Genomic DNA, 143,382 nt, shown 5'->3' with positions numbered 1-143,382 from the left:
TCAACCTCCGCAAGAGGGCCCTCACACTCATAGGGACCAACATGTGTCCTGGCATGATTCTTGCGGTCATCCTCGATGAGCATGTTGTGCATGATCACACAAGCCTGCATTACCTCCCACATTTAGTCGTGAGACCAACTTAGAGCAGGGTACCGGACAATGGCAAATTGTGCTTGAAGCACACCAAATGCCCGCTCCACATCCTTCCTGCAAGTCTCCTGTCGCGTAGCAAAGTGGGAATTCTTCAGACCTGATAGATTCGAGATTGTTTTGACAAAAGTGGCCCATTTTGGATATATACCATCGGCTAGATAATAGCCTTTGGTATATTCGTGGCCATTGATCTCGTAGTTGCAATGTGGAGCATGCCCTTCCACTAGCCTGTTGAACATCGGAGACTGCTGCAACACGTTGATGTCATTGTGTGATCCCGTCACGCCAAAGAAAGAATGTCAAATCCACAGGTCATAATCTGCCACAGCTTCAAGCACCACACTGCAATATCCATGACGCCCTTTGTATATACGTTGCCAAGCAAACGGGCAGTTCTTCCATGCCCAGTGCATGCAATCGATGCTTCCAAGCATTCCAGGAAATCCTCTGGCAGCATTTTGTGCCATGATCCTTGCAGTCTCTTCCCCAGTTGGCCCTCTCAAGTAGTATTTGCCAAACTTTCCTACCACAGCTCGGCAAAACTTGTACATGCACTCAATGGCAGTAGACTCACTCATGCGAAGGTAGTCGTCATGTGTATCGGCAGGTGCTCCGTATGCAAGCATCCTCATGGCGGCGGTGCACTTCTGAATCGACGAGAACCCGACAACGCCTACAGCGTCGAGCTTGAGCTTGAAGTAGGGGTCGAACTCTCGAACACCGTGGAGGATATTCATGAACAACCCCTTGCTCATCTTGTACCGGCGCCGAAAATTGTCAGCATGTGTTGCATCATCGGCGAAGTAGTCGTTGTGCAGCATGGCATGCCCCTCCATCCTCTGCCGGGGCTTGGACTTCCTTCTCCCCGGCATTGATCCTCCCCGGCGCGGCCTCTTCCTCGTCTCCGCCTCGGCGTCAAGCATGTCCTGGAGGGACGCGATGATCAGCAAATACTCCCGGAGGTCGTCGTCGAAGGCTTGCTCATCCTCCAGCAGCAGGGCAACCATCTCATCGTCGTTATCCATGTCTACAAGCAAAATCAATGGTTAAAATTGCGCTGAGGCGAACGACGCAACGAACAGCGGCCAATCGCGCATATCAGGCAAGTCGTCGAGCACCTTGTGTGCGTGGAGGTGGGGCAGATTTGACGCCGCGTTCTGGGACGCGATGGCCAAGCGGCGGCGGAACGACCGGCGGGAGCGCCAGCCGCGGCGACGGCGCCGACTCTCAGAAGAGATGAGACGCTCAAACGGCCGGCAAATCCAGCGGCGGTGGAGGGGTGGGAGGCGCGGGAAGGAAGGAGGGACGAGAAAAAAAAAGCGCGAATCAACGGTTTATGCAACATGTCGCCGACATGTGGGAGCCCGCGTCGCTTTTCGTTGTGTCGGTGTGCCCGGAACGTCCCCTGTGGGACGGAGACGGGCTCGGGGCGCCGGACACCGTATCGGGACGCGCCGGACAAAAATGGGCTTTAGCGGACGCGGCTAAAACCGTTTTTTGGTCGGACGCGCTCCAAATTGCTTTGGGAGACGCTTTGGGGGACGCGACTGGAGATGCTCTTAAACTTTAGAATGAAGGTGGTAGTATTTTACAGTAGAAAGGAGGGCGCTCGTACGGCCAGTTCAACAAAACTTTCCCAGCCGGACTCGGCTGAGATAACTGCCATGGCCCCCGGCCGCCCCAGCACGAGTAACGAGCCAACGGTCACCTCCGGCTTTCACCACTTGTCTCGCCCTGCTCTCATCTGGATGGACACAACCGTGGAAAGAAAGAAGACCTCGTCGCCAAAAGTCTGCCCGCTCGCCGTGCCTGCTCTGCTCGGGCTCCACCATTAATTAATAGCCCCGGGGAGCTTCCCCACGCTCCTCATCCAGCTAACTAGCCACCCCCAGTCCGGCCGGCCGAACCGAGCACGGGCGCACGGCCAGCCATGGGCTTCTGGCAGCGCGACTGCTGCAACTGCGACTCCTGCAGCTGGACTACCGTCGCCATCTGGGCCGCCGTCGCCGCCGTCATCGCGGCCGTCCTCACCGTCCTCATCATCGCCTTCGCCGTCTTCAAGCCGCCCACCGCCACCGCGGACGACGCCCTGCTCACGCGCTTCTCCCTCTCCGCCGCCGCCAACTCCACGCAGCTTCTCTCCTACAACGTCACGGTCACCATGTCCCTGCGCAACCCCAACATGTACCGCAGCATCTCCTACGGCGCCATGGCCGCCGCCTTCTCCTTCAACGGCACCCGCTTCGAGGACGACGCCACCGTGCAGCCGTTCGACCAGGGCGCCAAGAAGACGACCACGGTGCGGGTCACCGTCGGCGGCGTGGCCAAGGCCCTGCCCATGCTGTCGGCGGCGGGACCGGCGGAGTTCGCCAGAGAGAAGGAGGCCGGGCAGTTCCAGGTGGAGGCGCGGCTGGACGGCGTGATGCAGTACAAGGGCCGCGGCAAGAAGTGCCCCGTCGCCGTCATCTGCCCGCTCCTGCTGCAGCTCGTCGACCCGGACGTCGCCGCCACCGCCTTCGAGCGGACCAAGTGCACCATCCTCAGGGCCAAGACCTCCGGATGCTAGCCTAGCTGGTCCTAGTCGTCGCCATTGATTGCTTTGATTGATTTGATCTCCTACTGTAAATATTAACAGAATTTTTTAATTATTAGCGCAGTATTTATTCTAGTTTCAGATCCGATTTAGCTGTTGATGGAACAGGGGTTGCTGTTGTATATGCTTGGGAGATTGGTGTCTATGATTAAGAAAATTTCGGTTGGTTCATCTGTATTCAGTTGGGGTTCGGATAGTTTGCAAGTTGCAACCACTGTCTGGATAGAAAATGCACATCAATTTCCTTGCTCTTGCCTGTTGAGACGAGTTGCTGAGGGAGACTTTGGGAGGAGCTGACTACTGGGTCCTTCCTATTTGTGTTGTCGGATTTCTCTGTGCTACTATTGGATTTGGCGTTTTGGGTGGTTCGTTACTGATTGGATAGAAAATGCTATGCAATTTCCTTGCTGTTGCGATGAGCTGCTGAGGGAGACGTTGGCATGATCGGACTAGTGGGTCGTCCGAATCTGTTCGAGGTTGGCTGCGTCTGTGAGACACGGTGGAGACAGCTAAAACTAAACACACTTGATATATACATGTCTATCTTCATATATGCAATCAGGTTAGGGTTTACAAAAGTTCTACAACTAACGTATTGGAGTTATCTTTCTTGGACCTTCTTCATAGTGGGTCAAGTCAAGTTGGTAATAATTGGTATCAGAAAGGGTATGCCCATGACAGTGGTACATCAATAAGGTGGTTCGCGAAGGTGGCGTTAAGAGTCTATTGGGCGTAGAAAAGAAGCTACTACCTTCGATCCATATTATTTGTCACTAAAATGAATGTATCTACAATTAAAATATATCTAGATATATCTATATTAGTGTCAAGTAATATGAATCGGAGTCGGGGGAGCAGTCCTGTAACTTTATTAGTGTTGAGTTCATGATTTGGCCAAAAAAGATGCAAGATTATGGATACCATGACCGATCACCATCAAGAATGATTTATTTTTATAAATCACTTCAGGTGAGCGGGGCCTTCAAGGGTCTTCCTCCTGAAGTATTACATAACTAGGATGAGGGTTCAGTTTTTAAATAGTATTGCATCCTTTAGAAGAGTATCTGGATGATAAAAGGGTGGACACCCAATCGTTCCACTAAAATGGTCCAAGGAAACCGGTGGTTCGCAAAGCATCTGTCATCTCCCATTCCCGTCGTCGAGAGAATAAAAGAACTATAGCATGCCACAAACCGGGGAGTTCAGGTGGTTAGGCCTATGCCCCTAAATGCTCACATCCAAGGCATACTCTACTGGCTTTCCTTTTCTAAACTCTTCTTTATTCGATATATGTGTTATCCCAAGCATTTTTTAGCTACAACCTTTTGAAACCGAAAATCTTTTTCACTTGTTCTTTCAATTCTCCTGTAAAATAAATGAAGCGAGAAAGAAGATCTCTCAAGGACTAGTGTTTGAGTTGTCCTTCTGGTCCTCTGTTTTGGAAATGGCATATTTAACTAGTATCTTTAGCAAAGCCTAAGTCCAACATGCCCCTTTGACGGCATCCCTCCTCTAAGGCGAACTCGTTTCACTTGATTCGCTCCGTTGCACCCGCACTATTCCTTAATAGGTTTTCCGTTTCTATTAAAAAAAAGGTAGATAGTGTCGTGTGGACGATGAGGTTACTCTTGATACTGGTCATTGGTGTCGTGTTGTCGCACCTCTCCTAGAAGGTAAACTACTTCATCTACATTGGAGCATCATGTGTCTGCTCCTGCCATAGAAATCACGGCATCTTCTTTCTAGCATTCGTGGGAGGTTGTCTTATCGGTGGAGTAGTATATATGGGCTTGGTCCTGGTTGTGCGTTTTCGCGCGGTTCTCCGTTATTAACCGGAAACATATTTTTCTTAATTAGTTAAAAGTCAAATCTTTTGCCTCGGTTTAAAACAAAAACCTCTAAGGAAAATATTCCAAGAGCTGAATCCCTTCAAATTATGAAATTCCTTTGAACCAAGTTTAACCCCCTTGTAATCTCTGACACCAAGGACATGTATGCAAATACTGAAACGAGGTGTGATGACATGGAAAAAACATTTACAAACAGAGGCAGCGACCGAGCGCATGAGATGTCTGGCCCTGGTTGGAACACACTGTCACCCAATCGCTCCTCCCGCTATCCCCCTCATCTGCCTGTGCACCACACAAAACAACATCTCCATCTTCCTTCCCGGACCCGGCAGGCATCCAACTGCTGAACTGCAGGGCAGCTATGAGAGCTCTGGCCGTCGCCTCGCCCGTCGTGGCGTCGGCGCAGCCCCGTCGTCGGTGCCTCATCGCAGGTTCATCTTGTTATCACTCTACGTGCCTAGCTGCATTTCAATTTCCTCTGCAGTCTGCTTCGTTTTGCCTCGACAACCTGATAACATATAGCCATGGTGCAATCTGGTTTATATAGCTAATCGAAAACCATGAAGAAGTAGGGCTACACATGTACAGACATGAAGCGATCTGTATCGCGATATGCTACACCGTTATGCTCTGGCTCTTAGCTAGGTGGTCTTCCTCTGTTTCATGTCCCCGGAAAGTTTGTATGCTTTTCATACCGCCCAATTCATGCGTTCCAAACGCCACTGAAGTGCAGTGTTTCTGTTCCATGATCCCATTCATCAGAAGTGAAATCTTCGAGTACTTTCTTTTCACTTGTGAAAATTTAATTATCCAGAACAAATGGAGGCAGCCGTATTAAAAGTCAAGGTTTCTCTTCTAGAAATTTACGGAGTTCTTCCTATTGCACGCAAAGGGAAGAACACTGAAACAAAAGCCATTAATCAATTGTATATGCCATTTCAGCAATTGACGCCTTCAATTAATTTTCAGGTCCATCTTGCCAGACGAGGAACCAGCTGCACACCTCCTTCACCGGCATCACCGTGCAATGCCGGGCCCGGAAACCTGTGCCTTCGGTCCGGTCGTCATCATCAGTTGTAGTGGCGATGACGTCGAAGCCGTCGATCCAGTTCATCCAGGGCACTGACGAGCAAACAATCCCAGACGTGCGGCTGACCAAGTCCCGGGACGGCACTAACGGGGTGGCCATCTTCACCTTCGACCAGCCGTCAGTGTTCGACTCCTCTGCGGAGCTCGGCGACATCACGGGGTTCTACATGATCGACGAGGAGGGAACGCTGAATACCGTGGACGTCAGCGCCAAGTTCGTCAATGGGAAGCCGGCATTGGTGGAGGCCAAGTACATCATGCGCACCCCCAAGGACTGGGACAGGTTCATGCGCTTCATGGAGCGGTACTCCGAGGCCAATGGCCTCCAGTTCCTCAAGAAGTGATCATCCCTCCATCATGCAGTCCTTGATTCTTCCTCTTTTGTTTGCTGCTCCGACCTGATTTGCTGGCAGAAAAACACTAGCAGCATTAAGTTCAGTCATCACAGTGACTGTTTATTTGAGTGTGGGTGTGTTCTGGAGCTATGCACCTTGTTGAGATGAGATGCTTGCTTCATACTGCGTGTCTCCACCTTTGATCTGAAAGTTGCTAAGCCAGACAACACCAACACATTGCTTGCAAAAGCTGATGTAATCCTATGCTTTATCCCTTTCTTATAGAGCATGCCATTGTCATTGCAAAGAAATGATTCACATATGTTTTTGCTGATAAAGCGAGTCAAGAATCACAACAGGTATCGGTAAACGTATATCTCAAATATAAACCAGGATGGTGGACTAGATTTACATGATACAATATATCAGTTTGTACAAGTTGTGGGTAAAACGAAACTAAAAGGCAATGCTCGTAGTGTCAATAGCACATCATATTAGTACATCAAGGTAACTCTCTAGGGTCCTACTGGTCATGACGATGACAATGAAACTTCTACTATGTTCCCTGGGAGACAACTTTGATTTTGGTGCATGTTCTTGAGCTGGATGTACTCTGAGACAGACTACATGTGTGTGCTGACGGGTGATCAATCATCGATTAGTTCATGTCCCTCCGCTTCGGTGTCGTTGGTCGACGACTGATTTGAAGAGGCGCTATGAGCAGTAGTACTGTTGCTGCCACGACAGTGCAGGAGCTGCACCTGGAGGCTCTGGATAAGCTCGGTGAGCTGCTGGATGTTCTTCTCTTGCGCCAATATTATCTATGGAAAATACATAATCATCAGAGTGGATAATGCTTGAATCAAGGCAAGAGAGATGACCACAACAAAACATAAGAAACGGCTACTGATACTGAAACTACTTGCATGTCACAGGTACTAATTCTGAACAATTGCAGACATTATAGTGACAAAAACAGGAATAAATCATTATACTCCAAATATATCAAATGGGTCCCTCAAAAAAAAAATATATATATATCAAATGGGAAAAAATGAGCATGAAACCTCCACATACCACTCGACTTCTTGAGCATGAAATATTTCCACATATTGTCCAAGTTCAGGCAAGGGATAAACCAAATCTAAAAACTGAATTTCACAGAATTGGCTGGTGTAGTAAGATGAAACTAAATGAGCAATTATAGTCCATATAGTGATATAAAGCAGAAAGACTATTTTGCAGACACCTTATGTATCATGCCAAACATTTCTTCCTAAGTTCTAAATAAAGGCTTCACTCAGTACCAACTACAATACTAGAATTTGCATAGAAAGCAGCCAAGGAGCATATAAAGGACCAACGCTATGGCTGTTTGAGTCTTTGAGAGTCAGATTGAGTTGTCTGGCAGATGAATTTATATACAGGCGAAAGAACCAAGTTGTTCACTCTTCGCATATTTCTGCCTTTTTTCACACAATAAACTGTCGGTTGAGCATTCAAACTCTTAATCTCTATGCTAAAAGTTAAGTGCAATACTACCTTAATATATGTCGAGATCAATTCTTTTAGAACATAATACAGAAAACATGGTAGGCACAACCAATAAAAGAGGGATTGTACTTTCAAAAGAACATTAGGAGCTCACTTTCTCTTTTACAGCATCTTCCCTTACGACCAGCGCTTGTTGCCTCCGTCGTGTAGCTTCGGGGCTCGCCTCGGCCTCACCAATCTGCTGTTTCCACTCAAACTGCGACGTTATGATGAGCACGAGCAGGAGGAAGACGAGGACTATTGGTCTCGAATTCATCACTCCAGTCAGCAATCAGAGAGCTGAAAAAAGACGCACCACCGTCAGCTCATTAGAATCTCGCCATGAAGTCTAAGAGGAGATAAAATACATATCATATGATTAGACGATCTTTACAACACTTAGAAACCGAATTTATTTTAATTTACACCAAAATACCCTCACAAAAAATGGGCAGAATCAATAGGGAAATGTAGAAATCAAAGAGGCCGCCGGCAACAACAGTACTTGCCCTAATTCAGGTTCGAGGACTCGCAGTGGCAATAACCAATAAGCCAGAAAAAATCCACAGTAACGTGACGAACTTGCCCACAGGGAATTTAGGAATTCCCCCCACAGCACGAGAAACCGACAGCGCAACAGCTAAAGCGCGGATCTGGAACGGGCCTGGCCGTTTGCGCCGGAGAACTACGCAGGAATCCGGCGCCTCGCTTGAGAGACGATCCCGTCGAAATTTAAAGAAGAGGAGGAGACGTAAGCAAGAACAGGAGCAGCTCGCAGGAGCGGAGATCGTACCATCGCCGGCGCCAGGCGGGCCGTGAAGAAGCCGATTGGGGAATCGACGTGGGAGGGGAGCCTCGAGGGGGGCTCGGAGCCGCCGCGGATTGGCTTCGATTCGCTGGCCGCCGGCTGCCGCTGCTAGCCCGAGCCGCCACCAACCTTCGATGAGGGTTTCAGCCTTTGACTTCCTTTTTTCCCTCTTCCCTTCCCCCTCTGTGCAGGGAAAGACGTCGAAATGTTGGCTTCAGTTTTTCTTCCCATTTTATTATTGACCTTTTCCACAGTGAAGAATTGTTATACCAAACACCGACTTTATTATTAATTTACATTGCAGTACGCCAAATCGGATAAACAAGACAAACGACCAAAGAAGTGGTAAAACTAAACGGCACATGGAGCCTCAGGGCATCTCCAACGCTATGACCCAAACGGACGGTATATTTTATCCGTTTGGGTCGTCCCACGGATACACGGATGTCGCGCGGACGCGCACACACGTCCGTCCTCGTTTTTATTCTCCAACCCCACACACGACCCAAACCGGACCACTCCAACGAACCAAAGCTGACAAGCTTCTCGCTGAGATCCTCGCGGCCGCACAAAGAGAGCTCGCAGGCGACCAAGCGGCGGCGCCACTCCGCCTGCGCCCGCCGCACCCATGGATTCCTCGTCGCCGCCGCTTGGAGCCGTGCACCGCCCTCCTCCGCCGGTCGGAGCAGAAGAAGGTCTGGGAGAGCACGACGAGCATGGCCACAGAGGCGTGCTCGCGGCCAACACGCTCGCTCGCGCCCATCCCCGTTCGCCCGGCCCCGTTCACGCCGCCGCGGGCGCTGTCGCGTTCGCCGCCGCGCGGCGCGGCCCGTTCGCCGTCGTCTTGCGCCGCCCGTTCGTCGCCGCCGCGGGCGCTGTCCTCGTGCGCCGCCGCGGGTGCGGCCACGTTCGCCGCCAGTGGCGCCGCCCCGTTCGCCGCCGCGCGCGGCACGGCCCGTCGCCGCGGGCGCCGCGCGGGTGCGGCCCCGTTCGCCGCGGGTGCGGCCCGGTTCCGCGCGAGCGCCGCCGTTCGGCGCCGCGGGCTGAGAAGAGGGCGAGGGCGTGAGCGGCGGGCCCTCCGCCGCCGGCCGGCGACCCCGACGCGCGCGTCCCTACTTCTTTGACCTGGCCGGCGCTCCGGCACCGCCGGCGTGCTCGCGACCATGTTGTGCCGACGGCGCCCAAGGTACACGGCCGAGGAGGCGCTCACCTTCGTGGTCGGGCGCGTCGGGAAGGATTGGGGCGGCCGGCGCCGCGGCTGTCGCTCGGCAGGTCGTCGCTTGGCGAGGGCACCGTGGCCCCCGTGCTCGTGCCCTGCTACGACCTCGCCACGGGCGTGCCGTTCGTGTTACGCGCGCCGACGCCGTCGGCCGACAAGTTCAGCTTCCGGCTCGGCGACGTCTGCGGGGCTGAGCTCCTAGAACTTGAGTGCGCGCGGCGCGGCTGTGGAACTTGAGTGGCGCGGCCTGTTCCGGCCAGCGTGGCCCGTGCTTGTGGCGCGGCCTGGCTCAGCGCGGGCGGCGGAGCTTCCTGGCGGCCTGGCTCAGCGCGGGCGGCGGCACGGCCAGGCTCAGTGTGCTCCGTTTTGGTCGCGGCGACCTCCGGCATGAACGAAAAAAAAGGGATCGTGTTTAGCAGAGAACCTCCACGCGAGCTCGACGGCGGCGGTTGGCCGGCGAGCCCTATTCCGGTGGGGAGCGAAGCCAACATCCATGGGAAAAAAAGAAAGAGAAGGACAGAGGAGAGAGAAGGCTGTGGGAGTCTGCGTGGATTAACTAGTGTGGCTGCCATGTGGGGTTTGGGAGGACACGCGCGGATGACCAGAGATGCCCGCACGCGTCCGGCTCGCCCCAAATTGCTCCCAAATTTGGTCCGGCTTTGGGTCGTGCCGGACAGCACAGCAGTCCATTTTTAATATGGGTATGCGCGTTGGGACGCGTTTTTACCCAAACGGACGAAAGTGGTGTCCGTTTTTCGGTTTGGGTCTCCGCGTTGGAGATGCCCTCAAACCCCCACCCCAACCTCCCCCTCCCCCACCCACCCCCCCCCCCCCCACACACCACCACCACCACACGCACACACACGGATAACTTCTTGAGCGTCACACGCGAACCCTAAAACCAAACCCTAAAACCGCCCCTTCCCTACCGTCTCCTCCTTGTCGGTGATAGGAGGCTTCGACGGGCAAAGCCCGGGTGGCGATGGTGATGGCAGGTTCTCTCTTCTCGGGTGTCGGTGTGTGGCCTCCTTTGGAACCAGCGGCAGAGCTGCGGGATCCCAACAATAAGCGAGATGATAGTGAATGAAGGTGTAGGTAGATCCGAGCTCATTTGTGCCCTCCGGGCTTGGGCAAGGATGTATGTCAAGGTCCTTGGCGGAAGGGGTGTGCCAGCGCCGGCCTCCTAGCACTATGGTGGTGCATGTGACTAGCCAGGTGGCGGCAGGCTAGATCTGCACCTCCTAGTTCGTCTATTGGTGGAGGTGGAAAGACGCCTAGCCCCTTCCCTCGCATCAAGATATGGCTCTCATCTTGCCAACGGTGCGGCCAAGGCTGGCTCAAAATTGCTCTTTTCCAGTGGATTTCGGGGCTAAGGGATGTGTCGAGATGAACGACATGCTTGAGGCTCACGACGACTAGTGCAGGTGCGGTCCTCCTTGGAGGCATCATCATGGCATTGCACGTGTTGTCGCACCTCGTGTGATGGGGGAAACCCTAGTTTTGGCTTGCTGATGAGGTGTCTCCTCGGCAATGCCCACGATGAGGGGGCTTAGGGTTAGTGGAAGCCTGCATGTTAGCACTAGACATCGGATACCAGACAAGCGGGAGGCGAGATTTAGCCAGGTTCAGGGCCCTTGACCCCTTGTAGATGTAATACCCTTACGTTTTGCATGTATAATCTTGATTACGAGTGAAATTGATTACAATGGGGCAGCCGAAGGACTACGTGGTGGTGTTCTCGCTGAGATGCAAGGTGGCTAGGGTTTTGGTGTATGCGTGAGAGCTTGAGAGAGAGATCCGGCAGCCCTCTCCTGGCCTTTATATAGGAGGCCAGGTCCCGAAAGTCCTGTCCGGATTCGGTTACACTACAAATATAATCTATCTAATATTTCCATACTTAAATCTTTCCTTGCCCTACACTCCAAGAAATCATCACCTTCCATCTTTCCTCCGCGCAACCGACATCTTGGCCCTCTTGAGCTGCGGCGCTCCAGATGGGCCCATGTTGGGCCAGACGAGGTAGGGCAATGTTAAGTACCCGAAAGGTAATGCCCACATCACTCGTCGAATCAGAAAGTAGTGGCACCAACGTGTAGTCCCCTCCTTGGAGGTTCTCTATGTTGCTCATAGAGTCCCCGCAGTGGCAAGATGGAGACCATGTTGGTCGCCGCCCTAAACATGGGATTTTGGGGCGCAATATACGTCATTGGTAATGCTTCGCAGCCGATGTCTCCTCATGGCTGGTCCGGTCCGATCACTCACTCGTCGACCTTAGGCTCTTAAAGACAGATAGTGTTGTGCCATCCTAGAAGCACGGACGGTCTTTCGAATACTCCTCTAGTCATGATGCGGTTCGGGTTTTTGGTGTATGGCCCCCACCAATCCTTGTGGGAGACAGTGCAAGGAGTGTCCTCGTTGTTTGGATTGTAGTGGGTTATATTGTAAGCTATGTGGCATTGTGTTTGTGTCATGTTATCCTACTTGGCGTTGAACCGGTTGTCTTGGCCTTTCTTCTATGAAATATGACAACCTCAAAGGGCATATTCTCGGAAAAAGAATCTTGGGGTACACATTCTGCATCTCGTCACTACACCATGACTCCGGAAAATAAACTACGTACAGAAAAGCAAACCAACAACAACTAGAGTAACCTCAAAAGTTTTAGAGAATCATCTACGTCTTACGATCCGAGGTGGAAACTTAATGTTGTTGAATGTTTGTCCTATATTGCAATACAAGTTTTCAGACAACAGTTGTGGTTCGGCTGTATGTGAAGAAGATCGGGGCTAACCAATGGCGACAATAACTCGCTAGTAAGGATCACAGAAGGAGATGGAGGCTTGTGGTAATGGGGGGTGGAAATTGTTGCATTGCATCTCATGCTCACTGTCACCTCTCATTTTGTCGTAGTTTGTTGCGGTGACCCATGATACGTCTCAAACGTATCTATAATTTCTTATGTTCCATGCTAGTTTTATGACAATACTCACATGTTTTATATACACTTTATATCATTTTTATGCATTTTCCGGCACTAACCTATTAACAAGATGCCGAAGCGCCAGTTCCTGTTTTCTGCTGTTTTTGGTTTCAGAAATCCTACACAGGAAATATTCTCGGAGTTGGACGAAACAAAAGCCCATGGTCTTATTTTCCACGGAGCCTTCCAGAACACCGAAGAGGAGACGAAGAGGGGCCACGAGGCGGCCACACCATAGGGGGGGCGCGGCCCCACCCCTGGCCGCGCCGCCATATGGGGTGGGCCCCTCGGGCGTCCCCCGACTCTGTCCCTTCGCCTATATAATCCTTCCGTCGCGAAAACCCTAGTACCGAGAGCCACAATACGAGAAAAGTTACTGAGACGCCGTCGCCGCCAATCCCATCTCGGGGGATTCTGAAGATCGCCTCCGGCACCCTGCCGGAGAGGGAAATCATCACCGGAGGGCTCTACATCACCATGCCCGCCTCCGGACTGATGTGTGAGTAGTTCATCCTTGGACTATGGGTCCATAGCAGTAGCTAGATGGTTGTCTTCTCCTATTGTGCTATCATGTTTAGATCTTGTGAGCTGCCTATCATGATCAAGATCATCTATTTGTAATGCTACATGTTGTGTTTGTTGGAATCCGATGAATATGGAATACTACGTCAAGTTGATTATCGATCTATCATATATGTGTTGTTTATGATCTTGCATGCTCTCCGTTGCTAGTAGAGGCTCTGGCCAAGTTGATACTTGTAACTCCAAGAGGGAGTATTTATGCTCGATAGTGGGTTCATGCCTCCATTGAATCTGGGACAGTGACAGAAAGTTCTAAGGTTGTGGATGTGTTGTTGCCACTAGGGATAAAACATCAATGCTTTGTCTAAGGATATTTGTATTGTTTACATTACGCACAATACTTAATGCAATTGTCTGTTGTTTGCCTGTTCCTCTTCTTCTTCTTCCTCTGGTGCTTCTTTTGTAGCCCCCGAGGGTTTCTTGTCCTTGTCCTTCTTTTTTGATTTTGTCGACTTCGTAGATCTCTCTGCTATCTCTTCCCAGAATACGCCTGGTGGAATCGCGAGACACTGCGACCCGATGTTTGCGAGAACATCGGCTTCATCGTTGCTTAGCCTGCTGATGTGATTTACTTCGCATCCATCAAACAACTTCTCGAGCTCATTGTACACTTCTTTGTATGCTACCATACTATCATTGACTGCGTCACATTGGTTCATGACTTGCTGAGCTACCAATTGAGAGTCACTATATATTTTTAGTCGAGTTGCTCCACAAGCCTTCGCCATCTTCATCCCGTGTATGAGAGCTTCGTATTCTGCCTCATTGTTAGACGCGTTTGGAAACGTCATCCGTAAGACATACTTTAATTTGTCGCCTTCGGGTGATATCAGTATCACGCCTGCTCCAGCTCCTTCTAATCTCTTGGACCCGTCGAAGTTCATAGTCCAGGTTCTCGATAAATCCGGGGGTCCTGTATTTTGTAGCTCCATCCATTCTGCAATGAAATCTGGTAGAATTTGCGACTTTATTGCCTTTCTTTTTTCATACGTGATGTCCCGAGGGGAAAGCTCTATTCCCCAAAGGGAGACACGACCTGTAGCTTCCGGATTGTTTAATATATTGGATAAAGGCGCCTCATTGACCACTATTATCGGGTGTGCCGAAAAATAGTGCCTCAATTTTCTTGCGGTTGTAAACACTCCATAGGCTAGCTTCTGGTACTGCGGGTACCGCTGTTTTGGAGGCGATAAAACTTCACTTATAAAGTATACCGGTCTTTGTACTCCATGCAGTTTTCCTTCCTCTTCTCTTTCGACGACAAGTGCTGTGCTGACCACCTGTGGTGTGGCCGCGATGTATAACAGCAGGGGTTCCTTCTCCTTAGGCGCCACCAAGATTGGTGGTGTCGAAATTGTGCGCTTGAGATCCTCGAAAGTTTTATCTGCTGCTTCATTTCATTGGAACTTCTCTCCTTGTTTGATCAAAGCGTAGAATGGTAACGCCTTTTCACCTAGCCTGGCGACGAATCTGCTTAAAGCTGCGACTCGCCCAGTTAACTGCTGAATTTCTTTCAACTTTGTTGGCTTCCTCATTGTTACGATAGTTTGAATTTTTTCGGGATTAGCTTCAATCCCTCTTGCTGAGACTAGGAACCCGAGGAGTTCTCCTGCAGGGACGCCGAAAGAACACTTCGTCGGGTTCAACTTAAGGCAGAACTTGTCTAGGTTGTCGAAGGTTTCCCTTAGGTCCTCGATCAACGTTCATCCTTTCTTTGTTGTTATGACGATATCATCGATGTATACTTGTACGTTTTTTCCAATCTGTGTTGCAAGGCACTTCTGCATCATCCGCTGATATGTTGCTCCCGCGTTTTTCAAACCAAAAGGCATTGTTCTGTAGCAAAACACACTGTAAGGTGTTATGAATGCTGTCTTTACTTCATCTTCTTCTTTTAATCTGATCTGGTTATAACCAGAGTACGCATCCAGGAAGAAAAGACGTTCACATCATGCCGTGGAGTCGATAATTTGATCGATCCTCGGGAGGGGAAAGTGATCCTTTGGACAATGTTTATTGAGACACGTGAAGTCGACGCACATGCGAAGGACTTTCATGTTTTTCTTCGGTACCAACACTGGGTTAGCTACCCACGTGGCCTCTGTATGTAGCTCTTTGATAAAACCAGCTTCTCTTAGTCGATCAATCTCTGATAGCATGGCTTTGCTGTTTGGTTCCGAAAAACGCCGCAAAGGTTGTTTAATTGGTTTCGCAATTGGATCCAAGTTTAGGTGGTGCTCGGCAAGTTCCCTGGGTACTCCTGGCATGTCAGCTGGACACCATGCAAAGATTTTCCAGTGCTCACGGAGAAACTCGACGAGCGCGCTTTCCTATGCGAGGTCCATATCTGTCGCGATGGACGTCGTTTTCTTCGGATCTGTCGGGTGAATCTGCACCTCCTTGGAATCTTTCGCAGTGTTAAAGGTTGGTTCTTTGTTAGGCCTCCCTACATCTGGCAGCACATCATAATCAGTCATGAGCCTTGACGCCATATATTCTGCTTGCATCCTGAAAGTTTCTGACAGTCGATGAAAATCCTTGTCGCATTTATCGGCTAGCGTGAAGCTTCCTTTGACTGTGATTGGTCCCTTAGGTCCAGGTAACCTCCATAACAAGTATGTGTAATGTGGTACCGCCATAAACCTGGCATATGCTGGTCGTCCCAACAAGGCGTGATACTGCGACGGGAAATCCAGGACTTCAAACTCCAGTCTTTCTATTCTGTAATTTTCTCGGGTCCCAAACTGAACGTCGAGATTGATCTTCCCCAACGGATAACTCGGCTTCTCTGGCGTGATGCCGTGGAAACGCGTGTCAGTTGGTTTTAGATTTGCTAGAGATATGTTCATCTTCCTTAATGTATCTGCGTACATAAGGTTTAGACTGCTGCCTCCATCTATGAATACTCGAGATACATCGAATCCTGCGATTACTGCTGGTAAAATCAGTGTTGCTTGCCCTGGTCGAGGGACTTGCTGCGGGTGATCCGCTATTGTGAAGCCAATGTCTTGCCCTGACCAATTTAGGTACTCAATGGTGGAGGCATCTTCTCTGCCATGAACACTTGTCGCGAAATTACTTTCTGAGCTCTATTGGACGGCCTACCCTTCTGAATCATCGAGACCGCTCCGTTGGAGTTGGGATCAACGTATGGTGGTGGTTGTGGTGCCGCCGCTATTCTGAGCTGGTGTCGATTGTTGTCCGTAATTGCGGGAGGGGGTGGCAAGTGGATCTCACTCCTAGGTCCCAGAGGATTTCGACTTGCTACATGAGCGTTGGCTTGCCCTGCGAACCTCAACATTGCCTGAAAGTTTCAACAATCCTTCTTCAAATGTCCTGAATTCCTCTTCCCGTTACTATCGACAAAGAAATGCATCTGACATGGGCCGTTCATCATATCCTCGGGAGATACATATGGTTTCTGGAACCTTGGTGCACTATTTTGTCTGTTGTTTCGAGAATCATCTCTATTATCGCTTGCTGCTCGTTGCTTCTTTGGTAATCCTCTCTATTGTTTCCTCCAGCGCTTCCATGAAAACCAGCCGATATTTGTCCAGGAGCGTCGTAACTCGAGAATTGTCGAGAAAATCATCGTCTATTTTGAAAATTTCGATTGCGGTCTTCCTCTGGTGACCTATGACGTTTATTGTGAACAACATCTTCTCCATCTGCCCATCTGTTTGCTATCTCCATCAATGCTGAAACTGTCTTTGGGTTAGTTCTTCCCAAATCTTCGACGAAATCTCCTCGTCGAATTCCTGCTACGAACGCATCTATTGCTCTCTCATCAGTGTTGACGTCCGAAACCCACCGGCGGGCAGCGGCCTGTCAACACCGTAGAGCCGGGAAGAGCCTAGAGCTGCGGCTGGCTGAGACCCCTCCGAGCGACGGCCCGCAATGCTCTTCTGGTCACACGCGGCGATGCGAAGTGCAAGGGCGTGCCACCTGACCTATACCTGGTCAGGAAGGTGATGGGGATGCCTCGCTTAGTTCCTGCAGGGCATACATGTAAACATTAAATACGAGCCTCGATCGGCTCTCAGGTTATCCTGTGAATCGGCTCAAAGAGCCGATCCACCCATGATCCGTGCGGGGTGCACGAATACCTGGTGATCCTGCTTGATCAAGATAAAGCTAATGAGATCTACGGCGATTTAGGGTTTTCACCGCATAATCGGATCATCCTACTCCAGGTTGGGCCTCGCGGCCACGCACGGTGCTCATAAGCCGATCCTAAACAAGGCCTAAAAACCAACATGAAGTTGATCCTCGGAACATCCTGTTTAGGACTTGCGAACGCCACCCTACGTGCCGCTGGATCCTCCACCCCTTTGTAAGGCCTAACTATTGCGGATATTAAACTAATCCTTGCAGAGCAAGGAGCAATCGCAACGGATCAGATCTACTAAACGATGAACAAGCAGGTGCCGCCCACGCCCGAGATAGGCGTGAGGACGGCTAGATATGCAAGGGTTGCACTACGTAAGCATGTTTATACGAAGAGCCATGCTAACCCTAACACATCTATGATAACTACGTTGCCCGCCATCAAAGACGCTTCGATGCAGACGCGCATGAACAACGTGGGGCTTGTGCTGCCTAGATCGCAAGATGCGATCTAGGCAGCATGTCGCTTATCTGATTGAAACCCTCGAGACGAAGGAGTTGGCGATGCGCCGAGATTGGTTTGTTTTGGGGGTGAACGTTGTGTTGTTGTTTATTCCATAAACCCTAGATACATATTTATAGTCCAGCGGACTTTCTAACGTGGGAATATCCCATCGTGCACGATACAAACTCTAACTTTTAATCTAAGACATAATCTACTATAATTAAAGATACACGGGCAATCTAGCCCAAATTCTCCGCGCAAGGCCGTTTCAGAGATCTTCCACGTGTAGTCTTCCAAGCCCATCTCCCTTACGGCCCACCTCTGGATTTGTCCAAAATCTGGTGATAACACATGCCCCCCTGGTTTTGGAAATAATTTTTCCAAAATCATTATGCTTTCCTTCGTCGGGTCATGTCATGGCAGAGCAGAGCTGTTGCAGTATCCGTTATCATTATGCCCCGTCTTCTCAGCTTCTCTGCAAAATTCGATAGCCCTGGCGTCATCCCCTTGGACACTGTAATGACAATAAATTTCCACCAGGTTCCCCATTATTTAAGCTGTGCCGATCGATTAGCTTTCTTCATACCCTTCCTCTGTTCCAGCCATCGGCACCAAAAAACCCTCTTCTCCCTCAGCCATGTCTTCCTCTTCCTCCTCTTTCTCAAACCTCTTCCCCCCATTCTCACCAAAGAAAAACGAGGACAAGCCTCATTCCGAGGTGAACCCCCTCTCCTCCGATAATGAGAAGAAAGCAGGAGAAGTAGCAAAGGCCAAGACCCTCCCCTCCGCCAAGCTCCCGCCGAAGAAGCGCTCCCGCATGTGGGCGGACAGCGAGGATGAAGATGACGACGAAGAAGAAGAAGAGGAGGAAGAAGATGAATCTTCCTCTTCCGCCGGGTACCCGCCAACCAAGCGCTTCCGCTCCTGGGCGGACAGCGAGGACGATGATGATGACGAGGAGGCAGAGGCTCCGGCCACGGGCTGGGGTAGCAGCGACGAGGAGCTCCCCGGGAGCAGCGCCGACGACATCGATGGCGGTGACGACGAGGACAGCGACGACTAGTATAATAGGACTAGTAGTAGCAGTGCGCTAGGCACTAGATCCCTCTTTTGAGAGCCATCGGCTCTTTCTTGTAAAGCCGCTCCTCTGAACGAATGAAATTACTCTTTTGATTCATCCTTCGATTGCCCCAATTTCATTCCTTCCGCCTATCATATCCAGACCGATAGCAATGTATCGATTTCCTTCTTCTAAACGCCCATGAAGCTGGATTCTCATGTCGCTTAGCTCGCAGGCCAAGAACTTCTCAATTTCAGGCTGCGATCTGGCATCTGACCATAATTTTCCGCAATCCCTTAGCCAATGACTATTCATCGGCTATTTTGAGAATCCAATCCCTCTGCGGCGGCAGGACAGTCCAAAATCTGTAAAAGCCGACGGCCTCTTTTCCTGTTTCCTCTCCATAGCTTCAGCAACCTTCTATCGCGACCAAAATTGCTTCTAGAGAGGATCACGACGCAGGATCGACCGATGCAACTCCAATTGGTTTCTAAAGAACCAAATCTTCATGTAGTCCGTTGCCCCCCGAGTCTTCATCAAGGCGAGGACAATCGTGAGCCAACCACATGTGTCACCATCAGCCTCCGAACCGTAACGCAGAATCAGCCGATTCCATCAAAATCGGCTCTCTGAAGAACTTCCAGGGCGAGCTGCCCCCCGAGCTTTCATCAAGGCAAGAATACCGGCGAGGATGCATAAGTCGTTGATCAGCTTTCTACCTACTGAACAATCGACGTTGATGTAAACCCTTGAGCACATAGCCAGTAGGTCTTGGTCCTGTGCAACTGTACTAAAGTCGATGGCTGCGCATCGGCTTTGCTTCTGAAAATTTTTTTTTTTTATTTGGCCGATTTTTCCTTAACCGGCCCCCCAATGTTCCACTGCACGCATGTCTGCACATGTTTAGCTGCATATGTTCATCTGACTATATGCCCCCCGAGCCGAATCTGCTGAATGACTGCAGATATCGGCTTTCTTGGTTAGTCAGGGCACTGTACTTGCACGTCGGCTTCGCAAAGACTTATGCTGACTTTCATCTGCCGACGTGGCCACTGCCCAGTAGATCGTTGCTGACCACCAACAGAATATGTGCCGAAGATAATTTTGGCCGATTGCTGGAATCGGCCTCCACCTTGCTCGTTCGATGAAGGTTTTGTAATGTCCCTCCATAAACTTTTGGGGCCGATCACAAGGATCAGCCTCGCACGGTTTGCTCATTGGTTTAATCTTACTACTCGGTTAGGCTGGATAAAACCAACCCAACCTCTGACTTGACGCGCCTGCTGTCGTCCACCTTAAGTGCATCGTATAATCGTGGAACACTAAGCTCCGTCGGCAAGACAAACACCATGTTTGTGCCAGCCGATGTTTCACCATCGGCTTTCTTTTGCTTGGGACGCCAATCCATTCTCCGTGAACGACCCTCTTCATCCAGGGTTCGCTGAACTTTCGCAGCCAGATCAGGCCGTGCCTTCCTCAGCGTATGCAGGTATAACCTTTCGGCTTCCTCCAGGCCGCGCAACCGCTGAACCCTGCGTTTCTGTGAACGGCTGAGTCCGTCAGGGCACCACCTTGGACGGTGGTACCTGTCTTCTTCTTCTTCTAGTCCCCCGTCTTCTGAATCCTCAAGATCTGCCCAACGAGGTGACTCAGCGCGTTTGCTTGGTGGTGGGAGAGGCCCTAAGCGCTCAAACACAGACACGTTGGCTGCCTCCTTCTTCTTCTTATTGCATTCTGGGCAATTGCCGATTGTGGGTAATCGGCTCATTCCTGAATCCCAACAGTGTCTGAAGAAAGGGCAATCCCAGTGTCTGGCGTTGTCTTCTTGCTCCCTTGGCCTGTCCGTGGCACGGCGCTCGTGCTCCTCCTCATCGCGATCCTGCCGACGATGTCTTCTGGCTTCTCTAGCCAGACGATCTCCTTCATCATCATAGTTGGACCGTCGGCGTTGGTCATACTGACTCACATATTTGTTGAGGAGGTGATCAGAGAGAGGTCGCTGATATCTTATGTTCTTCACTTCTCCCTCTGTGACGTAGCACTTGCCATCATGATGGAGCCGATCGCGTGGAGCGGCCTCCCCTGTGTCCTTGCTATGAGAGCAGCTGCCCTCATCTCCATCTTCGCCAGAGTGGTTCCCAAGTCCTACCATGTTGATGTTGAACGTGGGACCTTGCTGGCAGCCCTCGGGGTAGATGACTTCTACCATGTTAACGGCGGGGAAGGGCTGGGTGTCTACCTTCATGGCATACTGGTTGAAAATTAAGCGCCCCTTCTCTATCGCCGCTTGGATGTGCTGACGCCACACCCTGCAGTCGTTGGTGGCATGGGAAAGCGAGTTGTGGAATTTGCAGTACGGCTTTCCGTTCAGCTCTTGCGCCGTAGGGAACTTGAGACCTTCAGGAATCGTCAACTGTTTCTCCTTAAGCAGGAGGTCAAAGATTTGTTCAGTCTTGGTCACGTCAAAATCAAATCCCCTGGGCGGCCCTGGTGGCTTGACCCATTTGCAGGACACGGGGGTTCCTCCCCGAGTCCACTCAGCCACTGCTACTTCTTGGTCTCCCGCAGGCACTTCACCTTCCTCCGTATCGACCATGACTACTGCACGCTTGAACTTGTCTTGGTACAGGTCTGGGTGGCGCTGTTCATATGCTGATAGTTTCTGAACCATGTGCGCCAGCGAGGGATAATCTGCTTGGGAGGCCATGTCCTTGACCTGTGAAGCCAGGCCCGCTGCTGCCAACTCGACTGCTTCCTTTTCGGTTATACGAACCGAATAACATCGGTTCCTCAGATTTCTGAAGCGCTGGATGTATTCCGCTACGGTTTCTCCGCGCTTCTGACGTACTTGTGCTAGATCGGCAAGGCCAGACTCGGCAGCGTACGAGTGATGCTGCGCGCGTGGAGCTTGTTCTTCCAAGCGCTTCCAAGTCTGGATCGAGTTTGGTGGCAACGAGGTGTACCACCCGAAAGCCGATCCTGTGAGGGACTGTGAGAAGTACCTCACGCGTAGTGGATCCGACACTGACGCCGTTCCAAGTTGTGCCAAGTATCGGCTCACGTGCTCGATGGAGCTAGAACCATCCGTTCCGCTGAATTTGGAGAAGTCAGGGAGCCGATACTTAGGTGGTAGTGGGACCAATTCGTAGTTGTCGGGATACGGCTTGGAATAGCCGATCGTCCTTCTTTTTGGCACCATGCCGAACTGGTCTCTCAGGATCGTGCTGATTTGATCCACGGTGCTGGCTGTAGGAGTGGAACTACGAAGATTCGCCGGAGTGGCGTACGAGCCAGCCACACTTGCTTTTCTGATTCTGAGCCAAGCTGCAGGAGCTGCGCTCTGGAGGTTCGTCGAGTGGCGTATTTTGTTAGCCACGTACGCTTCTCAAGCTCTGTTGCTGACGTTCCTCCTGTCTTCGCCGGAGTCCCTGACGTCGTGGCCTGGTTTGAGAGAGCCCAGTTGCCACAGTCTGGCACATACGTGCACGCGTATCCTTGAGGGATCTCCTTGGGCGCCTCAGCCAAGAACTGGTAGTCGCTAGGATCACCACCAATCTTGTAGACGACGAATGCCGGTGCAGTCGGCACTTCAGCTGGCGCTGCCCACGCATATGGCAGCGGTGGATGGGACTGGAGTGTCAACTCTCCTTGATGCGTCCCGAGGGCTGGTCTGACGGCGAGTATTGGCGGCTCATGATTTCCTGGATCACGCGCGAGAGCGACACGCTCCAACGTGTTGACCAAGTTTTCGAGTGGCGGAATAGCGAGTGAGCCACCAAATAGTTGATCTCTGCCGCAGGCCCTGGTGCGTTCCTCCGACGGGGCAGAGAGGTCGATCCCATCGAGTGCACCTTGTGGTGAGAAACCCTTCCATCTGATGCCATGGGAACGGGTCCTCTGAAAAGAGCCGATGAGGTCGGCTTCGAGGGTGACCTTGATCTCGTCATATCTCTTTTTGAGCTCGTCGGGCAACTCCTCGTAGGTGGCGGCGTGCCGTCCGCCGCCATCTCAGATGTAGATGGCGATGTGGTTGATGTAGATGATGGTCCCACCGGGCGTGCCAGAATGTGTTGACGTCCGAAACCCACCGGCGGGCAGCGGCCTGTCAACACCGTAGAGCCGGGAAGAGCCTAGAGCTGCGGCTGGCTGAGACCCTCCGAGCGACGGCCCGCAATGCTCTTACGGTCACACGCGGCGATGCGAAGTGCAGGGCGTGCCACCTGACCTATACCTGGTCGAGAAGGTGATGGGGATGCCTCGCTTAGTTCTGCAGGGCATACATGTAAACATTAAATACGAGCCTCGATCGGCTCTCGGGTTATCTGTGAATCGGCTCAAAGAGCCGATCCACCCATGATCCGTGCGGGGTGCACGAATACACAGTGATCCTGCTTGATCAAGATAAAGCTAATGAGATCTACGGCGATTTAGGGTTTTCACCGCATAATCGGATCATCCTACTCCAGGTTGGGCCTCGCGGCCACGCACGGTGCTCATAAGCCGATCCTAAACAAGGCCTAAAAACCAACATGAAGTTGATCCTCGGAACATCCTGTTTAGGACTTGCGAACGCCACCCTACGTGCCGCTGGATCCTCCACCCCTTTGTAAGGCCTAACTATTGCGGATATTAAACTAATCCTTGCAGAGCAAGGAGCAATCGCAACGGATCAGATCTACTAAACGATGAACAAGCAGGGTGCCGCCCCCACGCCTGAGATAGGCGTGAGGACGGCTAGATATGCAAGGGTTGCACTACGTAAGCATGTTTATACGAAGAGCCATGCTAACCCTAACACATCTATGATAACTACGTTGCCCGCCATCAAAGACGCTTCAGTACGGGCAACGCATGAACAACGTGGGGCTTGTGCTGCCTAGATCGCAAGATGCGATCTAGGCAGCATGTCGCTTATCTGATTGAAACCCTCGAGACGAAGGAGTTGGCGATGCGCCGAGATTGGTTTGTTTTGGGGGTGAACGTTGTGTTGTTGTTTATTCCATAAACCCTAGATACATATTTATAGTCCAGCGGACTTTCTAACGTGGGAATATCCCATCGTGCACGATACAAACTCTAACTTTTAATCTAAGACATAATCTACTATAATTAAAGATACACGGGCAATCTAGCCCAAATTCTCCGCGCAAGGCCGTTTCAGAGATCTTCCACGTGTAGTCTTCCAAGCCCATCTCCCTTACGGCCCACCTCTGGATTTGTCCAAAATCTGGTGATAACAATCAGATATGTTTTCTGCCGAATTTTTGATGATGTTCCACCTCTGGATGTACTTTCTCATAGATTCTTCATGCTTTTGTTGACACGACCTCAGTTCCTCTAGCGATGCAGCCTTTTTGCAGGTGGACCGGAAGTTCTTGACGAATATATCCTCAAAGTCATCCCAGCTGTCGATGGAACCCGGAGGAAGCTTCTTTATCCAAGATCGTGCGGCACCGCTCAAGTGTACTTGGATGCTCTGCATGGCTATTGCTCTGGTTCCACCTATCAATTTCACCGTCTTGAGATAATCGACTAGCCAATCCTCGGGATCTTGTAGGCCATCGAATTTTTTAAAGTTATCGGGTAACTTAAACCCCGAGGGCACTCGGGTTTTTCGTACCCACCTCGTAAAACACGGTAAACCACACATATCTTCTTCCGCTATGTCTGGAGACTGCCGATGCTCCCTTCTATTTTGTCGTGCTCTGTCTACCCTCGCTTGGATTTCTGTGTCTCTTGCTCCGCTTGTTCTTTCGGGACCTTGTGCTGCTGCAGTGGGTCGTGGACTATTTTGTCTCGCTGATCCTTCGGGAGGCGAATTTATGAACGCCGCTCCCATGGCTCCAACTCCCGCCATAGCCATATTGTACAATGCCTCTTTTGGATCTCCGGCAGGTGGTTTGGATGCAAGGATAAAGGCTTGCGTTGCCATGTACCCAGCTTCTGGTGTCTTAGGGATAATGCTCCCCCTTGTGTCTATCGACATAAAGGACATGTCGAGGTTTTGAACTAGATTCTCCCTCTCAGCCTCAGGTATGTTGTTTAGTCGGGATCGTGCCCTGTTACGAGCTTCTCTGTGACTGCTTCCCGAAGTACCTGATTGGCGACTCAGCCCCACCCTTCGCCTGCTTGACGCGGAAGCTGCCTCCTTTCTTCTGTTTAGAGCGGCTGTCTGTTTTTCCAATTCTCGCCCAGCTCGGGCGAGTCTGTATTGATATGCTTGCAATTCTTCTGTCGTAGCGGTTGTGGCCATTGGTTCTGTGCCATTCATAGCTCTTGCGGCTCTATCCCACGCTTCTTGTGGAAGTTGAACCCTTAGACGCGGTGTAGATCCGACATATTTGGTGCCTAGACCTCGCCTAAGGTCAGAGGGATCGACGTATGGATTTCCCAAATCATCGAAAGCCTCTGACGTCTCCTCCTGATCGCGACTCGATTCTCCGATGGCATAAATCTGATGATATTTTTGATCCTGAGCTTCGCTGGGTTTAGTGACACCATCGTAGAGATTGGTGAAGACCTTGCCAACGGTAATGGATCTGTCGATGAAGTTGAAGCTGTCGATGCTATTCGAGTCATCGCTTATATCAGAGTCCGCAGATGACTCGAAGGACATGTCGCTGAAGATCTTGGCAAGCTTTTCGCTTGCCCTGGTGCTGATGAAGCGTGGCGATGAAGTCTCCTCGTCGCCTGACTCGGCTGACGATGTCGAGCTCGAAAAGTCAGGGTCGACCGCTGATAATCCCGACGAGATCGGAATTTCGAGACGATAGGCTCCTTCCTTCTCGACGCGAAAGTAGAACCTTCCGAACGTCATCTCCATAGGCTCCTCCAGATATGCATATGCATCCAAACGGGAGGGCGGGTGAGGAAGAAAATCGACTAAACCAGTTTCGATCTATTTACCTTTGTCCATCGCGTTGCTTGAAGTTGATGAAGTTGACGATTTTGAACGTGCCATCGAGATCAGCTCCTTGACACCTCTAATTCCCACAGACGGCGCCAATTGACAAGGGATTAACTTATCAATGCCTACGTATAGCAGACTAGGGTTTAGTTGGAAGTAGAGGGCAAGTAGATCTCGAAGGTTTCAGCCGAAAAGTACTCGAGATTATGAAAACTAGGGTTGCGTAAAACAATGAATCGATCCTTTCTTTGTCCCTCGACTCCCCCTTATATAGGAGGCGGAGCTGAGGGATTCGTGATACACAAGTTTACAGAGTCCGGGAGGGTTTCTGACCCGTCCCGTAAGATTACAAATCTATGTTTCCTAATACAACTCTAACTTTCCTTAATTCTATCTTGGGCTTCCGAACTTCATATTCTTCGAGTCATGGGCCTTCAGTAAACCCCGGGTACCACCTTAGGTAGGCTCATTGGGGATGCCTATGTCAGTCATAGAGCCATGGCCAACCCAATAGTAGGTGACACACCGTCATAGGAACCACATCAAAATCAATGGAATCCTTATACGGTCCAATCTCAAACTCAACACGCACCACGTGGTTTACCTTCATCTCACCATTGTCGCTTAACCACTGAATATAGTATGGATGCGGGTGCGGTAGATACTTCAACTTCATCTTGGTACACAACTCCTTGCTTGCTAAATTACGGCAACTCCCACCATCAATAAGTACCTTGCAAGCCTTGTCAGGACCAACTAAAGCCTTTGTTTGGAACAAATTACAGCGCTGAGTAGATGCACTTGGCAACACATTAAGAGCACGCTGAGACACAACAATAGTGCGAGCTTCAGACGGATAAGCATCTACACCATCACTGTCATAGTCATCATCTTCTGGAGCATATGGATCAACATCATCTCCTGTCTCATATTCATTGTCCTCATTGATAATCATGACATTGCGGTTAGGACAATCTCTCTTGAAGTGACCCTTGCCACCACATGTATGACAATTCATATCATGGTTGCACGCAGTAGACATGCTAGAACCACTCGTACTTGCAGCAGGTTCGGGCTTCTTTGTGTTGGACACATTGGAGACCGGCTTACTAGACGGAGTACAATAAGGTGCGGAGCGCGAAGATGGCACCGGCGCCGTAGATGGAGGCGTCCTAGGCGTGTAGCGCCCAGCTCCCGTAGTACGACCTTTAACTTGTGCTTCTTCAGCCAAATGTGATTCGGCTTCTCTTGCATGATGTAGCAACTCATTCATAGTGGTGTAACTGTGATGACGAACAATGCCTTTGATATCAAACTTCAAACCATTTAGAAAACGATTCATTGTCATCTCAAGGGACTCACGGACACGGCCACACTGCATAAGCATCTCCATCTCCATGAAGTAAGTATCAACAGTCTTCACACCTTGTCTCAACAGGGTCAACTTATCATATATAGATCGCAAATAATTAGTGGGCACGAAACGAGCTTGCATAAGTTCCTTCATCTCTCGCCATGTACGAACTAGCAGCTCGCGATCTTCTTGACGAGTGTGTGTCACTCCATCCCACCAACGCAATGCATAACCATCAAACTCCGAGGAAGCAAGCTTTACCTTCTTATCTTCAGTATACGTATGTAAGCGCCATAACTTCTCAATCTTCAGCTCCCAAGTGAGGTATTATTCAACATCAGCACCTCCTTCAAATTTGTGTATCGAGAACTTTGGCTTACCCAATCCGTCTTCTTCCTCAAACCCACGATCTTGGCGTCCGAGTTCAACGAAACCACGACCGCGGTTACCATGCCCAGCACCACGACCAACACCAGGTGCTTCATCTTGAAGCTCAGCATCTTCATCTTCATGCTTTTGTTGTTGTTGGGTCAAATTATCAACAGCTAGTGTCAAAGCTTGAATATTGCGCTGAATATCCGTCATTTGAACTTACATAGCATTGACGGTCGCATTAGTAGTATCCAGCTTTTTGGAAACCCCGTCAATGGTCTCCTTTAGTTCTTCGTCCTGAACGCGGAATTCACGTCGCATCTCATTACGAAGAGCCTCATACTTCCTCCATGTCATCACATCAGCAGCATCCTTGTTTTTCTGGTTAACAATTTTCTCATCACTAGAAGACATGGTTAGTAGATTAGTGCACTAAAACAAAAATATATATGGTGGTAGTCTCACAACTCACTCAAAACTGATAAGAAAAGGAAATCTTACCGCTCCAAAGTGAATTAGTATTGCTTACCACTTGTAGTGATGACTAGTGCACGGATGTAGCGAACCGAATATCAAGGTGCTGCCCAGGACTGGCGCGTGGTTGACGAGGGAGGAAATGGTGTAGCTTTCCTTCGTTCCCCGGCAACGGCGCCAGAAAAGTGCTTGATGTCTACGCGCGCTTCTATTCCTGTAGACAGTGTTGGGCCTCCAAGAGCAGAGGTTTGTAGAACAGCAGCAAGTTTCCCTTAAGTGGATCACCCAAGGTTTATCGAACTCAGGGAGGAAGAGGTCAAAGATATCCCTCTCAAGCAACCCTGCGATCACAATGCAAGAAGTCTCTTGTGTCCCCAGCACACCTAATACACTTGTCAGATGTATAGGTGCACTAGTTCGGCGAAGAGATAGTGAAATACAAGTGGTATGAATGAATATGAGTAGTAGCAACGGCGCCAGAAAAGTGCTTGCTGGCGTGTAGTAAGTAAAGATGTAGTAGAACAGTAAATAAGCGATGATTGCGGTGTTTGGAAACAAGGCCTAGGGATCATACTTTCACTAGTGGACACTCTCAACATTGATCACTGTTATCACCAGATTTTGACCACATTGGGAGTCGGGCCGTGATGGAGATGGGCTGGGGGGATATACACCTAAAGAGTTTCTGAATCGGCCTTGGGCGAGAGTTTAGGCTAGATTGCCTGTGTATCTGTAAATTATGGTAGATTATGTGTCGGTTAGAATTAAGAGATAGAGTTTAGCTCGTACGCAGTTGGGTTTATTCCCAAGTTAGAAAGTCTACGGACTATAAATATGTATCTAGGGTTATTGATAAAGGAGGACGATCACGTTCACAAAAAACACAATCTAGGCGCATCGCCACCCCTTGTTTCGAGGGTTTCTTCCGGGTAAGCGCCATGCTACCTAGATCGCATCTTGCGATCTAGGTAGTATCAGTTTATTCGTTGTTTTGTGTTGCTCGTACTGAAGCTTTGTTGATGGCGAGTAACACCATTATCATGGATGTGTTGCGGCTAGCATCAATACTTTTACATGTTTGCTTAGCTAGGCTACCTCTACATATCTAGCTGCCTTTGCACCTATCCTAGGTGTAAAGGCAGCAACTTGCTTGGTCTTTATTTAGTAGATCTGATCTGTTATGGTTGTTCCTTGATCTCCAAGGATTAGTTTGATATCCGCATGGTTAGGCCCTGCAAACGGGTTGAATGATCCAGTAGTGCGTAAGGTATGGTTTGCCGATCCTAGAGGAGTTGTTCCGGAAATTGACTCTGTGTTGGTTTTTAGGCCTTTTCTAAGACTAGCTTTCCGTTATCTTCTGTGTTTGCCAGGCTCAACTACGTGTAGGACGTTCCAATTGTGTGGTGAAAACCCTAGACTGTTGTAGGTCGATTTAACTTAATTTTGATAAAGCAGGACCCCCATGTTATTGTAGATCCAATATGAACCATGGGTCGATCGGCTCCTTGAGCCGATTCACAGGGCAACCTGAGAGCCGATCGAGTCTCGGATTTAATGTTTACGTGTCTACCATGCAGGAAACTAATTAAAGCAATCCATCACCTTCCTGACCAGGTATAGGTCAGGTGGCACGCCCTCGCAACAGCCAGGACGTGTGCCGGAGTTTTGCGGGCCGTTGCCCGAGGGACCAGGGCCCACCAGCAGTTCTGGGAGCCTCCCGGCTCTTCGTGTTGCTCGTCGCTGCTCGCCGGTGGGTTTTGGCTGGCAACACATTCTGGCACGCCCGGTGGGACACTCTGCAGCAACTGCGTCAACATCTGCAGCTGAGATGGCAGAAACACCAGTCACGTACGAAGAACTGCCTGAGGAGCACAAGAAGAAATATGATGAGATAAAAGCTGTCTTCGAAGCCGATCTCATCGGCTCTTTCGAGAAGACCCGTAGACATGGCATTAGGTGGAAAGGGTTCTCACCCGAAGGCGTTCTCGACGAGGTGGACCTGTCTACCCCTTCAGAAGAACGCACCAGAGCTCTGCGCCAGGAAGTTAATTACATGGTGGCTCATTCTCTGCACCGTCATTCTGAGAGCCTGGCGAACGCTTTCGAGCGCATTGCAGTTCGCGTGGTTCAGGAAATCATGAAGCATCAGTACTCTCCGTCGGGGCCTGCCCTAGGAACTCACGAGGGAGAGATACCATTCCAAACCAGACCACAGCTGCCATTCGCGCTTGCAGCTCCAGAGCCGCCGGGTTCACCGGCATACGTCGTCTACAAGATTGGAGGAGATCCTGGCGATTACCAGTTCCTGCAAGAGCCGCCTAAAGAGATCCCACATGGATACGTGTGCACATACGTACCAGACTGCAATAACTTGGCACGCGCGAACCAGATTACAACAGGAGGGATTTCTGGAGCGGACGCCGATAAACAGGCGTGGCTAGCTAAATATGCCACCGGAACGAGTCATGAAAGCTCAGCCCCTGCAGCTAATACCGTGGAACAAATCAGTACAATCTTGAGAGACCAGTTCGGCATCCTGCCAAAGAAGAGAACAATCGGCTATTCCAAGCCGTACCCCAACGAATACGATTTGATTCCACTGCCACCCAAGTATCGGCTCCCTGAGTTCTCAAAGTTCAATGGATCAGAAGGGTCTAGCTCAATTGAGCATGTGAGCCGATATTTGGCACAATTGGGCATGATTTTAGCATCAGATCCGTTACGTGTGAGGTTTTTTGCGCAATCTCTCACAGGACCAGCTTTTGGGTGGTACACCTCGTTGCCACCAGATTCAGTCCGGACGTGGAAGCAACTGGAAGAGCAGTTTCATGTTCAGTATCACTCAGAAGCTACCGAGGCTGGCATTGTCGATCTGGCGCAGGTGCGGCAGAAGCGTGGAGAAACGGTGTCAGAATACATCCAGCGTTTCAGGACTGTCAAAAACCGATGTTATTCGGCTCGTTTGAATGAGAAAGAAGCAGTCGATCTGGCAGTGTTGGGCCTCGCAGCGCCGATCAAGGATCTGGCCTTCCAAGTGGAATACAATTCACTGGCGCACATGGCTCAGAAATTGACATTGTATGAACAGCGCCACCCAGAATTGTACCAGGAGAATTTTAAACGCCCGATAGGCCTGGTCGAGACCGAAGGAGATGAGGACTCTGCAGAAGACCAAGAAGTAGTCGTGGCTGAATGGGCTGGGGGGGGGGGGCAGATCCCGTGTCCTGCAAATGGGTGAAACAACAAGGCCCTGCAAAAGGGTTTGACTTCGATATAAGCAGAGCTGAGCAAATATTTGACTTATTGCTTAAGGAAAAATAGCTGAAGTTACCCGAAGACCATAAAATCCCTACAGCGCAAGAGATGAACGGGAGACCGTACTGCAAGTGGCACCACTCGTTCACCCATATCACCAATGACTGCAAAGAGTTGCGTCGGCAGATCCAGACAGCGATAGAACAAGGCCGTTTGATCTTTGGTCAGTTTGCCATGAAGGTGGACACGCAACCGTTTCCTGGCGTCAACATGGTGGAGCTCAATCATTCCACGAGGCATCAACCAGATTTCTCATTCGATGTCAACATGGCAGGGCCTGTATACCACCATAGCAGGGACAAAGAAGAAGCCGGTCACGCGCGTGGCAAGAAACAGGAGGAGGCCGGTCCACGCGACCGTCCTCGATATGATGACAGACGATACGTCACCGAGGAACAAGTGAGAAGCGTGCGGTATCAACGACCACTCTCCGCGCACCTCCTTAACAAATATGAGCGTCAGTATGACCGACGCCGGCGGTACGACACAGATGATGAAAGGCATCATCGGTCTGATGTAGGTGACAGAAAGTATCGTCGGTGTAATAGAGACGATGAGGGATATGAACACTGCGCTAAAAGGGAGTCAAGAGAGCAAGAAGACAAGGATAGACACTGGGATTGTCCTTTCTTTAAGCACTGCTGGGATTCAGGAATGAGCAGATTACCCACAATCGACAACTGCCCAGAATGTAGGCAGCGGAAGAAGGACACAGGTGAGGTTTCAGTGTTCAAACATCTAGGGCCTCTCCCAGCTCAGAACAGACGAGCTGAGCCATCTCGAGTGGAAGATTTTGAGGAGTCAGAAGATGAAGAAGAAGATGGAGAAGAAGATCGATACCACCGACCAAGGTGGTGCCCTGATGGACTCAGTCACTCCCAAAAGCGTAGGGTTCAGCGGCTACGTAGTTTGGAGGAAGCCAAGGCGCAGTACTTGCACACGCTGAGGAAGGCGCTGCCCGATCTGGCCGTGAAAATTCAGCAAACCTTGCACGCTGAGACTCGTCCACAGAAGAAGGAATGGCGCTCCAAACAAGTGAAAGCCGATGCGAAGTCATCGGCTGGCACAAAATATGGTGTTCATACTCCCTTCAGAGTTTTGTGCTCCAAGAACCGAAGAAGTGCCGGTAGCACAGTTTGACTGCGGTCCACAGCCAGTTATCTTTGAAAAGCCACGAGAGAAGAGCTACAAGCATCTGAAGGCCCTGTACCTAAGAGATTATATCAACGGGCAGCCCGTCGGCAAGATGTTGGTTGACACGGGAGCGGCCGTCAACATAATGCCATACTCCATGCTACGCCGTTTGGGACGTTCTAACGCAGATCTGATCAAGACCAACGTCACATTAAGCGACTTCAACGGCCAAGCCTCAGAAACGCAAGGCGTTCTGAACGTGGATCTAACCGTAGGCCGAAAAACCATCCCTACATCGTTCTTCATCGTTGACAGCAAAAGCACCTACGCTGTCCTGCTAGGGAGGGATTGGATTCATGCCAACTGCTGCATTCCATCTACAATGCACCAGTGCCTGATACAGTGGGATGGAGATGAAGTGGAGGTCATGCATGCAGATGACTCGATCGAGATCTCATTAGCTTGCATGAACATTTGGGACGCAGACGACCAAGAGCCGATCTCTGGAGTCAGTTTGGACGGCTGCGAGCGCATCGAAGCTACAAAAAAACGGGGTGAGGCTGGTCTTATCCACCAGCCTGACAGAGTAGCAAGAGCAAAGTCAATGGACGCACGTGGCAAGGCCGATCCCGGCGATCGGCCCCAAAAAATAGAAAGCAATGATCTCACCTCAAGTATGTCACGTAGTCGTAGTAGGGAGACTCCTTCCCGTAGTAGAGCACGAATAAGTTGTAAAACTTCATTGAGCAATGCAATCAAAAAGGGGGCCGATTCCAGCAATCGGCCCAAATTATCCTTAACATACGTTTTGCCTGTGTTCAGCATCGATCTAGCAGGCGACGGAAAACTAGGATATGGGTTTACATCGGCTGATGAGCTAGAAGAGATTGACATTGGTCCTGGGGATAAGCCACGACCAACATTTATCAGCAAAAAGTTGGATCCGCATCTGAGGGGTCTGATGATAGCTTTGTTGAAAGAATACCCAGATTGTTTTGCCTGGGATTACACAGAGATGCCCGGTTTAGACAAGAGCATCATTGAAGATCGGCTCCCTCTTAAGAAAGGATTTCGGCCGTTCTAGCAGCGAGCACGACAGATGAAAGCCGAAAATCTAGAAGAAGTCAAGAAAGAGATCGAGAAAATGTTGAACGCCGGTTTCATCGGGCCATGCAGGTACGCTGAGTGGATTTCTAGTATCGTACCTGTAGAGAAAAAGGACGGCCGATGGCGCGTCGCCATAGATTTTTGGGATCTCAATAGAGCCACTCCAAAGGATGAGTATCCAATGCCGGTAGCAGAGACATTATTCAATGCAGCTGCTGGTCATAAGGTTTTAAGTTTCATGGATGGCAATGCCGGTTATAACCAAATTTTTATGGCTCCAGAAGATATACACAAGACTGATTCAGAGTACCAGGTTCGGTCGGCTTGTTTGAGTATGTAGTCATGACATTTGGACTAAAAAATGCCGGCCCATGACATTCAGAGCAAGCATTTGATGAGATTAAAGAGTATCTAATGAAGCCACCTGTGTTGGTTCCGCCCCAGCAAGACAGACCATTCTATATTTATTTGTCAGTAGCGAGCACTTCCATCGCTTCAGTGGTGGTGCAAGTTTATGATGGTCTGGAGAGAGTCGCTTTCTACCTCAGCAGACGGATGTTGGATGCAGAGACTAGGTACCCTGAGATCGAGAAATTGTGCCTCTGCCTATTTTTTTACCTGCACCAAGCTTCGTCACATCCTGCTGACAGCGGAGATTATCATCATATGCAAATCAGATGTCATCAAACATATGCTGTCGGCTCCTGTGTTGAAAGGCCGACTCGGTAAGTGGATGTGTGCACTATTGGAATTTGATCTCCGGTATCAGCCTACGAAAGCAGTCAAGGGACAGGCGTTGGCCGATCTTATTGCTGAACGAATCAACACTGATATAGCAGCATTGTCTGTACGTGCATGGGCCATGTTTTTCGATGGATCGGCTTGCGACGATGGTTGTGGCATCGGCATTCTACTCATGTCGCCCCGGGGGGCAACATTTTCCTTCTCCATCAGGCTACTTACCCCTTGCACCAACAATGTCGCTGAGTATGAAGCCATACGCAAGGGAATGGAGTTGCTTATAGAAGCCGGGGCAGAAGCAGTGGAACTTTTTGGAGACTCAAAATTAGTGATTTCTCAACTCACGGAGGAATACAAATGTGAGAGCGAGTCGCTCTTCCCATTATGGATGCAATGCCGTGAACTGATGACACAATTCAGGTACATAAACTTCAATTGGATCCCGAGGTCGCAAAATACCGAGGCCAACGATCTCGCCCAGATGGTGCTTGCGCACAGTTGACGTGGGCGTAGTAGCTTCCTTGTGACGGTAAAGCACTCGTCCGTTGGGAACCCCAAGAGGAAGGTATGATGTGTACAGCAGCAAGTTTTCCCTCAGTAAGAAATCAAGGTTTATCGAACCAGTAGGAGCCAAGAAGCACGTTGAAGGTTGTTGGTGACGGAGTGTAGTGCGGCGCAACACCAGTGATTCCGGCGCCAACGTGGAACCTGCACAACACAACCAAAGTACTTTGTCCCAACGAAACAGTGAGGTTGTCAATCTCACCGGCTTGCTGTAACAAAGGATTAGATGTATAGTGTGGATGATGATTGTTTGCAGAGAACAGTAGAACAAGTATTGCAGTAGATTGTATTCGATTAAAAGAATGGACCGGGGTCCACAGTTCACTAGAGGTGTCTCTCCCATAAGATAAATAGCATGTTGGGTGAACAAATTACAGTTGGGCAATTGACAAATAGAGAGGGCATGACAATGCACATACATGACATGATGAGTATTGTGAGATTCAATTGGGCATTACGACAAAGTACATAGACCGCTATCCAGCATGCATCTATGCCTAAAAAGTCCACTTTCAGGTTATCATCCGAACCCCTTCCAGTATTAAGTTGCAAACAACAGACAATTGCATTAAGTATGGTGCGTAATGTAATCAATAACTACATCCTCGGACATAGCATCAATGTTTTATCCCTAGTGGCAACAGCACATCCACAACCTTAGAACTTTCTGTCACTGTCCCAGATTTAATGGAGGCATGAACCCACTATCGAGCATAAATACTCCCTCTTGGAGTTAAGAGCAAAAACTTGGCCAGAGCCTCTACTAACAACGGAGAGCATGCAAGATCATAAACAACACATAGGTAATAGATTGATAATCAACATAACATAGTATTCTCTATCCATCGGATCCCAACAAACACAACATATAGCATTACAGATAGATGATCTTGATCATGTTAGGCAGCTCACAAGATCCGACAATGAAGCACATGAGGAGAAGACAACCATCTAGCTACTGCTATGGACCCATAGTCCAGGGGTGAACTACTCACTCATCAATCCGGAGGCGACCATGGCGGTGTAGAGTCCTCCGGGAGATGATTCCCCTCTCCGGCAGGGTGCCGGAGGCGATCTCCTGAATCCCCCGAGATGGGATTGGCGGCGGCGGCGTCTCTGGAAGGTTTTCCGTATCGTGGCTCTCGGTACTGGGGGTTTCGCGACGGAGGCTTTAAGTAGGCGGAAGGGCAGGTCAAAGGGCGTCACGGGGGCCCCACACGCCAGGGCCGCGCGGGCCCTATGCTGGCCGCGCCGCCCTAGTGTGGCGGCGCCCCGTGGCCCCACTTCGTCTTCTCTTCGGTCTTCTGGAAGCTTCGTGGCAAAATAGGCCCCTGGGCGTTGATTTCGTCCAATTCCGAGAATATTTCCTTACTAGGATTTCTGAAACCAAAAACAGCAGAAACAAAGAATCGGCTCTTCGGCATCTCGTTAATAGGTTAGTGCCGGAAAATGCATAAATATGACATATAATGTGTATAAAACATGTGAGTATCATCATAAAAGTAGCATGGAACATAAGAAATTATAGATACGTTTGAGACGTATCAAGCATCCCCAAGCTTAGTTCCTACTCGTCCCGAGTAGGTAAACGATAACAAAGATAATTTCTTACTGACAATGCTACCAACATAATCTTGATCAATACTATTGTAAGCACATGTAATGAATGCAGCGATTTGAAAAAATGGTAAATGACATGAGTAAACAATTGAATCATAAAGCAAAGACTTTTCATGAATAGTACTTCAAGACAAGCATCAATAAGTCTTGCATAAGAGTTAACTCATAAAGCAATAATTCAAAGTAAGGGTGTTGAAGCAACACAAAGGAAGATGAAGTTTCAGCGGTTGCTTTCAACTTGTAACATGTGTATCTCATGGATATTGTCAATGTAAAGTAATATAACAAGTGCAATATGCAAGTATGTAGGAATCAATGCACAGTTCACACAAGTGTTTGCTTCTTGAGGTGGAGAGAGATAGGTGAACTGACTCAACATAAAAGTAAAAGAATGGCCCTTCACAGAGGGAAGCATTGATTGCTATATTTGTGCTAGAGCTTTGGTTTTGAAAACAAGAAACAATTTTGTCAACGGTAGTAATAAAGCATATGAGTTATGTAAATTATATCCTACAAGTTGCAAGCCTCATGCATAGTATACTAATAGTGCCCGCACCTTGTCCTAATTAGCTTGGATTACCGGGATTATCATCGCAATACACATGTTTTAACCAAGTGTCACAAAGGGGTACCTCTATGCCGCCTGTACATAGGTCTAAGGAGAAAGTTCGCATTGGATTTCTCGCTTTTGATTATTCTCAACTTAGACATCCATACCGGGACAACATAGACAACAGATAATGGACTCCTCTTTAATGCATAAGCATGTAGCAACAATTAATGTTCTCATATGAGATTGAGGATATATGTCCAAAACTGAAACTTCCACCATGATTCATGGCTTTAGTTAGCGGCCCAATGTTCTTCTCTAACATTATGCATGCTCTAACCATTAAATGAGTGGTAAATCTCCCTTACTTCAGACAAGACGAACATGCATAGCAACTCACATGATATTCAACAAAGAGTAGTTGATGGCGTCCCCAGGAACATGGTTATCGCACAACAAGCAACTTAATAAGAGATAAAGTGCATAAGTACATATTCAATACCACAATAGTTTTTAAGCTATTTGTCCCATGAGCTATATATTGCAAAGATAAAGAATGGAAATTTTAAAGGTAGCACTCAAGCAATTTACTTTGGAATGGCGGAGAAATACCATGTGGTAGGTAGGTATGGTGGACACAAATGGCATAGTGGTTGGCTCAAGGATTTTGGATGCATGAGAAGTATTCCCTCTCGATACAAGGTTTAGGCTAGCAAGGTTATTTGAAACAAACACAAGGATGAAGCGGTGCAGCAAAACTCGCATAAAAGACATATTGTAAACATTATAAGACTCTATACCGTCTTCCTTGTTGTTCAAACTCAATACTAGAAATTATCTAGACCTTAGAGAAACCAAACATGCAAATCAGATTTTAGCATGCTCTATGTATTTCTTCATTAATAGGTGCAAAGTATATGATGCAAGAGCTTAAATATGAGCACAACAATTGCCAAGTATCACATTATTCAAGATATTATACCAATTACCACATATATCATTCTCCAATTCCAACCATATAACAATTTAACGAAGAAGAAACTTTCGCCATGAATACTATGAGTAAAGCCTAAGGACATATTTGTCCATATGCAACAACGGAGCGTGTCTCTCTCCCACACAATGAATGCTAGGATCCATTTTATTCAAACAAAACAAAAACAAAAACAAACCGACGCTCCAAGCAAAGTACATAAGATGTGACGGAATAAAAATATAGTTTCAGGGGAGGAACCTGATAATGTTGTCGATGAAGAAGGGGATGCCTTGGGCATCCCCAAGCTTAGACGCTTGAGTCTTCTTGATATATGCAGGGGTGAACCACCGGGACATCCCCAAGCTTAGAGCTTTCACTCTCCTTGATCATATTGTATCATCCTCCTCTCTTGATCCTTGAAAACTTCCTCCACACCAAACTCAAAACAAACTCATTAGAGGGTTAGTGCATAATCAAAATTCACATATTCATAGGTAACACAATCATTCTTTATACTTCTGGACATTGCACAAAGCTACTGAAATTCAACGGAATCGAAAAAATCCATCAAGCATGGCAAAACAGGCAATGCGAAATAAAAGGCAGAATCTGTCAAAACAGAACAGTTCGTAAAGACGTATTTTTAACAGGCACCATACTTGCTCAGATGAGAAAACTTAAAACTAATGAAAGTTGCGTACATATCTGAGGATCACTCAAGTAAATTGGCATAATTTTCTGAGTTACCTACAGAGAATTAGACCCAGATTCGTGACAGCAAAGAAAACTGTTTCTGCGCAGTAATCCAAATCTAGTATCATACTTCTATTAGAGACTTTACTTGGCACAACAATGCAATAAAACTAAGATAAGGAGAGGTTGCTACAGTAGTAAAAAACTTCCAAGACTCAAATATAAAACAAAAGTACTGTAGTAAAAATATGGGTTGTCTCCCATAAGCGCTTTTCTTTAACGCCTTTCAGCTAGGCGCAGAAAGTGTGTATCAAGTGTTATCAAGAGATGGTGTATCAACCTTACCTTGGGCTTTGCCCTTACCTTTCTTGTTCTTTTTCTTACCCTTTGATTTAGGGAATATATGTCTTCCCCCTGGTGTAGAGGTGAATTTCATGGTGCCTTCTCCCATATCTATGACTGCTCCCAATAGTTTCAGCAGGGATCTTCCAAGTGTGATTTGTCCTGTTCCTACACATTCAATAACAAGATAATCAATGGATATTGTTCTTCCAAGAATGGTTGTATGCACACCTGCAGCTATTCCCTTAGGGTTTATAACAGAGTTATCAATAAGAGTTATTCCTTCTCCCCCTTCGACGAAATCCCAAAGTTTCAAAGATTCATGAATACTCTTAGGCATTAGGCAAAATTCAGACATAATATCACAATTGGCATGAAGAGTTTGGTCACCGATAACAATTTTAATAGTAGGACCCCATAATGAAGGTTCAGAGTTCACTAAAACTTGATCAAGACGGTTACGAACATATCTATAATTTTCATTCAAGCGAGATGAACTTGTCTCAAGAGTGTTTAATCTATTATAAATGTTAATAAGGGCTGAATCAAAGTTATTAGCTGAATCATGTGATGCAACCAATTTTTTTATGGCATTAAAAGCTTGATCCCCATTGCAATGAAGGAAATCTCCTCCCACTAAAGCATCCAAAGCATATCTATAGCGAATCATAAGCCCAAAATAAAAGTTACTAAGGAGTAAACTTAGAGTCATTTGTGGTTCAGTTTTGCGATAAGAAGTAAAAATTCTGGACCAAGCATCTTTAAAACTCTCCTCATCCCCTTGTTTAAAAGTGAAGACTAATTCTTCAGGTGAAGAAGTAACAAGTGCAGAACTAGACATGGTAAAAAAAATAAAATGCAAGTAACTAATTTTTTTTTTGTGTTTTTGATATAGCAAACAAGATAGTAAATAAAGTAAAACTAGCAACTAATTTTTTTGTGTTTTGATTTAGTGCAGCAAACAAAGTAGTAAATAAAGTAAAGCAAGACAAAAACAAAGTAAAGAGATTGGATTGTGAAGACTCCCCTTGCAGCGTGTCTTGATCTCCCCGGGAACGGCGCCAGAAAAAGAGCTGCTTGCGCACAGTTGACGTGGGCGTAGTAGCTTCCTTGTGACGGTAAAGCACTCGTCCGTTGGGAACCCCAAGAGGAAGGTATGATGTGTACAGCAGCAAGTTTTCCCTCAGTAAGAAACCAAGGTTTATCGAACCAGTAGGAGCCAAGAAGCACGTTGAAGGTTGTTGGTGACGGAGTGTAGTGCGGCGCAACACCAGGGATTCCGGCGCCAACGTGGAACCTGCACAACACAACCAAAGTACTTTGTCCCAACGAAACAGTGAGGTTGTCAATCTCACCGGCTTGCTGTAACAAAGGATTAGATGTATAGTGTGGATGATGATTGTTTGCGGAGAACAGTAGAACAAGTATTGCAGTAGATTGTATTCGATTAAAAGAATGGACCGGGGTCCACAGTTCACTAGAGGTGTCTCTCCCATAAGATAAATAGCATGTTGGGTGAACAAATTACAGTTGGGCAATTGACAAATAGAGAGGGCATGACAATGCACATACATGACATGATGAGTATTGTGAGATTCAATTGGGCATTACGACAAAGTACATAGACCGCTATCCAGCATGCATCTATGCCTAAAAAGTCCACTTTCAGGTTATCATCCGAACCCCTTCCAGTATTAAGTTGCAAACAACAGACAATTGCATTAAGTATGGTGCGTAATGTAATCAATAACTACATCCTCGGACATAGCATCAATATTTTATCCCTAGTGGCAACAGCACATCCACAACCTTAGAACTTTCTGTCACTGTCCCAGATTTAATGGAGGCATGAACCCACTATCGAGCATAAATACTCCCTCTTGGAGTTAAGAGCAAAAACTTGGCCAGAGCCTCTACTAACAACAGAGAGCATGCAAGATCATAAACAACACATAGGTAATAGATTGATAATCAACATAACATAGTATTCTCTATCCATCGGATCCCAACAAACACAACATATAGCATTACAGATAGATGATCTTGATCATGTTAGGCAGCTCACAAGATCCGACAATGAAGCACATGAGGAGAAGACAACCATCTAGCTACTGCTATGGACCCATAGTCCAGGGATGAACTACTCACTCATCAATCCGGAGGCGACCATGGCGGTGTAGAGTCCCCCGGGAGATGATTCCCCTCTCCAGCAGGGTGCCGGAGGCGATCTCCTGAATCCCTCGAGATGGGATTGGCGGCGGCGGCGTCTCTGGAAGGTTTTCCGTATCGTGGCTCTCGGTACTGGGGGTTTCGCGACGGAGGCTTTAAGTAGGCGGAAGGGCAGGTCAAAGGGCGTCACGGGGGCCCCACACGCCAGGGCCGCGCGGGCCCTATGCTGGCCGCGCCGCCCTAGTGTGGCGGCGCCCCGTGGCCCCACTTCGTCTTCTCTTCGGTCTTCTGGAAGCTTCGTGGCAAAATAGGCCCCTGGGCGTTGATTTCGTCCAATTCCGAGAATATTTCCTTACTAGGATTTCTGAAACCAAAAACAGCAGAAAACAACAACTGGCTCTTCGGCATCTCGTTAATAGGTTAGTGCCGGAAAATGCATAAATATGACATATAATGTGTATAAAACATGTGAGTATCATCATAAAAGTAGCATGGAACATAAGAAATTATAGATACGTTTGAGACGTATCAGATGGCATCAGGCTACAAGGACGTCGCAGAAGGAGCCGATGTTCAGGTGCAGTTCCTGGAACCGGATGACTGGAGAGCCGATATCTTCCACTACTTGAAAGATCCGGCTCGGGGGGCACCTAAACGGATAAGGTACAAGGCCATGAAGTATGTCCTTATAGGAGATGACATGTTCTACAGGACTTTGGAGAGGTTACTTCTCAAATGTCTGGGACCAGCCGAGTCAAATCGGCTCTTACACGAGGTACAGGAAGGCGCCTGTGGAACCCACCAATCGGCTCATAAAATGAAATGGTTGATTAGGCGATCGGGGTTTTACTGGCCCACCATGCTTGAGGATTGCTTTAGGTACTATAAAGGGTGTCAAGCGTGTCAGATGTTTGGGAAAATTCAGACGGTTCCCGCATCAACAATGAACCCTATCATCAAGCCTTGGCCGTTTAGAGGTTGGGGCATGGATATGATCGGCAAAATCAATCCTCCATCGAGCAAAGGCCACGTGTGGATTTTGGCCATTACAGATTACTTCACTAAATGGGTGGAGGCCGTCCCTATGAAGTCAGTAAAATCGGAAGATGTTATCAATTTTGTGAAAGAACATGTCATTCATAGGTTCGGGATTCCCCAGACTATCACGACCGATGGAGGTTCGGTCTTCATTTCTAAAGAGTTTAGAAAGTTCCACGAGGACATAGGAATCAAACTGATCTGATCGTCTCCATACTATGCTTAAGCAAATGGGCAAGCTGAAGCGTCCAACCAGAGCCTTATCAAGCTGATTAAGAGGAAAGTCGACGAGCACCCTAGACATTGGCATGAGGTACTGTTAGAGGCTTTGTGGGCTTATCGCATGTCATGTCATGGAGCAATAAAAACCTCGCCATACCATCTGGTCTATGGACAAGAAGCCGTATTGCCCTGGGAAATTACGGCTGGATCGAGACGTGTTACGTTTCAGAATGATTTGACAACTGAAGAATATGCAACCCTGATGAGTGATAGCATTGATGATCTGACAGAACTCAGACTTTGGTCGCTTGAGAAAATTAAAGAGAACAAAGCCAAGGTAGGTCGCGCATACAATAAGAAGGTGAGACCAAAGGAGTTCCATGTAGGTGATCTGGTATGGGAAGCTGTATTGCCATTGGGGACTAAGGATCCAGTGTATGGTAAATGGTCTCCAAATTGGCACGGGCCGTACAGAGTCGACCAAGTTTTGAAGGGTAACGCATACATGCTCGAGGAGCTGAACGGTGTTAAATTTCCAGTGGCCGTCAATGGTCAGCATCTCAAGAAATATTTCCCAAGCATGTGGGATGACGGACAGTGAAATATGGGGGCCGATGCATGAAATCGGCCAGTAAAAAAATATATACAAAGCAACAGGACACAAAGTACAGCCGATGCACAGACATCGACTTTAGACTAAAAAGCCGATGCACAGCCATCGACTCTAGAGGTACAAGCTGCCACATGGACATGCCCTACTGAAGGAATGCCTCGAAGGCATGAAGGGCGTTAGCACGGACACGATCCACCTCGGCGATCTCGGCCTCATCATCCTCGTCCTTGCCTGTCACTAACTGTTTGTTCAGGGCACGTATCTCTGCCAGATCAGTCTTCAGTTCAGCTTTGAGGCCTTCTGCTTCCTTTTGGGAGTGGGCAATAAGAGCTTCCTTGTCATGGATAAGTTGTTTGGTTGCCCGGACCCTCTCTTCAAGGTCCTCCAACTCCTTTCGCAAGGTCTCAAGTTCGGCGGTGCTGACAGAGGTGTCAGTTTTGGCGTCCAAAGCTGCCTTTTTCTCATTAAGCCGCTGACATTTGTCTGCAATATCGGCTTTCAGAGGAAGTTGGGCGTGGCGTAGGTCGATTCTCTGACGAGCCAACTTCACCCTTGACCTGTAGGCAGACAGAGTCACAACTGGCCAGAGTTTCACCTGCAGCGTTACCGGGAGGTGGGGCTGGATTTCTTCAAGGATGTTCTTCACTTCCTCGGGGTCTTCGACCAACGTCTCGATCAAGGAGGAAAGCAGGGCTTTGAGACGCTGGAATTGAACAAGGATAGCGCTGGGTCCTGGTTCATCGCAGGCCGTAGAAGGAGCTGGTTCGATGGACTCAGGATCGAACGATAGCAAGCCCGAGAGGTCACAACCCTGACAAATGACAAGAGCAGCGTCAGTATGAAGACCAAGGGAAGGGCAAGCCAAACAAAGGGAGTTTACCTCTCCTAAGATCAGAGGGACAGCCGATGATGAAGCAATCGGTTCTTGTGTTTTTTGCTTGGGGCTTGGCCAAGTTGGCAACCTGGTCAGCGTCACCTTTAGAGGTTGCTACATCCAGGTCTACGGAGGGCATCAGTACTTCCTCGACTTCCCCACTAGAAGTGTCATCAGTCTGCAAAGGAGGTGGTGAGCCGATGTGAGCAGCAATGAATTAGCAGGAGAGATGAGCCAGGGAGAGTTGGAGGGCAATTACATTTGAAGCCTCTTGGTTTGATGAAGGGGCTTGCGGTTCCTTTCGAGCTCTCTTGATGCATCGGCTCTTTGTGCGTAGACCTCCCTGCCCTGCTTTGATTGGAACTTGGGGGGCAGCAGGTTCAGGGGTTGACCTTTTCTTGGAAACCGATGGTAGCAAATCTGGCTGGCTCTGCATGGTCGTTTTCCTAGAGTTGCCCGAGCTCGAATCCCTTCGGCTGGACTACGTTTCCTCGCTGGAGTTGTCTTCGGTGGAGGCCTATGAAGGTAGAGTTAGTAAGCACAAGCATGCTGCAGAAGCCTAGAAGGATAAATGAAATCAGTCAGGGCATGGACCAGCTTACGTGCAAGTTTTCTTGATCTGGAGAAGGGTTCCGGCGCTTCAATGTTTTCCTGGCGGCTACTTTTCTCACTGCCGATCTCGCCTTAATTGGGGCTCGAGGGGCAGCTGGCCCGGAAGAGACTCTGCTCTTGGAAGCCGATTTTGGTGAAATCGGCTGGCTCTGCATCACGACCTTTTTTAAGGGTGGCGAGCTTTTGTAGAAGAGGACCACCGGAGCCGGTGGAAGGAATTCAAAGGGGGAGCCGTCATCACGAACAGGTTAGGGACCATCCTGTTGCTGCAAAGAGTCAGAGCAATCAGAGCAAGGTTATAAAAAATCATTGTAAGCCATTGCAAGAAAATTTGTGAGTGGTGGTACCTGTTCTGCAGGGATATCATATTCAGTATCAAGTTGTTTCAGCAATGGTCCCAGAGCTCTCCTGAAGGTATGGGTCTTCCACATTGACCACTAGGTCTCAAAACCATCAGTTGATGAGGTGAAAGAGAGGTTGTGAGGGATTGGGATGGTTAGAGCATCAAAGAAAGAGTAACACCTCTGACCTGTGAGGACATCAGGCAACTCAGCTCTGCTCTCTGTTAGGTGGTGGAGGAAGAAATGAGGAGACACCTGCCCAAGACCAAACTGCCGGGCTGCTACGACCGGCTGGTAAGACTCATAACCAGGTTTGATGATCCTGTTTGAGGTGCTCATGCCAACTGGAAGGAAGCAGGGACGGATCATGATGGAATACAACTGCCGGGTGCTGGCGTCATTGGCAAAGCTGTCTAGCCTAAAGGAGACTGGATTTTCAAAATTTTCAGACTCCTTGTAAGGAAAGAAGAGAGGGTTGTCCAGGCCTTGGTAGAAAGTTCTGAACCATTCTGATGCTTCCTTGGGGATCAGTTTACTACCTGGAAGGCTATACAGAGCTTGGCCGTAGCTAGTGCATCGGATTGGCTTCCCATTAGCATTTGGAAAGGTGCAGGTGGCCAAAGATGGGAAGTTTGGGATGTGGTTCTGGAAATACAGCTGAGCCCATAGCTGAATAAACCACCAGGGGCCTCCTGTTTTGACTGTCTTTTGGGAGAACAGGTTGACAGACATCAGTTGGAGATATCGATAGACTTCTCCAAGGAACAGCTTGCCGATGCCAAGCTGAGTGCCTCTAGCAGGTTCGTAGGCTAAAGGAAGGTAATTCTTGGTTGGGGCAAGTGAAGGGCCACAAAATATGAAGTGTTCCAGCCAGAAGTTTAGGAAGGCCGTGTGTTCTTTCTCTGTTACGGGGCCTTTGGTTTTCATGTGGCGTCTAAGGTAGGCACCCCAGTTAGTACACTCTGTTTTGGAAGAGAGTTTGAAAGGAACCTTTGGCAGCATAAAAGCAGAGGGGCTGGGGGATGAAATGTCTAGACCAGTGATCATGGCCACATCCAGCAGAGTTGGTGTCATGGGGCCTTGGCCAAACATGAAATAGTTCAGAGCATCAGACCAAAAGTAGCCGATGGTTTTCAGAAGATTTTCATGTTTCTCAAGGGGAGATAATGACAAAGATAAAGCATCGGCTATTCCTGTGGTTTCCCATTTGGCTTGGTGAGTTTTGGATACTCTACTGTACCAAGAAACCCAATCTTCAGGAGGATTAGGCCAGGCTCATAAACAGTCGGCCCAAGAGGTTAGGTCTAAGTGCTGGTTCACGAAGGCAATCCTATTGGCCTCGCAAGAAATCAAATGGGTAGGACTCTCGGTAGAACGGGGGCCAAGGCAAAGAGAATTCGGAAGAGAAGGATGCGGCAACAGAATGTCTGATACCTAAAATTAATGGTGAAATAAGGCATTAATTCAGGAGTTTGCCGTTAATTCTAACACTATGCTCGGATGGTGAGGAGCAGTTAAGGATTACCTTCAGGCCAGAGACCGTAGCGTTGGCGCTGGATGATTCCGCCATCAGATTCACTGTAGAGTTGAATCTGCACGATTGGGATCTGGGATTCGCGTGGCTGTGAGTTGAACCTGTTCGATGGGCGATTTGGGGATCTGAGTTTGCTCCCTCAGACAAGGGTCGCAGGTTACCGTTTGAATAGGCAACTGAGTTGGCCTTACTCACGTTCTATGGTAAAGGACCGATGCGTTGCCATCGGCTCTTTGAGCGTTGACCTAGTTTGACAATCGGCAAAATCAATACGAAAATATTCTTCATTGATAGAGAGGGTTTTTTACAAAGAAGAGCCGATTGCTCACAAAAGGAAGAACAAAAGAAGGATCTACTGCCTAATCTACTACTACTAATCCTATGCTAGTAGATTCTAATCTAAGGGCCGTCGCTGCCCTCGTCGTCGCCGTCGTAGCTGCCGTCAGCGCTGCTGCCGGCGGAGTCCTCGTCGCTGCTGCCGAAGCCCTCGGCAGGAGCTTCGTCTTCCTCCTCCTCCTCGTCGTCGTCGTCGTCCTCCGACCCGGCGCGGAAGCGCTTCGCCGGCGGGTACTCGTCGGAGGAGGCGTCATCCTCTTCTTCCTCCTCCTCGTCGGAGCAGGTGAAGTCGTCCCAGGAGAAGAGGTCGTTCTCGCTCTCCGCCTCCAGCTCCCCGTCGACGAGGAACTGGAAGTCGTCTTCTCCGTATGTCAAGGACTTGTCATCCTCAGACCAGACGGAGGAATCATGATCCTCCTGGTCCCACTTCGTTGGGGCGAGGACCTCGTGCGCCGCCATCGAGTCCCACTCCGGCGTCGGCTCACGGGAGGAAGAGGATAGGGAGGAAAGACCCGAGGAGGCAGAGGAGGAGGAGGAGTCCATGGTGCAGAGGAGGGCTTTTCGATTGCTAATGAGCAAGGGGATGAAGAAGCGAAGTGCTCGATGCGGTTAAATAAAGGGGATATAGTGGAGATAATTCAATGCTGCGGCGGTTTCCGAGGATGTGGTGCCAAAACTGTCAAATCGTGCAGAGAAGTTGAGAAGGCAAGGCATCATGATGAAAGGATACTGTAGCGGTTCTGCTCTGCCATGTTTGACCCGATGAAGAGAAACATAGTGGTTTTGGAATTATTATTGCCAAAACCACGGGGGCATGTGTTATCGCCAAATTTTGACCACATTGGGAGTCGGGCCGTGATGGAGATGGGCTGGGGGGATATACACCTAAAGAGTTTCTGAATCGGCCTTGGGCGAGAGTTTGGGCTAGATTGCCCGTGTATCTGTAAATTATGGTAGATTATGTGTCGGTTAGAATTAAGAGATAGAGTTTAGCTCGTACGCAGTTGGGTTTATTCCCAAGTTAGAAAGTCTACGGACTATAAATATGTATCTAGGGTTATTGAGAAAGGAGGACGATCACGTTCACAAAAAACACAATCTAGGCGCATCGCCACCCCTTGTTTCAAGGGTTTCTTCCGGGTAAGCGCCATGCTACCTAGATCGCATCTTGCGATCTAGGTAGTATCAGTTTATTCGTTGTTTTGTGTTGCTTGTACTGAAGCTTTGTTGATGGCGAGTAACACCGTTATCATGGATGTGTTGCGGCTAGCATCAATACTTTTACATGTTTGCTTAGCTAGGCTACCTCTACATATCTAGCTGCCTTTGCACCTATCCTAGGTGTAAAGGCAGCAACTTGCTTGGTCTTTATTTAGTAGATCTGATCTGTTATGGTTGTTCCTTGATCTCCAAGGATTAGTTTGATATCCGCATGGTTAGGCCCTGCAAACGGGTTGAATGATCCAGTAGTGCGTAAGGTATGGTTTGCCGATCCTAGAGGAGTTGTTCCGGAAATTGACTCTGTGTTGGTTTTTAGGCCTTTTCTAAGACTAGCTTTCCGTTATCTTCTGTGTCTGCCAGGCTCAACTACGTGTAGGACGTTCCAATTGTGTGGTGAAAACCCTAGACTGTTGTAGGTCGATTTAACTTAATTTTGATAAAGCAGGACCCCCATGTTATTGTAGATCCAATATGAACCATGGGTCGATCGGCTCCTTGAGCCGATTCACAGGGCAACCTGAGAGCCGATCGAGGCTCGGATTTAATGTTTACGTGTCTACCATGCAGGAACCTAATTAAAGCAATCCATCACCTTTCTGACCAGGTATAGGTCAGGTGGCACGCCCTCGCAACAGCCAGGACGTGTGCCGGAGTTTTGCGGGCCGTTGCCCGAGGGACCAGGGCCCACCAGCAGTTCTGGGAGCCTCCCGGCTCTTCGTGTTGCTCGTCGCTGCTCGCCGGTGGGTTTTGGCAGGCAACAATCACTTAATAAAACCACTCTACACTCTCTTGTTGGATGATGAACACCACTATTTGTGTAGGGCTACAAGAGCACCTCAATGCCGGAGTTAACAAGCTCCACAACATTCGATATTCATATTTAAATAACCTTAGAGTGCATGATAGATCAACACAATTATACCAAGTACTAACATAGCATGCACACTGTCACCTTCATACTATGAAAGGAGGAATAGATCACATCAATACCATCATAGTAATAGTTAACTTCATAATCTACAAGAGATCACAATCATAAACTACGCCAAGTACTACATGATGCACACACTGTCACCATTACATCATGGAGGAGGAATAGAGTACTTTAATAACATCACTAGAGTAGCACATAGATGAATAGTGATACAAAACTCATATGAATCTCAATCATGTAAGGCAGCTCATGAGATCATTGTATTGAAGTACATAGGAGAGAGATTAACCACATAGCTACCGGTACAGCCCTTAGCCTCGATGGAGAACTACTCCCTCCTCATGGGAGACAGCAACGTTGATGAAGATGGCGGTGGTGTCGATGGAGATGCCTTCCGGGGGCACTTCCCCGTCCCTGCGGCGTGCCGGAACAGAGACTCCTGTCCCCCAGATCTTGGCTTCGCGATGGCGGCAGCTCTGGAAGGTTTCTCGTACCGTGGCTTCTTCGTATAGGGTTTTCGCGACGGAGGCTTTAAGTAGGCAGAAGGGCGGCGTCAGAAGAGACCTGGGGCCACCAGACACTAGGGCGGCGCCCCCCCTGGGCCGCGCCGCCACCATGTGTGGGCCCCCTGTGGCCCTCCTCTGGTGACTCTCGGGTGTTCTGGAAGCTTCGTGGAATTATAAGATGCTGGGCGTTGATTTCGTCCAATTCCGAGAATATTTCCTTACTAGGATTTCTGAAACCAAAAACAGCAGAAAACAGGAACTGGCACTTCGGCATCTCGTCAATAGGTTAGTTCCGTAAAATGCATCAAAACGATATAAAGTGTGAACAAAACATGTAGGTATTGTCATAAAACAAGCATGGAACATAAGAAATTATCGATACGTCGGAGACGTATCACAAGGGTATAAGAACAATCACACGACAAAGCAGGGTATATGTGGGGCTGTAGGTGGGCTACCTATTTGCACCAATAACAAGCTCTAGCGCTGACCGTAGACAACCAATGAGACTCACACAAGGCGATAAATGTGGCAATGCAACTATATGGATGAAAAGGTTGCAATGCACTCGAGAGACGCTAGTAAAGCTCAACTGGACAGGCAAAAGATTGCTCAACTACATGTGCAATAAAGAAAACTTAGGCCTTCACTTGATTCTACTAGCAGTTCACTTTTTTATTTTTGGAATTTTCTTTTTTATCACACGCAGCGATGTAGCTCTTTTTGCTTCTTTTCAATTTTGTCTTTTTTACTCAACTTCTTGATAACACGGCCAACAGATAATGCAAAACCCTAATGAGCAGCCTGTCGAGCGGTAAAACTAGTCTCTTCAGGGGAAGTTCCTAGTCACTTATATCGAAAGGTTGTGGCTATGGTTTGGACAAACACACTGTATGCTATGTGGACTCAGAGCAACAAAAACTGACGCTAGATGAAAGCGGAAACACAAACCCTAACAATACTATATGGAAGAAAAAGATACACAAAAACAACTACGAAAAGCAACTAAAACTCGAAATTAGTGCAATCTAAGGCTATGGCAAACCCTAACCCTAATATTTTTGGCCTTTTCTGGATAGGAAAACACTCACAACTCAACTATGGGGTGGATTGTGGATGGCTTACCGAGGAAACACTGAGCTCTGATACCAAGATGATAAGGGGTGGCCCGATCTTCTCAGCAAGCAACAGTGGTGATGATGATCACGGGATGAACACAGCGGACATAACTTGATGCTGAAGTGGATAATAACTTGTACGACGCAATGAGATCTCTCGATTGGTCCCTGTCGCCAATGCAGCAGCTCTCAACCATGCAAGATATTCGCAACTCCACACACTTGCGCATGTAGCCGCCGACCACGAAGCGGTAAGTTGCAACCTTCTAATTCCCAATGGAACAATAGATCACACAAGACTTTCAGAATTACACCAAATCAAGGCAATATGGTGTAGGGATTCAATAGAGTTGCAAAGCAATCAACTATGAACTAGGGTTTATCTTAAACGTGGTCTAAACCTAATTTGGGGGCGTCCTGGGCACTTATATAGGGGTTCAGGACGGCCTCAGGTCGAAAAGATACATAGAAAACTGACCCAGATCGGATCTGGTCGAGACAGACTCGGAGTCGGCCGGTCATACGGCCGGTCGACCGGGCATGGGACCGAGCCATCCGGTTGAAACCGGGTCTGGCGCCGGGTGGGAACCGGGCCAGGTGTGTCCTGGCTTACTGGATAGTGCCCGGCTGGCACAAGTGTGGCGTCCGGTCGGCGCCGGGCTGAGCTGGTCTGGCGCCCGGTTGGACCGGGCCTGGGACCGGGCGCGCCGGCGTGGTGGCCGGTCTGACCAGGCCTGGCGCCGGCCTGGACTTCTTCTTCTCCCCTCGCGCATGCCTCCCTCTCCTCCCTCGTGCTTCCATGGGATGTCTTCTTGTCCAGCTTCATGGCCAGCTCCATGTCCAGTTTCACGTCCAGCTTCTTGTCTAGCTGCTCCTCTCCTCCTTGTGCGATGCTTGTTCCTTCTTCATACCTGATCATACATAAGTAATAGGACTTAGGCGGTATAAAGTTCTCATCGATCAAAGTATCACTTAGGAACAAGTTCACCTGTTGTTTAAGTAGTTTCGCACGAGCTCTTGTCATTGGTCCAATCCTGACTTCATTGGACTTGAGCTTCACAGCAGGAACGTCTTCATCTTGCAATGACGGAGGTAGTAGTGTAGTAGGGATATCCTCATCACATGGTGTTTTACCCCTCTTCCATATGAATTCAATGACCCTAATAACACTTAAATTAAAGTTTATATGAAAAAATGACACTCAAATTACTGCATAGTCTTGAGTACTTAAGGTGTTCTTCATACACTCCAATTGAGGTGTTCTTTAGCTCGTTGGATTCTTATGGAAGAGGTCTACAACACCATGGTATTGTGTATTTATTATCTTGTGGCGGAAAATACCACTTTTCCACTCTTCAAATGGCTAAGTCCTGGTGCGTGTAACTCATCCATAATGTTTTCCCTTGGCTTATTTCTGCGTGATTATTCATAAATGTTCAGAACACCTATACACACCAAAGACAAGGAAAGGGATAAAAATCCTAATAAGCTACTCATTGTGCAAAGCTCACATGAAAATGAATGGAAACAAAAAATCATGCATAAATGACATAATAATTTCTAGAATGAGCATGTAATGAGGGATATATAATGAAAAAGCAGGCTTAAAACACTATATAAAATTCTCTCATCAGTCATTTATGCAAGCCGAGTGCAACAATTTTTGTTGTGCATGCGAGCATGTGCTAGCGCGATCATGAGCGGCATCGGTGTTCTAGACATGGTAAAACTTCAGCCATTTTAAGTATTTCAATATACATTACATATGTGTGTATATCTAATGGAACCTCATCCATATGTGCAGGTGCCCCAAGCTTTGGACTAATTCAAGGATCTTGAAGATCCATTCACGTTTTGCCAATGTTAGATGAAGATCAAGAAGTGTCCCAAGTGGGAACTAGGCTATGCTTCATACAAAAAGGGTCTTGAAGTAGAAGAAGTGTGCCAATGAATCATTGGTCATCGATGTTGATTAAGAAGATGTCCCAAACACGGGTGACCCAATTAATGGTGCGGTTCACCAAGGGCCCACAAGGCCACCAAGAAGGATCTCAAGTGTGACCTTTCTTCACTTGCATTGCGCATGAGACGTTGAAGTGGTTGATGGGCGAGAAGGAGGAGGCACATGGAGAAAAAGGTCACTTGTGCTAGCTACATTGACCTGCAAAAGAGGGCTAATTGGAAATTGAATGGAGCGATGCCCAGTCAAGAGCCAGTAAGGTAGAGGCCAAATTGCTCACCGAGGATAACCAGATCATGTTGGCCGACTTGAGCATCATCGACCCGGGAAACCGGGCTTGGTTTGAGAAGAAGATCATACGAGAACATGATGCATGATCTCACATATATATCTCATTTTATTTATTTCATAGAAAACCTGTGTCATTTTGCACTCTGATTCGGTACGCGTAAACTAAGTGATTCCCTCATTAGTGGTGATTTATTTGCTATTTTGTGAGAGTTGCAGGCTTGTGGCACCTACATGGGTACATACCGACCTTCGACGCCTAGCTTGCGTAGTCTCCTCAATTATTTTCTCTCTTGCTGCCTGGTGCGTTCACGGCTTCACGCGCATCAACTTTCTTCTGAACTAGGCCGGCACATCACATGTTCACGGTTGCAAAACCTACCACTCTCGGCACGCAGCGGTTACAGCCGTCCCTCTTTCGGAACCTGACCGTGCCCACGCTACAGCGACGTGTTCAGTAGAGATGCAGGCTACAACCTCACCAGTTTTGGTCTTTTGGAAGAAAAAAATTGTGCTCCAGCATCGTTGCCGCAGCTTATAACCAAGACCGGGCGTGGTCGAGCTCGATCGAAACATCTTGCCTCGCCTAGCTGCCTCCCCTCACTCCAAGTGCCAAAGGACAAGAATCAAGAATGGCAGCGATCACAAGCCTCCTCCTCCTCTCCCTCCTCGTCGCGGCGACGCCGCTCCCAGGCTCCTGCGACGACACTGCAGGCAGCTTCCTGATCCAGTGCTACGAGCCGACGCTCACCACCAACGGCACTGCACTCCGCACGGACCTGCTCCGACTCCTCCGCGCCCTCCCCTCGGCCGCCGCGTCGACGGGCTTCGCGTCCCTGCGCTCCCCCACCGGCGTGGCGTTCGCACGCGGCCTCTGCTTCGGCGAGTCCACGGCGCCGTCCGAGTGCCGACGTTGCCTGTCCGTCGCGGCCAGGAGCCTCGCCTCCGGCTGCGGCGCTACCACCCGCCGCGCCGGCGTCTGGAGCGACCGCTGCTTCGTCGCCTACGCCGACACCGACGCATCCACGCCACGCGAGGACGCCTTCCGGTCGCGCCTCCTCCTCCGGGGCGACGACGCCGTCCCTGTCCCCGGCGCCGACGCGGTGGCGGCATACAAGGACGAGTACTACTTCCATGCTCAGCTGGTCTACATGGCGCAAGTCGCGGCTCAGGGCGCGGCCGACAACATCTCGAGCGCGCGGATGCTGGGCACGGGGGGCGCGACCATGTACGGCGTAGCGCCCGCGATGAGCACGGCGCACGTGCTGGGGCAGTGCGCGAGGGACCGCACGGAGGCGGAGTGCGTCCGGTGCCTGCAGCACTCGGCGCGGGCGGTGGACTGGGACCGCCACGCCGACCGCCACGGCGGCGTCGCGGCAGCGGTGCTGGGCTTCAACTGCTACCTAGCCTTCAACGTCTCCACTGTGCTGCCTCCTCGAGAAACGGGGGACTCCTCGGGCTTCGGTGACCTCTCTCTCTCTCTCACACACACACATCTCAACTGCAATCTTAGAATGGCGCGCCAAAGGATCACAATGAGCTAGCTAATACAGTCTACCTTCTCTTTTCAGTATTGCTTGGTGCCATCCTTGGAGGCATTGCTGGAGCATCAATTCTTATTGTTCTGGTCTATGCCCTCTGCGCTGCCCTTTCTGCTAAACAAGAGAAGACAGATAATGAAGAGAAGAAGAAGGACGACGCTGAAGCAGCAGCAGCGGCAGGAGCTGTTTTCAAATGATATCTGGTGCGAATACTACTACTTTTCTGTTGCTATTTGCATTCTGATTTAAATGCCTTTTTAGTTTGCTAGTATTTAAGCTTTTCTGAAATTAAATTTTAGAACCTGCATGATCATGTGAAAGTGAAAATGCTGTCAAGCAATTTCAGGTTTTTTTTTGTAACTTCTTTTGTTGTTGGGGTATCTTGTGTAGGTTGCATGCAAGGAGAAAGCACCGGATATCTCCTTGCAGCCGCCAGGTACACTAGTACTGACTACTGTCTAGTTGGTTGAACTAAGTTCCATTTGGCATTTTGCAAACTAAAAATGTTTTCTTTTTGTTCTCCTAGATACCTAGATAACATTCAGTATACCTTGACTTCAATTTGATGACATATTTTCATATAAATCTTATGTTTCTTACACATGCCTTAACTACATATTTTCACAGGGGTAACAAGGATGATCAGATCAAGCAACAACAACCCCCAACAACAAGACGCGCTACCGAGCGTGCCTATATATCTGGGGTCGTCGTATATGTGTTTCACGTTTTCCTTCTTAGTGGTTAATGTTTGTGTGGTGTGTATGTGTGTGTGATCGACCAGGAAGTCTATGCGATCTTATGTTTTAGTTTGTTTAGTTATGTGCATATCGGGTACTACTAAGCCAGTAATCCCTTAGTACTTAAGTAAGCAACATTTATGCATGAATGGCACCACACCAGTTGATTCGAACCTCTGAAATGGAGCTGGAAAATGTATTTGATCTGAGCTGCCAAATGGAGATCACTATAAGTAGATAACCTACTACAAAGAGGAGAGGTATCGATCGAAGCGCACGTTCTTGTAATTGTACTCAGGGAGGCGATGGATCGATGAATCACAACGGCCAATATTTATCAGCATCCCCTGCTGGCTGCTGTTGCCGGTGAAGAACTGGATAAATCGATCTGTTCACGCGCATGATGTTCTTGGGCTATGACCAGTGCTACTCGTCGTAGCTTCTCTCTCAGAACTACTTCAACACGGAAGATGCAGAAAGCATTGCGTGCAAATGTGAGCGGATCGCTTCCACGGAAACTAAATCAAGTGTGCAGGCCAAGAGCCATTTTCCTTGCTGCGTTTTTCATGGAGTACTCGTCCATTCCAGTTTCGGCAACACCTTAAAATGAGCTGATCATCAATTTCTTGTCAAATTTCTCTGCCAAGCTCATTATAACAGGACACTTTTATGCTTCTTGCTGGAATGTCACTTTCAGACTCTACAAGGAGCACACTATAGACCTTAGAGCATTTCCAACAGGCGCGCTAAAAGGCTCGCGCGGCAAAAAAACCGCCGATTTGGCGCGCGCGGGCGCTCGCGCGCAGCTCCAGCAGGCGCGGGAAAAAAGCGCGCGCGCTAAAAAGTTTGCCGCGCGTCCGCGTTTGCGCCATCCCGCGCGGGTAATCTGCCGCGTCGGCTGCCGCGCGCGCTATTTAGACGACACGCGCGAAGCGGCGACTGTGACTCCTCCCACGCGTCTTCCTCCCGCGCCTCTCTCTCTCCCGCCGCTCTCCCTCCCGCGCTGCTTCACCTCCGGCCGTTCCCCGACGACGCGAAGATGCCGCCGCGCCGCCGCCCATCCTCCGGCTACCACGGCGTCCGCGCGCGGCCGAGCGGCCGATTTGACGCGGAGATCCGCTCCGGCGAGGAGCGGATTCGTCTCGGCACATTCGACACGGCGCACGAGGCGGCGCGCGCCTACGACGCCGTCGCGTGGCGGCTCGGCCGCTCCCGGCGGTCGTTAAACTTCCACGACATCTACACCCGCGAGCAGGCGGAGATGCTCGCACCGCCGTCGCCCGTCATCACGCAGGAGCAGGCGCGCCGGCGACGCGAGCTGGAGCAGCGTCTCCTCATCGCGGAGCGCGACGAGGCGATGCGCGTCGAGTGGGCGCGGCAGTTCCCCGAAGACCTCGCCGCGATGGAGGCCTTCTACGCGCAGAAGGAGGAGGAGAAGGCGGCGCTCAAGGCGAAGAAGAAGGCGAGCAGCGAGAAGCGCCGCGCCGAGTCCGCCGCGAGGAAGGCGGCGAGGGCCGAGAAGGCGGCGAGGAAGGCGGAGGAGAAGAAGAACGGCGCAGGGCCGTCGACAATCGTTGTGTCCTCCTCCTCCTCCTTCGAGTGGACGTCGATGCCGGTGTCGGAGACGACTCCGAGCACGCACTCGTCGGACTTCGATTGGGACTCCGAGTAGTTAGATTTTCGTTTTCGACTACTATGCCGCGCTGTATCGTTGAACTTTTTAAATATTCGTATTTTCGATCAAATTTTAATCGTTCGGTTGATTAATTTTGAATTTAACGGTCGAAACGCGCTGCAAAATACAGCCTCCGGCGGAGGTGCCTTTTTCCCGCACCAACGCGCGCTGCAAAATGCAGCCTCCAGCGGGGGAAAAATCGCTAGCACGCGCGCCAGCGGTTTGCAGCGCGTCGAAACGGCGGTATAGCGCGCCGCGATATACCGCGCCTGTTGGAGATGCTCTTACATACACACAGCAAGTACCTTGCACAGTCCACGAACAGCTAGCTTCCCTCAAAACATTATAACAAGTGTTAAATTTTTCCAGCCAAGCATGAGATGGAACCATTCCATTCCATGTCATTCTCTCCAACCAAACATAGGGATGGAACCATTTCATTATGGTGGAATGGAACCAGTCCATTACATTGTCATTGCTTCCAAAACCAAACACACCCTTACTACCACTCTATTTGATCTGATGGAATGCAGGGAGCAGGGTCCCGCTGTTGGTACTGCGCACGTCTGAAGCCTCTGAACATTCTGTGAACAGACTGAGCTGACCATCGGCAGTAGCCATTAGCCAGTGATCGACGCTGAGATGTGAAGAAAAAAATGCAGGTTGCTGGGAGGTCTGTGGACTACCATGGTGTGAGCATGCTGACTGTCAGAGTGGCACTAGCAGGTAACCAATGCCATGTGCACCTTCTGTATCTCTCGATCCAAATATGTTCTCTCTGCAAGTCGCCATACGGGTCTCTATCCAAAACCTAAATAACTGATCGGTCTAGAGTGAGGAATTAAGATGAGCTAGCTTGACATCGACATACTCTCGCGTAAAACTCCATACAAATGAAATTGACCGCATTGCATAGGACTCTTTTGCTAGTCTGTCTTAACTCCATAAATTGGTTTCGACATGTTCTCCAAAATCATAATCTAGACTCGCGGAGCAAAATTTGTCCAGTGATTATGGGCGATGCGAATCGCCACACGGCAAGGGAGTATCCCAGGTCGGGATGTGGGCCCTACCTGAATCTTGTGCCGGGATGCTCTTTTCCGACCTTTGTGCCCAGCTTCACTACTTCGTGGTCCCCCATGAAGGGGTCTTGCTTTTTGGTGTGTTGCGCAGATGAGAGGTATGGATCTTGGCCGCAAGGGCGTCCTTTGGTAGGGGCGCGAAACGCCACGACTCCGAGAGGAGGGGTGCGGATCGGTAGTTTGGCACAGCTCCGCGAGTAGGGGCGACAAGACACGAACTGATCAAGACTCATGGGGACGTCAATCGGCGGCGGGGCGGAGCCTTTCCTAGACCTTTTAGGCCTTGTTTTGCACAAGTGGGTTAAATGAGATTTTGGGTATATAAACCCCACAAGGTTGGGTGAAAATACCAGCCACACCGAATCCACTTAATTCCACTCTAATACACTTTCACTTGAATCCCTTACTTCAAGTTTTCTGTTTTGCATAGTATTGTTCCGATTGATCCGACGAGTTTCCATGGGAAACCTTGTTGAGATTATTTCTTCCTATCCCCGACCGCAAAATAGCCTATGGCGTGTTTCCGCGGGTGTCTCGTGGGGCTGGGAATTGACACGCAGAAACCAGTCAACCACTTAACGAGGTGTCGAGGCCTTACCGGTGGAGTGCGGCTCTGCTGGCTTGGGTCACTTGCCTGTTGAGGGGAACAATAGGTTACGACCGGGACCTTCGGCGCTTGGGAGCAAGGTCCAACCAACGTGGGTAGCCAACCTAAGTGGTGTACAGTGCGGCGGGTCTCAGCATAGGAGGTGACACACTATCGCGTTATTCCCGAGAGATAGCCCGGTAGCGCACGAATCGGGAGGCGACATGCCTCGGGGTTCCTCGCGTGGTGAAGCGCGAGAAGGCGGTAAGTCTCAGTAGAGGACATGTGCATGCGGTGACGATGAAATGAGAGAGAGGGGGTAGGAGGAGCTCCTCTCGTCCTCTCCTGGCATACTCTGTCTTGTTGGGCTTGTCTCTTTATACTCCGTCTTGTTGGGCTTGTATCTTCTGATCTGTCCTCCGGATGGGGATTTCCTTGAAAAATTGAATGTGATATTCCAAAGTTCCACACATTTCTATATTTACTAGTAGAATGCCCGTGCTTCGCCACGGCTTCTTGCCTTATGCCTAGTGTTACAATATTATATGACTCCCTACTTTATGCATAGTATCACAAATATTACACGTGTATATAATGCGCGTAAACATTTAGTACATAAAAATAACCATATGATATTTAAAATATCCTAAGATCACATCACATAATTCGGTGTAATGAGTATAAAATGCAACGACCGACACATTATTTCTTATATTATTTATTAAAGCCATGGTCCCTTGACGCGACTAATGTATGCTCGCAACATCAAGAATATTGGCTTCAACTTCATTAGCAAGATACTTGCGTATGTGTATCAAAACTTCCTCCTCAACTCGTAGCCATCCCGCACAAGCAAACTATCGAGTTTGCATGAAACTTCATCCTCAACTCGTAGCCATCCCGCACAAGCAAACTATCGAGTTTGCATGAAGTTTTTTTTTTCATTAAAAATATAAGAATGTGAACATAGGGTACTCACGGTGTAAATTCGATGAACAAATATTTTACCATCCCATGAAAGCATATAAGTAAACATTAAGTAACCAGACAAATTTCTGCAAATAAATGGAAAATATTGTTGCAAATCAAGTTTTTCTTTTGCCGCACATGTAAATATAGAGTACATAACTAATCTAAATTTTAACAACAACTACACCGTCTGACAGAGGAAATAAACATAGAATTTGGATTACTCAAACTTAATCATTGCTTTTTAACATCCTTCTCGTCTTCCACGTACACCAAACATTTTCTCTCTGAATGGCAAGGATGCAATTATCATTGCTTCTCCTTTGTCACTGCCCCTTGGCTTCACCTCTTTCACCGTTATACATATCACCATTTCGCAACATAGTCACATCACTCCAACAAAGCATTCAATATACTTATCGATGTCACCTCACTGACAAAACCGTCATTATACTTTGTATGTGCCAACATTTGCATTCAACTTAAATAGATAAGTCATTAACTTGGCTTGTTAAGCTCAATACGTAATGATAGAACTTGGTTTGGTTCATTAGTTACCGAGTCAGGAGTTACATGCTTCCAACCATAATTTCAACAATCATCATCCCACTTTAGAGAAGAGTAAATCTTGGTGTTTTTCACTCTGACTTGAGTTCTAAAATATCTAACAATTTTCCAAAATATGCAAGGTTCATAAATACATTAGGTTCTATTTTACTCTCCTTCCTTTCTCTTACACATAGCATGAGAGCCAACTTCAACTGATAAGAAACCTCCTAACTCAGGGAGCAATATAGTGAGAGGAGGGCCTGGTACCCCATGCGCTGCTAACCCAATGGTGCCATATCAAATAGTACAGGGACTTTGAGAGATATACATAAATTTATACAAGCACAACCACTGTCCCATTACAATCTATAACTACTGATAATCCGGTAAAGAGGGTGTGACCTAAATGTATGTTCTCAAATCTTAATAAGTGGTCAAACCACGACTAATCATTTAGCCCACAACTTCACTCCTCCGCACTATAAAGTTCCTAGAAGTCTCTTAGGTCACACAGCCCAAACCACAATCAGACCCCCTCATGCGTCCACCTGACAAAATATATCTTACCTATGAGAGAATAAGGAAAACCTGAAGTGAATACATGTCTGATATGGCTACTCAAAATACGCATTGTTCGCGAAAAATATGAAAGGGGAAAAACAAAAGGAAAAAAAAGCTTAGGGGTCAATAACTTCAAAAGCAAACGTAGCACCCTACCATACATATATGTATGTCAAAAGATATATAACGTGACACGGCACGAACTCCAAAATGCTTCAAGCAGTAAAATATTCTTTTATTTTCAATCTTACAATTTTTTACTACTAAACATCTAAGTCTATCAAAAAGTAGCAATTTAGATACATTTTTACAGCAAGAGTAAGCTAACCTTCATTAGCTTGAATAGTTGTTATGAAAGATAAAAAAAAATGAAGGAGGTCATCTCCTCGAAATAGGCTTTCGCCCCGCTATATTAATATAGCAACCGACCGATACAACAAGCACGCTGGGGCCGTAGTACAACCAAAGCCCAAAAGAACACAAGAGAAATAGGAAAAAGAAAATAATGCCAACACCGGCAGCTTGACAAGAACAAAGACGACTCGCAACCGCTGCGCCCTCCGGAGAATTCCACCACACTCCAAGCACACACCGAAACGCCGCATATCAAGCAGCACCTTCAACAAGGAAAACGACGACAACGCCGCTGCTGCCCGGACTAATCCTAGGGTTTCCCCCGATACGCGGAAGGGATTGGGGAAGAGGGACAACCGACACCCTTCAGGAAGGTAGGGCGACACCCACAGGCGTCACCGCGTCGGTGTCGGGCATGCCAACTAGGATTTCTCCCGCCCACCAAACCCACAAACCCGGACGATCCGATGTGCTCCACCTAGCTTGCCACCCACCAGCACACGCCACCACGGTCTTGAAGCCATCCTCGCCATCAAGCTATGGACCTCGGAGCAGGGCCTAGATGCAGAGAAGAGAGGCAGCCGGGTCGGGGGTAGCAGTGCCTCAGCCGCGCGGGAGGGAACTACCTCCACCGCCTTCGCGGTAGCCGACCGGACATGGCATCGAGGTCAAACCAGGCCCGCCTGGCCCGGCCGGGTCCTCACAGACCCGTAAAGTCCCCATGGCCATGCTGCAGTAGGCCGGCCAGAGCACCACCGCCACCCAGCCACCGCTGTCGCGCCTTCTCTGCCTCTAGGGAGCATCACCAGCGCGTCCGGAGCAGACAGCCCGTCCAACCCATATGGGCCCCAATCTAGGCCCAGATCTGGGCTGAACTAGCCCGCCCTAGCACCACCGCCTGTGCTGCTCTGCCGCCAACGACGGCACCGCCGCACCTCCTTCCACCCGTCGTGCGGGAATCACGCCGCCACGCCGAACCGCCGCCGGCCGAGGAGCACCACCAGGCCGCACCTACCCCGCGCAGGCGCCGACCGAGAGGGGAATCGCGAGGGGCCACCGCTGCCGGCGCCATCCGGGCCTTACCCGGCGACGCACGCCGACGACGGCGGGGGAGAAAAGGAGGAGGGAGGCGCGAGACGAGGGGCGGCGGCGGCGCGGCCGCGTCGCCCGCGGGGGACGACTCGGTCGCGAGACGAGGGGTTTTTTTTCGACTTTTTCGTTGCTCCCTTATGCATAGACCTGAAGGAGGTCATCTAACCAAATATTCAGAAGATGCAGCCTTGTACTCTAATACAAGGCATGATCTCTAGAATTTATCAGATCTTAATAAGCCAATTGCAAGGGAGAACTAAGATGTACCGTGTTAAATGATACGTCTCCAACGTATCGATAATTTCTTATGTTCCATGCTTGTTTTATGATGATACTCACATGTTTTATACATACTTTATGTCATATTTATGCATTTTCCGGCACTAACCTATTAACGAGATGCCGAAGAGCCAGTTGCTGTTTTCTGCTGTTTTTGGTTTCAGAAATCCTAGTAAGGAAATATTCTCGGAATTGGACGAAATCAACGCCCAGGGGCCTATTTTTCCACGAAGCTTCCAGAACACCGAAAGAGAACCGAAGTGGGGCGACGAGGCGCCGCCACACTAGGGCGGCGCGGCCCAGGGGGGCCCGCGTGGACCTAGTGTGTGGCCCCCTCGTCAGCCCTCCGACTCCGCCCTTCCGCCTACTTAAAGTCTTCATCGCGAATACCCCAGTACCGAGAGCCACGATACGAAAAACCTTCCAGAGACGCCGCCGCCGCCAATCCCATCTCGGGGGATTCAGGAGATCGCCTCCGGCACCCTGCCGGGGAGGGGAATCATCTCCCGGAGGATTCTTCACCGCCATGGTCACCTCCGGAGTGATGTGTGAGTAGTTCACCCCTGGACTATGGGTCCATAGCAGTAGCTAGATGGTCGTCTTCTCCTAATTGTGCTATCATTGTTGGATCTTGTGAGCTGCCTAACATGATCAAGATCATCTATTTGTAATGCTACATGTTGCGTTTGTTGGGATCCGATGAATAATCAATACTATGCTATGTTGATTATCAATCTATTATCTATGTGTTGTTTATGATCTTGCATGCTCTCTGTTATTAGTAGAGGCTCTGGCCAAGTCGTTACTTGTAACTCCAAGAGGGAGTATTTATGCTCGATAGTGGGTTCATGCCTCCATTAAATCTGGGACAATGACAGAAAGTTCTAAGGTTGTGGATGTGCTGTTGCCACTAGGGATAAAACATCAATGCTATGTCTAAGGATGTATTTGTTGATTACATTACGCACCATACTTAATGCAATTGTCTGTTGTTTGCAACTTAATACTGGAGGGGGTTCGGATGATAACCTGAAGGTGGAATTTTTAGGCATAGATGCATGCTGGATAGCGGTCTATGTACTTTGTCGTAATGCCCAATTAAATCTCACAATACTCATCATAACATGTATGTGCATGGTCATGCCCTCTTTATTTGTCAATTGCCCAACTGTAATTTGTTCACCCAACATGCTATTTATCTTATGGGAGAGACACCACTAGTGAACTGTGGACCCCGGTCCATTCTTTTACATCGAATACAATCTACTGCAATTCTCGTTCTACTGTTTTCTGCAAACATCATCATCCACACTATACATCTAATCCTTTGTTACAGCAAGCCGGTGAGATTGACAACCTCACTGTCACGTTGGGGCAAAGTAATTTGGTTGTGTTGTGCAGGTTCCACGTTGGCGCCGGAATCCCTGGTGTTGCGCCGCACTACACTCCACCGCCATCAACCTTCAACGTGCTTCTTGGCTCCTACTGGTTCGATAAACCTTGGTTTCTTACTGAGGGAAAACTTGCCGATGTACGCATCACACCTTCCTCTTGGGGTTCCCAACGGACGCGTGCTGTACGCGTATCAAGCTCTTTTTCTTGCGCCGTTGCCGGGGAGATCAAGACACGCTGCAAGGGGAGTCTCCACCTCCAATCTCTTTATTTTGTTTTTGTCTTGCTTTATTTTATTTACTTCTTTGTTTGCTGTACTAAAACAAAACACAAAAAATTAGTTGCTAGTTTTACTTTATGTTCTGTCTTGATCTCCATATGAAAAACATAAAAAAATTAGTTAATTGCATTTACTTTATCTAGTTTGCTTTATTTACTATTGCTAAAATGGGTACTCCTGAAAATACTAAGTTGTGTGACTTCACAAACACAAATAATAATGATTTCTTATGCACACCTATTGCTCCACCTGCCACTACAGCAGAATTATTTGAAATTAAACCTGCTTTACTAAATCTTGTTATGAGAGAGCAATTTCCTGGTGTTAGTTCTGATGATGCTGCTGCCCATCTCAATAATTTTGTTGAACTATGTGAAGTGCAAAAGTATAAGGATGTAGATGGTGACATTATAAAATTAAAATTGTTTCCTTTCTCACTAAGAGGAAGAGCTAAAGATTGGTTGCTATCTCTGCCTAAGAATAGTATTGATTCATGGACTAAATGTAAGGATGCTTTCATTGGTAGATATTATCCTCCTGCTAAAATTATATCTTTGAGAAGTAGCATAATGAATTTTAAGAAATTGGATAATGAGCATGTTTCCCAAGCATGGGAAAGAATGAAATCTTTGGTTAAAAATTGCCCAACCCATGGACTGACTACTTGGATGATCATCCAAACCTTTTATGCAGGACTGAATTTTTCTTCACGGAACCTATTGGATTCAGCTGCTGGAGGTACCTTTATGTCCATCACTCTAGGCGCCGCAACAAAGCTTCTTGGTAATATGATGGTTAATTACTCTGAATGGCACACGGAAAGAGCTCCACAAGGTAAGAAGGTAAATTCTGTCGAAGAAACCTCCTCCTTGAGTGATAAGATTGATGCTATTATGTCTATGCTTGTGAATGGTAGGACTAATGTTGATCCTAATAATGTTCCGTTAGCTTCATTGGTTGCTCAAGAAGAACATGTTGATGTGAACTTCATTAAAAATAATAATTTTAACAACAATGCTTATCGGAACAATTCTAGTAACAACTATAGGCCATATCCTTATAATAATGGTAACGGTTATGGTAATTCTTATGGGAATTCTTACAGCAATAATAGTAATACACCCCCTGGACTTGAAGCCATGCTTAAAGAATTTATTAGTACACAAACTGCTTTTAACAAATCTGTTGAAGAAAAGCTTGGGAAAATTGATATACTTGCTTCTAAAGTCGATAGTCTTGCTGCTGATGTTGATCTTTTAAAATTGAAAGTTATGCCTAATGAAGATAAAGATATTAAGTCATTTGCTACAGCAAACGCCATCCAAGTTAGAATTAATGAGAATATAAGATTGATGGCCGAATTGCGTGCTAGGTGGGAAAAAGAAGAAAATGCTAAAGAAGATAATATAGCTAAAGTTTGGACTATTACCACCACTAGTAACGCCAATGCTCCACATGTTGCTACACCTCCTACTATCAATGGTAAAATAATTGGTGTTGGCAATGTTTCTACTTCTAATGCAAAGCCTGCAAAACTGCCGGAACCTGCTAAAACTGCTGAAACTGCTTGTGATAAAACTGTTGAAATTTTTTCCAACATTGGGGACAATGATCCCATTGCTTTAGATTATAATGGTTTAGATTTTGATGATTGTCACATCTCTGAAGTTATAAAGTTCTTACAAAAACTTGCTAAAAGTCCTAATGCTAGTGCTATAAATTTGGCCTTTACAAAACATATTACAAATGCTCTCATAAAAGCTAGAGAAGAGAAATTAGAACGTGAAGCTTCTATTCCTAGGAAGCTAGAGGATGGTTGGGAGCCCATCATTAAGATGAAGGTCAATGACTTTGATTGTAATGCTTTATGTGATCTTGGTGCAAGTATTTCCGTTATGCCTAGAAAAATCTATAACATGCTTGACTTGCCACCATTGAAAAATTGTTACTTGGATGTTAATCTTGCTGATAATTCTACAAAGAAACCTTTGGGGAGAGTTGATAATGTTCGCATTACTGTTAACAATAACCTTGTCCCCGTTGATTTTGTTGTGTTGGATATTGAATGCAATGCATCTTGTCCCATTATATTGGGAAGACCTTTTCTTCGAACTGTTGGTGCTATTATTGATATGAAGGAAGGTAATATTAAATATCAATTTCTTCTCAAGAAAGGTATGGAACACTTCCCTAGAAAGAGAATAAAGTTACCTTTTGATTCTTTCATTAGAACAAATTATGATGTTGATGCTTCATCTCTTGATGTTACTTGATATACACTTTCTGCGCCTAGCTGAAAGGCGTTAAAGAAAAGCGCTTATGGGAGACAACCCATGATTTTACTACAGTATTTTTGTTTTATATTTGAGTCTTGGAAGTTATTACTACTGTAGCAACCTCTCCTTATCTTAATTTTGTTGCATTGTTGTGCCAAGTAAAGTCTTTGATAGTAAGGTTCATACTAGATTTGGATTGCTGCGCAGAAACAGATTTCTTGCTGTCACGAATTTGAGCAGTAGTCTCTATAGGTAACTCAGAAAATTCTACCAATTTACGTGAGTGATCCTCAGATATGTACGCAACTTTCATTCAATTTGAGAATTTTCATTTGTGCAAGTCTGCTGCACCTAAAAAATTCGTCTTTACGGACTGTTCTGTTTTGACAGATTCTGCCTTTTATTTCGCATTGTCTGTTTTGCTATGCTTGATGGATTTCTTTATTCCATTAACTTTCAGTAGCTTTGTGCAATGTCCAGAAGTGTTAAGAATGATTATGTCACCTCTGAACATGTGAATTTTGATTATGCACTAACCCTCTAATGAGTTGTTTTGAGTTTGGTGTGGAGGAAGTTTTCAAGGATCAAGAGAGGAGGATGATACAATATGATCAAGGAGAGTGAAAGCTCTAAGCTTGGGGATGCCCCGGTGGTTCATCGCTGCATATTTCAAGAAGACTCAAGCATCTAAGCTTGGGGATGCCCAAGGCATCCCCTTCTTCATCGACAACATTATCAGGTTCCTCTAGTGAAACTACATTTTTATTCCATCACATCTTATGTGCTTTACTTGGAGCGTCTGTATGTTTTTATTTTTGTTTTTGTTTGAATAAAGTTGGATCCTAGCATTCATTGTGTGGGAGAGAGACACGCTCCGCTGTTGCATATGGACAAATATGTCCTTAGCTTTACTCATAATGTTCATGGTGAAGGTTGAACTGCTTCGTTAAATTGTTATATGGTTGGAAACAGAAAATGCTACATGTGGTAAATGGTATAATATCTTGAATAATGTGATACTTGGCAATTGTTGTGCTCATGTTTATGCTCTTGCATCATATAATTTGCACCTATTAGTGAAGAAATACATAGAGCTTGCTAAAATTTGGTTTGCATGATTGGTCTCTCTAAGGTCTAGATATTTTTCTAGTAAGGGTCGAACAACAAGGAAGACGGTGTAGAGTCTTATAATGCTTGCAATATGTCTTTTATGTGAGTTTTGCTGTACCGGTTCATACTTGTGTTTGTTTCAAATAACCTTGCTAGCCTAAGCCTTGTATTGAGAGGGAATACTTCTCGTGCATCCAAAATCCTTGAGCCTAACACTATGCCACTTGTTTCTACCATACCTACCTACTACATGGTATTTCTCCGCAATTCCAAAGTAAATTGCTTGAGTGCTACCTTTAAAATTCTATTTCTTTGTCTTTGCAATATATAGCTCATGGGACAAATAGCCTAAAAACTATTGTGGTATTGAATATGTACTTATGCATCTTATTTCTTATTAAGTTGCTTGTTGAGCGATAACCATGTTCCTGGGGACGCCATCAACACTTTGTTGAATATCATGTGAGTTGCTATGCATGTTCGTCTTGTCTGAAGTAAGGGCGATTTACCATGAGTTGAATGGTTTGAGTATGCATATTGTTAGAGAAGAACATTGGGCCGCTAACTAAAGCCATGATCCATGGTGGAAGTTTCAGTTTTGGACAACAATCCTCAATCTCTTATGAGAATATTATTTGTTGCTAAATGCTTATGCATTAAATAGGAGTTCATTATCTGTTGTCTATGTTGTCCCAGTATGGATGTCTAAGTTGAGAATAATCAAAAGCGAGAAATCCAATGCGAGATTTCTCCTTAGACCTTTGTACAGGCGGCATAGAGGTACACCTTTGTGATACTTGGTTAAAACATATGTATTGCGATGATAATCCAGGTAATCCGAGCTAATTAGGACAAGGTGCGGGCACTATTGGTATACTATGCATGAGGCTTGCAACTTGTAGGATATAATTTACATAATACATATGCTTTATTACTACCGTTGACAAAATTATTTCTTGTTTTCAAAATAAAAGCTCTAGCACAAACATAGCAATCAATGCTTCCCTCTGCGAAGGGTCATTCTTTTACTTTTATGTTGAGTCAGTTTACCTACTTCCTTCTATCTCAGAAGCAAACACTTGTGTTAACTGTGCATTGATTCCTACATATTTGCATATTGCACTTGTTATATTACTTTATATTGACAATATCCGTGAGATATACATGTTACAAGTTGAAAGAAAACGCTGAAACTTAATCTTCCTTTGTGTTGCTTCAATGTCTTTACTTTGAATTTATTGCTTTATGAGTTAACTCTTATGCAAGACTTATCGATGCTTGTCTTCAAAGTACTATTCATGAAAAGTCTTTGCTATATGATTCAATTGTTTACTCATTGTATTTACCATTGCTTCGAATCGCTGCATTCATTACATGTGCTTACAATAGTATTGATCAAGATTATGATAGCATGTCACTTCAGAAATTATCTTTGTTATCGTTTACCTACTCGGGACGAGTAGGAACTAAGCTTGGGGATGCTGATACGTCTCCAACGTATCGATAATTTCTTATGTTCCATGCTTGTTTTATGATGATACTCACATGTTTTATACATACTTTATGTCATATTTATGCATTTTCCGGCACTAACCTATTAACGAGATGCCGAAGAGCCAGTTGCTGTTTTCTGCTGTTTTTGGTTTCACAAATCCTAGTAAGGAAATATTCTCGGAATTGGACAAAATCAACGCCCAGGGGCCTATTTTTCCACGAAGCTTCCAGAACACCGAAAGGGAACCGAAGTGGGGCGACGAGGCGCCGCCACACTAGGGCGGCGCGGCCCAGGGGGGGCCCGCCCGGCCCTAGTGTGTGGCCCCCTCGTCAGCCCTCCGACTCCACCCTTCCGCCTACTTAAAGTCTTCGTCGCGAATACCCCAGTACCGAGAGCCACGATACGGAAAACCTTCCAGAGACGCCGCCGCCAATCCCATCTCGGGGGATTCAGGAGATCGCCTCCGGCACCCTGCCGGAGAGGGGAATCATCTCCCGGAGAATTCTTCACCGCCACGGTCGCCTCCGGAGTGATGTGTGAGTAGTTCACCCCTGGACTATGGGTCCATAGCAGTAGCTAGATGGTCTTCTTCTCCTAATTGTGCTATCATTGTTGGATCTTGTGAGCTGCCTAACATGATCAAGATCATCTATTTGTAATGCTACATGTTGCGTTTGTTGGGATCCGATGAATAATGAATACTATGCTATGTTGATTATCAATCTATTATCTATGTGTTGTTTATGATCTTGCATGCTCTCTGTTATTAGTAGAGGCTCTGGCCAAGTCGTTACTTGTAACTCCAAGAGGGAGTATTTATGCTCGATAGTGGTTTCATGCCTCCATTAAATCTGGGACAGTGACAGAAAGTTCTAAGGTTGTGGACGTGTTGTTGCCACTAGGGATAAAACATCAATGCTATGTCTAAGGATGTATTTGTTGATTACATTACGCACCATACTTAATGCAATTGTCTGTTGTTTGCAACTTAATACTGGAGGGGGTTCGGATGAACCTTGGTTTCTTACTGAGGGAAAACTTGCCGCTGTACGCATCAAACCTTCCTCTTGGGGTTCCCAACGGACACGCACTGTACGCGTATCAAGCTCTTTTTCTGGCGCCGTTGCCGGGGAGATCAAAACACGCTGCAAGGGGAGTCTCCACCTCCAATCTCTTTATTTTGTTTTTGTCTTGCTTTATTTTATTTACTTCTTTGTTTGCTGCACTAAAACAAAACACAAAAAAATTAGTTGCTAGTTTTTGATGACCCACAAGTATAGGGGTGTATCGTAGTATCTTCGATAAGTAAGAATGTCGATCCCAACGAGGAGCAGAAGGTGTTGACAAGCAGTTTCGATGAAGGATTCACTGTAAATGCTCACAGACAAGTATTCAGGGGGTTTTGATGTAACAGATGAATAAAGTACGAGTAAGTAAAGTGCGAGAGTAACAATTGCAGCGAGTGGCCCAATCCTTTTTAGCACAAAGGACAAGCCGGTTTGTTTACTTATAATGACCAAACGTTCTCGAGGACACACGGGATTTTAGTCTAGTGCTTTCGCTACATACGGCTAATTAATCTTCATTGTTTTGATAAGTGTTGTGTGGGTGAACCTGTGCTAATGTACCGCCCTTCCTAGGACTAATACATACTTGTGATTATACCCCTTGCAAGCATCCGCAACTACAAGAAAGTAATTAAGATAAATCTAACCACAGCCTTAAACTCTGAGATCCTGCGATCCCTCCTGCATCGATATACCAACGGGGGTTTAGGTTTCTGTCACTCCGGCAACCCCGCAATTGGCAAACGAATACAAGATGCATTCCCCTAGGCCCATAAAGGTGAAGTGTCGTGTAGTCGACGTTCACACGACACCACTAGAAGAATAACACCACAACTTAAATATCATAACATTGAATATTACTCAACCATACTTCACTACTAACATTTAGACTTCACCCATGTCCTCAAGAACTAAACGAACTACTCACGAGACATCATATGGAACATGATCAGAGGTGATATGATGATGAATAACAATCTGAACATAAACCTTGGTCCAACGGTTTCACTCAATAGCATCAATAACAAGTAGAAATCAATACCGGGAGAGTTTCCCCTATCAAACAATCAAGATCAAACCCAAATTGCTACAACGGTGACGATGTGCAGCGGTGGAGACGGCGGTGATGATGATGAAGATGATGATGATGGTGATGGAGATGATGTCCAACTTGATGGCGGTGACGATGGCGTCAATTTCCCCCTCCGGGAGGGAATTTCCCCGGCGGATCTCAGCCCACCGGAGAGCTCTTTTCTCTCTGGTGTTCTCCGCCTCGCAGAGGCGGCTGTAACTCTTCGCGAGGTACCCTCTGGAGCTTAGGTTTTCGGGACGAAGGCATTCGCGAAGAAAAGGAGGCGAGAGGGGGCTGTGGGCCCCCTCCTCACAGGGCGGCGTGGCCAGGCCTTGGGCCGCGCCGGCCTATGGGGTGGGCCCACCTCGGGTCCCCTCAGCTCCCCCTTCTGGCTCACTTCGTCATCTGGAAAAATAGGATTTTTGATATAATTTCCATCAACTGTTGATCTTCCGAAATATTGCATTCTGACGGCGCTTTTTCCAGCAGAATCCTGGCTCCGGTGCTCGATCCTCCAATAATCATGAAACATGCAAAATAGATGAAATAACATAAGTATTATGTCCAAATATGAAATATATCAATGAATAACAGCAAATTGGACGTATCAACTCCCCCCAAGCTTAGACTTCGCTTGTCCCCAAGCGAAACTGAACTCAGTAAACATGACCACATGTTTATGGAGCGAAGAGTCGATAAATAAAATACGGCCAAGAAGCATCATATTCATTCACACAAGACATTCCAGTAAACAACTTCCTCATATAACTCAACTTGAAACAAGTATAAGGTAATCACAAATAAAGGTGCATAAGAAATCATAGTTGGTGATGGCAAACTTCATTCTTGGTCAGAGAACAATTAACAGGTTATTCTTATCTATCGAGCAGCGCTCTCATGTTAAAGTTTATATGGCACAACTTGCATACTCAATCATAATAGTCTCCTCATGATCATTGATAACTTTCAAAGCTATATTCATTCAGATAAAACTTGTACTAAACAAGGAAGAGTAAAAGACATGATGAAGCAAATCACAATATAATAGTTTGATCACAACAACTCAAATGCTTGCTTAAGATGGAGGGAAATAGGTTTACTGACTCAACATAAAGTAAAAGATAGGCCCTTCGCAGAGGGAAGCAGGGATTAAATCATGTGCTAGAGCTTTTTCAGTTTTGAAATCATATAAAGAGAATGAAAATAACATTTTGAGAGGTGTTTGTTGTTGTCAACGACTGGTAGCGGGTACTCTAACCCCTTGCCAGACAAACCTTTAAAGAGCGGCTCCCATTTTATTCATTTTTGTGTGGCACTCCTTCCAACCTTTCTTTCACAAACCATGGCTAACCGAATCCTCGGGTGCCTGCCAACAATCTCATACCATGAAGGAGTGCCTTTTTATTTTAGTTTTATTATGATGACACTCCCCCCAACATTTGCTTTCACAAGCCATGGCTAACCGAATCCTTCGGGTGCCGTCCATCAATCACATACCATGGAGGAGTGTCTATTTAGGTTAATTAATTTGGGACTGGGAATCCCATTGCCAGCTCTTTTTGCAAAGTTATTGGATAAGTGGATGAAGCCACTAGTCCATTGGTGAAAGTTGCCCAACAAGATTGAAAGATAAAACACCACATACTTCCTCATGAGCTATAAAACATTGACACAAATAAGAGATAGTAAATTTTGAATTGTTTAAAGGTAGCACATGAAGTATTTACTTGGAATGGCAGGAAATACCATGTAATAGGTAGTTATTGTGGACACAAATGGCATAGGTTTGGGTTTAGGTTTGGATGCACGAGAAGTATTCCCTCTCAGTACAGGTCTTTGGCTAGCAAGGTTAATTAGCAAGCATAAGAGTTGAAGGAAACAAACAAATATACATGTGATAGAAACAATCATGCATCTTCCTTGCAAGCACAAACAGTTTTAACCTCAGAATAATAAGCTATGAGCTAACAAGAAAGGAAGATAATGAAACAACTACATGTATTTCTCTTTTCTACTTAAACCTCAAAGTGTTGTTGCTATTGACCAATGCTAAGTTTGCCAAAACCAAATAGATTTATTCAATGCTCCCAAAGTGATACCAATACTAACACCAAGATAAATCATATAATAGATATTGCAAACTAAAATAAGATGTGCAATATGTAAATGATAAGACTTCTCATTAATATTCCATAACGATAACTCACACCAAGGGATACATAGACAACCAACTAAAGGAGAGATACTTCCACACTGCAACCCATCTTATATGATAACTTCCCTACTCATGATATGAAACTACTTGACAGTAAAAAGTAAAAGATAGTGATGATGTGATACCGCGGCACTCCCCCAAGCTTGGAACAAACCAAGGGGATGCCAATACCGATGATGAATTACTCCTTCGGCGATGGTGGTGATGAATTCCCGTCATCAGACTTCCAAGGAAGAGGCTCTCCATCAACAAACGACATCTTGGTCTCGGGAATCCTGAAACTAGCAGCATGGCTTATGTGTTTAAACCTGTTTTCATACTCACAGTTCTGATTCTGAACGTCATAGAGTTGAGCTTGGAGTTTGTTGGTGGTGTCGTGAAGTGAGAGGATGTCGCCCCATAGCTTTGCAGTTTCCTTCTCGTGTTCAGCAATGAGTTCAGACACAATCTTGTGGAAGATATCCACCTCACGCTCAGCCATCTTCTTGTATTTGAAGACCTCTTGTTCTAGCTTCTCCATCCTGTCTTTCAAGCTTCCTTCTCCTTTAGGACCCTGGATATCCTTGATCTGCAGTTCTCCCTCAACGAGCAGCAACTCCTTGGGGTGCATCCTCAGCTCCTCCATGTACAAGTTGTTAACGTCCTTGCAGGAGCTTTCCTTCGGAGTTTTCGACGAAGACATGATGGCTCTAGATCCGAAGCAAATCCTGGCAGAAACAGCTCGAAACAAAACACGTCGAGAAAACGACATACGGACCTCCAGGGGTCCGGGGGATTATATAGCAGAAATTTGTATGTAATAAGGAAAGTACCAGGTCGAACCAGAGTCGGAAAGAGGCGACGAGGCGGCCAGCTCATAGGGCGGCGCGGGCCAAGGCCAGGCCGCGCCGGCCTATGGGGGCACGCCCTCGTGCGTCTCCTCCACTCCATTTCGATCTCGTAATTTTTCATATTTTCCAAAAATACCAAAAACATTGTTCGGAAAGTAAATTGCGAACTTTTTATTACCAGTACTGTTACCTATTCAAAGTCGAATTCTGGCGGACTGTCAATTTGACCTTTGATGAAGGCCTCCGGTGTTTCCACTCGAATAATATCAACATCTACATTGTAAGAATCACCTCAGATATAATGCTTGAGTCTTTGTCCATTCACCACTTGTGTGGCATTGCCTTGGAGAGAGCTAATTTTAATTGCTCCTGAACGATACACCTCCTGAACAACATATGGTCCTTCCCATTTAGAGAGTAATTTCCTTGCAAAGAATCTGAGACGAGACCGATACAATAGGACTTTATCCCCAATATTAAATTCTCTTTTGATAATCCTTCTATCATGCCATTTTTTAACTTTCTCTTTAAAGAGTTTAGCATTTTCATAAGCCTCACTTCTCCATTCATCTAGAGAACTCAATTGCAGCAACCTCTTATTACCAGCTAGTTTAGGATCTTTATTTAATTCTCTAACAGCCCAATAAACTTTGTGCTCTAGTTCTAAAGGTAAATGACAAGCTTTCCCATAAACCATTTTATAAGGTGACATTCCCATGGGATTTTTATAAGCAGTTCTATAAGCCCATAGTGCATCCTTCAATTTACTAGCCCAATTCTTTCTAGTTTTATTAACAGTCTTTTCCAAGATAGATTTAATCTCTCTATTTGATAATTCTACTTGCCCACTAGTTTGAGGATGATAAGCGGAAGCAATTCTATGATTAATACCATATTTAGCAAGAGTTTTTCTAAAACCACCATGAATAAAATGAGAACCTCCATCAGTCATAATATATCTAAGAACTCCAAATCTAGGAAAAATAATATCTAAAAGCATTCTTAAAGAGGTCTCACCATCAGCACTTTTTGTAGGTATGGCTTCCACCCATTTTGTAACATAATCAACAGCAACAAGTATATGAGTGTTACCTTCTGAAGAGGGAAAAGGTCCCATGAAGTCAAATCCCCAACAATCGAACGGTTCAATAACAAGATTATAATTCATAGGCATTTCATTGCGTCTGGAGATATTACCAACCCTTTGACATTCATCACAAGATAAGATAAACTTCCTTACATCTTTGAAGAGAGTTGGCCAATAAAAACCTGATTGTAGAACCTTTTGCGCGGTTCTATCTCCGGCGTGATGTCCTCCATAAGCACTACCATGACATTTACTCAATATCTCTTGTTGTTCATATTCGGGAACACATCTTCGCAGAATACCATCCACTCCTTCTTTATATAAGTGTGGGTCATCCCAGAAATAATGCCTCAAGTCATAAAAGAATTTCCTCCTTTGCTGAGCTGAAAAGGTTGGAGGCAAGTACTTGGAAACAATAAAGTTAGCATAATCAGCATACCAAGGGCTATCTCGCGAGCTCACCTTTATTACAGCCAATTGTTCATTTGGAAAACTATCATTAACAGGAACAGGATCATAAGCAATATTTTCCAATCAAGACAAATTATCAGCAACAGGATTATCAGCACCTTTCCTATCTACAATATGTAAATCAAATGCTTGCAACAGAAGTACCCATCTAATAAGCCTTGGCTTAGCATCTTTCTTTTGCATAAGGTATCTGATTGCAGCATGATCAGTATGTATAGTAACTTTTGAATCAACAATATAAGATCTAAACTTATCACAAGCAAAGACTACAGCTAACAATTCTTTTTCAGTAGTAGCATAATTTCTTTGAGCAGCATCAAGAGTTTTACTAGCATAATGAATAACATTCAATTTTTTATTTACTCGCTGTCCAAGAACAGCGCCTACAGCAAAATCACTAGCATCACACATAATTTCAAATGGTAAGTTCCAATCAGGAGGTTCAACTATAGGAGCAGTTGTTAAGGCTTTCTTTAGAGTTTCAAAAGCTTCTTTACAATCATCATCAAAAACAAAAGGTACATCTTTTTGAAGAAGATTAGTAAGAGGCTTTGAAATCTTGGAGAAGTCTTTAATAAACCTCCTATAAAACCCAGCATGACCAAGAACACTACGAATACCTTTAACATCCCTAGGATAGGGCATCTTCTCAATTGCTTCAACTTTAGCTCTATCAACTTCAATACCTCTCTCGGAAATTTTATGTCCCAATACAATTCCTTCATTAACCATAAAGTGGCATTTCTCCCAATTGAGAACAAGGTTAGTTTCTTCACATCTCTGCAAAACTTTATCGAGGTTCCGCAAGCAATTATCAAAAGAATTCCCATAGACAGAAAAATCATCCATGAATACCTCTACAATACTCTCGCAAAAGCCATGAAAAATAGCAGACATGCATCTTTGAAAAGTAGCAGGAGCATTACATAAACCAAAAGGCATACGTCTATAAGCATAAGTTCCATAGGGACAAGTGAAAGTGGTTTTCTCTTGATCCTTAGTTTTAACAGCAATTTGTGAAAACCCAGAATAACCATCAAGAAAGCAAAAATGAGTATTTTTAGATAACCTTTCTAACATTTGATCAATAAAAGGCAAAGGGTAATGATCTTTTTTAGTAACCTTATTAACTTTTCGATAATCAATGCACATTCTATACCCTACGACTACTCTTTGAGGTATGAGCTCAACATTATCATTAGGCACAACAGTCATTCCCCCTTTCTTAGGAACACAATGCACAGGACTAACCCATCTACTATCAGCAATAGGATATATAATACCAGCTTCAAGAAATCTTAATACCTCATTTCTTACCACATCCTTCATCTTAGGAATTAGACGACGCTGAGGTTCAACAACAGGCTTCGCATCATCTTCCATATTAATGGCGTGTTGGCAAATAGAGGGAGAAATCCCCTTCAAGTCATAAAGAGTGTAGCCAATAGCACCTCGGTGTTTCTTCAATATTTCCAATAAACTTTCTTCTTCAAACTCTGTAAGCTTAGAACTAATAATAACAGGATATATTTTCTTATCATCAATATGAGCATATTTAAGATTATCAGGCAATGGTTTTAAATCAAAGACAGGATCTTCCTTTGGTGGTGGTGTTGTACCCAGATCTTCCACCGGTAAATCATGCTTAAGAATAGGTTGACGAAGGAAAATTTCATCAAGCTCATCTCTTTCTTCCCTAAAAACTTCACTCTCACTATTCTCCAAACGTTGCTGCAAGGGATTATTAGGAGCAAGAACAATAGATGCACACTGTTCAACTTTAAAATCATTATTAGGCAAATCAGCTTCAAGTTCACAAGAACCAATTTCGTGCATAATCTCCGTGTAAAGCTCATAAGGAATAGCACTAATACTTGCACCAATATCACATAAACCATAATAACAATGATCACCAATTCTAACAGATAGCATAGGAACACTAGCTTGCTTGGACTTATTAGTATGTGAAACAATATTAGAAGCATCTTCACAGAAAATAATATGACCATCCTCCACATTTTCAGTCACAAGATCTTTAACTATTGCAACAGCAGGTTCAACTTTTATTTGTTCTTCAGGTTCTATAGGTTTCTTTTCACTTTTATGAACCGCACTATTTATAACAGAATACTCCTTCATTTTAGCAGGGAAAGGAGTTTTTTCAATATAAGCTTCAGGAATAACATGATCAACAGTTTCAGCTACAACACATTTATTAATAGATGAATCATTTTTATCTTTATACGGTTCATGATACTTATCAAAATTCTTCTTAGGCAATTCATAATGAGAGGCAAAAGCTTTATAAAGATTTGCGGCAACTTGAGAATCAAGACCATAAGTAGCACTTATATTACGAAATTTATCAGTATCCATAAAAGCTTCAATGCATTTATAATCATAATTTATACCTGATTCTCTATCTTTGTCGTTCTCCCATCCTTCAGTATTTTCCTGGATCCGATTGAGAAGGTCCCTTTTAAACTCTTCCTTGTTGCGCGTAAATGATCCAGAACAAGAAGTATCCAGCAAGGTCTTGTCTTCAAAAGAAAGTCTTGCATAGAAATTATCAATAATAACATTACCAGGAAGCTCATGAATGGGGCATTTGAGCATTAAAGACTTCAATCTTCCCCACGCTTGGGCAATACTCTCTCCATCATGAGGCCAAAAATTATATATGCGGTTCCGATCCTTGTGAATTTCATTTGGAGGATAGAACTTAGAATAAAACCGGGGCACAATATCATTCCATTCAAGAGAATCCCCATTATCCAGTAATTTATACCAATGCGCCGCTTTACCAGACAGCGATATAGAGAATAGTTTCTTCCTCACTTCATCCATAGCAATACATGCACACTTGAATAAACCGCATAATTCATGCAAGAACAGTAAATGATCCCCAGGGTGGACAGTTCCATCCCCTGTATAACGGTTATCCACTACACGTTCAATAATTTTCATAGGTATTTTGTATGGTATCTCTTCCTCACCTGGCGCCTCATCCACTACCTTTGCAGTAGTAGTAGATTTTCCAAATAAAAACTCAAGAGAAGATCTCTCCATAATGAATTATGGCAGCAGGCAGAAATAAAATCAGCACAAACGGTAGAAGTTTCCCTTACCAATTCCACTTACCAATAGCGCTTCACTCCCCGGCAACGGCGCCAGAAAATAGTCTTGATGACCCACAAGTATAGGGGGTGTATCGTAGTATCTTCGACAAGTAAGAATGTCGATCCCAACAAGGAGCAGAAGGTGTTGACAAGCAGTTTCGATGAAGGATTCACTGTAAATGCTCACAGACAAGTATTCAGGGGGTTTTGATGTAACAGATGAATAAAGTACGAGTAAGTAAAGTGCGAGAGTAACAATTGCAGCGAGTGGCCTAATCCTTTTTAGCACAAAGGACAAGCCGGTTTGTTTACTTATAATGACCAAACGTTCTCGAGGACACACGGGATTTTAGTCTAGTGCTTTCGCTACATACGGCTAATTAATCTTCATTGTTTTGATAAGTGTTGTGTGGGTGAACCTGTGCTAATGTACCGCCCTTCCTAGGACTAATACATACTTGTGATTATACCCCTTGCAAGCATCCGCAACTACAAGAAAGTAATTAAGATAAATCTAACCACAGCCTTAAACTTTGAGATCCTGCGATCCCTCCTGCATCGATATACCAACGGGGGTTTAGGTTTCTGTCACTCCGGCAACCCCGCAATTGGCAAACGAATACAAGATGCATTCCCCTAGGCCCATAAAGGTGAAGTGTCGTGTAGTCGACGTTCACACGACACCACTAGAAGAATAACACCACAACTTAAATATCATAACATTGAATATTACTCAACCATACTTCACTACTAACATTTAGACTTCACCCATGTCCTCAAGAACTAAACGAACTACTCACGAGACATCATATGGAACATGATCAGAGGTGATATGATGATGAATAACAATCTGAACATAAACCTTGGTCCAACGGTTTCACTCAATAGCATCAATAACAAGTAGAAATCAATACCGGGAGAGTTTCCCCTATCAAACAATCAATATCAAACCCAAATTGCTACAGCGGTGATGATGTGCAGCGGTGGAGACGGCGGTGATGATGATGAAGATGATGATGATGGTGATGGAGATGATGTCCAACTTGATGGCGGTGACGATGGCGTCGATTTCCCCCTCCGGGAGGGAATTTCCCCGGCGGATCTCAGCCCGCCGGAGAGCTCTTTTCTCTCTGGTGTTCTCCGCCTCGCAGAGGCGGCTGTAACTCTTCGCGAGGTACCCTCTGGAGCTTAGGTTTTCGGGACGAAGGCATTCGCGAAGAAAAGGAGGCGAGAGGGGGCTGTGGGCCCCCTCCTCACAGGGCGGCGCGGCCAGGCCTTGGGCCGCGCCGGCCTATGGGGTGGGCCCACCTCGGGTCCCCTCAGCTCCCCCTTCTGGCTCACTTCGTCATCTGGAAAAATAGGATTTTTGATATAATTTCCATCAACTGTTGATCTTCCGAAATATTGCATTCTGACGGCGCTTTTCCAGCAGAATCCTGGCTCCGGTGCTCGATCCTCCAATAATCATGAAACATGCAAAATAGATGAAATAACATAAGTATTATGTCCAAATATGAAATATATCAATGAATAACAGCAAATTATGATATAAAATAGTGATGCAAATTGGACGTATCAGTTTTACTTTATTTACTATCTTGATCTCCATATTAAAAACACAAAAAATTAGTTAATTGCATTTACTTTATCTAGTTTGCTTTATTTACTATTTCTAAAATGAGTTTATTTACTTTATTTACTATTGCTAAAATGTGTTTATTTTCTATTGCTAAAAAAATTAGTTAATTGCATTTACTTTATTTACTGTCTTGATCTCCATATTAAAAACACAAAAAAATTAGTTAATTGCATTTACTTTATCTAGTTTACTTTATCTAGTTTGCTTTATTTACTATTGCTAAAATTAGTTGCTAGTTTGCATTTACTTTATCTAGTTTGCTTTATTTACTATTGCTAAATTGTTTATCGCCTAACCACTGTGGCTAGACGCCAGCGCCTCCCACTGTTTCACCCTCCGTTTCACCGCATGTTGTCGGCATGGGAAGGATGGCAGGATCGCCATCGATGTGCCAGCCCCCACCCCTCCTTCATCCTCCATCCGCCGCCATGGGGCGTGGCCGGGCTCTGCCTGGTCGTTGCTGAAGGTGGGGCCTGCTCGTCCCCTGGTGTGGTGGATCGGCGCGGAAGAATCCTCCCCGATAAGGTGTGGTGCGCTTGCCGGGCACCACGGTATGCTAGTTGCTCGATGCACAACGGCGTGAGCAGCGCACGGCATCGTGAGCGGCAGCACGCCTAGGGCATCAGCGGCGCGGCGGACGGTGACCAGGGCGCCGGTCTGGGCGGCGTCCTGGTGATGGTTGTGGTGGCCACCGCCAGCAGGCCAAGTCGGTGGTGGAGGTGCGAGGTGGGATGGACTAGATGGGTGATATGTCTCCGACGTATCGATAATTTCTTATGTTCCATGCCACATTATTGATGATATCTACATGTTTCATGCATACTTTATGTCATATTTATGCATTTTCCGGCACTAACCTATTAACGAGATGCCGAAGAGCCAATTGCTGTTTTCTGCTGTTTTTGGTTTCAGAAATCCTAGTAAGGAAATATTCTCGGAATTGGACGAAATCAACGCCCAGGGGCCTATTTTCACACGAAGCTTCCAGAAGACCGAAGAGAAGACGAAGTGGGGCCACGAGGCGGCGCCACAGTAGGGCGGCGCGGCCCAGGAGCTGGCCGCGCGGCCCTAGCGTGTGGGCCCTTTCGTGACTCTCCCGACTCTGCCCTTCCGCCTACAAATAGCCTTCGTCGCGAAACCCCCAGTACCGAGAGCCACGATACGAAAAACCTTCCAGAGACGCCGCCGCCGCCAATCCCATCTCGGGGGATTCAGGAGATCGCCTCTGGCACCCTGCCGGAGAGGGGATTCATCTCCCGGAGGACTCTACACCGCCATGGTCGCCTCCGGAGTGATGAGTGAGTAGTTCACCCCTGGACTATGGGTCCATAGCAGTAGCTAGATGGTTGTCTTCTCCTTATGTGCTTCATTGTCGGATCTTGTGAGCTGCCTAACATGATCAAGATCATCTATCTGTAATGCTATATGTTGTGTTTGTTGGGATCCGATGAATAGTGAATACAATGTTATGTTGATTATCAATCTATGTGTTGTTTATGATCTTGCATGCTCTCCGTTACTAGTAGATGCTTTGGCCAAGTTGATGCTTGTAACTCCAAGAGGGAGTATTTATGCTCGATAGTGGGTTCATGTCTCCGTGAATCTGGGGGAGTGACAGAAGCCCCTAAGGTTATGGATGTGCTGTTGCCATTAGGGATTAAACATTGATGCTATGTCCGAGGATGTAGTTATTGATTACATTACGCACCATACTTAATGCAATTGTCTGTTGTTTGCAACTTAATACTGGAAGGGGTTCGGATGATAACCTGAAGGTGGACTTTTTAGGCATAGATGCATGCTGGATAGCGGTCTATGTACTTTGTCGTAATGCCCAATTAAATCTCACAATACTCATCATATCATGTATGTGCATGGTCATGCCCTCTCTATTTGTCAATTGCCCAACTGTAATTTGTTCACCCAACATGCTATTTATCTTATGGGAGAGACACCACTAGTGAACTGTGGACCCCGGTCCATTCCTTTACATCGAATACAATCTATTGCAATACTTGTTCTACTGTTCTCTGCAAACAATCATCATCCACACTATACATCTAATCCTTTGTTACAGCAAGCCGGTGAGATTGACAACCTCACTGTTTCGTTGGGGCAAAGTACTTTGGTTGTGTTGTGCAGGTTCCACGTTGGCGCCGGAATCCCTGGTGTTGCGCCGCACTACATCTCGCCGCCATCAACCTTTAACGTGCTTCTTGGCTCCTACTGGTTCGATAAACCTTGGTTTCTTACTGAGGGAAAACTTGCCGCTGTACGCATCACACCTTCCTCTTGGGGTTCCCAACGGACGCGTGCTGTACGCGTATCAAGCTCTTTTTCTGGCGCCGTTGCCGGGGAGATCAAGACACGCTGCAAGGGGAGTCTCCACACCCCAATCTCTTTACTTTGTTTTTGTCTTGCATTATTTTATTTACTACTTTGTTTGCTGCATTATATCAAAACACAAAAAAATTAGTTGCTAGTTTTACTTTATTTGCTATCTTGTTTGCTATATCAAAAACACAAAAAAATTAGTTACTTGCATTTACTTTATCTAGTTTGCTTTATTTACTACTGCTAAAATGGGTACTCCTGAAAATACTAAGTTGTGTGACTTCACAACCACAAATAATAATGATTTCTTATGCACACCTATTGCTCCACCTGCTACTACAGCAGAATTCTTTGAAATTAAACACCTTTCTTGAATCTTGTTATGCGAGAGCAATTTTCTGGTGTTAGTTCTGATGATGCTGCTGCCCATCTCAATAATTTTGTTGAATTGTGTGAAATGTAAAAGTATAAAGATGTAGATGGTGATATTATAAAATTAAAATTGTTTCCTTTCTCATTAAGAGGAAGAGCTAAAGATTGGTTGCTATCCCTGCCTAAGAATAGTATTGATTCATGGACTAAATGCAAGGATGCTTTTATTGGTAGATATTATCCCCCTGCTAAAATTATATCTTTGAGGAGTAGCATAATGAATTTTAAACAATTGGATAATGAGCATGTTGCACAAGCATGGGAAAGAATGAAATCTTTGGTTAAAAATTTCCCAACCCATGGACTGACTACTTGGATGATCATCCAAACCTTTTATGCAGGACTGAATTTTTCTTCGCGGAACCTATTGGATTCAGCTGCTGGAGGTACCTTTATGTCCATCACTCTTGGTGAAGCAACGAAGCTTCTTGATAATATGATGATTAATTACTCTGAATGGCACACGGAAAGAGCTCCACAAGGTAAGAAGGTAAATTCTGTCGAAGAAACCTCTTCCTTGAGTGATAAGATTGATGCTATTATGTCTATGCTTGTGAATGGTAGGACAAATGTTGATCCTAATAATGTTCCGTTAGCTTCATTGATTGCTCAAGAAGAACATGTTGATGTAAACTTCATTAAAAATAATAATTTCAACAACAATGCTTATCGGAACAATTCTAGTAACAACTATAGGCCATATCCTTATAATAATGGCAACGGCTATGGTAATTATTATGGGAATTCTTACAGCAATAATAGGAACACACCCCCTGGACTTGAAGCCATGCTTAAGGAATTTATTAGTACACAAACTGCCTTTAACAAATCTGTTGAAGAAAAGCTTGGGAAAATTGATATACTTGCTTCTAAAGTCGATAGTCTTGCTGCTGATGTTGATCTTTTGAAATCGAAAGTTATGCCTAATGAAAATCATAATAATAAAATTGTTACTACAGCAAATGCCATCAAAGTTAGAATTAATGAGAATATAAGATTGATGGCTGAATTGCGTGCTAGTTGGGAAAGAGAAGAAAATGAAAAAGAAGATAATATAGCTAAAGTTTGGACTATTACCGCCACTAGTAATGCTAATGCTACACATGTTGCTGCACCTCCTACTAATAATGGTAAAAGAATTGGTGTTGGCAATGTTTCCACTTCTAATGCAAAGCGCGAAAAACTGCCTGAAACTGCTAAAATTGCTGAAACTGCTTGTGATAAAACTGCTGAAATTTTTTCCAACATTGGGGATGATGATCCCATTGCTTTAGATTATAATGGTTTAGATTTTGATGATTGTCACATCTCTGAAGTTATAAAGTTCTTACAAAAACTTGCTAAGAGTCCTAATGCTAGTGCTATAAACTTGGCTTTCACGAAACATATTACAAATGCTCTCATAAAAGCTAGAGAAGAGAAACTAGAACGCGAAGCTTCTATTCCTAGGAAGCTCGAGGATGGTTGGGAGCCCATCATTATGATGAAGGTCAATAAATTTGATTGTAATGCTTTATGTGATCTTGGTGCAAGTATTTCTGTTATGCCTAAGAAAATCTATAATATGCTTGACTTGCCACCATTGAAAAATTGTTATTTGGATGTTAATCTTGCTGATCATTCTACAAAGAAACCTTTGGGGAGAGTTGATAATGTTCGCATTACCGTTAACAATAACCTGGTCCCCGTTGATTTTGTTGTCTTGGATATTGAATGCAATGCATCTTGTCCCATTATATTGGGAAGACCTTTTCTTCGAACTGTTGGTGCTATCATTGATATGAAGGAAGGTAATATTAAATATCAATTTCCTCTCAAGAAAGGTATGGAACACTTCCCTATAAACAGAATGAAGTTACCTTTTGATTCTATTATTAGAACAAATTACGATGTTGACACTTCGTCTCTTGATAATACTTGATACACACTTTCTGCGCCTAGCTGAAAGGCGTTAAAGAAAAGCGCTTATGGGAGACAACCCATGTTTTTACTACAGTACTTTTATTTTATTATTGAGTCTTGGAAGTTGTTACTACTGTAGCAACCTCTCCTTATCTTAGTTTTGTGCATTGTTGTGCCAAGTAAAGTCGTTGATAGTAAGGTTCATACTAGATTTGGATTATTGCGCAGAAACAGATTTCTCTGCTGTCACGAATCTGGGCCTAATTCTCTGTAGGTAACTCAGAAAATTATGCCAATTTACGTGAGTGATCCTCAGATATGTACGCAACTTTAATTCAATTTGAGCATTTTCATTTGAGCAAGTCTGGTGCCTCAATAAAATTCGTCTTTACCAACTGTTCTGTTTTGACAGATTCTGCCTTTTATTTCGCATTGCCTGTTTTGCTATGCTTGATGGATTTTTCGATTCCATTGACTTTCAGTAGCTTTGTGCAATGTCCAGAAGTGTTAAGAATGATTATGTCACCTCTGAACATGTAAATTTTGATTGTGCACTAACCCTCTAATGAGTTGTTTTGAGTTTGGTGTGGAGGAAGTTTTCAAGGATCAAGAGAGGGAGATGATACAACATGATCAAGGAGAGTGAAAGCTCTAAGCTTGGGGATGCCCCGGTGGTTCACCCCTGCATATATCAAGAAGACTCAAGCATCTAAGCTTGGGGATGCCCAAGGCATCCCCTTCTTCATCGACAACATTATCAGGTTCCTCCCCTGAAACTATATTTTTATTCCATCACATCTTATGTACTTTGCTTGGAGCGTCAGTTTTTTTTTTTTGTTTTGTTTGAATAAAATGGATCCTAGCATTCATTGTGTGGGAGAGAGACACGCTCCGCTGTTGCATATGGATAAATATGTCCTTAGGCTTTACTCATAGTATTCATGGCGAAGGTTGAATCTTCTTCGTTAAATTGTTAAATGGTTGGAATTGGAAAATGATACATGTAGTAATTGCTAAAATGTCTTGGATAATGTGATACTTGGCAATTGTTGTGCTCATGTTTAAGCTCTTGCATCATATACTTTGCACCTATTAATGAAGAAATACATAGAGCTTGCTAAAATTTGGTTTGCATAATTGGTCTCTCTAAGGTCTAGATAATTTCTAGTATTGAGTTTGAACAACAAGGAAGACGGTGTAGAGTCTTATAATGTTTAGAATATGTCTTTTATGTGAGTTTTGCTGCACCGCTTCATCCTTGTGTTTGTTTCAAATAAACCTTGCTAGCCTAAACCTTGTATCGAGAGGGAATACTTCTCATGCATCCAAAATCCTTGAGCCAACCATTATGCCATTTGTGTCCACCATACCTACCTACTACATGGTATTTCTCCGCCATTCCAAAGTTAATTGCTTGAGTGCTACCTTTAAAATTTCCATTCTTTATCTTTACAATATATAGCTCATGGGACAAATAGCCTAAAAACTATTGTGGTATTGAATATGTACTTATGCACTTTATCTCTTATTAAGTTGCTTGTTGTGCGATAACCATGTTCCTGGGGACGCCATCAACTACTCCTTGTTGAATATCATGTGAGTTGCTATGCATGTCCGTCTTGTCTGAAGTAAGGGCGATTTACCACTCATTTAATGGTTAGAGCATGCATAATGTTAGAGAAGAACATTGGGCCGCTAACTAAAGCCATGAATCATGGTCGAAGTTTCAGTTTTGGACATATATCCTCAATCTCATATGAGAACATTAATTGTTGCTACATGCTTACGCATAAAAGAGGAGTCCATTATCTGTTGTCTATGTTGTCCCGGTATGGATGTCTAAGTTGAGAATAATCAAAAGCGAGAAATCCAATGCGAGCTTTCTCCTTAGACCTTTGTACAGGCGGCATAGAGGTACCCCTTTGTGACACTTGGTTAAAACATGTGCATTGCGATGACAATCCCGGTAATCCAAGCTAATTAGGACAAGGTGCGGGCACTATTAGTATACTATGCATGAGGCTTGCAACTTGTAAGATATAATTTACATAACACATATGCTTTATTACTACCATTGACAAAATTGTTTCTTGTTTTCAAAATCAAAGCTCTAGCACAAATATAGCAATCAATGCTTCCCTCTGCGAAGGGCCTTTCTTTTACTTTTATTGTTGAGTCAGTTGACCTATCTCTCTCTACCTCAAGAAGCAAACACTTGTGTGAACTGTGCATTGATTCCTACATACTTGCATATTGCACTTATTATATTACTTTGCATTGACAATATCCATGAGATATACATGTTATAAGTTGAAAGCAACCGCTGAAACTTAATCTTCCTTTGTGTTGCTTCAATACCTTTACTTTGAATTATTGCTTTATGAGTTAACTCTTATGCAAGATTTATTGATGCTTATCTTGAAGTACTATTCATGAAAAGTCTTTGCTATATGATTCATTTGTTTACTCATGTCATTTACATTGTTTGGATCGCTGCATTCATTACATATGCTTACAATAGTATGATCAAGGTTATGATGGCATGTCACTCCAGAAATTATCTTTGTTATCGTTTACCTGCTCGGGACGAGCAGAAACTAAGCTTGGGGACGTTGATACGTCTCCGACATATCGATAATTTCTTATGTTCCATGCCACATTATTGATGATATCTACATGTTTTATGCATACTTTATGTCATATATATGCATTTTCCGGCACTAACCTATTAACGAGATGCCGAAGAGCCAGTTGCTGTTTTCTGCTGTTTTTGGTTTCAGAAATCCTAGTAAGGAAATATTCCCGGAATTGGACGAAATCAACGCCCAGGGGCCTATTTTCACACGAAGCTTCCAGAAGACCGAAGAGAAGACGAAGTGGGGCCACGAGGCGGCGCCACAGTAGGGCGGCGCGGCCCAGGAGCTAGCCGCGCGGCCCTAGCGTGTGGGCCCCTCTTGACTCTCCTGACTCTGCCCTTCCGCCTACAAATAGCCTTCGTCGCGAAACCCCCAGTACCGAGAGCCACGATACGGAAAACCTTCCAGAGACGCCGCCGCCAATCCCATCTCGGGGGATTCAGGAGATCGCCTCCGGCACCCTGCCGGAGAGGGGATTCATCTCCCGGAGGACTCTACACCGCCATGGTCACCTCCGGAGTGATGAGTGAGTAGTTCACCCCTGGACTATGGGTCCATAGCAGTAGCTAGATGGTTGTCTTCTCCTTATGTGCTTCATTGTCGGATCTTGTGAGCTGCCTAACATGATCAAGATCATCTATCTGTAATGCTATATGTTGTGTTTGTTGGGATCCGATGAATAGTGAATACTATGTTATGTTGATTATCAATCTATGTGTTGTTTATGATCTTGCATGCTCTCCGTTACTAGTAGATGCTTTGGCCAAGTTGATGCTTGTAACTCCAAGAGGGAGTATTTATGCTCGATAGTGGGTTCATGTCTCCGTGAATCTGGGGGAGTGACAGAAGCCCCTAAGGTTATGGATGTGCTGTTGCCACTAGGGATAAAACATTGATGCTATGTCCGAGGTTGTAGTTATTGATTACATTACGCACCATACTTAATGCAATTGTCTGTTGTTTGCAACTTAATACTGGAAGGGGTTCGTATGATAACCTGAAGGTGGACTTTTTAGGCATAGATGCATGCTGGATAGCGGTCTATGTACTTTGTCGTAATGCCCAATTAAATCTCACAATACTCATCATATCATGTATGTGCATGGTCATGCCCTCTCTATTTGTCAATTGCCCAACTGTAATTTGTTCACCCAACATGCTATTTATCTTATGGGAGAGACACCACTAGTGAACTGTGGACCCCGGTCCATTCCTTTACATCGAATACAATCTAATGCAATACATGTTCTACTGTTCTCTGCAAACAATCATCATCCACACTATACATCTAATCCTTTGTTACAGCAAGCCAGTGAGATTGACAACCTCACTGTTTCGTTGGGGCAAAGTACTTTGGTTGTGTTGTGCAGGTTCCACGTTGGCGCCGGAATCCCTGGTGTTGCGCCGCACTACATCTCGCCGCCATCAACCTTTAACGTGCTTCTTGGCTCCTACTGGTTCGATAAACCTTGGTTTCTTACTGAGGGAAAACTTGCCGCTGTACGCATCACACCTTCCTCTTTGGGTTCCCAACGGACGCGTGTTGTACGCGTATCAATGGGCGTAATCCCTAGGTCGGTCTTCTCCTTTTCCTCTCCGTCATCTTGGTTGTTGTTGGTAGTGGGTCGGCCGGTTGAAGGGTGTCTCGCCGCATAGCCTCTGCCGGCCTGGGATGGTTGGCGGCGCTGGGCCCGACCTGAATAATGGTGGCGGTCCTAGGGTCTCTCTTGTGCAAAGATGAGGACCTTCCTGAGGCCTGCCCTATTTGATGTGGTCGGAGTGTTGGGTTCTGGAAGGCGCCGCCGGCGAATGTAACAATGCATCTATTACCTGGAGTTTGCTGGATCGGGTGGTATTCGGTCGTGCGCACCCTTGCTTTTATTCCGACCATTTGGTTCTGGAGGGAACGACACGAAACTCTCTTCTGTGTGGACATCAAGTGACATTTTGGTCCATGGTGTGGATCATGTTTTGAATATGACCAACTGGTACAAGTTGCATACTAGATTGGAAACACATCAAACTATTGATAAAACTGCTCAGCGACAACTTGAGAAAGAAAAGGACCACTGGAGACAGGTTTTGTTGTGAAATTTCTACCCAAGCATAATCTAGCCTTTCGTGGTAGTAAAGAAAAATTGTATAAAGATAGCAATGTTAATTTCCTGGGTTTGATAGAGATGTTGGCTTAATTTGACCCTGTTACTCAGGAGCATGTTCGTCGTATTACAAATGAAGAAACTCATGCACATTATCTTGATCATAAGATTCAGAATGAGTTGCTACGCTTGCTTGCTTCTTCTATCGGGTATGAAATCATTAAGAAAATAAAGAGTTCAAAGTATTTCTCTATCATACTTGATTGTACTCTGATGCAAGTCACCAAGAGCAAATGTATATGGATACATCTTCAAAGCATGTTTGCATAGAAGAATCCTTTCTAGGATTTTTAGATGTAAATGATACGACTGGGCAAGGACGATTTGATGTTCTAGAGAATGAACTAAAGCTTCTTGATCTTGATATAAATGATGTGCGAGGGCAAGGTTATGATAATGGGTCAAATATGAAAGGAAAAAATCAAGGGGTACAACGGAAACTTTTGAATATAAATCCTAGAGCTTTCTATTCCCTTAACTTGACACTTTATGATATGGCCAACACACGTGGTAGAGCTAAAGACTTCTTTGGAATCATCCAACACATCTATTAAATTTCAATGTGCAGACATTCGAGAGGCTCTACTTCAGGTACATAATTTTTTATTATTGTTTAACATTGTATTTTATTTTGGCTTTGACTACATCCAACTATAACATTTATTTCCCGAAACTGATAATGATCCTAAGACAAGCAGTGAGGCTTTAGGTTTGGCAAAAAAAATGAACTTGGGGACTATAAATTTATAGTGGCAATAGTCATTTGGTTTGAGGTATTGTCTGCTATTAACTCAGTAAGCAAAAGCTTGCAAACTAAGAATATGCTTATTGATGTTGCTATTGAGAAAGTGCAAGGTCTTGTGTCTTTTTTCGAGGGGTACAGGAAACTGGTTTGTTAGAGGCATTTGAGAAAGCAAAAGGAATTGCCCTTGAGTTGAATATTGATGCAAAATTTTCGTGAAAAGTGGGAAATTAAAAGAAAGAAGCAGTTTGATGAGAACCCAGATGACACAAATATTGCCACACAGTCTGCGGAGAAATCATTTCGAGTCAATTATTTTATACCTCTTGTTGATCAAGCAATTTCCTCGCTCAAAACTAGATTTGAACAATATAAGGGCTACCAGAAAATCTTTGGTTTCTTATTTACCTCTGAAAAGTTACAGTCACTGGATGATGATACCTTGAAATGTTCTTGTGAGAATCTCCAGGTTGCTCTTACAAAAGAAAAAAATTTGATATTGATGCCAATGATCTTTATGTTGAGCTGAAGTTTCTTCGAGAATTCATTAAAGAAAATATGGGGCCAATAGAAGTTCTGAATTTTTTAAAGATGCATGATTGTTTTCCCAACGCAAGTATTGCCTATAGAGTTTTATTGACCAATCATGTGACGGTTGCATCAGCAAAACAAAGTTTTTCTAAGTTAAAGTTATTTAAGTCATATATGCGTACTACGATGACACAACAAAGACTCAATGATTTGGCGACAATATCACTTGAGAGTAAAATGTAAGATTTGTTATGAGGATATCATTGAAGATTTCATTTCAAAGAATCCCAAAAGAATGATGTTATTCAAATAAATATTATGCAACCAGGAGTTGACTAGGCATGATTCTTAATATATCCAATTTTTATGTAAAATATAATTACATACGTAGTATATTTGTTGAATATTTTAAATTTACTAGTACGATAGGGCCCCGATTTAGAATTTCGCACAGGGCCCTGAATTTTGCCGATCTGGTCCTGTGGTGAAGTCCGAAGAAGAGAATATCATGAAGGCTGGATTGGAGTACTAGCTAAGGGAGGTTCAAGTCTCGGCGCTATTGAGGGACTTGCTTGGTGTTCCGGACTTCGCAGTAGTGGTATGAAAGTGGGGGCGGCAGCACATGTGAAGTTCAGAGTCTTATCTTTTACGGTGAAAATCCAAGGCCTGGCCTTAAATGATTGTGCCAGACAATGACCTTGTTGGATGCATTGTTTTGAGAGCAGAGATTGTTCCCTTCTTGGAGGCGTCGCTTTTGGAGAGTCTGAATTTCAGGTGTTGTCTTGATGATGGATGTATTGTTGTTGCTAGGGCTAGGATACTATAGCGGCTTTTTTCGTTTTCTTTTTCTTTTTTGTTTGTTGTGTGCATCTGTACTGTCAGTAGGGTGTTGAGTTGTTGCAGAGGCTGGATGTAATTAATATCTTTTGATATGAATATATTCTCTTTATCGAAAAATGACCGGGCCACAATAATCCTATTGAGGGCCTATTGGGGGCCGCTGATGAGGACATCCCTACCTCACTACCACCTCCGTCATTGCCAACTGAAGATGAACCTGCTGTGAAGCTCAAGTCCAATGAAGTTTGGATTGGACCGATTACAAGAGCTTGTGCGAAGCTACTTAAACAACATGTGAACTTGTTCCTAAACGATACTTTGATTGATCAGAACTTTATACTACCTAAGTCCTATTACTTATGTATCATTAGGTATGAAGAGGAGACAAGCATCGCACGAGGAGGAGAGGAGCAGATGGACGTGAAGATGGACGTGGAGCTGGACATGAAGATATCTCATGGACGCGCAAGGGAGGAGCGGGAGGCATGCGCGAGAGGAGAAGACGAAGTCCAGGACGGCCCAGCACCCGGTCAGACCGGCCGCCACGCCGGCGCGCCCGGTCCCTGGCCCGGTCCAACCGGGCGGCAGGCCGGGTCCACCCCGGCACCGACCGGGCTCCACGCTGATGCCAACCGGGCGCGTTACTACGCGACAAGTCGCCCGCCCGGTTGTAACCCGGTCCCTGGCCCGGTTTGAACCGGCCAGCCCGGTCCCAGGCCCGGTCGACCGGCCCCCAGGCCGGCCGTGTCCGAGTCTGTCTCGACCAGATCTATTCTGGGTCGGTTATTCTTGTATGTTTTCGACCAGAAGTCGTCCCGAACGCCTATATAAGTGCCCAGGACGCCCCCTAGCTGCTTTAGACCATGTTTAAGATAAACCCTAGTTCTTAGTTGTTTGCTTTGCAAAACTATTGAATCCCCTACACTATATTGTTTGATATTGTGTAGATCTGAAAAGTCTTGTGTGATCTGTTGTTCCATTGAGAATTAGACGGTTGCAACTTACCGCTTCGTGGTCGCCGGCTACGTGCGCAAGTGTGTGGAGTTGCGAATATCTTGCAGGGTTGAGAGTTGTTGCATTGGCGACAGAGACCAATCGAGATATCTCGTTGCGTCATACAAGTTATCATCCACCTCATTCAAGTTACCTCTGCTGCAATCATTCCGTGATCATCATCACCACCGTTGCTTACTGGGAAGATCGGGCCATCCCTTATCAGCTGCCGTGGTAGATGCTCTAACTATCCATCGAAAGCTAAATCCTGCTAATTATGGAAAAGTCCTAATCTGAACTCGCACAGTAATTATACATTTGGTTGGAATTAATCCGATCATGTTACGTTATCGCGAGTTCTGTACGTGAGCTCTTTGTTTTATTTTTGTTTGCCGTGTTGGCTTGCATGCCCTAGTGGTAGTACGTGTCCTGATGTAGTTCGGTTTACATGCCGATAGACTAGCATTTGAGATGTAAGCGGTGTAGACTGTAGAGGTCCGAGTAGTACTTGGACTTCAAGTCCGTCTAGGTTTAGGCTGTAGGGGATCGTGGCTTCTTCGTGCATAAATACACGAGGCTGTGCAAAGCGCTAGTCAGTTCACTTATTTAGGTTCAGGCCAAAGTGCTAGTCGGCGATCGAGATCGCGCCTCAACCATGTCGTTCGCCGGCGTATCTGTCATTGCTGACGGCAGGCTGCGGCAGCCGTGGGCCGTCTACCCCGGCACGGCCAGCCGCAGCGGGTACCACCTCCTCGTGGTTGAAGGCTACTCCCGTACCAAGCGCACGCCCAACGGCGTACCAATCGAGTGCCGACCTTTCATGCTCGGAGGCCACCGTTGGGTCCTCGACATCTACCCGAACGGCAAGTACCCGGAGAGCGCCGGTTCTATATCCATTTTTCTCGTCTTGTTGGATGAGCAGCAAATTGCACGGCCCGTGAAGGTCTGTTTCGACTTCAGTTTCATCGACGAGGTTGAGGTGCAAGCGCCGGCGTGTGTTCGTGCCACCGAGGTGTGCGAGTTCTCTACCGACGCCAGTTGTATTGGTCACTCGAGTTTGATCACGAGAGAAGACCTTGAGATGTCGGGGCATCTAAAGGATGATTGTTTCGCCATCCGGTGTGACATCGTCATCGCGGACCCCCTTGCTCCCTTCATCGAGGTTCCGCCGTCCAACATGCGCCGGCACTTCAACAAGCTCCTTGAAACCAAGGTGGGTACCGACGTGACGTTCATGGTTGATGGTGAGACATTCGTTGCACATCGGTGCGTTCTCGCAGCCCGGTCTGCCGTCTTTATGGCTGAGCTCTTTGGCTCCATGGAGGAGGGAATGACGGATAATGTCATACAGATAAAAGACATGGAATCATCAATATTCAAAGCCTTGCTTCGCTTCATTTACACAGACTCGTGGCCTAAGATGGAGGAGGTACCCAGCAGCATGGAGGTGGAAGGAGACGTGCAGGAAATTACGTGGTTGCAACAATTGCTTGTTGCGGCCGATAGATATGATCTTCAGCGGCTCAAGTCAATGTGCGAAGAGCAGTTGGCTGGACACATAGGTTTATGCTCGGTGACGACCATTCTTTCTCTAGCTCAGCAGCAACATTGCTCCGAACTGAAGGAGGCCTGCTTGGAGTTTCTCAATGTCCAATCTGCTACTGCTTTGCAGGGAGTAATGTCGACACGTGACTGGGAGCATATGTCTACAACTTATCCATGTGTTCTCAACAAGCTCATTGCCAAGCTCGCTTCCAGAGTGTAACTTGTTCCTCTTAATTGTGTAGTATTCGAGTTTTGCTAATTCTCTGTCGCTCACGTTAGGCTAGCAACTGAGAATTTTCTAGTTGCACACCAAGATTTTTTTGGTTACACAATTATTCGAACTAAGCTTTTTTCGTGTACCTTATCTTTACTTGTTATTTTTCTTCAATAGCATGCATGCGTGTTGCTTTTTTATGATCGTTATTGTGTGTTGGTTTAAGGAGAGCTACACAAGCAGAAGCCCAAGCCAGTAAAAGCTCTCGCCACAAAAATGTCAGCCAAAGTAAAGAAACAGACAATCACAAGCGCAAAACAACTACCAAAAGGACGATTAAAAAAGATCAACAGGCCCAGAACCACTAGATAGACCTGAAACTAATGGAGCATTATTATTTATCAATCATATGGGGATAGTTTCATTGAGAATTTATAATTCTCGTAGTATCATTTTCAACACTTTTCATTCATGTTTTCATGGACACATAAACTTTTCTTAGAAAAATATTCCTTAATCTTGATAAGATGTTGACGCTTTAAAAAAATCATGTTTGAAATGAATGTTCACAGGTTTCCCAAGAAAAAGCACGTTTGCGAGTTGGTTTAAAAAAAAGAATATTTATGTGATTTAAAAGATGTTCATGAAGCTGAAAATGTAATTTTTTATTGGATTTAAAAAATGTTTAGGGTTTCAAAAAAATCATAGATTCCAACACAAGTACGTTCATGCATTAAAAAAACCATGGGAGTTCGGAAAAATGTTCATGGGCTGAAAAATTGTTGGGTGGTTCAAAAAAGTACTCTCATGGATTGAATAAAGTTTATTGGTTCGGAAAATGGTCACTGGTGTTAGAAAGAATGTTCACTGTTAAAACTGTACATTGACGGGTTCAAAAAAAGTGTTGGCGGTAGTTCGACCAATTTTTTGCGGTACAAAACAATGTTCATGAGAGATTGAAAACATATTCAAGGGTTAAAAACAGTTCGTTTTTTATTGAATTCGCAAAATTTATAGATCTGGATGATTCAATGTCCACATGCATGTTCATGTTCAAGTTTAAAAAATTATCCACGGGGTTAAGAAAATGTTCATGTGTTACACGAAGAAATCATTAGATTTTAAAGAAAAAACCTGAAAGGAAAATGAAAAAAAAAAGACAAAAGGGAAACATATTCCCATGTTATTTCTCTTGATTCCACTTTTGGTACAATGATGTTCTTGTATTGACGGAAAGAGAAGTCCTGAAAAAACATAATTCGCAAAAATGAAAACAGTCAGGTCAGTGGGAAGGTGACGAGACACCGATCCACGGGACTAGGTGGGGTGTGCGTGTGTTGTCGACACTAAAATCGCGACGACTACGAGCACTGACAAAGTAGCGCTAGTCTCCTCTTCTGATTGCATTCGCAAGCGCTGCAACAAAGCTGCGCGCATACGAAGGCGTGCCACAAAGCGCTAGCAACTTGGCTTCTCACATCTCCTCCTGGTGAGCTTCCAGGCGCGATCGATGGCGACGACGGCGGCGGCGCTGCTGCTGGAGGAGGCGCGGGCGCCGGCGTTCGAGGCGTGGCTGCTGGGGCTGCGGCGGCGGATCCACCAGCACCCGGAGCTGGCCTTCCAGGAGCACCGCACCTCCGCGCTCGTGCGCGCCGAGCTCGACGCCCTCGGCGTCCCCTACGTCTGGCCCGTCGCGCGCACCGGCGTCGTCGCCACCATCGCCGGCGGTGGTGGCCCCGGCCCCGTGTTCGCGCTACGTGCTGACATGGACGCGCTACCCATCCAGGTCCGTCCCAATAATGCAGTCAGTAAATTAATCAAATCGTTCATTAGTTGATGATAATGGCACAATCAGTTGTTAATTGCATGCACCATGTCCATGGAATCTTATACTACCAGCCATTTTGTCCATTGTGTATGGACTATGGATCGTACGAAATAGATATTTATGGAGAATTGTTGATAATTTGTGCATGCAAGTTGGCGTAGTACTCATCATATACTTGATTGTCGTGGGATTGCTCCATCGATCGGTATATGCAGGAGATGATGGAATGGGAGTTCAAAAGCAAGGAAGATGGTAAGATGCATGCGTGTGGGCACGATGCTCACGTGGCCATGCTGCTCGGAGCTGCCAAGCTTCTTCAATCACGGAAGGACGATCTCAAGGTTCTAAGTTACCTAAATGGCTAAATGTTCAGTATTGCAAGATGTTCATCTGTTGATCAGAAATCCTGGATGAGATTGAGATTTGAGCTTTCAAAACAAAGATAAATGACTATTGTGTGGTATTTCTTTTTTGCCATGCTTAACCTACCAGGGCAAGGTGAAGCTCGTCTTCCAGCCGGCGGAGGAGGGTCATGCTGGCGGGTAAGGTGTCCTCGACGATGTGGATGCCATCTTCGCAGTGCACATCGACACGCATCTACCGATGGGCACTGTCGGCTCTAGGCCTGGACCCTTCCTCGCCGGATCTGCTCGTTTCAAAGCGACCATCACCGGGAAAGGCGGGCACGCAGCCGTACCACATGCCGCAGTCGACCCGGTGGTAGTTGCATCCTCGACTGTCCTCGGCCTCCAACAACTCGTTTCTCGCGAAATTGATCCCCTTCAAAGCGCAGTACATGTGTTTTTTTTCTATTCATCAACTGGTTGCTTGGTGTTGGGGGGATGACCCCCGGTATGCCAAAGGCATGCCAAACCGGATGGTTTGAGCCATCAAGATACCGGTTTAATATTTATACCGGAGCACGAAGATAAGTGTTTGGCTAAGTAAAGCCAGACCGGTATCCCCAGAGGGGTATACCGGAACCGGATGAAGAAGACACCGGGCTACCGGAAAGAAGAGCATGTCGGCAAGACTGGTCAAAGATTCTCTTCAGAGCTAGAGGACAAGGATGAGCTAAGCAAAGTGGCTTTAATCGAAGCCCTGGCGCAAAAGAGAGGGGTGACGCAGAAAGAAGCCGGAGGACGTCAGCCTCCCTGATTAAAGAAGACTCCGGCGTCATCTATGATTAAAGTTACTTTGTAAAGTAGTTTGTCCAGTCAAAAATGCCACTAGGGTTTCTTGCCCTGTAAGCCACCCTCTCCCCTATATAAGGAGAGGGGGCACCCCAGTATTCGAGAGGTTAAGAGGTTAGACGTTTGGTCCTAAGAGGAACCTTGTAACCGGAATCTTGTACCATGTTGAGATCAATGAAGATAGTGATCTAGAGCAGAGTTCTTCCTTGTGTGTTTCTTCTTGTATCCCTGCCTTTGGCTGTGTTCTTGAGGAAAGCATCCGGAAGTTCATCCCATCTAATCACAAACCCTCCCCCGAATCCTCTAGCGTCCATTCGGCCCCAACTCAAGTCATCCCATGGCATCTGCTCGTTCACCACGATGACAGTTGGCGCCCACCGTGGGGCGAGAAGTGGCGCTTGCTGGAGTTCACATTCGGGCGGGCATCCTCGACGTCGCCGGCCAGCGTACGGTGTCCGCGCTGGTGCAGCGCATCTACGCCATGGATTTCATCAACGACAACGCGGGCTGCTTCGCCAACGGCGGCATCTTCCCCAAGAACGGCCGCATCATCGAGTTCGGCAGCCACCGCATCTACTTCGGCACCGTCCCTGTGCGCCAGTGCCCCTCAACGGTGCTGGTGGCGCCGGATCCGCCAAGATGGCTACATGCTGGACGCGCTCCTGGCAGCGTGGAGGTGATGATGGCAGGTGCGGTCGACGCCGACAAAGAAGCTGTGGAAGAAGGTGCTGGGCGTGCGGCTTCAACCCGCGCGGCCAAGCCACCGCTGGAGCGCAACGCAGGCGCTGCGGGAGCATCATCCGCGCCACCGGAGACACCACTCCAAGCAGCGATGAACGTCCTCGCCACCCCCATCGCGCAGAACATCGACCCGGCAGCGGCTCAGGCGGAGCTGGAGGCTCAGCGCCAGAAGATGCTCGAGAGCAGCAAGGACGTCGTCAGGGCGCAGCGCGAGCTGAACCTAACCATACGTGAGTATAACGCTGCCCATGGCTTTGCTTCTGTTAGCGCTCATGCTGCTAGGATACCGGAGAACCGGCTTAAGGCACGCAATATAGATCAGGATCTGCGTAAGGAAATTCATGCCGGCAAAAGCACCTCTGCGTCTGTGAGCATTGTAGAGAAACCTAAGTACAGTAGCCCGGATAAAACCATAAAAGCAGCAAAGGCTGCTGTAGAGCTGTGTGAATCGCTTTCCGGGGACGCTCTGGCAAAACAACAAGAGCGTGTCCGGGAGCTGCTTGAGACTATCGAGCAGCAAAACGCTGAGCAGCTTGCTAGGCTGAACAAGGCTGTGGCTTCAAAGTCCGCGCGTTCAACAAAGAATGCCGATAGCAAGTCCCATGGGCAGGCTTCGTCCCCCCATCCGGACAGAAGAAGAGAGAAAGAGATGAATGCGCAGCAGATGACTGTGTATGATCCAGTTCTTGCCGGAAAACAACAAGCCGGGCAACACGATGCCGGTAGAAAAAGCCAAGGGGCAGGCAGAGGCTACGCCAAGGGAGGCTATGCCGGTAGACACGAAACCGGGCAAAATTATCGAGCTGCAAGGGCAGCGTACGATGAGGAGGAAATAGATCCTCCAAGGTACCGGCAGGCAAGGGCCGCGGTACCGGAACATGATGACGAGGTCGATTCAGCAAGACCGGCAGCATACCGGAACCCATTGGGAGAGCGCTTGGGAGAAAGATACCTGCCAGAACGGGATGCGAGGCACCGTCTGGATAGAGTATACTTGTCAGAAATGATCGAGGCAGAAGGACCTCCGGGCCCAAAGTGTTTTGATCCAAGGATCATGAAAGAAGGACCACCGGTTCGCAACTTTCAGTTGCCCCGTGACACAAAAACGTATGATGGCACCACTAAGCCGGAAGACTGGCTCGCGGATTATGTGACTGCGGTATACGTCGCTGGTGGCGGAGGAACCGTAGCAGGAGGAGGAAACCGGCGTTGGGCCGTGAGAATCATACCATCATTCTTGGTGGGACCGGCAAGAATCTGGCTAAACAACTTGCCGGCAGGGAGCATAAACGGCTGGTTGGACTTTGAGGAGGCTTTTGTGAGTAACTTCAGCAGCACATACCGGAGGCCAAACAGGCCGCAGCAGCTCACTCTGTGCGTGCAGCGCCCAAATGAAACAGACCGGGATTATCTGGCCCGATGGAACACCACAAGGAACTCCTGTGAAGGGGTGATAGAGGCGCAAGCCATTGCTTGGTTTAGCAGTGGGTGCAGAAGAGGTTCGCCGTTGTGGCAAAAGCTGCAGCGGAACATGCCGACAACGTTGGCTGAAATGATTCGCGTGGCGGATAGCTATGCGTTGGGAGACCCAACGCAGCCGGCGGTACAACCTGAGCCGGAGCAATCAAACCCGCCACAGCAGCGCCAAGAGCAACACCGGGATAACCGGAACAACAAAAGAAGGGAGGATTTCCCGGATCGAAGGTACGATTCGCAGCAAGTTGCTGCTGTACAAGAAAACTCTGAGGCCAGCGACAGTCAGAGGCAAAGAACCGGATCGCAGCCATGGGCGGGTACGAAGAAACAGTGGGTCGAAAAGAAACCCTGGGGCCAGAAAAAGAACTGGCAAGAACCTGCCAAGTATACCATGGAAGCTGCCATGGACCAACCTTGCCGGTGGCACACACCGAATCCGGCTCACCCGTCAAATCATCTGACGAAGGATTGTACCTGGACCAAGTATTTGATGCTAAAAGGAGTAGCGAAAGATGCACAAGCACAAGGGTGCTCCACCATGCAACCACCATCCCAAGATATGCTACGGCAGCAGCAGCTACCACCACCATCACCGCTTACCGGGGCAAACGCTTTACCGGTACAGCCAAACCGGCAGTAGTATCAGCAAGTGAACCAGGTGGAAGAGGGCAATGGCCAACCGCCACCACCGGCACCTTTGGGCCGGAATGTTTACCATGACCCAGATATGTGCTGCGTTGTGTTAGTCACTGAGCCAACCGACAGACAGAGCCTGCATCGCCGTTCTATGGAAGTGAACACGGTGATGCCGGCAGTGCCAAAATACATGCTGTGGTCTGATCAAGAGATCTCGTGGTCGTTCAAAGATCACCCCAAGATAATCCCTAACCCGGGTGGATATGCTCTTGTCCTGGACCCAATCATGCAAGGGCCAAACGCTCGAGTCAAGTTCAGCAAGGTGCTGATAGATAATGGGAGCAGCATAAACATCATGTACCGGCACACCATGAACATGCTGGGCATAACAGAAAACATGCTCCAGCCAACTCGCACGACTTTCCACGGAATAGTTCCGGGCTTGTCTTGTGCACCGGTTGGAAAAGTCCGGGTGGATGTGTCGTTTGGAGGACGTGACAATTGCCGGGTGGAAAACCTTGAGTTCGAGGTGGTGGACTTAGATAGTCCTTACCATGCATTGCTGGGGAGACCGGCGTTGGCTGCTTTCATGGCCTCAACCCACACGACATATCTCAAGATGAAGATGTCGGCACCTCGTGGACCCTTAACTGTGGTGGGAAACTACAAAGTCTCACTGGAAACAGCTTCTGCCGGATCAAACCTAGCAAAATCGCTGGTGATCGCAGAGGAAAAGAGGAGGATGCAAACTGCGGTTGCGCTGGCTCAGTCTTCACAGCTGAGCTTAGCGGCAATGAGTGCAAACCTGGGCACACCGGCGTTCAAGCCGACAAAAGAAACAAAGGACATTGTGCTGGACCCGGCTTACCCTGAGCGCACTGTTCGTATCGGTGCCGGCATGAATGAAGCATAGGAAAGTGCGCTCGTCAGCTTCCTCCGTGAGAATGAATATCTTTGCCTGGTCTACTGATGACTTGGTAGGTGTTCCGAGGGAGCTGGCTGAGCACTCTTTAAACGTCCGGAAAGATGCAAAGCCGGTAAGGCAGCCGATGCGCCGGTTTGCTGAAGACAGGAAAAAGATCATTGGAGAAGAGGTGACAAAGTTACTGGTTGCCGGTTTCATCGTGGAAGTACTGCACACTGAGTGGCTAGCCAATCCGGTGCTGGTCGAGAAGAAGAAAGAAGAGAACCTGGAAGCAAAAGCTCCAAAGGTGTGGCGCATGTGCATCGACTACACCAACCTGAACAAAGCTTGCCCGAAAGACCCTTTCCCGTTACCCCGGATCGATCAGGTGATTGATTCCACTGCTGGTTGTGAACTGTTGTCTTTTCCGGATGCTTATTCCGGTTTCCACCAAATCCCCCTGAAAAAGGAAGATCAAATAAAAACTGCGTTCATTACCCCGCACGGGGCTTATTGCTATGTCACTATGCCTTTTGGTTTGCGCAACGCTGGTGCAACGTACCAGCGCTGTATGCAAAAATGCTTGTTTGATCAAATTGGAAAAAATGTACAAGTCTATGTGGACGATGTCGTGGTAAAAACCAAGGTAAAAGAAACCTTAATCGATGACCTCCGGCAAACATTTGATAACTTGAGAAGGTTCCGAATGAAACTCAATCCGGCAAAATGTATCTTCGGTGTCCCTGCCGGCAAGCTGCTTGGCTTTCTCGTATCAAGCCGGGGCATTGAGGTCAATCCGGTAAAAATCCGGGCCATCGAAAGAATGGCTATACCGCGCGATCTCAAAGACGTGCAAAAGTTTACCGGAAGCTTGGCATCGCTGAGCCGGTTCATAAGCAGGTTGGGAGAAAAAGCTCTGCCACTCTATGCTCTCATGAAAAAATCCGATACGTTCGTCTGGACCCCTCAGGCAGACGCAGCGTTTAAAGAGCTAAAAGCAATGCTGGCCACAACGCCTATACTAGCTTCACCTCTAGAAAGAGAGCCTATGCTATTATACATAGCGGCAACAAACCGGGTTGTGAGTGTGGTAGTTGTCGTTGAAAGAGAAGAGGAAGGAAAAACCGTCCAGAGGCCGGTATACTACCTGAGCGAGGTGCTCTCCCTCTCAAAACAAAACTACCCTCACTTCCAGAAAATGACTTATGGCGTGTACATGGCCGCCACCAAGCTTAAGCATTACTTTGAAGAGCACCCCATGAAAGTGGTGAGCGAGGCACCCATTTCCGATATCATGTGCAACAAAGATGCTAGCGGTAGGATTGCAAAGTGGGCGATCCAGATATCACCGTATGTACCGGTGTATGAAAGAAGAGATGCCATAAAATCACAAGCTTTGGCTGATTTCCTGGTTGATTGGGCAGAAATGCAATACAAGCCGCCGGATCAAAAGATAGAATACTCGAAGATGCACTTTGACGGATCCAAGCTGAAAGAGGGTCTAGGTGCCGGTGTGGTGCTTACCTCACCAAAGGGAGATCATCTTCGGTATGTTCTGCAAGTACATTTCAGGGCATCAAACAATGTCGCTGAGTACGAGGCTTTGATCCATGGACTAAAGGTCGCAAAAGAAATCGGAGCGCAGCGGATCATTTGCTATGGAGATTCAGATCTTGTGGCGCAACAATGTTCCGGAGATTGGGACGCAAAAGATGCCAACATGGCTTCGTACCGGTTTCACGTGCAAAAGATTGCCGGCTTCTTTGAGGGCTGTGAATTTCACCATGTGCCACGAGCGGAAAATGAGGCCGCGGATGCTTTGTCCAAGTTGGGCTCATCTAGGCAGGAAATTCCTCCCGGAATAGCCTTGGCACACTTAAGAGTACCGTCGATCAAACCAAGCCCGGAATCGGAATCAATTTTCGTACCGGAATCACATGTGGTACCCATGGATATCGATGAAGAGAACCCGGGGACTGCTCCGGTAAGCTCGGGGACTGGTCCGGCAAGCTCGGGGACTCTTCCGGTAAGCTCAGGGAGTGTCGCGGCCATACCGGAAGAAACAACGCTGGTGGATAACATGGAGATAGACGTACCGGTGTTTCTGGTTCGAGAGACACCGTCATGGGTTAAACCTATTAAGGAATTCCTGATCAACGGCACCTTGCCGGATGACGAAAATGAATCCAGAAGGATCCAGAGGTGGTCCAAAGCATACACCATCATCAATGGTGAGGTGTACAAGAGAAGTGTTACCGGTGTCCTTCAAAGATGTTTGGAACCGGAAGAAGGAAAAGAAATGCTTGAAGAGATTCACCAGGGAGAATGTGGGCACCATGCTTCATCAAGGGCGCTGGTAGCAAAAGTGTTCCGGCATGGGTTCTACTGGCCTACTGCTTTGGAAAATGCTGAGGATTTGGTAAGAAAATGCAATGGGTGCCAGAGGTACGCCAAGCAAAATCATACCCCAGCGTCCGGTTTAAAAACCATACCGCTAACATGGCCATTTGCTGTTTGGTGCCTTGATATGGTTGGCCCATTCAAAACTGCAAGGAGCAGCATGACTCACATCTTGGTCATGGTAGACAAGTTCACCAAGTGGCTAGAAGTGAAACCTATCGCAAAGTGTGATGGGCGCACATCGGTGAAGTTCCTAAAAGATGTCATCTTGCGGTATGGCTACCCACATAGCATCATCACAGACAATGGAACCAATTTTGCTCAAGGTGAGTTCAAAAGATTTTGTGAGGATAACAACATCCGGTTGGATCTGTGCTCGGTAGCACACCCACAAGGCAATGGCCAGGTGGAAAGAACAAACGCGTTGGTACTTTCTGGTATCAAACCAAGACTCATTGAAGCGGTGGAAAAATCACCGGGGTGTTGGTTCGATGAGCTACCATCAGTGCTGTGGAGTATAAGAACAACTCCAAACCGGTCCACCGGATACACTTCATTCTTCATGGTTTACGGAGCAGAAGCGGTCATACCAACCGACATTCTCCATGACTCACCAAGAGTGCAGCTCTATACCGAGCAAGAGGTCAAAGAGGCCAGAGAAAATGATGTGGACTTGCTAGAAGAAGCAAGAGAATTGGCATTGGCAAGAACAGCCATTTACCAGCAAAACCTCAGACTCTATCATATCCGGAAGGTTAACCCGAGAGTATTCCGGGAAGGAGATCTGGTGCTACGCCTAGTGTAGCGCACTGAAGGCCGGCATAAGCTTTCACCTCCATGGGAAGGTCCCTTCATTGTGAGCAAGGCTCTCCACAATGATGCCTATTACTTCATCGATGCACAGGAGTGGAAAAAAGGAAAGGCGGACAGGTCCGGAGAGGAGAGCAAGCGTCCATGGAACGTAGCTCTGTTCGTCCCTTCTACTCTTGAAGTTGTGGTGTAAGAAGTTCCTTTTTGTACCTTATATGCTATGAATATAAGATGTCGGGACCTCGAATTAATCTCGGGGACTACCTCTACCTAAGTTGCATGCAATATGTTTATTTTTTCAGTTCACCGGTTGCTAAGTGAACATTTTTTCTTTCCGGTTTAGTAGCGTGCTAAAGCTACCGGAGTCTTCGACTCTGCTGCTGTCCGCAACCCGGCTTCATGGCAAGCAAGATAAACCGGTAGCAATTAAGCACGTGAACTGCGAAAAGAAAGAGTGGGAGCGAACAATCCGGAAAAGCTTAACTAACCCCAGTTAAACCGGTTTTTTGTGAAAATTTCGAGTTATTTCTAAGTTCAAGAAAGTGTTTACTTGGTAAAAGAATTTTGTGCTCATACGCCAAAGAACGCCCAGAGAAGGCAGGCAGAGCCAAAGTAAAAGAGCCAAGTATGCATCGAATTGGATGCGGAAACAATTCCGGAATCTTTGCAGTGCAGGATAAAAGCAAAACAATAAGCAAATATGCTAAGGCAAACATGAGTTAATTAACTACCGGTATAGCGTACCGGCATAAAATGTTGTACCACAACCAGAAGAGCGATTAAGTTTATCTTACATCATAGACCCCGGCATACCGGGGTAGAATTTAACCGACAGTGTTTCAAAGTTGAACAGGGCAAACGAGCATATCACAGGCAATCAGATAACAGGCAATATTCAGGCAACAGGGGCTTCAGGAGGAGCGTCGTCGGCGTCGGGACCGTCCAGAGGCGCATCATCAGCTCCGGCCTCCTCATCGCCTTCACCTCCTCCTCGTCGCTCAGATAGTCCTTGACATCTGGAGGAGGGGGGATGAAGGTGCGCATTTCAGCGTACTCCGCGATCCGGTACGCTCGATCCTGCCGCTTCGCGGTGAGGACCGGGTCCAGGTCGGTTTCAGCTTGTTCACGCACGCCGATGAGGGCATCCAGGTCCAGCTCTGGGTACCAGGAGCAGGCAACGCAAAGTGCTGAGTCTGCTCCGGCACGGGCAGCTGAGCACTGCCACTCCCGGATCCTTCGACCGGCACCCTTCAGGCGGTCGCTGATGAGAGAGAAGGTGTCTGGCACTACTTCTCCAGGACAGAGAGTCCGGAAGAGCTGGGTGGCCACATCAGGGATGTCAGAGAGGTTCCGGTCTATGGCACGCATATGGGAGACCCGCGCATTCAGCGTGACCAAGTGGTCATAGGGATCCCAGGGCGCGTCCAGGTTCTGGTATGCCTGCGCAACCCGGCGCTCTCCAACCCTCTTTTGTGCAAACGCCTGGGAGTCCGGGAAGAGCCCTGCAAGGCAAGGAAGAGAAGTTAAGCATATGCTACCGGAAGAGATAAGCTTATAAGCAGAAACCGGGAAGGAAAAAAGAGAAACTTACGGAAGGCAAGCGCGTCAGTTTGCGTGACCGGAAGGTCATACTCCTTCTGCTCTGCTTCCAGCCGCGCGGCCTTGTCCTCGGCTGCTTTCCGCGCCTTGGCGGCCTCCTCCAGCTCAGCCTGCAACACCACGTTGGAGTTGCTGGCATCCTCCAGCGTCTCATTCAGCTTGGTCTCCGCAGCGGCTTGGGCGGTGATGTCTACGTTCCCCCTCCTTTCCTGTAGACAGTGTTGGGCCTCCAAGAGCAGAGGTTTGTAGAACAGCAGCAAGTTTTCCCTTAAGTGGATCACCCAAGGTTTATCGAACTCAGGGAGGAAGAGGTCAAAGATATCCCTCTCATGCAACCCTGCAACCACAAAGCAAGAAGTCTCTTGTGTCCCCAACACACCAAATAGGTGCACTAGTTCGGCGAAGAGATAGTGAAATACAGGTGGTATGAATAAGTATGAGCAGTAGCAACGGTGCCAGAAAATAGCTCGCTGGCGTGTAGTCGATGGTGGTAGAATTGCAGCAGTAGTAACACAGTAAAACAGTAAACAAGCAGCGATAGCAGTATTTAGGAACAAGGCCTAGGGATTACACTTTCACTAGTGGACACTCTCAACATTGATCACATAACAGAATAGATAAATGCATACTCTACACTTTTGTTGGATGATGAACACATTGCGTAGGATTACACGAACCCTCAATGCCGGAGTTAACAAGCTCCACAATAATGCTCATATTTTAGTAACCTTTAGTGTAAGATAGATCAAAAGACTAAACCAAGTACTAGCATAGCATGCACACTGTCACCTTCATGCATATGTAGGAGGAATAGATCACATCAATATTATCATAGCAATAGTTAACTTCGCAATCTACAAGAGATCATGATCATAGCATAAACCAAGTACTAACACGGTGCACACACTGTCACCTTTACACACGTGCAGGAGGAATAGAACTACTTTAATAACTTTGCTAGAGTAGCACATAGATAGTAGTGATACAAAACTCATATGAATCTCAATCGTGTAAAGCAGCTCATGAGATTATTGTATTGAGGTACATGGGAGAGAGATGAACCACATAGCTACAGCGGAGCCCTCAGCCTCGGGGGTGGATTACTCCCTCCTCATCATGGAGGCAGCGATGGCGGTGAAGATGGCGGTGAAGACGGCGGTGGAGATGGCTCCGGGGGCAATTCCCCGTCCGGCAGGGTGCCGGAACAGAGTTCTGTCCCCCGAATTGGAGTTTCGCGATGGCGGCGGTGCCCCTGGAGTCTTTCTGGAGTTTCGTCAATTGGTACTGCGTTTTTAGGTCGAAAGGGCTTTTATAGGCGAAGAGGCGGCGCAGGGGGGCACCTGGGGGCGCCACACCCTAGGCCGGCGCGGCCAAGGCCTGGCCCGCGCCGCCATGTGGTGTGGTGGCCCCCTGGCCCCTCTCCGACTCTTCTTCGGTGTTCTGGAGCCTTCCGTGAAAAATAGGAGGTTTGGCGTTGATTTCGTCCAATTCCGAGAATATTGCCCGAACAGCCTTTCTGGAACCAAAAACAATGAACAGCAAGCGGCCTTTCGGCATCTTGTTAATAGGTTAGTTCCAGAAAATGCACGAATATGACATAAAGTGTGCATAAAACATGTAGATAACATCAATAATGTGGCATGGAACATAAGAAATTATCGATACGTCGGAGACGTATCAGCATCCCCAAGCTTAGTTCTGCTCGTCCCGAGCAGGTAAAACGATAACACAGATAATTTCTGGAGTGACATGCCATCATAAACTTGATCATACTATTTGTAAAGCATATGTAGTGAATGCAGCGATCAAAACAATGTATATGACATGAGTAAACAAGTGAATCATATAGCAAAGACTTTTCATGAATAGCACTTCAAGACAAGCATCAATAAGTCTTGCATAAGAGTTAACTCATAAAGCAATAATTCAAAGTAGAGGCATTGAAGCAACACAAAGAAGATTAAGTTTCAGCGGTTGCTTTCAACTTGTAACATGTATATCTCATGGATAGTTGTCAATGCAAAGCAATATAACAAGTGCAATAAGCAAGTATGTAAGAATCAATGCACAGTTCACACAAATGTTTGCTTCTTGAGATGGAGAAAGATAGGTGAACTGACTCAACAATAAAAGTAAAAGAATGGTCCTTCAAAGAGGAAAGCATCGATTGCTATATTTGTGCTAGAGCTTTTATTTTGAAAACATGAAACAATTTTGTCAACGGTAGTAATAAAGCATATGTATCATGTAAATTATATCTTACAAGTTGCAAGCCTCATGCATAGTATACTAATAGTGCCCGCACCTTGTCCTAATTAGCTTGGACTACCGGATCATCACAATGCACATGTTTTTACCAAGTGTCACAAAGGGGTACCTCTATGCACTTTGTACAAAGGTCTAAGGAGAAAGCTCGCATTGGATTTCTCGCTATTGATTATTCTTCAACTTAGACATCCATACCGGGACAACATAGACAACAGATAATGGACTCCTCTTTTATGCATAAGCATGTAACAACAATTAATAATTTTCTCATTTGAGATTGAGGATATATGTCCAAAACTGAAACTTCCACCATGGATCATGGCTTTAGTTAGCGGCCCAATGTTCTTCTCTAACAATATGCATGCTTAACCATAGGGTGGTAGATCGCTCTTACTTCAGACAAGACGAACATGCATAGCAACTCACATGAAATTCAACAAAGAGTAGTTGATGGCGTCCCCAGTGAACATGGTTATCGCACAACAAGCAACTTAATAAGAGATAAAGTGCATAAGTACATATTCAATACCACAATAGTTTTTAAGCTATTTGTCCCATGAGCTATATATTGCAAAGGTGAATGATGGAATTTTAAAGGTAGCACTCAAGCAATTTACTTTGGAATGGCAGGAAATACCATGTAGTAGGTAGGTATGGTGGACACAAATGGCATAGTGTTGTTTGGCTCAAGGATTTGGATGCATGAGAAGTATTCCCTCTCAATACAAGGTTTAGGCTAGCAAGGTTGTTTGAAGCAAACACAAGCACGAACTAGTATAGCAAGACTCACATAAAAGACATATTACAAGCATTATAAGACTATACATCGTCTTCCTTGTTGTTCAAACACCTCACTAGAAAATATCTAGACTCTAGAGAAACCACTCATGCAAACCAAATTTTAACAAGCTCTATGTATTTCTTCACTAATGGGTGCAAAGCATATGATGCAAGAGCTTAAACATGAGCACAACAATTGCCAAGTATCACATTACCCAAGACATTATAGCAATTACTACATGTATTATTTTCCAATTCCAACCATATAACAATTTAACGAAGAAGAAACTTCCTTCGCCATGAATATTATGAGCTAAGAACACATGTGTTCATACGAACCAGCGGAGCGTGTCTCTCTCCCACACAAGCATGATGTAATCCAATTTATTCAAACACAAACAAAAATAAAAGCATACAGACGCTCCAAGTAAAGCACATAAGATGTGATGGAATAAAAATATAGTTTCAGGGGAGGAACCTGATAATGTTGTCGATGAAGAAGGGGATGCCTTGGGCATCCCCAAGCTTAGACGCTTGAGTCTTCTTAGAATATGCAGGGGTGAACCACCGGGTGCATCCCCAAGCTTAGAGCTTTCACTCTCCTTGATCATGTTGCATCATACTCCTCTCTTGATCCTTGAAAACTTCCTCCACACCAAACTCGAAACAACTCATTAGAGGGTTAGTGCACAATATAAATTGACATATTCAGAGGTGACACAATCATTCTTAACACTTCTGGACATTGCATAATGCTACTGGACATTAATGGATCAAAGAAATTAATCCAATATAGCGAAAGAGGCAATGCGAAATAAAAGGCAGAATCTGTCAAAACAGAACAGTTCGTATTGACGAATTTTAAAATGGCACCAGACTTGCTCAAATGAAAATGCTCAAATTGAATGAAAGTTGCGTACATATCTGAGGATCATGCACGTAAATTGGCTTAATTTTCTGAGCTACCTACAGGGAGGTGGACCCAGATTCGTGACAGCAAAGAAATCTGGAACTGCGCAGTAATCCAAATCTAGTACTTACTTTTCTATCAACGACTTTACTTGGCACAACAAAACACAAAACTAAGATAAGGAGAGGTTGCTACAGTAGTAAACAACTTCCAAGACACAAATATAAAACAAAGTACTGTAGCAAAATAACACATGGGTTATCTCCCAAGAAGTTCTTTCTTTATAGCCATTAAGATGGGCTCAGCAGTTTTAATGATGCACTCGCAAGAAATAGTATTTGAAGCAAAAGAGAGCATCAAGAGGCAAATTCAAAACACATTTAAGTCTAACATGCTTCCTATGCATAGGAATCTTGTAAATAAACAAGTTCATGAAGAGCAAAGTAACAAGCATAGGACGATAAAACAAGCATAGCTTCAAAAATTTCAGCACATAGAGAGGTATTTTAGTAACATGAAAATTTCTACAACCATATTTTCCTCTCTCATAATAACTTTCAGTAGCAACATGAGCAAACTCAACAATATAACTATCAAGTGAAACATTCTTATCATGAGTCTCATGCATAAAATTATTACTCTCCACATAAGCATAATCAATTTTATTAGTAATAGTGGGAGCAAATTCAACAAAGTAGCTATCATTATTATTCTCATCAAGTGTAGGAGGCATAGTATAATCACAAAAAAATTTACTCTCCATAGTAGGTGGCACCAAAAGACCACTATCATTATAATCATCATATATGGGAGGCAAAGTATCATCAAAGAAAATTTTCTCCTCAATGCTTGGGGGACTAAAAATATCATGCTCATCAAAGCCAGCTTCCCCAAGCTTAGAATTTTCCATATCATTAGCAACAATGGTGTTCAAAGCGTTCATACTAATATCATTGCTACTAGCATGCAAATAAGATTCCATGGGTTTTTTAATTTTCGCATTAAACCATTCATGTCTTGACTCAGGAAATAGAATAAAAAGCTCACAGATGTTTTCCATTATGCCTTACTAGTGTAAACAAGAAACAAAAAGATGCAATTGCAGGATCTAAAGGAAATAGCTTTGAGTACTTACAACGACGGAAAATAGCTTGATAGCCGAGGTCCGGAGTGTGAGTACCTTTTACCTTTCCTCCCCGGCAACGGCGCCAGAAAAGTGCTTGATGTCTACGTTCCCCCTCCTTTCCTGTAGACAGTGTTGGGCCTCCAAGAGCAGAGGTTTGTAGAATAGCAGCAAGTTTTCCCTTAAGTGGATCACCCAAGGTTTATCGAACTCAGGGAGGAAGAGGTCAAAGATATCCCTCTCATGCAACCCTGCAACCACAAAGCAAGAAGTCTCTTGTGTCCCCAACACACCAAATAGGTGCACTAGTTCGGCGAAGAGATAGTGAAATACAGGTGGTATGAATAAGTATGAGCAGTAGCAACGGTGCCAGAAAATAGCTCGCTGGCGTGTAGTCGATGGTGGTAGAATTGCAGCAGTAGTAACACAGTAAAACAGTAAACAAGCAGCGATAGCAGTATTTAGGAACAAGGCCTAGGGATTACACTTTCACTAGTGGACACTCTCAACATTGATCACATAACAGAATAGATAAATGCATACTCTACACTTTTGTTGGATGATGAACACATTGCGTAGGATTACACGAACCCTCAATGCCGGAGTTAACAAGCTCCACAATAATGCTCATATTTTAGTAACCTTTAGTGTAAGATAGATCAAAAGACTAAACCAAGTACTAGCATAGCATGCACACTGTCACCTTCATGCATATGTAGGAGGAATAGATCACATCAATATTATCATAGCAATAGTTAACTTCGCAATCTACAAGAGATCATGATCATAGCATAAACCAAGTACTAACACGGTGCACACACTGTCACCTTTACACACGTGCAGGAGGAATAGAACTACTTTAATAACTTTGCTAGAGTAGCACATAGATAGTAGTGATACAAAACTCATATGAATCTCAATCATGTAAAGCAGCTCATGAGATTATTGTATTGAGGTACATGGGAGAGAGATGAACCACATAGCTACAGCGGAGCCCTCAGCCTCGGGGGTGGATTACTCCCTCCTCATCATGGAGGCAGCGATGGCGGTGAAGATGGCGGTGAAGACGGCGGTGGAGATGGCTCCGGGGGCAATTCCCCGTCCGGCAGGGTGCCGGAATAGAGTTCTGTCCCCCGAATTGGAGTTTCGCGATGGCGGCGGCGCCCCTGGAGTCTTTCTGGAGTTTCGTCAATTGGTACTGCGTTTTTAGGTCGAAAGGGCTTTTATAGGCGAAGAGGCGGCGCAGGGGGGCACCTGGGGGCGCCACACCCTAGGCCGGCGCGGCCAAGGCCTGGCCCGCGCCGCCATGTGGTGTGGTGGCCCCCTGGCCCCTCTCCGACTCTTCTTCGGTGTTCTGGAGCCTTCCGGCAAAAATAGGAGGTTTGGCGTTGATTTCGTCCAATTCCGAGAATATTGCCCGAACAGCCTTTCTGGAACCAAAAACAGCAGAAAACAGCAACTGGCCTTTCGGCATCTTGTTAATAGGTTAGTTCCAGAAAATGCACGAATATGACATAAAGTGTGCATAAAACATGTAGATAACATCAATAATGTGGCATGGAACATAAGAAATTATCGATACGTCGGAGACGTATCAGGCGGCCTTCATCTCCTCGTTGTGCTTGAGCCCAAGCTGGATGAGCTGGTCCTTAAGCTCCTTGGAGATGGCCCTCTGGGCGCTCAGGTCCTCCTGGTGCTGCCGGATGAGCTGGTCCTTCTCCTCTGGAGCCCGGAAGGAAAATGTTAGCAAAGTTGTACTGATAGAGTGAAGAGAAAACAAGTTAGCCGAAAAAGAGGAAGTAGTACCTTGGGCGACGGCAAGCTGAGTCCTGAGGGCCTCAATAGAAGCTTCCGGGATAGCTGTTGAAGCAAAGAATCACAAGTGTTAAGAACTAAGAGAAAGAAAGCTTTCCGGTAAGAAGATGCCGGAGGAACAGAAGGTTACCTTGGCACTTGCTGTGTGCCTCAGCGAGATCCCGGTGCTCCCAAAGAAGCTCCTCAAAGAGGATCTTCCGAGCGTCAGCCGTGGTCTGTTCAAGAAAAATATGTTAGTTAAGTTTCGCGCTAAGAGCAAAGTTCTTAACCCGAAACTCGGGGACTGGCTATGCCGGTTTCGCGCGTCTCTAGCTAAGTTTCGCGCTAAGAGCAAAGATCTTAACCCGAAACTCGGGGACTGGCTATGCCGGTTTCGCGCGTTTTTACCTAAGTTTCACGCTAAGAGCTACGCTCTCAACACGAAACTCGGGGACTGGGAAGATAGACAAGATTCAGCAAAAAAGAGAAACCGGCATAAATTTAAAAGTTGAAGAAAAGATAGAAAAGAGCCGGAAGAAGAGAAATCGAGGTATCTGGAGGGGGAAGACGCTTTGGTCTTCTTCTTCTTCTTTTTTGGGACGGGAGGAACCAGAGGTTCCGCCCGCCTGGCAGTTTCTTCCTCGGCGCCGATGTTGCTGGCGCCGGTGTCTTGGTTCTCAGGAGGGGAGATAAGTTCCTCCTCCGCGCGGTGGTCTGGCGGTGTAGGGGCCGCGCGCCCCGCACTTGTAGTGCCTCCCAGAGGGGAGGCAGAGGTGTTGCCGGCACCAGATGGTGCCGGGCTTGTATGAGGAGGAGGGGTTGAGGTCCTTGCGGATCCATCAGAGCCCGCAGGCCTTGGGCCGAGCTTGAGCGCAGGGCTGAACGAGAGAAAAAGAAAGGGTTGGAAAAAAGCAACCGGAAAAGGACTCGGTAAAAACGAAACGAGCAAAGAAACGAGAGGTTACCCAGAAGAGGTTGGCATCTTCTTGCTCTTGTAGCGCCTCACGCCTGCAACCTTCCCCGCAAAGGCTTCCGTCCGGAAGCGTTTGGAGGCAGGGGCCTGGCTCGAGCCGGCGTCAGAGGCCGGAGCCTTGTTCTTCTGGCCCTGAGCCATGAGCTTCTCCACAAACTCGTGGCCGGCCTCGGCCTGCAGGGGGGCGCGTGCTCGTGGATCTGCGGGTTGGAGCTAGCTGAGGGAACATTTACAGAGGAACAATATCAGGAGAGTATGAGAGAACAAAAAGAGGAGCTACCTCAAGCAAGGTCAGGTCGTCGGTGGAACCGGATGCTTCAGGTGGAGATTTACCGAGGCACGAGGCTGGTGTCTGGCCCATCTTCAGATCTTGCCTATGGATGTAGGGGTCCGGGTCGACCTTGTCCTGATGACGCTTCCGGCAAGGGCCTCGCCGATCTGCGTCAATGCGGGGGAAGCGGTCCTTGGCCTGAAAACAAAAGAAAAGAGGGTTAGCCACAGCATAAAAGTTATCGGTACAGCAACCCAGGTTACACAAACTCTTACTTCTTGAGTTGGAGGGTTAGTGGAACTGAGAGGCCGGAAGCCCCATTCCCAATCATCCGGCATGGCAGTCTGGCATATCTGCCTAGCCTTGAGGACAATGTCCTTCTTGCTGAGAGGAAGGCCGGTGATCTTGGTAGGATCACCGGGACCATACATCTCGCTCATCTTGTGAGCGCGGCGCTTAAGAGGAAGCACCCGGCGCGAGATGAAGGCGCGGATAATATCGTCGGAGCAGATGTTAGTCTCCTTCATCAGCTTCTCCATGAAGCGTATCACCCGGTTTGTTTCGATATGATCTGTCTTCGGGTTGAAGCTCCAGTTGATTTTTCTGGGCGGCGCCGGATTAAAAGGTGGCAGATTGATGAGATCTGTGGCGCCATCGTTCTTCACATAAAAGAAGGTCCCTTGCCATAACCGGCAGGACTCGAGACCGGAAAACTTGAAGAAAGGGCTCCCTTGGCGGGAGCCGATGATGCAAGACCCGCACTGCACGGGGGGTTTGGGTTTAGGAATTTCCTTGCCCTGAACGGAATTGATCCGAAGAGCAAAGAAACGGGCAAACGTCACGCGAGTGGGACGAATGCCGATATAAGCCTCCATAAAGGTGGCGTAACAAGAGAGGTAAAAAACGGCGTTGCCGGGAAGATGGTGAGGTTGGAGTTGGTAAAAATCAAGGAAACTCCGGAAGAAATCGGAGGCGGGGAGGCCGAAGCCGCGCTCGAAGTGAGCGAGAAAAACGACATGTTCACCGGGCTGAAGCACCGGTTCGATCTCGTCGCCAGGAAGCCGGCAGGATACTCCCTCCGGAATCCTTCTGGACCGGTAAAGCCAGTCAATCTCGTACTGGCTAACGTTGGAGCCCATCCAGGCTCCGCGTGTGATACCGGCAGGATCTACGCCGGAAGCTTGGCTAGAGCTACCGGCTTCTTGGTCGCTACCGGCATCGACGTCCATCTGGACAAGATCGGCGGTTAAACCGTCGGAAGATTGGCTATGTTGGCTACTGGAAGATGAAGCGGAGGAGGACTCTTCGCTAGACATGAGATCAGACCCAAAAAAACACAAATCCCACGATTTACCCTTGCGCGAAGATCTACGAGTAAGAGAAAAAGAAAAAGAAAAGAGGAAGTAAATACACTACCGGCCCAAGATATAGAAAGCAAGCAAAAGAGGGGCAAATGCGAGTTAAGCCTAACCTGAGGCGGCGGAGTCGCAGAGGAAGAGGTTCGCCGGTGGAGCGGCGAGCTGGCGGTTGCCGACGAGGTCCGGCGACGGTGAGGTGGAGAGAAGCTTGAGGAAGCACTAATGCCGCGGCCGCGAGAGGAACACCGCGAGGATTCTCCGCGCGGTGAAGTTCGGCGATGTCCGGCGGAGCTGCAGCGGAGGTTCGCTGGGCGGCGGAGCTCGAGCGAAGAAAGGAGAGCGACGGAGGCGCAGAGGACGAAGAACACTATGCGCGAGGAAGTGGGGAACGCGAGAAGAGGAAGAAGAAGGGGCAGTTTCGCCTTATAAAGGAAGAAGGATAAGTGGGCCGAAAACCGCCGTGCTGCAACGGTTCGCTCTGCGGGCCGCGACGGTTCGCTCCGTGGGCCGCCACGTGGCGCAACGGTACACGCGTAAAAAACAGAAAGCCACAGGGAGGCACACACGGATCCGGAACGGCGGCCAGGATCCACTGTGCAGCAGTTATTGCGCGCGCGGAAGCCGAAGGGAAGTGACCCCTGACACTGGCGTGTCGATTCTGATACGGTCACGCATGTCACTGACAGGCGCGGGGCCCGAGAAATTCTCGACTTCGCCGAGGAGGTGTTTAATGACTAAGATGCCGGAGGACAAGATACCGGAGAATACTTTGCAGAGAGAGAAAATGCAAGTCCGGGCAAAGATGCCGGATCCAAGCTGAGCGCCGGATAGATTAAACCGGTATCCTAAGACGTGAGAACCTGGCATGGTCTGTTGGATAGAATCCGCCAGACTATACCAGCTTCGGGGACTAATGTTGGGGGGATGACCCCCGGTATGCCAAAGGCATGCCAAACCGGATGGTTTGAGCCATCAAGATACCGGTTTAATATTTATACCGGAGCACGAAGATAAGTGTTTGGCTAAGTAAAGCCAGACCGGTATCCCCAGAGGGGTATACCGGAACCGGATGAAGAAGACACCGGGCTACCGGAAAGAAGAGCATGTCGGCAAGACTGGTCAAAGATTCTCTTCAGAGCTAGAGGACAAGGATGAGCTAAGCAAAGTGGCTTTAATCGAAGCCCTGGCGCAAAAGAGAGGGGTGATGCAGAAAGAAGCCAGAGGACGTCAGCCTCCCTGATTAAAGAAGACCCCGGCATCATCTATGATTAAAGTTACTTTGTAAAGTAGTTTGTCCAGTCAAAGATGCCATTAGGGTTTCTTGCCCTGTAAGCCACCCTCTCCCCTATATAAGGAGAGGGGGCACCCCAGTATTTGAGAGGTTAAGAGGTTAGACGTTTGGTCCTAAGAGGAACCTTGTAACCGGAATCTTGTACCATGTTGAGATCAATGAAGATAGTGATCTAGAGCAGAGTTCTTCCTTGTGTGTTTCTTCTTGTATCCCTACCTTTGGCTGTGTTCTTGAGGAAAGCATCCGGAAGTTCATCCCATCTAATCATAAACTCTCCCCCGAATCCTCTAGCGTCCATTCGGCCCCAACTCAAGCCATCCCATGGCATCTGCTCGTTCACCACGACGACACTTGGATTTTTCTCTCCTCACATTCAATCATCTCACAATACTATTGGTGGATACGGATTCTTAGTCATCATTGACGCACACCGATGGTAGAGCAGAGGATGAGCCATTGACATCGTGGACCGTCAATAGAGAAGGATGAAGTGGTTATCATTAGGCATGCGACAGAAGGGGTATGATGTTTTGGATGGTGAGAACGAGAGGTCAAGCGTTGTCCCATGGAATTTTCTTGAAAGAAATGTGGTAGATAAGCCCCTAGGTCAATTTATTTTGAAATAACAAGAATCTAAATCTGCGTCCGTGAGGACTTGAACCTATTGGGCTGAGTTAGGCTAACTTATTGCCCCTTGGGCTTAGGACAGTGTAGTAAGGTGTTGCGGATAATCCTAGAAGGCGGATCAATAGGGGAATGTGTGAGAGTAGTAGGGGTGCTGGTTGAAAGATTAGAGGTGATAGAAGGAGGACTGAAGAAAAAGAAGAAGTAAATAGGCTCGTTGGATCCAACGGCTCAAATATTTTAACTTGGATCTATAAAAAAAATTTGTCTTCATACAGTAGTACTCCCTCCGTCCCATGAAAGTCGTCTGAGATTTGTCAAAATCTCGGACGACTTTCATGGGACGGAGGGGGTACTATACATTTTGCCCTAGGTTTTAATTTTCAAACATTATGTGTCTACATTTGGTCAACCATGATCAGGTATTGTTTAATCAATTTAGTTGGTTTCAGTGACCTTCATAAAGGGAGGTGAGACTTTCAATGTTATCCCAGAGTCCATGACCTTAGGAGGTACCTTCAGGAGCATGACCACACAAGGATTATCCTATCTCAGGAAGAGGATCCAAGAGGTAATGCACAACATGATCATGAGATCAACCACTCCCATGAAATTTCGACAACGATTAATGCTCTGGTTTTATTTCATGTAACTAACACAATGTGATCAATTAATTAAGGTGATTGAGGGCCAACCGTTGGTGGGACGGTGCACGGCGAAGGTGGACTTTATGGAGGAGGAGCTCCGTCCATATCCGGCGACTGTGAACGACGAGGGTGTGTACATCCATGCCAAGGTAGTGGCGGAGAGCATGCTCGGGGAGACGAACATGAGGCTCTGCCCACAGGTGATGGCGGCGGAGGACTTCGATTTCTATGCACAGAAGATCCCAGCCACCTTCTTCAGTATCGGTGTCTGTGGCGCCGGTAAGGAAATTAGCCCTGTGCACACGCCGCACCTGGTGGTCGACGAGGGTGCTCTTCCTATTGGGGCAGCGCTTCATGCTGCCGTAGCCATCGAGTACTTGAACAAACATTGATGGTATGGCCAGCTCTTCATCACCAAGCTTCTAGCAGCGGCGAAGGAGGGCAAGTCTCAACCATGCTAGCTACCGCCAGCATTCGTTGAGCGGTCTATCACTCTATCCGACAACCAGTCTGCTTCCACCCGGATCCACATGTTTAAACTCTCTTTCCTGTTGAAATTTTCAAACACAATTTGCAAAAAGAACGGATTTGTTTTCCATTTTCAAGTAAGGAAGTGAACCTATAGAGACTCTCGTGGCACTGGAAGTGGGCTGTTTCACCAAAAAAATAAATTCTTGTTAAATGTTGCCTCGGCTATTTCTGGAGGAATCATAGTGCACCCATAGTCACTAAGCAGTCTGGATAAAAGTATGAACAATCATTCAATGGATTTTGCACGCAAGCATAGTCCCTCTTGATCTAGCCGGAGTGGTGTGTTCCGGAAAGCTCCACCGGCGGATGTAACATCGCTTTTTTTGCCTGGAGTTCGCTGGATCGGTGGTATTCGGTCGGATGCATCCATGTTTTTATTCCGGCCGATTGGTTTCTAGAGGAAGCATTGCGAAGCTCTGTTCTTTCTTGCTATATGGAAACATGCTCCATGGTGAAGTTAGAGGCGGAGAATACCATGAGGGCCGGATTGGAGGACTTGCTATGGAGGTTTAAGTTTTTTAGCGTTGTTGAGGGGCTTGCTTGGTATTCTGGGTTTCGCTACAGCGGTATGCAAGAGGAGGCGGCAAATACAGGTGAAATTCAGAGTCTTACATTTCAGGATGAAAATCCAAGGTCTGGCCTTAACTGGTTGTACCTGGCAATGATCTTGTTGGAGGCATTGTTTTGAAAGCGGAGACTATCTTTAGGGTGAAAACCTAAGGTCTTCTGACCGGGCGACGATAGTGTTTGTGCACTGCTACCTTATTGGAAGCGTCGCTTTTCGAGAGTTCAGGTGTTGTCTTGGTGGTGGATGTACTTTTATGTATTTTTTTGTTGTTGTGTGTATCCGTAATGCGATTAGAGTATTACATTGTTGCAGGGTGTAATTGGTACCTTCTTGATATTAATATATACTCTTATCGAAAACAGCTCAACAATGCTGAAAAGTGAGAACCGTCACTCGGACAACCTGCCCATACTCCTCTAAAAAATGGCAATCGGCCCATACAGTAAAAAAATCTTCCCAATAAGAAATTCAGCGTTTTTTTTTGCGATCAAAAGAAAGAAAACCTAGAATATGCCATTCTTTTGTTTCGAACTTCGGATCGCTTTATTCATTAATCAAAATGTTTACAAGAAGATTGATTCTCACAGGCGGCGGTGGGCGGCCACGGTGGACTTCATCACTTCATGGGGAAGGAGTTCCGTCTGTACCTGGCCACGGTGAACGACGAGGGGATGTGCGTGCATGCCAAGGCAGTGGCGGAAGGCATGCTGGGCCTGGTGAACGTGAGGGTGTCGGCGCAGATCATGGCGGCCGAGGACTTCGGGTTCTATGCCGAGAAGATCAACGCGGCCTTCTCCACAGTTCTCCAGTGTTGGCGTCCACAGCGTCCAGGTGGAGGTAATACTTGTTCCTGGTGGGATAAAATTTGTGTCCGGCCTTTTTTTTACGTGATGTGTCCGGCCTTTGAAGGTTTGTTGAACGAAATAATACAGGGAAGGCGTTGTTCATTCCTTAATTAGTAGATGAGCCTCAGTTGATCGGCCGGGGCTTTCATGTATCGTCTCCGATTACAAGTCTACCTGGCTTGCACTACACGCCGATATATACATGTGGTGTTTCCGTTAGTTTCAGCCTGCCCAACGTACGAGCGCAAGATCGATCGATCGATCGAACCAACAACAGAGATCAGGGACGGAAATAACCGATCGATCTTACTGTCAGCCGGCCGCTCTGTGCTCTTTACTCCTCTCCACGGCGGCGCGCGGAGGCAGGAGGAGCTGCTCCCACGCCATGCCGGAAGCCACCGCCGTCTCTTTACCGACCGACATCATCTTCGACATCCTCTCCAGGACGCCAACGAAGACAGTCTGCCGGTTCCGGTGCGTGTCTAAAGGGTGGCATGGTCTTATCTCCGACCAAGCCTTCCTCGCCGCGCACAAGCTCCGCCACATCGACCCGCTCCTCGTCGACACCGGCTTCTTTCGAGGTAACAAGAAGCGTGACTTGCGGCTCATGGACATGGATGGCAACATCGTCAGAGTGTTCGAAGGCATCGGCGGCTCCGGGATGTTTCCCACGACGAGCCTCGATAACCTCATCTCTGTCTGGGACGGTTCCTGCGAAGGTGTCCATCACGGACACGAGTCCTGTGAAAGCATCCGTGTTGTCGATCCTGCCACTGGAGGGGTGCTCTTTACCAGCCCAGGGCATGAGGTGATTGAGGATGATTTCACCGAGTACTACAAAGTCTTCAGCATCGGCCGTGCCACCCCATCCGGCGTATACAAGGTGGTCCGCCTCAACGGAGGCGACACTTGTGATGTCGCCACATTAGGTGACGACACGGGATGGAGGAGGAAGACATGGCCACGGCCGGTCCCAACGTATCGCCTTGATCATGGATGTTGTCCCGTCACCATCAATGGAGTCATGTACTTCTTGATAGAAGGGACATCGGATCTCACCTTACAATGCTTCGACCTCGAGAGTGAGCGGTGGAAGGACGACACCATCAAAGGCCCACAAGCCGTCGGCGGCGCAGAGACATGGAGTAGGAGTAAAATACCAGTCTACATAACAGAGCTCAACGGCTCCCTCTGCTTGGTGCATTTGGTTCACCTTCAACATCCGCAAGCTTCATGCACCAACGTATGGATCTTGGACGATTTTGACAAAAATAATTGGACCAAGTTGTGCACGATCCGAATAGGCCCACTCGGACGTTGTTGTATGCCATTGAGGATGATGCAAGATGGCGAAAAGTTGCTCGTGCAATGTGGTACTACATACAAGCGTTCATCGTTGGCCCTGCAAGTATATGATCTGCGCACGGAGAAATTTTCCAACATTACCGGGGAGCCAGGCTATCTTCCAAGCAACATTGCTCTCTGCAACTTACACTTGGAACAGCTTTTGTTGGCCAGGAATTAATTCAATATTGTCTAGCCTCTCTATGTTTTGAAGTACTTTTGTTTTCGATGGTCTATCAATGAGACATGTTATATACGTTTGTCGGGTTTTAGAAACTAAATCCTCGATAGGACAATTTCTCAAACCCAAATCCAGTTCATTAACCTATTCAACCAATGAAGGTCACACCATCAACCACAGAGGGAGACAATGTGCATGCTTTGCAGTTGTGGATTCTAAGACTAGTCACAGTGGAAGTATCATAAGTTGTATCATGTCATGTTGGCAAAAAACTGATGTGTCTTGCTAATTAATGAGGTGAGAGATGAGAGTGATATCGTAATATAATACCGTATCATAGCACGTAAAACTAGAAAATTTAATGGCAAACACATCATGTACATGATAGTAGTGTATGATACTATGATACTATGCATTGTGGAGGTAGTATTATAAACTAATATCATGTACATGATACTAATGTATAATACTTACCATTGTGACTAGTCTAATCCTAGAAAAGAAAAGACGTAGTATGTCCAATGGGTTCACGAAAGAAAGACAGCATGCAAATAAATTACTCCAAAAGAGGCAAAGAATATCAAGGCGGGGTTCCCATCGTTCGCCGAGGACATGAGGTGGGGAGAAGAGCGGAGGCGAAGGGAGAAGGAAGCGGTGGTGGCGGAGGAGAGGAAACAGGCGCTACTGCGGCGGAAATTGTTGATCCTCCAGATCAGCCTCGCCTCCGAGTGGGCGATCAGGCAGATGGCGAAGGGCTGGCGCCCGTAGATCTCGGGGCAGGGCCTCGAGGAGCAGGTTGCGGCGGCACTAGCAATGATCAAGCTCAAGGAGCCCGACGATCCGATGAGGCTCGTGGCGGAGCAGGGGTTGGAAGACCTGGAAAACTGGACACCATGAGCGGCCTGGATCGTGGGTTGCATCGGAGATCCTCTGTTCGTGGTGGCGATGGTGCTGGTTCTGCTGGTCCTGCTAGGAGATCAGCGGAATTGTGGAGGCGAATGGAGAGGATTCGCCAAGGTAACCCATCTCCGGCTAGGGGAGGCTCGCCGGAGAGATTTGGGGGGCTTCTAGAAGTTTCTAGAAGTTTCCCTCGCCGTTTGGTAATGTTGTGATGTCTTCGTCTGGTACCCGTCGATCTTCGGCAGTTTCAAATCCAACCGTTGAAATGGTGGCGGGTTTCAGAAATATGCCTTCTAAGGTGGATAAGTCTGGGGCGACTACGCTCGTGACAGGCAAACCTCATTTGGGTGGATCTAGGGTTCCGCCTGGGTCTCAGACATTAGTCTGGGTCAGGAAGGAGCTGGTCCGAGCCTGATCTTTCACTCCAGCTGATTGACACCCCGCTGGCGCAGGTTTCTTACCAAAGCCAACGATCGTCAAGTTCTCAGAGCTATGGGGTGCTGAAGCTGGAAGGAGATCCTACAGAGAGATTACCAAGATGGCGGGAGGTGGTCGAGGTGTTGGAAGAGGAGGTGGAGTTGGGGGTGGCCGTGGTCACAATAGTGGGCGTGTGCCGTCAGTTGCTGCGGCGACTAATTCCTCCTCTCTTGGTGGCGCCTCTGATCCGGTCCAGATTAAATCGGAATTCCCCCAGGGTTTGGGACAACAGATGGGTGCTGCTAACCAAGGTATGTTCCCCATGATGAATCCCAACATGTGGAATGTTTCGATGAACCAGTGGCAGCAGTTTTTTGGCAACCAGTAGTTTCCCCCTCCTGGTTTCAACCCTATGATGATGATGCCGCCGGGGATTACCCCTGCTCTTCCTCAAACCAATAGCCAGGGGATCAGTGCCAGTCTGGTTCCTTCTCAACAGCAGCAAGTTTCTAGCAATAAGAACAAGAAGAAGGTTCAGAAAGGGGCTACCACTGATGGTCAGAAAAAACAGTGGGGAAAGGCTGGGAAACTTGATGTAGACTCCATCAACAAGTGGACCTGGGCCTGCTCTTGATCTCAAATTCAAGAATGTTACTTGTTACAACTGTGGAGAGCTGGGTCACTATGTTGGTCTGTGTACTAGGGTTAAGAGATGTTTCATTTGCAGCAAGACATGCCATCACATGGACAACTGTCTGATGTGGTATTCTCTCCTACCCACTGCTCAATATTGGGGTAGTGCAAACCCTGGCCTAGGTTTTTTCCATGTGGAGGTAGAAGGACCTGAGGCTGTCCAATGGTTGAATATGGACAATGTTGGGATAGTGGTGATAAAAGAGGGTGAGATTTCTGCTGAAGAATTGGAAAAAAGCTTCAATGATATGTGGAAGGTCAACTGGTTCTGGCAGATCAGACAAGTTGGCCCTAAAAAGTTCCTGGTGAGGTTTCCCCCAAGCAAGAGGATCAAGGAGCTTGTGGAATACCCATCTATAAATCTCAAAAAAGAGGGGGTAGTGATCTATTTTGAGAACTGGGAGGGGGAAGCAGAGCCTTTTGAAGAATTTCAAGAGATATGTGTCAAGATTTTTGGCATACCAGCTAAGTGGCTGACATGGAAGACTATCTATCAAGTTTCAACTGCTCTTGGTGTGCTAGTCAACATTGATTGGCAAGTCATTTTCAGAAGTTTCTATAAAGAGGTTAGAGTCAAAGTGGCTATGAGGGATAAATCAAAAATCCCATCAAACAAACTTTTTGAGATGGAACCGTGTTTCTTCTTAATTAACTTCCTGGTAGAGAGTGATGGTGAAACTATTGAGGTTGATGGGGATGGTGATGAAGACCCTGGTCAGAGTAATGAAGGGGACAAGGTTGATGATGATGCTGAGCTTGGTGATGACTTCAAGGCCCTTGATAAGAGCAATGCTGGTGGGAATAACAACAAGATGGAAAATGATCCTTCTTACTCTGGGGGAAGAAGTGGTCCTAGATCTGCTACTCAAATGGCTATGGAGTCATCTGTCCAAGCCAAAGTCTTTGGTAAAGAGCCTCTTATCCCTACTGAGAGTGCTCTGGTGATAAGAAGTGCTGAGGAGAATATTGGGAAAAACCTGCTACAACACTTTGAAGAAGAGGAGGATGATGATGGTGAAGGGACCAAAAGTGCCGAGGAGGGTGAGATGCCAAAAACTCGTGGGCCTTCTATGCTGACCAATGTGTGGAAGGAGAAGAAGCAATGGGGCCCTGTGTAAGCAACTAAGATGAGTTCTAGAATATCAAGAGATGGTAAAACTGCTATTGAAAAAGCCCAAGATCACAAGAAGGCAAAGAATTTGGAAATTCCTAAAGATAATATTCATGGCTTTTCTAATTCCTTTGCTGCCCTTGATAATCTTACTCTGGGTAACAATGCTAGACATGCTGGTATTAGCCTGGGCCATAAAACTAAAAACATTGATGATGTCATTGATCAAATTAAAAAGGTTGAATTAAAAAGACTTGATGATTTTCACCAGTCTAATCCTGCTAGCTTTCTTCCTAAAGACATTAGTCTCTCTGTAGAGGAACTGAAAGTGGGTATGGATGATAAAGATGTAGGTCCATCAGATCAGGATGATTACACTAGTGATGTGCCTGATGATGATGAACCCTGGACATTAGTCCATAGTAGGAAGAAAGGTAGAAGAAAATTAATTTTTAAAAATGTAGTAGCTCTAATATGGAACTCTAGAGGCTTGAATAGACCTGACAAGATTACTAGGGTGCATGATCTCACTAGAGAAACATGCCCTGATATTATTTGTTTCTCTGAATCTAAGAAAGAGGATTTCTCTAGCTTGCAGCTGCAACAAATTGATCCAAGGGTAAAATTCTCCTGGAATTGGTTGCCAGCTGTAAAAACTGCTGGAGGTATCCTTGTTGGTATAAACAATGAATTTTTTTATATTGTTAAGTGGGATATCTTATCCTTTTGTGTCTCTGTGCAAATTAAGGGCAAAAGAGATAAGATAGTGTGGAGAGTTATTGCTGTGTATGGTTCTGCTTATGATGAGCATAAGTTAGATTTTATTAATGAGCTACATAATGTAATGGCTTGTTGGAGTGGCCCCACTTTAGTGGGTGGCGACTTTAATCTCATTAGAGAAAAGTGTGAAAAGAATACTGGTAATATTAACCATCATTGGGCAAATTTGTTTAATGATTGGATTAATAAATTCTTTTTTTGCGGCGAGGATTAATAAATTCAATCTCATGGAGCTTAAAAACCCTAGTAGACAATTCTCTTGGGCCAACAACCAAGATAATTTGGTTATGGCCTTGCTTGATAGAGTTTTTGTGTCTACTTGTTGGGATGCCTTATTCCCTGCTAGTAGCTTATCTTCAAAACCCAGAGTAGGTAGTGACCATACTCCTCTGATTGTGGACACTGGTGTTGTGGGTATACTTCATGGGTGTACCATCGACAATGCTTAGATCCGGCAAGCCCGGGTGGCCCACAGATGGTGATGAGGCATGTGGCCCATCGGGCGGCCCAGTTGCTGTTGATCCTGACGGAAGATGTCCGGCCCAGGAGCAGGGAGCCGGATCCAACCGACATTGAGGAGGAACCCGGATCCCCGGAGGCCCATTAAGGGACCCGGATCCGGTACGACGTAGATGGAAGGGCGGATCCTTGGCGTACACAGCAAGACATTGTACCGTAGTTAGGAAACCTGTATCCGGGTAGGACTCTCCGTGTAAACCCTAGATCCGTGCGCCTTTATAAGCCGGATCCTGGGAGCCCTAGAGGCAGAACCTCAACTCATTGTAATATCGCGAAAGCGCCCAGATAATTCTAGACAAGCAGCAGTAGGCCCTGTCATCGTGCAGGTGTTCCGAAGCTGGGTAAATCGCGTACCACCGTCCCGTGAGCACTCCGCCCTATGGCCCCTACTTCTTCTCCCCCTCGTGAGGATCCCTCCTCTGGGGTACCATCGATTAGGCAACGACAGTTGGCGCCCACCGTGGGGCCTACGGCGTCTGGAGGCTGGAACCGGGAGGGTTCCGCCATGGGAAGCTACGACGACACCATCGCTGTGGGGCGCGTCCTCTACGCCGAAAATCTGCCGATCATCCCTCCGGATGAGTGTTGGATTCCGGCTAGGACAAACCCCGTCAAGCTCTCCATCGTCCCAGTTGGCGGCATACACATCTTCATCGGGGAAACCGTCGATTCCGACGGAAACCCGCTGGTAAGTAACACAGATGCGACCGCCGCAGAGCTGGACGTTGTCGCGAAGATCCGATCTGAGATGCAGGAGCTTCCCAAGGAAGATTCCGCCTCGGATCTGAAAATTTCAAAGCCCACCCAATCCGCCCCTGAGCAGGAAATAACGGTGGAAGACCAATGCAGATCCGCCTGGGTCTCACAGGTGTTAGAAAAGCAGAGGTGCCACTTCGTACACTTCTTGGCCCATACCGCCGGAACCGCCCCTCAAGAAGACAGAGCTGGTCCTGAGCAGGTAGAGGCACCGGAAAACGACGCTGTTCCGGATCAGGCTGAGCCTGTCGGAGAAAGCGAAACTCCGGCTGAAGAGTCGATTTTGGGCAATCTGAGCCCAATTTCCGGAGATACCCCCTCCATGGATACTGACGAGTTCAACCGCAAGCTAGGGGAGTACGGTTTCGGTGATCAGCCTGAAGTTGACTCCGCCCAGCCTAAGCAAGTATTTGCAACCGTAGCGGCGCTGGGAGAACCTGGATCAGAAGGGGCAACCACCCAATCCGACCCTCAGCCATCCCGCCAAGGATCTCCAATGTCACGGGAGCGACCCCGCAGGGATTCTTCCTCGGAGGACCTCCTGTCACCTGAAGAGATGGTTGCACAAGCTGGCATGGATGCAGTTTATCGCTCGGATATTCTTAACAAACCCATTACTCCCGAAGACGTAGAAGCGTTAGAAGCTAAGAGACTGGAGATGCTGACCACAGCCAAGAAGTTTAAGGACACCGCAGCCGCCATGCTAGAGGAAAGGAAGCACGCCGCAGTTTTTGTGGAAGACTTCATCCAGCGTGAGCAGGAGGTGGACGAAGGACTGGCAAAGGTCAAGGAACTCCAAAAGCATTGGGAGGACAAGATCGTTGAAGCTCATCATGAGGTCGAAAGGGTCCGGCACGACTTGATAGCTCCCCGCAGGATCACCTTCGCAACTCCAACGGAGCAGCAGCCGTTCGCAACCCCAAAGGACAATATGACGAAGGCTGCAGAGATCTTGAAGAAAAAGAACGAGGAGATCGACATCGACTACGTTCGCACGCTCGTCGCTTCAGCAATGAGGCAGCAGAGCAAGGCAGACACTTCGCGCAGATTGGAATCTAACCCGGAGCACTGCGTCTCCACTGCGCATGCCGGTCGCCATCGAGATGACGAATCGCGAACCGGATCTTCGGAACGCAGAAGGAAAGCCAGAGAGCACCCGAATCCAATCCCCGTCCCATCAAGGACGCCTCCATCAGATCCAAGAAAGGGAAAGGATGCAATGTATTCTGGACGGGACAAGTACCGCAACCCCTCTCCTCCGCCTAATGGTTACCCGCGACCCCCTCGCCGCCGTAGTCCAGCCGGAAACACCAGGCCCCCAGGGCATGGTGGGATTGTAATCCGCGACAACGTGCTGCCAAGAAACAGAACCAGGGAGCGCACGCCGGAACCTCGCCGGAACCAGAACAACGATCGTGAACCCGAGCCCAGGAGGAGTCGGAATGAGGAGCGCGACCCGGAGCCTCGCCGGAGCCGGAACGACCAGGGCAGCCAACGCCATGGCGAAGGCAGCCACAGGAGCCGGAGCCAGCACTGGGAGGGCCGAGGAGAATCTGAAGGCGGAAGCAAGAAGTCGGATCGACCCCCTCGCAGGTCTCCCTCACCACCACCTAGCGGTGGCGGTGGAGGTGGAGACGGAGGCGGCGGCCGGAGATCTCGCTCCCGCTCACAATCTCCTCGCCAAGGCCCGCGCGACGCGCGGGAACGCCTAAACGAATACAGAACCGACTACATCGGTCTGAAGTGCTTTGGCAGGATGATTCGAGAGGAACCAAAGCCAAGGATGAACCTCAAGCTACCCGGAAACCTGAAGCATTATGATGGCACCGAAAGGCCGGATACCTGGATTGAGGATTACTATAATGCAGTAACCTTTGCCGGAGGAACCCCTAATATCGCCTGCCGCATGCTCCAGTTGTACCTTGTAGGTCCAGCCCGGATCTGGCTCAGTGACCTCGAGAAGAATTCCATCTTTTGCTGGTTTGACCTGAAGACCGCTTTCGAGAAACACTTCAGAGGCACCTACAAAAGACCTCCCACGGCAAGCGACTTGCAAGCCTGTATCCAGAAGAAGGGAGAATCCTCAAGACACTTCCTCACACGATGGTTGGCATGCAGGAACGAGTGCGAAAATGTCGACCACACCACTGCCATGTACGCCTTCATTGGTGGACTGCAAAGGGGAGGATTGCTGAGGCATACGCTCACTCGTTTGGCTAACTCAAATAAACTGACTTTGGATGAAATGATCTCCATTGCCAGTGATCATACTGCCGCCGATGATGACGCAGGCGGTGATCTCGCAGCTACAGCAATCCCCCTACATCAACAAAAGAAGAACCGTGATAACGGCAACAGCAGCCATAAACGCAAGAACCCTGATGACCAGAAGAGTGGCGGATCCGAGATGGTCGCCATGGCGTTTCAACGCGGAGGTTCAGGAGGCGGAAGAGGACGCGGCCGTGGAGGCGGAGCCGGCAGGGGTCAGCAGCATGGCACTGAGGTCACAGCTGGCGGATCCCGCGCCCCGCAAACCTATGAGGAGTACAGAGACATGCCCTGCCTGGCCCACTTGGACCCGGTTACAGGGAAGTCCACTCACACCAACCGCAACTGCAAGTGGGTCAATGATCTAAAGAACGACCCGGAGGCAGGATACAAGCGAGCCCGGAAGCACCGCCCACGCGGCAAGGGAGGCAAGGGCAAGAACAAGGACAAAGAGGAAGACAGTTCCGAGGCGATGGATGAGGATGATAACTCGCCGGACCCCAAGGCAGGGTCCGTAGGTAAATCCAACCCATTCGAGAAAAAGAGCGTGGGGGCTTACCACACTTTCCTCGGAACCCCAACAGTCCGCGCTACCAAGTCAGCTACCCGGATCCTGAACGCCACAGTTCCGGCTGTGCCGCAGTATGTCAGGTGGCCGGAAGTCCCGTGCACATTTGATAGGGAGGATCACCCTGCCATTGTGCCAAAAGAATGCTACGCCTTGGTTGTAAGTCCCCGCATAGACGGGTATGACTTCTCCAAGTGCCTCATGGATGGTGGAGCCAGCTTGAACATCATGTACCTGGAGACTCTAGAGCGGATGAACCTCACCAAGGAACAACTCAAACACAGCAACACTGAGTTTCATGGCGTGGTTCCGGGTAAGAAGGCGAATTCCCTCGGCAGCATCACACTTCCCGTGGCTTTTGGCGATGTTCACAATTTCCGCGAGGTGAAGATCACGTTTGAAGTTGTGCCCTTCAAGAGCTCCTACCACGTCATCTTCGGCAGGCCCACCTACCACAAGTTCCACGCAAGAGCGTGCTACATCTACAACAAGCTCAAGATTTCGGGTCCTAAGGGTATGATTACCGTATCCGGAGACTACAAAAAGGCTCATGAGTGCGAGTTAGGCGAAGCCGCCTTCGCAGAGTCTGTGATATCTGGAGAAGAGCTGAAAGGCTACAAAGCCGCGGTGGATCCGACTGAAATGCAGACCACCAAGAAGCAGATCTCCGAGCACAAAAACTCCTTCAAGGCCGCAATAGAGACCAAGAAAGTCAACTTCAAGGAAGACGACGATTCCAAGCAGGTCTCAGTCGGAGCCAACATGGACCCCAAATAGGAAGACGCGCTCGTCGAGTTCCTCCACGCTAACATGGATATCTTCGCATGGCAGCCTTCTGACATGTCCGGAGTACCAAGGGAACTCGCCGAGCATTACCTCAACATAAACCCGGGGGCTAAACCGGTGAAGCAAGCTATGCGATGCTTTGGAGACAAGAAGCGCCGCGCCATAGGAATGGAGTTAGCAAAGTTACTAGAGGCAGGTTTTGTAATAGAAGTTATCCACACTGATTGGATCGCAAATCCCGTCCTTGTACCCAAAAAGAACACTGAAATACTAAGAATGTGCATCGATTACTCTGGCTTGAACAAACATTGCCCGAAAGATCCGTTTCCCCTGCCGCGCATTGACCAAGTCATTGATTTGACGGCAGGGGCGGAACTTCTGTGTTTTCTTGATGCGTATTCCGGGTATCATCAGATCCGGATGAAGGAGTCCGACCAAAAGGCGACCTCATTCATCACCCCGTTCGGCACTTACTGCTATGTTACTATGCCCTTTGGCTTGAAAAACGCAGGTGCCACCTACCAACGTACGATGCAGCGGTGCTTGAAGGACCAAATTGGCCGGAATGTACACGCCTACGTCGACGACATCGCGGTCATGACTCGGAAAGGATCCGACTTGATCAGCGATCTCACAGAAACCTTTGAGAATCTCCGTCGGTACAAGATGATGTTGAATCTGCTAAAGTGCGTCTTTGGCGTACCAGCTGGAAAACTCCTTGGCTTCATTGTCTCTAATAGGGGCATTGAAGTGAACCCGGAAAAAATCAAGGCAATTTTGTGCATAAAAAGGCCAACTTGTCTCAAAGATGTGCAACGGCTTACTGGTTGTGTCGTAGCAATCAGCAGGTTTGTTAGCCGTCTTGGCGAGAAGGCACTACCCTTGTACAAGCTACTGAAGAAAACAGACAAATTTGTCTGGGACGAGGCAGCAGATGCAGCACTCCAAGGGTTGAAGGAAATACTCACCTCCCCACCTATCCTAGCAGCTCCAGGAGAGTCAGAGCCTATGCTCCTTTATCTGGCAGCTACCAACAGGGTCATCAGCCTCGTCATCGTGGTTGAGCGACAGGAAGAAGGTCACGAGTATGGAGTCCAAAGGCCAGTCTACTATATTAGCGAAGTCCTTACGGAGTCCAAACAGCGCTACCCTCACTTTCAGAAGTTAGCCTACGGAGTATTCCTAGGCAGCAGGAAGCTGAGACACTACTTCCAGGAGCATCCAGTAACAGTCGTGAGCAAGGCGCCGCTGTCAACGATTCTCAACAACGCTGACGCAACAGGACGCACAACAAAATGGGGCATTGAGTTATCTGCTTTCGACATCAACTACAAAGCCAGGACCGCGGTCAAATCCCAGGTCTTGGCAGATTTCGTCGCAGATTGGACAGAAGCTCCGGATATGAACCTGGAGCCGGAACCTGAGACATGGGTCATGCACTTCGATGGATCCAAGCAGCATCAAGGCTCGGGAGCCGGAGTCACCCTGAAGTCCCCTACCGGAGAAGAACTGCAGTACGTTCTGCAGATACACTTCGAAGCTATAAACAATATGGCGGAATACGAGGCTCTACTACACGGATTGCGCATCGCCAAGGAGATAGGGATCAAGCACATCATATGTTGCGGAGATTCAGACCTGGTGGCACAGCAAGTAGCCGGAACCTGGAACGCCAGAAACTCCGTCATGGCGGCTTATAGAGATGAAGTTGACGAGATCGCCAAACATTTCCTCGGATACGAAGTCAAGTACGTCAGGCGAGATGACAACACAGCGGCAGATATGCTATCCAAGCTCGGATCCGGCAGGAAGCCAATTCCACCCGGAATTTTCCTGGCGCATCTCCGGATACCCTTGGTGAAGGGCGCTAACCCGGAAAACCCAGAGGTGGCAGTATCTCCGGCTAGGGAAGTGATGGCTATCATTCCGGCTTGGACACAGCCTTTCCTGGACTACCTCATTGATCAGAAGTTGCCAGAGGACGAGGTCCTCGCGCGACAGATCATCAGACGAGCAAGATCCTACACAATTGTTGATGGATAGCTCTACAAACGAAGTGCAACAGGTGTATTTCTCAAATGCGTCTCCAATCAAGATGGCATTGAAATCCTCAGAGAGATCCATGCAGGGGACTGCGGGCATCATGCCGCCCCCAGGTCACTCATTGCAAAAGCTTTTCGGCTATGTTTTTACTGGCTCACAGCTAAAGAAGATGCTGACAAAATAGTCAAGACCTGCCGAGGTTGTCAGTACTACGCTACTCAACCAAACGCTCCAGCCCAAGAGCTGAAGACCATACCTATCACCTGGCCGTTTGCGGTCTGGGGGCTCGATATGGTTGGTAAGTTAAAAAGATCATCTCCTGGCGGTTTTGAATACCTTTTGGTCGCTGTTGACAAGTTCAGCAAGTGGATCGAGGCAAAGCCAGTGAGGAAAGCCGACGGTGCTACGGCACTAAAATTTGTCTGCAGCCTCGTGATGAGATTCGGCATCCCACACAGCATAATCACAGACAATGGCACAAACTTCGCACAGGGAGAATTGAAGGATTACTGTGAGACAGTAGGGATTCGACTGGACCTTGCATCTGTGGCTCATCCACAATCAAATGGTCAGGTTGAAAGGGCTAACGGCCTAATATTATCAGAAATTAAGCCGCGCCTTGAAGAACCGCTGCGACGAGCAGCTGGAGCTTGGGCTGACGAATTGGAAGCTGTTTTGTGGAGTTTACGAACTACCCCTAACAGATCAACAGGGTTTACCCCATTTTTCCTGGTATACGGATCCGAAGCCGTGCTTCCCTCCGACATCATCCACGATTCACCGCGAGTTTCCGCCTACAATGAAGAAACAGCTGACGAGGCCAGACAGCTATCTGTGGACCTGATCGAGGAAGCTCGGAACCTAGCTGACCAGCGCTCCGCCATCTACCAGCAGAAGCTCCGGCGCTATCACAGTCGTCGAGTTCGGAATCGCTCCTTCATGGCAGGAGACCTGGTCCTCCGCCTTCGGCAGGTGAAAGACCATAAGCTGCAGTCTCCATGGGAAGGACCCTTCGCCGTTAGCAAAGTGCTTCATAACGGGTCATACTACCTTGTTGATTTCCGCGAGCTGAAGGATAGACCTGCTAATTGGCACCGGAAACGCAAGCGTGAGGATCCGGATGACATCTACGACGAGACAGATCGCCCTTGGAACATCGCACAGCTACGTCCTTTCTACACTTAGCGTATTTTTTCCGAGTTACAAACTCTGTAATAGTTATACATGATCAATGAAATAAAGCTTATGGTTCACTCTCTGAGTCTTTTACCTCCTTTACTTGTTCATTTTGAGATCATGTATGTTTTCCGACTAAAACCGCAGAGCTGGATTTTTCCGCCTAGGCGTGTATAAAAGTTGTGATTTTCAAAAATCGTCCTTTAGGATGTAAGCTTAAGTTTTCTGATTAAATTGTTATCTGTTGCGACCTCGTGGATTCCTAGTAGCGATTTACGGCACCTATGCTTGAGGGCTTGTTTCCACGGTTATTGACGGATTGCCATTGGGCTTCGTCGCCGCTGGCGAGTGTTTCCGGCTAAGGTCCTCCGGCTCGCGGAAGGTCAAGCGGGCAAGCCGGAAAACAACAAAATCAGCACTTGCTTTGCGACATAAAACGAAACATGCGCATAATATTAACGGATAGCAGGATAAGTGTTTCCGCCCCATGCATAGTTGTTTCGTCCCTAGCTACTTAAGAATTTAAAGTCTTATTACAAACCCACTCTGGGGCCAAAATGATGCAACTTGTTTCATTGTTTAAACAGGAACTCTACTCGGAGTCCTCCTCTTCAGATTCCTGGTAGGCGGAGCCGTCGCCGTCGCTGTCGCCGGATCCGGCTTCAGAGTCATCACCAGAGCCTTCTCCGGAATGCTCGACACTTGACCCGGAGCCTTCCCCATAATACTCCGGCTCGCCCTCTTCCTCTTCTGCATCGGAAAATCCCTTGGGCAGGTCGTATTTGTTATACCAGGACGAGTGATTCACTCGCCTGACAAACAACTGCTCATAGCCTTGGGTTTCCGCAAGAATGGCGCCCATGTCGGAACCCTCTGGAGCTCCGCGCGCAACATTCGCAAAGTTGAGCGAGGGGAAGTGAGCCTTGCAGGTGGCTAAGACCAGGGAGGCGACTCCGCGCGCGGAAGACTTTTGCCAGTCCTTAATGAAGTCCGGCACTTGTTCCATAAGATTGGTCATCGTATCGATGATTGTAGTTTTGGCCTTCTTCAGAGACAGAGTCTTGGCGATTCCGCGACAGGCTTCAAATAACGCGTCAATGGAAATCCGCGCTTCATCATATGCCTCCGTCCTCTTCAGGTTTGACTCTTTTGACCAGTCGAAGCCAAGGCTCGCTGTGGAAGAAGGCGGTCCAGTTCCGTTAGAGAGAAAAGCATATGAGGTAGTCGGAGCAACAACACGGAAAATGCTTACGGAAGATAAGCTTGTCGATGGCCTCCGCCTCCGCTTCTAGAACTTTATTCTTGCCTACCAAGGAGGTCACCCGACCCTGGCTCTTCTTCAGTTTTTCGTTCAGTTCCGCCAGGTCGCGGGCATGTTTCTCGGAGAGCTCCTTCCTTGCCTCAGTCTCCTTGTTGGAGGATTCTTGGATGAAGGCTTTGAGGGATTCGTTCTCCGCCTCAAGCACCTTGACCTTGGCGGACAGCTCATCAAACGAGGAGTGCTTGGCAGTTTCTTCTGTAGGCGGAAAGTTGCACATATCATACATCATGAACAGTTATATCAGTATACGAAGTCAAAACTCGGATCTCGTACCATGGAGGTGGGTCTCAAGAAGCTGGATAGCCTTCTGGCTGTTTTCCGCGTTCTGACGCAGCCCTTCGATCTCCGTGATCTGCTCCAATACATGAACGCGGAGATCTTCGTGCAATTTCCGCGTCGTCTGAGAAGCAGAGAGGAGTTAGCCGGATATTTAAAATCTGGGGGGCTGGCGAGGAATTCAAATTCTTGAAGGAATAAAATTTTAAATTTCCACCTAAGGTACATCTTGAGAAAGCATCGGCTAACACATGTTACACGAAAATGTCTGACCCAATGCTTGGGGGCTAGTATTACCTGCCGCACTTCTTTGTGCTTGGCGAAAAACTCTTTCAGATCGTTCTCCAGGACGGTGAGCTCTTGCATCTCCTCATCCGACTTCCCCCAGACCTTGTTCAGCATGGCGGAAACTTCCGTGTGGCGCTGGGCGAGGGTAAGCTTTTGCAGGGACTGAGTCGGTCGAGGGTCCACCCGGATCGCGTTGGAGGCTTGAACGAGCTTTACTTTCTCCTCATATTCTTCCTCGGTGGGCTCCGCGAAAGTGGTGCCTGGTTGATCTTGAGGAGGGGCAGACGAGGAGGCACCCTTGGCGGAATCGCCGTGGTCGGCGGGATCTTCCGGAAGGTCTTCAAGGTCAATGACATCCTTGGGATCCGGCTTGGAAGCAGATGAAGCTTTGGGTGGGACCTCCACCTCAGAAGTAACAGGAACTCAAGCCGGAGATGGCTTGACTTTCTTCTTCAAGACCTTTGGGGCCTTGGGGGGTTGGCTGCCGGAGCTTCAGTAAAAAGAAAAAAGCATAACAACTAAGTGAGGGATTGCTCATGAAGCCAGAACTTGGATCTCGGAAATAGACACTTACCCGGAAGGCTTGAAGAAGTGCTGGATGGCGGGCTGCCCCTTGTTGCTGGTGTTAATCAGCTTGAGGCGTTTCTTTTCCGCCTCCGCCTTCCGAGTTGCCGCAGTGCTAGGCACTTCGCGGGCGCGTTTAGCGGCGGGGCTGGAAGGAGCTGGCCTTTTCCTCTTAGGAGGGCGCGGAGCTTCGTGAGCCTCCACTTCAGATGCAGCCTCCGGATCCGTGTTGCCAGTAGTGGGAACTCGGAGCAGAGTTCCGAGTTCGCTTTCTTCGAGCGCCTCGAGCTAATGCATAGAGTTAAACACTTGGACAAAAAAGTTTGAATGCGAAGAAAAGCAATGGACTAAAAAGTCGAGACGACGTACCGCGGTTCCGGAACCATTCGTGTGAATGTCCTTGTTGCACACGTGAACGTGAAGTTCACGCGGAACCTTGATGAGGAGCCGGATCCTCTTGTCGATGGCGTCGGCGGAAAGATTGTCTTTTGTGGCGTGCATCGGGTCGTCGCGCCCTGTGTACTGGAACATCAGCTGGTCCCTGTGTTGGAGCGGTTGGATCCGCTTGGTGAACCAGGAAAGGGTCAAGTCCTTCCCTGTCAGCCCCTCCTCCGTCAGCTTGCAGATCCGCCTGACGGCGCGTGTGAGCTGGGGCGACTCGGAGAGGTGGGGGCAGTGCGTCCATGTCGGAAGCTCGGTGGCGGGGCAGTTCTTGAACGGCGGCAGCTTCCTTGTGCTCGCCGGGTCGGAAACGTCCTTCAAGTAGAAGAAGCCTCCAGACCAGTACCGCGCGGATTCGTGGCGGTCGGTGTGGGGGTAGACGCGGCCCGGGCGGATCATGAAGGTGATGGATCCGCATGTTTCAAGCTCGGTGGAGTTCCGGATCCTCTCCTTCTTGACGGTGAAGTAGTATTGAAACAAGGGGAGCTCGGGAGTTACCCGGAGATGGCCCTCGCACAGGGTGACGTGATTGCTGATCGCAAGCACGCTGTTCGGAGAGATGTTATGGGGCTGGAGCCCATAAACCTTCAGGATCTCCAGGAAAAAGTACGAAGGCGGAAATGAAAAACCCCGCTCCATCAGTGCTTTCGTCAGCACCATCTCGTTGTCCTCCGGAGCTGGGGCTAAGGCATTAGGAACTGACCTCCAGCTTCCGGGTTGCAGGAAGCCCTCCACCTCGAGATTCGTTAGCTCCGCCTTGGTGGTGGTGCATGGCCACCATTTTCCCTTGGCTTCCGCATCACGTTGGCGAGCCTTTGATTTTTTGGCGGCGATCTCTTCCGCTTTGTGTTCCGCCTGATCCTCCCCGGAGGCTTTCTCCGGGTTGGCAGAAGTCCCTTCGGTTTCCTTGCCGGAATCCTTCGAAGGACCCAGCTTAACTGGGACGAAAGGTGGAGGGGCGGAGGAGATTGGGGTGGCCATGATCGGTTCAGAGGCTGGAGGCGGAGTCGTTGAAGACATCTGAAGAAAAGAAGAATGGCGGAAAACGTTCTTTAGTCGGATCCAGCATCGTCTTCCCCAAATTCATCCCTACCAGCTACGGCGCGAGAGCGAAGTTCGAGAACTCACCGTAATGGCTTCTGCGGTGGTCGGAGTCGCCGGCGACGAGGTTTCCGCGCGGTGGCTCGCTGATGTTAAGAACAGGATGAACTCGACGCGGCGGCGAAGCAGTTCCAGTGAAGCTCTGGCGAGATTCCGGCACGGCGGAGAGGGAGCTCGGGGCGGCGCTCGGCAGAGAGGTGAAGAGGGGGGTGAATGAGGGTTAAGGCGTCGACGACGGATATTTATAGGCCGGCGGGACGAGATTCGTGCTCCGCATCCTGTGGTCAGAACGCAAGCGTCGCACCGTTGGATGCGTGACACGTGTCCTAAACCCTAAACGGTAAAAATGGCTAGAGATAAGTTACCGCGCAAATCACGCGAAAATGGCGCCAGAATTGGCGGAACCGTTTGAGTCTTTTAAGATTCCGGGTAATTGCGTGAAGATAAGTAGGCTCTCATTCGCAAGCAGGGGAGTAACCCGGAAATGCATTTCGGATCGTCGATGGATGAAGACCCGCAGGATGGGAGCATTTTCCGGCTACAAGTTGGAAAAAGAAGAAAATGTGAAGTTGGAGTTCTTCAAGTTTCTCCGTGTTTCCAATGTTGTCGGAGACCATGATGGATTAGCGAGGCGGAAACAGCAGGTGAAACTCGAAGAACTCTGGGGGCTACTGTTGTGGGTATACTTCATGGGTGTACCATCGACAATGCTTAGATCCGGCAAGCCCGGGTGGCCCACAGATGGTGATGAGGCATGTGGCCCATCGGGCGGCCCAGTTGCTGTTGATCCTGACGGAAGATGTCCGGCCCAGGAGCAGGGAGCCGGATCCAACCGACATTGAGGAGGAACCCGGATCCCCGGAGGCCCATTAAGGGACCCGGATCCGGTACGACGTAGATGGAAGGGCGGATCCTTGGCGTACACAGCAAGACATTGTACCGTAGTTAGGAAACCTGTATCTGGGTAGGACTCTCCGTGTAAACCCTAGATCCGTGCGCCTTTATAAGCCGGATCCTGGGAGCCCTAGAGGCAGAACCTCAACTCATTGTAATATCGCGAAAGCGCCCAGATAATTCCAGACAAGCAGCAGTAGGCCCTGTCATCGTGCAGGTGTTCCGAAGCTGGGTAAATCGCGTACCACCGTCCCGTGAGCACTCCGCCCTATGGCCCCTACTTCTTCTCCCCCTCGTGAGGATCCCTCCTCCGGGGTACCGTCGATTAGGCAACGACAACTGGTGCTCTGAAAAATCCCCATAACAAACAATTTAGGTTTGAAAAATGGTGGCTTAACATTGAGGGTTTTGATAATGTGGTTGCTAAATTCTGGCATATCCCTTCCTATCACAAGAATTCTCTTGATAGATGGCAATTTAAAATGAGGAATACTAGGAAAGGTTTGAAAGGTTGGTCTGCTAATATTGAATCTGCCCAGAGGAAACTTAAGCAAGGTTTAGTGGCTGAATATGACTTACTTGATATTTTCTCTGAAACTAAAAGTTTATCTCCAAATTCCAAACAAAGAATGAAATGCATTTCTAATGAGTTGACTAAAATTTGGGGTAATGAAGAGATTAAAGCTGGACAGGGAGCCAGGGAAAGATATATATTAGAGGGTGATCGTAATACTGCTTACTTTCATGCTGTAGCCAACCAGAGGAGGAGGAAGAAGCAGATATGTCAATTGAAAGGTGAGGATGGGATGGTGGAGGACAACAAAGGTATGTTAGACATTGTTGTTGATTATTACAAAAACTTGTTTTGTAAGGAAACCTGCCTGGATATTGACTTATTAGATGATTTTTGGGACCCTGAGGATTTGGTGTCTCAAGAACACAATGATATGCTTAATGCTGAGTTTTCTGAGAAAGAAGTTAAGGATGCTATTTTTGGCTCTTATGCTGAAGGTGCTCCTGGCCCTGATGGGTTCTCTTTTTTGTTTTATCAACATTTCTCGGAGCTCATTAGAGCTGATTTCATGGCAATGGTTAGGGACTGGAATGAGGGGAATCTTGATCTTTATAGATTGATTTTTTCTCTCTTGACTCTAACTCCTAAGGAAACTGATGCTGTAACTATACAGAAGTTCAGGCCTATTGCCTTGACCAATTGCAGTTTTAAATTTTTTTCTAAGTGTGCTACTAACAGGCTAGGTGTGGTCAGTGAGGAACTTATCTCTCCTAACCAAACAACTTTTATTAAAGGTAGGTACATTCTTGAGAGTGTGGTTTCTGCTCATGAAGTCATTCATGATGCAGTACACAATGGGCATTCTGGCTTTGTGTTTAAACTTGATTATGAAAAGGCCTATGATAGGGTTGATAGAGACTTTCTTTTGAAAGTTATGAGGATGAGGGGTTTTAGCCCAAGATGGATGTCTATTATTGTGGGGCTTTTACACAAAGGCTCTGTTGGTGTTAGAATTAATGACTGTAATAGTCAGTTTTTCCTCACCAGCAGAGGGGTGAGACAGGGAGATCCCATCTCACCAATCCTCTTTAATTTTATGGCTGATGTCTTTACCAAGGTGCTTTATAAAGCTGTTGGTTGTAGACAAATTGCTGGTCTTATGCAAAATTTAGGAGGAGGTGGGATCATTAGTATGCAATATGCTGATGATACCCTCCTTTTCCTAGAAAATAGTATTCAAACTGCCATAAATTTGAAGTGGATCCTAGCTTGTTTTGAGCACATGTCTGGGATGAGAATTAATTTTCATAAATGTGATCTTGTCCCTATTAATGTGGTTGAAGAGGATACTCAACTTATTGCTCAATCCTTGAGTTGCAAGTTGGGTGTTTTCCCTATGAATTATTTAGGGGTTCCTCTTCACCACAGTAAACTCAGAAAAGAGGATATCCAACCTGTTGTGGATAAAATCCTGAACAGAGCTGGTGGTTGGAGAGGAACTTCTTAATCATGCTGCTAAATTGGAGCTGGTGAGAAGTGTTTTGGTCAGTATCCCTCTCTACCTCTTTAGTGTGATCAAGTTCCCCAAATGGGCCATTACCCTTATAAATTCCCAGATGGCTCATTGCCTATGGGACAATTATGAGGGGCATCATAAGTATCATTTAGCCAATTGGGGGTTAGTGACTAGGAAGAAGGAGTATGGAGGCTCGGGCATTCCTGATCTAGCAGAGATGAACATGTGCCTGCTGGCCTCTTGGATTAAGAGGTATCATTTAAATGAGGATAAGTTGTGGAAACAAATTGTGAATACTAAATATAATTTGGACAATCCTAATATTTTCTCTTGCTCTTTAAATGGTGCCTCCCCTTTTTGGAAAGGAGTTATGTGGGCTGCTAAAGCTGCTAAAATGGGTTATCAATGGAAAATTGGGGATGGTAGGAACATTAAGTTCTGGGAGGATCACTGGTTTGGGTCCTGCTCCCTGGCCATCCAATACTGGGAGATTTATTTCCTAGTGAATGAACAAAATAAAACCATTGCTGACCTTTGGGATGGGGCTACTTTAAAAGTGACTTTTAGGAGGTGTTTTGATCATAGCTTGATGTTGCAATGGCTTGAAATTCAGCAGATTGCTCAAACTATTGTCTTTGATGATACAAAAGATAGTCTGATTTGGATGTGGGAGGCTAATGGCACTTAGAGTGTGAAATCTATGTATGCTGTCATTAGCTTTGGTGGAATTTTGCCTGTTAATATTCATTGTGTCTGGAAACTCAAAGTGCCCCCCAAAATTCATTTCTTTCTTTGGTTATTGGCTCATAACAAATTGCTCACTAGAGATAATTTGGTTAAAATGCAGAATGTTGATGATTTGACTTGTGTGTTTTGTAATGAAGTTGAATCATGTCAGCATCTCCAGCACCCCCACGGGACAAAAACATGCTACCACCTGATAACCCGACATAGTTCAAAGCACAATCAACACAAGGAACTGACTTCAACAAAACAAACAAAACAACTAACTTAAGCAAGCATCCTTCAAACGATCTTTGAATCATCCACCAGCGATCATAAGGACACCGGCTCGAGAGGTTGAAGCTCCACCAACATCGCTTCTCACCAGATCTCCCGTCGCCTGCATCAGCTGCCCAGCTCCGGCAAGTATAGCCTCTGTCACCCTAACCCTAACCCTAAACCCTAACCCTAACCCTAAACCCTAACCCTAACCCTAACCCTAAACCCTAACCCTAACCCTAAACCCTAACCCTAATCCTAACCCTAAACCCTAACCCTGCTCAATATTTAAGGAAATCAACAATTGTAAAGATAATTGACATAGGAGATTTCAACTTGTACTTTTCGAAAGTCACTATGTTTCTTGTAGTTTGCCAAATAGAAGAAGGTCGAGTAGAAGTCTTAAGAAGAAGTCCAATTATGTCTCAAATTACTTTGGCTAAAATGCATATTAAAGTTCTTCAAGTTCAAGACACATTTAATATAAACGTCCTGACAAATATCATATAACCTCGGTTACTTCTCCATGAGCGTAGTACCATCTAGCCATACATCTTTCCAAAACCGAAGTATATTGCCAACTTTAGCACAACACCCCCTCCTACCATGTATATTATATCATTTACTTGCAAAAATGCTTTCCAACAAGGATAATCACTAAAACTTGTTTTAACCAAGGCAACCAGTTTATTTCTTAAACATTTATCTTTCAAAATTCTTTGCCACAACCCATCTTGAGTATCCATCTTCCACCGTCATTTAATTAATAAACTCGGGGGTTTTTTCTTAAATCTCTAACCCCGAGGCCACCTTCATTTTTTGATTTTAAAAATCCTTTTCCATTTCACATATGATACTTCCTTTTCTTAATTACTCTTATTTTGTCAAAAGAATTTCCTATGATGTTTCTCAAGACTTTCAATAAAATTCTTGTTCAACATAAACATTGACATGTAATAAGCAGGAATACCAGATAAGCAGGATTGTAATAGAGTCAACCTACCCCAGAGGATGCATTATCACAAATCCAGGAATCAAGTTTCTTAACAAACTTCATATTCAGGAAATCCCATTCGATATTTTTAAGGCAGCAAAAGATACATGCACACATATATATTTCATAGGTAACTTTCCTACATGGCAATTGAACATGTCAGCATATAGCATAGTAATATCATTGTCTCCTTCTATAGTGATAACTCCACTTTTCTCAAAATTAATCTTGAGTCCACACATCAACTCAAACATATATAAAAGAGGCTTCAGGTTAATTGCTTTCTCAAGGTCATGTGTGTTACAAAGAACCGTATCATCTGTATAATGTAAGATGGCAATACCATTTTCAAGAGGACCGGGAGCAAGGCCCACCACTAAGCCATTTTTAGTCCAAGTTTATATATTTCATGTTGTCTATGTTGATATATATTTCGACATATTTTGTATCCAAATTTATATAGTTTGATTGTTTGGAAAAACTAAGATGGACTATATTTTGTAAATAGGGAGTACTTTTAAAGTATGTGAGCAATAATTCCGTTTCTAAAAATACTAAGGTTTGACATGTTTGGCAAATAGTAATAAAAATGTGCTAGCTAAAATAAATTTCCAACTTTAGAATAATAAAATACGTGTAGAGTAGATGATTGTAGGGTAGTGCACGGTACCAAACTTGGTCCGGCCTGGCATGTATATATAGGGGTAAGCTTTACATGGTACATGTACATGAGTCGGTTTATCAAACCGTGTCAAACTACAACTAGTCTATGATTAGTATCTACCATAATATATAGTTTATCACCCTCCCTCAATCTCAAC

At 47.1% G+C, this 143,382-nt stretch overlaps 8 protein-coding genes and 1 pseudogene across 8 annotated transcripts; 8 read left to right on the top strand and 1 right to left on the bottom strand.

The window, feature by feature from the left end:
* Nucleotides 1–1,850: 1,850 nt before the first annotated feature.
* On the top strand, nucleotides 1,851–2,871 carry LOC127291905 (NDR1/HIN1-like protein 10). The gene has a single exon (XM_051321220.2). The coding sequence runs from the start codon at nucleotides 2,084–2,086 to the stop codon at nucleotides 2,717–2,719; it is 636 nt and encodes a 211-aa protein (XP_051177180.1). The 5' UTR covers nucleotides 1,851–2,083; the 3' UTR covers nucleotides 2,720–2,871.
* Nucleotides 2,872–4,798: 1,927 nt separating this feature from the next.
* Nucleotides 4,799–6,304, top strand: LOC127291903 (photosystem II reaction center PSB28 protein, chloroplastic-like). Its single transcript, XM_051321217.2, has 2 exons — nucleotides 4,799–5,027; nucleotides 5,566–6,304. The coding sequence occupies exons 1-2, from the start codon at nucleotides 4,958–4,960 to the stop codon at nucleotides 6,027–6,029; spliced, it is 534 nt and encodes a 177-aa protein (XP_051177177.1). The 5' UTR covers nucleotides 4,799–4,957; the 3' UTR covers nucleotides 6,030–6,304.
* A 76-nt stretch (nucleotides 6,305–6,380) lies between these two features.
* LOC127291904 (uncharacterized) lies at nucleotides 6,381–8,566 on the bottom strand. The gene is made up of 3 exons (XM_051321218.2): nucleotides 8,347–8,566; nucleotides 7,669–7,853; nucleotides 6,381–6,841 (listed from the first exon to the last, which is right to left on the bottom strand). The coding sequence occupies exons 2-3, from the start codon at nucleotides 7,828–7,830 to the stop codon at nucleotides 6,668–6,670; spliced, it is 336 nt and encodes a 111-aa protein (XP_051177178.1). The 5' UTR covers nucleotides 7,831–7,853; nucleotides 8,347–8,566; the 3' UTR covers nucleotides 6,381–6,667.
* A 44,673-nt stretch (nucleotides 8,567–53,239) lies between these two features.
* On the top strand, nucleotides 53,240–55,088 carry LOC127291902 (uncharacterized). The gene is made up of 4 exons (XM_051321216.2): nucleotides 53,240–54,193; nucleotides 54,301–54,473; nucleotides 54,661–54,706; nucleotides 54,898–55,088. Exons 1-2 carry the CDS (start codon nucleotides 53,362–53,364, stop codon nucleotides 54,465–54,467), a joined length of 999 nt encoding a protein of 332 aa, XP_051177176.1. The 5' UTR covers nucleotides 53,240–53,361; the 3' UTR covers nucleotides 54,468–54,473; nucleotides 54,661–54,706; nucleotides 54,898–55,088.
* A 1,183-nt stretch (nucleotides 55,089–56,271) lies between these two features.
* On the top strand, nucleotides 56,272–91,189 carry LOC139838868 (uncharacterized; annotated as a pseudogene).
* Nucleotides 91,190–93,434: 2,245 nt separating this feature from the next.
* Nucleotides 93,435–94,544, top strand: LOC127346612 (BTB/POZ and MATH domain-containing protein 2-like). The gene is made up of 2 exons (XM_051372896.1): nucleotides 93,435–93,543; nucleotides 93,610–94,544. Exons 1-2 carry the CDS (start codon nucleotides 93,435–93,437, stop codon nucleotides 94,542–94,544), a joined length of 1,044 nt encoding a protein of 347 aa, XP_051228856.1.
* A 1,300-nt stretch (nucleotides 94,545–95,844) lies between these two features.
* On the top strand, nucleotides 95,845–97,213 carry LOC127291900 (IAA-amino acid hydrolase ILR1-like 3). The gene is made up of 3 exons (XM_071818491.1): nucleotides 95,845–96,324; nucleotides 96,582–96,707; nucleotides 96,859–97,213. The coding sequence occupies exons 1-3, from the start codon at nucleotides 96,049–96,051 to the stop codon at nucleotides 96,910–96,912; spliced, it is 456 nt and encodes a 151-aa protein (XP_071674592.1). The 5' UTR covers nucleotides 95,845–96,048; the 3' UTR covers nucleotides 96,913–97,213.
* A 20,803-nt stretch (nucleotides 97,214–118,016) lies between these two features.
* Nucleotides 118,017–118,556, top strand: LOC139830088 (IAA-amino acid hydrolase ILR1-like 4). The gene is made up of 2 exons (XM_071828886.1): nucleotides 118,017–118,088; nucleotides 118,197–118,556. The coding sequence occupies exons 1-2, from the start codon at nucleotides 118,017–118,019 to the stop codon at nucleotides 118,554–118,556; spliced, it is 432 nt and encodes a 143-aa protein (XP_071684987.1).
* A 1,937-nt stretch (nucleotides 118,557–120,493) lies between these two features.
* On the top strand, nucleotides 120,494–122,401 carry LOC139838867 (F-box protein At1g67130-like). The gene is made up of 2 exons (XM_071828885.1): nucleotides 120,494–121,306; nucleotides 122,204–122,401. Exons 1-2 carry the CDS (start codon nucleotides 120,494–120,496, stop codon nucleotides 122,399–122,401), a joined length of 1,011 nt encoding a protein of 336 aa, XP_071684986.1.
* Nucleotides 122,402–143,382: the final 20,981 nt, after the last annotated feature.

The sequence above is a fragment of the Lolium perenne genome, chromosome 4, assembly GCF_019359855.2.
Source record: "Lolium perenne isolate Kyuss_39 chromosome 4, Kyuss_2.0, whole genome shotgun sequence".
NCBI lineage: Eukaryota > Viridiplantae > Streptophyta > Magnoliopsida > Poales > Poaceae > Lolium > Lolium perenne.
Note: the sequence above shows the minus strand (reverse complement) of the source record. Positions and strands in the feature narration are given on the sequence as shown.

Coding starts and splice junctions, on each gene's coding strand:
- LOC127291903 (XM_051321217.2), top strand. CDS start 4,958: ATGAGAGCTCTGGCCGTCGCCTCGCCCGTCGTGGCGTCGGCGCAGCCC. Junction 5,028..5,565: donor TCGTCGGTGCCTCATCGCAG/GTTCATCTTGTT, acceptor ATTAATTTTCAG/GTCCATCTTGCCAGACGAGG.
- LOC127291904 (XM_051321218.2), bottom strand. CDS start 7,830: ATGAATTCGAGACCAATAGTCCTCGTCTTCCTCCTGCTCGTGCTCATC. Junction 6,842..7,668: donor AAGATGCTGTAAAAGAGAAA/GTGAGCTCCTAA, acceptor TATTTTCCATAG/ATAATATTGGCGCAAGAGAA.
- LOC127291902 (XM_051321216.2), top strand. CDS start 53,362: ATGGCAGCGATCACAAGCCTCCTCCTCCTCTCCCTCCTCGTCGCGGCG. Junction 54,194..54,300: donor GGGGGACTCCTCGGGCTTCG/GTGACCTCTCTC, acceptor TTCTCTTTTCAG/TATTGCTTGGTGCCATCCTT.
- LOC127291905 (XM_051321220.2), top strand. CDS start 2,084: ATGGGCTTCTGGCAGCGCGACTGCTGCAACTGCGACTCCTGCAGCTGG.
- LOC139830088 (XM_071828886.1), top strand. CDS start 118,017: ATGACCTTAGGAGGTACCTTCAGGAGCATGACCACACAAGGATTATCC. Junction 118,089..118,196: donor TCAGGAAGAGGATCCAAGAG/GTAATGCACAAC, acceptor CAATTAATTAAG/GTGATTGAGGGCCAACCGTT.
- LOC127346612 (XM_051372896.1), top strand. CDS start 93,435: ATGTCGTTCGCCGGCGTATCTGTCATTGCTGACGGCAGGCTGCGGCAG. Junction 93,544..93,609: donor CCACCTCCTCGTGGTTGAAG/GCTACTCCCGTA, acceptor TCATGCTCGGAG/GCCACCGTTGGGTCCTCGAC.
- LOC127291900 (XM_071818491.1), top strand. CDS start 96,049: ATGGCGACGACGGCGGCGGCGCTGCTGCTGGAGGAGGCGCGGGCGCCG. Junction 96,325..96,581: donor TGGACGCGCTACCCATCCAG/GTCCGTCCCAAT, acceptor CGGTATATGCAG/GAGATGATGGAATGGGAGTT. Junction 96,708..96,858: donor CACGGAAGGACGATCTCAAG/GTTCTAAGTTAC, acceptor TTAACCTACCAG/GGCAAGGTGAAGCTCGTCTT.
- LOC139838867 (XM_071828885.1), top strand. CDS start 120,494: ATGCCGGAAGCCACCGCCGTCTCTTTACCGACCGACATCATCTTCGAC. Junction 121,307..122,203: donor TCAACGGCTCCCTCTGCTTG/GTGCATTTGGTT, acceptor ACTCCAAAAGAG/GCAAAGAATATCAAGGCGGG.